This window comes from Pelodiscus sinensis, chromosome 2 (genome assembly GCF_049634645.1).
Source record: "Pelodiscus sinensis isolate JC-2024 chromosome 2, ASM4963464v1, whole genome shotgun sequence".
NCBI classification, from domain to species: Eukaryota; Metazoa; Chordata; order Testudines; family Trionychidae; genus Pelodiscus; species Pelodiscus sinensis.
The window spans coordinates 40,685,703-40,829,881 of NC_134712.1; the positions used below are offsets into that span (position 1 = coordinate 40,685,703).

Sequence of the window (144,179 nt, forward strand, 5' to 3'; positions counted from 1 at the left end):
GTAAAACTACTGTAGACTCAAAATATATGAAATGAAAAGCAAATTAAGAAATTAGAATAAAAAGAACCCAGGAACACATGATAGAATTTAAACATGATAGAATTTAAAAACTGCTGTTCTTCCTGAGTGAAGTTTCAAGGCTATTTGATGTATTATTTTATTTGTATTGCAGTAATAGCTAGAAGCCCAAACTGAACTCAGCACGTCATTGTATGAGACATTGTACATACGAAAAGTAAATGATATTTCTTGACTGGAAAAACTTATAAGCTACACAGCCATGAAAGGCAAAAGGTGAGAGGAAATAAATATTATCCCCAGTTCCACATGGAAGTAAATGACTCGCCCAAAATCAAGCCCCTGGAAATCTGTGGCAGAGCTAAGAACTGAACCCAAATATCCAAAGTCCCAGTCCGGTGCACTATTCCCAGTGAACAGATTCTCTTCCAATTGACATTGATCAACAGGCACAAAGACAAGTCATCTTCATGTTCGAGTTCGTGTCTTCTGATTTTGAGTCATCAGCGTTACTCACAAAATGACAGAGACAGGCCAGGACAGTGCCTTTTGCCCTGGCCTTTCTGATGCCTCTCTTACGGATAGAGGCTGAGAGGAGAAATCCTTCCTATCTATGCAACTAGTTAGCCTAGCTCCTTGAACTCTTATTCAAAAGTGGAGTTCAGTTTGAAAATCCAAAGGTAAAGAAAAATGCTCAAAGAGGAGTATGTTATTTCATGGCTATGCTACTTCCTTTCGTAGCTGGCATTGCATGCCACGCCTAGTCATTATGGATCAATAATCAATCAATGTAGTTAATGTTTCACCCAACTTGTAGGAAGAATCTGAGAAACCATAAACTGTACAGAGATACGCAAACAGACATTAACTGCGGCAGGTGATTCCAAAGGCTTAAGGAAGGAAATGTATTTTACAGAAACAACATTTTCTTACTAAAGGTAAGGGGTGATCTAACATACATTTCTTTGAAAACATTTTAAGTGCTGAAGCAAGAGAGTTGGGTTTTTGGTGATGTTAGCAACATGATGGCCCACATATTCCTTTTCTTGGAAAAGCAATGGTTGTATTGCCAGTGATAAGAGTGGTTTGTATCTGACGCAGATTAATTTTCTGCTTCAAGACAATGTGGTTTATACCTTAAAACTTGAATCTCTAAAACAAAAATATATAAAGCAGGCATTTAAAATATTTTTTTAAACTGTTCATCTAACCAGGTACTTTTAACTCTTCGTCTACAAATATGTACTATCCCCACAGAGTGTTTATTACCAAAAGTTGTTTGTATATTTGCATATTGGATATCCTAGAGTCCTATAGATTTCATTTTTAAGTGGTTTTAGACAAAGAATCCATAAAAAGATAATTAGGGATCTATAAACAAGTTAGGAAAAGAGAAGCAGGGGACAATGAATTGATTCAACCCTCAGCCTGGATATCAGCTGTCAAACACTCAATTTGTGAGTGTGTGTGTGGTAGAAAGAGCTTAGGTAGATATTGCTCCTCCTGCTTAACCCTAAGCTGATCAGGTTTGCTAGTTAAAACCCTTTTCTGGGTCTCAGTGGGTTTTGCATTCTCATCAGCTGGAATTGAATCAGTTGGACTCATGAGTCTTGAGGTTTCCTGGGCATCAGGAGGTTGTCCATTTCAGAAGCTTCTGACCCCTGGGAATACTGGTGTGTAAGAGATCTGGTAAGAACCTTTAGCCACCTGAGAAATACGGGTTTCACCTCACAGTGTGCAAGGTTATTGTGAGAAATTAGCACTGATCAAACCTCTGTTCTAGGTTTTATCAACTGTTACAGTGGTTCATTTTCTAAATATTTTTTATAGGGAATTATATTAAATTTGGAAAAAATAGGCCTGCCCCAAATTGTAACTTAACAAACCCTCACAAGACTGTGTTTCTCAATCAAGTTGGGATAGTGGACAAAGATACATGTAACTTGCTGTGCGGGTGGATGCTTTTGCCAACTTACTCTACTATCACAGATGAAACTATCTTTCCAGGTTTGGCTGCTCCTAGGTTTCTCTGTCAGTATTGCTCAGTCCACACCCCAGGCCCTCTTGCCCCACATGCAATAGTGAGTCACCTTCCTCACTTATCCTTTTGTCAGGAGAATTGACACCTGACAACTGGGTGGGATGTAATCCTGTTTCCTGGCAAACTGGGCTATGCCCACGAAAGCTCATGATATGATCTACATGTTTCATTAGTCTATAGAGTGTTACCAGACCATTTGCTGTTTTTTCTGTAACAGACTAACTCGACTACCCCCTGAAGCTGAAGCAAAATGCAGGACAATGTAGCACTTTAAAGACTAACAAGATGGTTTATTAGATGATGAGCTTTCATGGGCCAGACCCACTTCCTCAGATCAAATAGTGGAAGAAAATAGTCACAACCATATATACCAAAGGATACAATTAAAAAAATTAACACATATGAAAAGGACAAATCACATTTCAGAACAGGAGGGGAATGCGGGGGGGGGGGGGGGGGGGAGGGGAGGAAGGAAGGTAAGTGTCTGTGAATTGACGATATTAGAGGTGGGGAGAGTGGGATGTTTGTGAGTTTGGGATTTGATCTGAGGAAGTGGGTCTGGCCCACGAAAGCTCATCATCTAATAAACCATCTTGTTAGTCTTTAAAGTGCTACATAGTCCTGTATTTTGTTTCAGCTACACCAGACTAACATGGCTACATCTCTATCACTGTGAGTTAATGGTGTTAGAGGTGATAATTGGGAAAGCTATCTTGATAATGTGTAAGATAGTTCAAGTGTTTGTTCAATCCTCTTTGGAGAGTGTCGAATTTTAACATGAATGACAGTTCAGAGGATTCCCTTTCAAGTGCAGATGTAAAAGGTCTTTGTAGCAGAATGCAGGTGGTTAAGTCATTGAGAGAGTGTCCTTTCTGGTTAAAATGGCAAGAAACTGTTTTTTCTTTGTGATCTTGTCTGATATCTGTTTTGTGGGCATTAATCCTTTGGCGAAGTGTCTGAGATGTTTGTCCAATGTACATAGCAGACGGACACTTTCGGCACATGATAGCATAGATTATATTTCTGGATGCGCAGGAATATGTGTTCTTGATCTTATAACTCACTTGGTTAGGTCCAATAATGGTATCAGCAGAAGCTGCTAATTCTTTGTTTGTCTTACTAACTGCTTCCTGCTACTTTCAGTGGAATGCTGTCTTTCTATGCCTCTTCAGTTAGGTCTTGTTCATGCAAATAGCCCCCCTAAGCACAGCTGAATTACTTGTATCACTAATGCCTGCTGGGAGGGCTAAATCAAGCTCCTCATGCATAGCCTAGATTGGGGGCAGTGAAACAAATGCAGCCGTCCATGGAAGAGTGCTGGGCTCCAGTGCTGTGTAATAATTATATAATTCACATGCACAAGTCCAGGAACTCTCTTCTCCTGTGAGTTGTGGTGAAGAAAGAAGGAGTTAAATAGGATGAAAAGCCCTAAAAGAAGGGACTCTCTGATTCCACAATATGTTCTTCCCCCCTCTGTGGCTGGGTAGTTTAAGGTTGTGTGCTGGGGAATGGGGGAGAGCCAAGAGGCAGAGCTGCTGAGCACTCCTGACTACAACATGGATTATCAGGGAGGAGGCTGCCACTGCTTTTTGCAGCATTAACTTTCAGGATGTGCCAGAATCACTCTAGGCCTGTAGGTGAAGTGTTCTAACCCAAGGAGAAGAGAATTTCCCGTTAGATTAATGACAGGAAACGATTCACACAACTGAGCCCACAGGTTTCAGAGCTGACTTCCTTATAATGGGCTCCTGAACAGCGACCTTAAATGTAAGCACGTAGAAAAGCTATGAGGGCTCAGTCCTTTTGAAATGCAAGAGACTTTATTTTAGGTGCCTATATATGGATTTGGGAGCTTAGCTTTTGGCACCCAGGTTTTAAAAGTTTGGGTTAATTCTGATGGACTAAGATGAATGAATGGTAAACTATTATATAATCATTTGCAGGAGTCAAAATAAAAGAAATCATCAAGATGTTTAAGCTCTGTGGATCTGATCTATTCTATCTTCTGGTATTTTACCTGGTGAGTGATTTTTGTTTTCTTTTGTTTACTTGGTAAAAGCCTATGAATATCAACATATGTATCTTGGCCTTTAAGCTATCTTTTGTATATATGGCTTTTCAGTATAAAAGTAGGATGTCAGCATATTCTGTATAAAATATTTGTAATACTAACAGTGGAAATCAAGCCTGCCAATGGGAGGGGGCAAAGATGTAAATGCCCCAGAGCTCGACGATATAAAAGGACCCAGAGCTCCTGGCCCTTTAAATCACTTCTGAAGCACCACTCACACATACTCTGGGCAGCCTTGAGGGCTGTTGAGGGAGGCATGGCACTCTCTGGGTGGTGCTGAGGGTTGCCCTGCCCCAGCCCTAGCTAACCCTTCTGGGGTGTGAAGCAGGGTTTTCTCTGCCTTGCCCAAGGGCTTGGCCAGACTGTCAGCCGCTTGTGGACATAAATCCTGGACAGTCATGTCTTTCAAAAGTTTAGAATGAATGTCAGTCATTTAAAAAAAAGTTCAATAACAAGTTTTTAAAAAGATCTTATGCTTCTCCTATAGTAGCTGAATCTGCTAAGAGAGAAAGAGTAAAACAATAGGTCATATTTCTCTTTGCTGTTGCTCAACCTCACATTAATAAAGATTTGAAATGATACCGTCCTACATCGTCAAACAGTGATGACATTTTACACTAACTCAGTGTTGTTCTTTCTATTATAATTTACACTTGTGTTACTATATGAATGCATTTTCCTAGCCTATACTGTGCTATATCATTTAAATCGCACATTTTTTATTTTACTTAACTTCATTTATCTATTTAAATACATTTTCAGTGGATTATCTAGGGGCTAAAGCCTTCGCAGATATGAGTAACCCTCACTTAGGGGAGCAGGCCTACTAAAGTCAATGAAATTACTGATATGTATACAGGCTCTAAGATGCATTTGTATCTTACATAAAGTATAAAAAAGTCAGGTCCAAACCGATAATAAAACAATGTTCCCCAATTTGGAGACTAGCATAATCATTACTCTGATAAATCCTACTATCCTGAGTAGATTACTTGGGTGAATGTGGGATTGCGAGACCCACCCTTTGTTCCTTGTTGAACTTCAAAATTATATTGCCAACGTGTGCACTTTTAGATCTGTTGAAATTGTACTGCAATGGTGTAGCAACTGCCCAACAGAAACTGAACCCAAAGAGTCAAACAGCTCTCCTTTGTTGGTTCATAAATAATGATTCACAACATATTGTGCATTAGGAAATGTTTATGGCTCACATAAAGCCATTTGAACAGACAGGAAGAGATAGCTGGTGCTTGATACAAGAACTAAACTTTGAACCCAGCAGTTAGTCTGTATAGTGTTAGGATTTGTGTCTTCAGAATAGACAAGTCACCCTATAAAATATGGAAATCCCTCCAAAAAAAAAAAAGTCAACAACAACAAGAAGGAACCTGGGTGGTGGCACTTTAAAGACTAACAGATTTATTTGGGCTTAAGCTGTTAGTCTTTAAGGTGCCATAGGACTCCTCGTTGTTTTTGCAGACACAGACTAACATGGCCACCCCTCTGAGGCTTAACAACAAAGCAGTTTACAATCTTTAAGGCTGGATTCTGCGTACTTGGATATTGTTTCCTGAATAGCCCTTCTGAACTCTCTGTGATGACTTGCACAATGGGTACAAACACTATGTAATTTAAGGCAGCCGTTCTATACTCATCATTCTGTCACAGTAGGATCCAGTGTCATCTGAACCTGACCTAAATGATAAGTACAGTTGCACATCATGGCAAATGGTACTGAGCCTTGCAAATCCTCTGTCATAGCCTGTATAAATTCTTTCTCTTGATGGAAGCATGCGTGACGCCCCTCTCCCCCAATGCCTTCTGAGAACTGGCTTGTGAATATGCATATGCATAACTCGAAGATGCTTTAGAAAAAATACCTTATGTAACCTACCAATTTTCATGTTACAATTGGATGGATCTGTATACCCTGTTTTTATGACTGTATCGTTCTTGTATGTGAAGTTAAAAATATAAAGTATGGATCTGTTTATAGTTCTAAATGAGTTAATGAGGGCCATTACTGGTGCTCTGGAAACTTAATGACTCAGAGATCAAATTGATGACCTGTGAATAGCTTTTCTTTGCATTCTGCTCATCTGAGGAAGTGGGTTTTCATCTATCTATCTATCTATCTATCTATCTATCTATCTATCTATCTATCTATCTATCTATCTATCTATCTATCTATCTATCTATCTATCTATCTATCTATCTATCTATCTATCTATCCAATCTTGTTAGTCTCTTAGGTGCTACAGAGCTACTTGTTGTGAATAGCTTTGCTTGTCCTGTGAACCCGGACTATGGCTGGTCCCAGAAAGACAAGTGACCATAGCACCTGGTACTGAAATCCATCCTGGTCCTGGTAATTTTCCATGGGGATTGGGAATGCGAAACAAAGGATTCCCACCCTGGGGAAAAGTCTGTTTAAACCAGTGGTCCCCAACTTTTCGTGGCTGCCAGGTGTCCAGGGGTGGGGCCGCTCATGCGCCGCGCTTCCAGGGGTGGGGCCATGCATGTGCCGTGCACCTGGGGGTGGGGACCGCCCACGCGCCCTGAGCCCAGGGCCGGCACCGCGCATGTGCCGCGTGCCCGGGGCAGGGGCTGCCCATGCGCCACGTGCCCGGGGCTGGCAATACGCATGTGCTGCGCGCCGGGGGCGGGGCCTGCCCAGATGCTTCGGCGGGCGCACATAAATGCCCCAGCGGGCACCGCGTTGGGGACCACTGGTTTAAACAACGGGAAGCAATCAGCCCTTGTCTTTAGCTGGCTTTTGAAACTACCTGATACACTCTAGAGGAGACAAAGAACTCTGCAGAAGCTGTAGACCCAAGTCAGAGTAAAAATCAATTCTGATTTGATGTTCTTTTACCTGAAATAAGAACAGCTATTTAAAGTAAGAATTTGTATGTAACAAGTTTGTTAGTGGCTTAGAATTAGCCGTGCATTTTTCTATTTATTTTAATTTGGTAACTTACTTTGATCTGACTGTTTTCATTTGCAACCACTTAAATCACACTCTCTGTACTTAATAAAAACACTTTTGTTTATTATCAAGTCCTGTTTAAACAAGTGTTACTGAGGTGGGGAGCCACCACCGTGCATATCTCTTTTTTATTGATAAAACGAGCTAACCTTGTGAGTTGTGACCTGAGAGAAGGGGGCAAAGAGGGTGCAGAGAGTTTGGGTGTTGATGTGGGACTGGGGAATGGGGTGCAGGATCAGGGAGGGGTATAGGTACAGGAGAGGATTCTGGCCTGGGAGAGGGGTGTTGGAGGGGGCACAGGGTCTGGGAAGGGGTTGTTAACTGGAGGGGGTGAGGAGAGGGGATACAGATGGGTGGTGGCCTGGAGCAGGTAGTTGGGGGGAAGACAAGGGGTGGGGTGCCAGAGGCAGGCTCTGGCTGGGAGGTGCTTACCTAGGCTGCTCCTAGCCAGCAGCTCTGCAGTGACCCTGCTAGCTGCCTCTTGCCCACCTCTGCTATAGGGAAATAGACCTGTGGCACACAGCGGTATAATTATACTGCTATAGCTATGCTGGTATAATTTCTCAGGCAAACACTCTGTTCTGGAATAAAAGTGATTTTATTCCACTATAATTACTTAGGTTAATGCATAATATTATGATGCAATCTTTAATTAAACAATCACATACTATTTTCCCTGCATCGTTTAGTGCATAGGATGGCAGTGCCTACTTAATGATCAATATTTTGATTTATTCTCAATGTTGAAACTCTGCTCTGAAGACAGAATTATTAATTTTTTCATAGGCTTTTGTATGGCACTGATGCTTCACAACACCCTGGTGAGATGTAGTGGAAGAACTGAGGCATAGGGAAGAAAAACGATTTCACCAGGGCTACGTCTACACTGGCCCCTCTTCCGGAAGGGGCATGTAAATTTCACGAGTCGTCGTAGGGAAATCCGCGGGGGATTTAAATATCCCCCGCGGCATTTAAATAAAAATGTCCGCCGCTTTTTTCCGGCTTTTAAAAAAGCCGGAAAAGAGCGTCTAGACTGGCCCCGATCCTCCGGAAAAAGTGCCCTTTTCCGGAGGGTCTTACTTCGAAGTAGGAATAAGACCCTCCGGAAAAGGGCACTTTTTCCGGAGGATCGGGGACAGTCTAGACGCTCTTTTCCGGCTTTTTTAAAAGCCGGAAAAAAGCGGCGGACATTTTTATTTAAATACCGCGGGGGATATTTAAATCCCCCGCGGATTTCCCTACGACGACTGATGAAATTTACATGCCCCTTCCGGAAAAGGGGCCAGTGTAGACGTAGCCTAGGAGTGTGGTGAAGCACTGGAATGGGTTACTTAGGGAAGTAGTAGAGTCTCCATCCCTAGAGGTGTTTAAGTCTCGGCTTGACAAAGTCCTGGCTGGGTTGATTTAGTTGGAATTGGTCCTGCCTAGAGCAGGGGGCTGGACTTGATGACCTTCTGAGATCTCTTCCAGTTCTATGATTCTATGAGACTAAGGACAGAGATACCAATCTGAGTTATTATTTTTCAGCACTTAATATGATCAAAACGCAACTTCCACTGTCTTCAGTTGCAGCTGAGTGCTCAAAACCTCAAGTCAAGCCTCAGGGTCTCAAATTGGGCACCCGGAAAAGAATGAACATGGAATTAATGACCACCTGTGAAAAATGTGGTTTAAGTGTCTTGTTTAGCACCACACAAGAATTCTGTGGCAGAGACAGGGCTAGCAATCTGTTTTCCAGGGTGGCATTCAAATGCCTTAATTATGAGACCTATCTTTTTCTTCCTGTAATCCCTGCCTCATTCACTACTCACTTTCCAACTTCTGCAACAAATGCATCAGAGGGTTCTATAGACAACATCCACCTTCCCTACACAATTCTTATTCATTCCCAAAGCAGATCCAGACTGTGCACTGATCCTGTGGAAATACCAATATGTAATCATGAAATCAGGGTGAATCTAATGCATATCCACAAAAGGATTGAATCGTGGCTGCCAGGCAACTTTTATTCTGGCAGTTCCAAATTTTTGAATGTCTTTTTACATAGTTTTTTGTGTGTAATTTCATATTAACAACTACCAGGGTGTTTGTTTTTATTAAGGACAATGCATTGACATCAAATACTATGTCCCTACATTAATCAGCTTCCATTAGGACGAACTGTTGTTGTTCTGTGTTTTCCTGGCAAAACTAAAAGAAAATTAATGAGAAGGAAATAATTTTCACTGTGGATATTCTTAATGGTTTCACATTATTAATCTACTAAAAGCACTTGTAAAAATGTTCTGTAAAAATTGCAGCTTACTGATACATTATTGCATGGATGTTAAAAGTTACTTCAGGAAACTGTTTTGATTAATATAGCAAGATATTAGAGCAAGAAGCCAACTATGAACAGCAGGTCTGCCCCTAGGGAGGTGTGGTCATAACCACTTACGTTGTGCTAGAACCCTGATATTTACAATGAACATAAGTTCCATTAAAAAGATGTGAGCAGGAAGACTAGCACTGACCAATCTGTAGTTTAGGTTTGTCAGTCAGTAACATGAAGACAAGTCAGTTTTAAACAAGTAGAAATAAAGAACATGAATCTCCGAAATCAGGTGACAGAAGCCATAAACAAACACTCTGACGGGTATTGGTCGTCCTTTTGAAAATATTTTTTTCTCACTCTGAATTTAAGAATCACCCTTTGGAAACTTGCTAGGCTCAACCCCCTGGATTGTTTTGGCAGGCCAGGCAGCACTGCTCTGAGCTGTTCTCTCCTTGGCTATGTCTAGACTGCAAGCCTCTTTCGAAAGAGCCTCTTTCGAAAGAGAGCGTCTAGACTGCACGGAGAAATTTCGAAAAAGCGGCTTGCTTTTTCGAAAGAAAGCATCCAGTGAGTCTGGATGCTCTCTTTCGAAGAAGCCCTATTTACATTGAAGAACGCCTTCTTTCGAAAGAGGAACTTTCGAAAGAAGGCGTTCTTCCTCATAGAATTAGGTTTACCGCCATCGAAAGAAAAGCCGCGTTCTTTCGATTTAATTTTGAAAGAACGCGGCTTGAGTCTGGACGCAGGGGAAGTATTTTCGAAAAAAGGCTACTTTTTTCGAAAAAACCCCTGAGTCTGGACACAGCCCTTGATGTGCTCAGGCTTCTCCCCCAAAGGAGCCCAGTACTGGCTGGGCCATGTCTCTTGGAGCCAGCTGCTGCTCTGGCCCCCATGACTCCACGGCTGCTCTGCAGTGGTGAGCAAGAGCCTCGGGGAACATTTCAGGGCAGTGGGGCTCTCTTCAAAGAGGGGTTGGCTCTAAGGCATCACTGGCCAGCACTAGGCCTCTTCAGGGCAGAGGCAAGAGTGCATGAAGGGCACAGCTCAGAATGGTGCCACTTTGCCCCTGGCTGGGGAGCACCCAGTCATGCAGAGGGGTTCCATCTTGGGGAGCAGGACAGGTGCTAAAATGCTTAATGACAGCTCTGGCTAGATATATGGTCTCAATTTAGGCCTCAGTGCATACAAATTGGTTCTTGTTGCAAGCTAAGCATGTGACTTTTCATTAAGTAAAGTATTTACTTTAGAAACACTCAGCATTTAAATATTTGTTTGGAATACGAAAAGATGTTAACTCAAAACTGTGGATCTACAGTAAAAACCAAGCCAGCCATTCCCAGCATTCTTCACTTAACATTACTTTAGTGCACACATTTAAAAAAAAAAACTCCTTCATTATACTGCAGAGATGCGACGGCCACGGCTGAATTACAGCTAGCATAGAAAAGGTATTGATCATCTTCCTCCACTTCCTTCCCCCACAGGCTGTGTGTAATGGTATGAGGAAATTGGACCTCCGTGGACCTCTGCAAGACATGACTTTCTCTGTTCAAGAAGGGACAACTGGAGTCCGTGTAATATACGAGGTAATCATTAACTCTGTGTGTTAGCTCTTTGTTCAAAAGATCCATCCTGTGCTCATGATCTCAATGAGAATTTTGCTGTTGATTTCAACAGCAGTAGCAGTCCCAAGATATGTTATGATAGAAACTTTGACTCTCATTACCTGATAATGTAGTGTCTAATGATAAAATGCAAAGCATCAGTCTCTATCAAATAAGCTACCTGATGATAAATCTAAAATGGCTGTTGCTATAATCAGCATCCCTAGAGTATGAACTTAAGAAATTGCACTCAGTTTGTGTCCATTCCATTCAACAAAGGTATAATAAGACCGAATGGCTGAAAATGAAAGCTAGAAAAATTCAGGCTGGAAATAACACACTTTTAACAGTGAGTGTAATTAACCATGGAACGATGGGTTGTGGTAAATTCAAAATTGTTTGGTTTTGAAAAAGATATGCTCTAGTGCAGGATTAGGCAATAATTTTTGGTGGGGGGGGGGGCCACCCCATGATTTTGGAAAGTGGTCAAGGGCCACACTTTTCTGTGGAGGAGGTATGGGGTTTAGGTGGAGGTTGGGTGCAGAAGGGAGCACAGGGTAAGGGACTGGGGTGTAGGAGATGGTGTGAGGTCTGAAAGGAAGTTTAGGTGAAGGAGGGGGTTGTGACCTGCCTCAGGGGATTGGGTTATAGGGTCAGGGAGGGAGTATGGGTGCAGGAGAGGATTCTGGCCTAGGGGTGGGTCTCTAGGAGGAGGTACAAAGTCTGGGAGGGAATTGTGACCTGGGAGGAAGGGGAAAAGGGGTGCAGATTGCAGAGGATTTGGGTGGTGACCTGGGGCAGGGGAATGGGGTGTTTGGGTGCAGGAGAGGATTCAGGGCTGGGGGATGAGTGTAAGAGAGAGTACAGGGCCTGGGAGGGAGTTGTGACCTGGGGCAGGGGGGTACAGAGGGTTTGAATGGTGATCTTGGGGAGGGAGTTGGGAGGTAGAAGGGGCTGGGGAACCAGGGGCAGGCTCTGACTAGGAGGCACTTACCTTAGTGTCTCCTGGCCAGCAGCCCTGCAGTACCCAAGGCAGAATGGGCTCCCAGCCTGCTGCAGCCCCAGATCACTTTAAACTGCAGGTTTGTTACCTCCATGTGGCTTTCAGCTCTAGGAAGGGAAAGAGGCTTGTGCTGTCCTCATTCCCCAGGCCAATTGCTCAGCTCTTATTGGCTGGTTGATTCTAGCCAATAGGAGTTGAGAGATTGGCTGGGGTCAATTCCTATTGGCTAGTTGTTTCCAGCCTATAGGAGCTGAGGATAGGGCTGGGGGCTGGGAGATCACACAAATCCTTACCCCTCTCTTCAAAGCAGAGAGCTGCATGGGATATGCTTTAAACTGCATCAGCTGTGTGCCTGAGAGTCCCAGCAGGGTGGTCCATGGGCCAGATCTGGTGGCTTGGCAGGCCACATCCAGCTCCCCGGCCATACTTTGCCCAGCCCTGCTTTAGTGCAAAAGGAAATCGGGGAAGTTCTATGGCCTATGTTATACAAGTCAGATTACCGGTAGATTGTCACAAGGGTCTTTTCTGGCCTTGGAATCTATGAATGTGTGAATTGCTTTCTACCTAATTTCCTTTTCTTTAGAGAGTCCCTTTACCACAACAATAGTGTCACAAGCTTTGTTTCTAATGAAAGATGAATGGCAGAGCCAATACTCAAATAGATGGTGGATGAGTGTGTTGTATTTTTTTCCATTCTTATACTGAGACCAGCCTCTGTTTAAGATATATGTTTGTTTTCCCAGAGTGTGACCATATTTCTCTGACCTGAATATGGGTCACCTGGTAAAATTACTTGTACTCAAGTGAGTTCAACTGCAATCAACAGAACTATGCTGTCCAAATGTTCAACTTAACATCATATCTACTGAGCTCCTGTTAAAAAGAAATACTGCTGTGACTGGCACCCCAGGGGAGCCAGCTGAGGTTGCTCAAATAAGACCAAACTGCAAAGAATGGGGGAGCCATTCCCCAAAACTGATGGCTATTCCAATATTAAGATTTACCAAGACAGCACAAAACAACTTCTAGGATATCTTACTGGTTACTCAGAACCCAAAACACAGTTTCTTTAAAGCAGCTCAGCATTAGGTCACCAGCAGATGCTCATGTCAGATATGAGGAGGATCACTGAAAATGTATTCATCACATAGAAAAGCTCTACCAATCTCAAAGGATCCGACACATTGCTCCTCAAATTAATCAATATTTCAGATCTTACTCCTAATGCACACATACAGACAATTCTTATTAATTAAATGTATATTTATTAAAAACAAAGAAATGAGAAAGAGAGTATTGGTTAAGGGATCAGTATCTTAACACTCATAATAAAATTCTGGGTTGAGGATTCATAGTAGATCTGTTGTAATTAAAAAAAGTTCTTACAGCACCAGTCCAGAATTATCAATGTAATGCCCATGTTAATGCTGTCAGGGTTTCGTGGGATCTCAGTCTTGATGCTTGACTTGATGCTTTCCTCATCCAGCATCCAAGCAGATATGAGATAAAAAGGATCAGATTCAAGATTTCTTTAAGTTGTCAAGGGAAGCCCAGGTTTTGAATAAAGTCATTAAATGAACAAGTGGCAATCCTGGAGACTTACTTCCCAAACATTAAGGCTGTGTCTACATTGGCATCCCTTTCCGGAAAATGGATGCTAATGAGACACATCGCAATTGCAAATCCGCGGGGGATTTAAATATCCCCTGCGGCATTTGCATTTACATGGCTGCCGCTTTTTTCCGGCTTGGGGATAAGCCAGAGAAAAGCGCCAATCTAGACGTGATTCTCTGGAAAATAAAGCCTTTTCCGGAGGATTTCTTATTCCTACTTTCCGGAGAATCACGTCTAGACTTGTACTTGGCTATATGGGTTAGCATAATGCAATTGCCCCTTTATTATCATTAACAGGTGGCTAGTTATATACTTCAAAAAGAATACAATACAGTGTCATTACTATGTTTACAGTTCATTTAAATATGAATATCTCATTTGATCTCTGGATTGATAGAATATAACCTAGACAGGAATTATTTGATTCCTATGTTAAACCTCTGACAATGTATATGTAAATCTCCAACACACAAACATAGTTGACTGAAATGTTTGTAAGGGCTGAATTTAGGTTACTTTATTTTACAAGATGCTTAACCCTTTCCAGGCTATGGGCCATGACCATGTAGCTGGATTCCTTTTATTTATCTTATTATCTTTAAGGCGTTAGGGTTCACCTGAGGAAGAGGTGACACTCACACATTTCTGTACATCTCTCTTTTACACTGAGGCTATGTTTAGACTGCAAGCCTCTTTCGAAAGAGGCTTTTTCAAAAGTATCTTTCGAAAAAGCCTCTTTCAAAAAAGAGTATCTAGACTACAACCAGTTCTAAAGAGAGCACCCAGGCAGTCTGGATGCTCTCTTTCAAAAAAAGCACATTTTGCATTACATAGTGCCTTTTTTCAAAAGAGCGCTTTCAAAAAAAGGCATTATTCCTCATAAAACAAGATTTACCGCCGTCGAAAAAATCGCTGCATACTTTTGATTTATTGTTGACAAACTCAGCGGTAGTCTAGATGCAGGTAAAGATTTTTCGAAAAAAGGCCACTTTTTTCGAAAAATCCTTGTAGTCTAGACACACCCCGACCTGACCCCCTTGCCTGGTGTTGTCTGCCCTCCACGTCTGGCTGGGTCTCTGGCATGGACCCACATCTCTTGGTATCTGGCACCATATCTTCCTTAGGCAACACATGGAGGACACTCAGAGTCACATGTCCTCTCCCCATGTTTCTGTCAGGGTTCACCCCAGAATGTGGCCATCAGCCGCCTTTCTGCCCTATGTTGGAGGAAAGGGAGGGGAGCTGCTTCCAGCCTCAGGGGAAGACAGGGAGGGGAAGAGATGGCCTGGCCCATGTCTTTGCAGAACTCATCTGTTCTGCTTCCCAACCTCCATACCTGGAAAAGCTTGTTTCTTCCTGCCTACATAGTGTCGCTAACACCTCCAGGCTGCTGCTGGCCACCAACATAATCCAGGCACTTCTTATCCCTGGCTACAGTATGGTCAGAAAGGGTTTAAGCCCTAAGGATGCATTGTGGTTGAGAACCAGGACCTACGGACCCAGACTATGGAGGCTTCAGTGAACCGCAGCTGGAGAGGTGCTCAGCAGGGGAGTATGCCTAGGGGACAAAGCAGACCCAGTGCGTGTGTGTGTGCATGTGCGATGAGGATGCTAAGATCCTGCTTAGGCAGCTACTGTGGAGCCTTCAGGGCCAGGGTGCACACAGGCTAGAAATAATTCCCTCTCCCCAACATTCCAGAGTTTAGTTGATGGGCGGCGAGACTTCTTGGAGCCAGTGCTTTGTGGGGCTTTGGCATATGCAGGGCTTGGTCCTGCTGGCCAGTATCCTAGGGTGGAGGGTCTTGGGTTTTCCTGGGTTGCCAGCCCAGTCAGTGGTCATGGGGAAGAAAGGAGACTGCTGGCCAGGCTATTGGTGGGCTGAGCACTCCAGTCAGGGGCTGGCTCTCTGCACAGCACTGGGAGCAGAGTGCACTCTACCGGGGGAGGAGGCATATGGAAGAGCAGTGGAGCAATGCAGGGAGAAGACAGTGAGAAGGGAAGCATGCAAGGGCCAATGGGTGGGCAGCAGAAGTGACATAAGAAGGGCCATACTGGGTCAGACCAAAGGTCCCTCTAGCCCAGTATCCTGTCTGCTGCAAGTGGCCAATTCCAGGTGACCAAGAGGGAATGAATAGAACAGATAATCATCAAGTGATCTACCCCGTTTCCCATTTCCAGCTTCTGACAAAGAGAATCTAGGAACATCATTCCTACCCAACCTGGCTAGTAGCCGTAGATGAACCTAACCTCCATGAATGTATCTAATTCTTTAAAAAACCCTGTTACAATCTTGGTCTTCACAACATCCTCTGGCAAGGAGTTCCACAGGTTGACTGTGCTGTGTGAAGAAATGTTTCCTTTGTTTTTTTTAAACCTGCTACCCCTAGTTCTTGTGTTATGGGACACATAACCAGCCACTGCCTGAATGGCCAGAATGCAGCCCTTTCCGGCTGGAAACAGGAATGGAAGTGAGGCAGCAGGAGCTGTGCTGATGGACCAGCAAGGGGAGTCGCAGGCCTCATATGCTGCAGTTTTACCCACCACCAGCTTTGCACGCCCACCCCCTTGATCAGCCATTGGACCCTCCCCCCGCACATTCACTCCTGGTCGGTGGGCAGCTGGCACCCAGGGATCCAGTCAGCAACAGCACCAACCAGTACTGATGGGAGGAGACAGAAAATATAGGGCAATTTGCCCATTTTTAAGAAATGGCCACCTTGCTTTCCCCCTTACTGCATCTTAGAGCTAGGAAGTAATGTGAACAATGATTCATTAACTAATTTAAGACAGGAAAAACATCCGTGTGCTTGAATATCATTTGCGTAGCTCTAGCAGGGAGCAATGTTGACAATACATTTTAAAAATTGTGAATTAAATAAGTTAAATTCTCTGAATATTCCTGAATCTCTTCTCCCTGTTTTTTTTCTTTTCCTCTCCAGTTTACAATTGAGCCGCCTGCTGTCAGTTTGAGACTGTCTGGTGAAAAAGATGGCATCACTGAGATTGCATTAAGGGACGGATATCTATATCTCAACGGGTCATTAGACAGGGAAAACAAAGCAATCCACAGGCTACAGGTGAAATAAATGAGAAATAGAACAAGGAGGAGGGGTATTATACTTTTTTTTTGACAATATTTGAAATTAACACGTCAGTTGAAATTTCTTCCCAACTTGCTTGTTTCCAACTAATTCATTGCCAGTAGAGACTTTGACTCTGGGACAATTCTCTTCATCTGGCAGCATGGGGACAGCTAACGATGTTATATTCATTTGTTTCAGTACTTGTTTTGGTTTTTACAGTGGAGGGCTGCTGTCATCAAAGGAGAGGGGTTGGGACACTGAGAATGTGTTTTGAATGCTTTGTACTTGGACAAACTTTTTATAAATGATCCAGGTATGTCTGTACTGCAAGCAGGGCTATCAGAGACACATATTACTATGGCTGCGATGGCCTTATAACTTTACCCCATTCTAACCATTTTGGTTGACATTTTTCAGTGTGAGTGTCTGCCACAAACTGATTTTTTTTGTTTTTATTTAGGCCAAAATGGTTCAACTCTTTCCAAGAACAAGGGGAAGGAAAGAAATTATTTTGCTCGTGTTACAATTTTCTGCTGCTCTTTTCTTTAAACAGCTCTAGGAATTCCATGATTTGGAGCAAAGGTTTGAAATTTAGCAGGGGAAAAGCTTTTGTGTCAAGGATTAACTGTAGGCCGGAAAATCTGCTCAAATTTGGACAAGTTAAAAGCCTTTGAAAAGATACAGTTTGCACGTGCTCAGTAGAGATGTCTACAATTTTAGCAGCTAAAATTGCTGAAGATTCCATTCATGTTCAAGCCTTTCATAGCTCCTAGTGCTGACCACACTCCATCTACACCATCTTCCCAGAGTGACTAGACATGCACCAGACCAGCACTACAGAGGCAAAACCGGATTCTAATGTACGTCTCTGTTGTATATTGGTTTGTAGATATAGATCTTGTTGTTATGGTAACTGAGTAGGTCACTGGGGTCAGCCCAGCTAGTCTGGGCTTGTTCTAGTTAGTTCTGTGCTATGCAATAAAATGGACACTTGCACCTACTCAAGCTCTCTGCCTTTCCACTGATATCTTCCTATACTGTGAAACTCCCCATGACATAACAAGTGGCGACGAGGATGGAATCCCTGTGATGCAAAAGAAGAAGAAGTCAATGTAAGAAAACAAACTCTTTTTGGCTGTTCTGGAAGGTGGGGTAAGAACTGACTGCTACATTGTGCAAACTGAAACTAAGATCAAGGAGGCCAGAGACTGGAAAAGGAAAAAAAAAGGGGGTGGGGGAATCGCAGCAGCCATGGCTACACTTACAGGGCCACTGGGACCTTGTGAGGAGACTTTAGAGCAATGGCACGTATATACTGAGCGTTTTGAACTTTTTGTTATTGTGAATGACATTAAAGAAGAGAAGAAGGTGCCAATATTTTTAAGGGTTGTAGGGGCTAAGACCTGCTCTCTGCTACGCAGTTTGCTGCTCCCTGTTAAGCCAGAGACCAAATCTTACAGTGACATTGTGGAAATCCTGGGGTCACGTTATTCTCCAAAACCACTGGTAATTGCAGAAAGGTACAGGTTCCATAGCAGAGACCAAAAAGAAAGTGAAACAATTGTACAATTTGTAGCCAATTTGAAAAAGCTTGCTGAACACGGTGAATTTAAGGAGATGTTAAATGATGCCATACGTGACAGGTTAGTGTGTGGCCTGCACAGTGAAGCTATATGGAGGTGTCTGTTAACAGAAGCTCAGCTCACCCTACAGAAGGCCATTGATATTGCGATCTCCATGGAACTGGCCACACAGGAGGCTCAATACCTTAGTGCACCCCCTGGGGTGCATAAAATGTCCCAAGAACCTACCCACAAAACTGTGAGGAGCCAGGAATTTTACCGCTGTGGTAAGACAGGTCACCATGCATCAGAATGCTGGTGTAAGAACCTAGTGTGTCAACAGTGTGGAAAAAAAGGACACATTGAGCGTGCCTGCAAATAAAAGAAAAAGAGGCCCGTGGTCTGGTGGAACAAAAAGGAAAATCTGCATACCATCGAGCAGATGCCTGATGATCAAGGTGACACCCAGTCTGAAGAAGTGCCATGTTATGTTTTGTCTTTGGAAGGGGGCTCCCATGAATACTGGGTAACCCCACTGTTGGATGGCAAACCGGTACGCATGGAAGTGGACACTGGTGCAGCAGTTTCATTGGTCTCAGACACGGTGTATAAGGGAAAGTTGTAGTATCTTCCACTTAAGGCAACAAAGATCATTCTGAAGACATATAGAGGAGAAGCAGTGCCCCTATTGGGCACTGCTGATGTTAAGGTGGAACTAAATGGACGGACTGCAGAATTACCACTGTTTGTGGTGAAAGGCCATTACCCAGCCTTAATGGGAGGATCATGGCTTAGGAAGATCCCACTTGACTTGGCAGAAGTGCACCGGATGACTAAAGAAGAAACGTGTCTGACTGATATATTAAAGAAACATGCTGCTGTTTTTGGAGAAGATCTGGGAAGTATGAGGGGAATCACCGTGAAACTGAACTTTAAACCTGGTAGCCAACCAAAATATCTGAATGCCAGAACTGTGCCATATGCCATCAGGCCAAAAGTTGAAGCAAACCTGGAGCGCATAGTAAAAAATGGAGTCCTAATACCAGTTACCCATAGTCCATGGGCAACTCCAGTAGTTCCAATGTTGAAGAAAGATGGTTCTATTCGGATTTGTGGGGATTTTAAGGTCACTGTTAACTCTGTTTTATGTGCAGAGCAATACCCCCTTCCTCGCATCGATGACATCTTTGCAGGCCTGGCTGGGGGACAAAAGTTCAGCAAGATTGATCTGAGTCAAGCATATTTACAGATGCAAGTTGATGAGGAATCCTAAGAGCTGTTGACTATTGTGACTCATAAAGGGCTTTATCATTACTGTCGCTTACCCTTCAGAATAATTTCTGCCCCAGCCTTGTTCCAGAGAACTATGGACCAGATCTTGTGTGATTTGCCAGGAGTTCAGTGCTATCTTGATGACATCCTGGTCAGAGGCGGGAACGAGGAGGATCACTTTAAGAACTTAGAGGCTGGACCCTACAAAGACTGGAAGAGTATGGCCTACGAGTCCGTAAAGATAAATGTGCATTCTTTCAGCCCTCTGTTGAATATTTGGGACACATCATTGATGCTACTGGTCTTCATAAGTCCCCTTCAAAAGTTAAGGCTATTGTGGAAGTTCCACCCCCTCAAACTGTTAGTCAACTTCGCTCATTTCTAGGACTAGTGAATTGTTATGGAAGGTTTATTTCACAGCTAGCCACACTATTAAAACCACTTCACGAGCTCCTTGGCCAGAACAAGGTCTGGAAGTGGACTGACACCTGTGATGTTGCATTTAACAAGGCTAAATGTACATTGCTAAACGCAGAGGTCCTGATGCATTTTGATCCATCTTTACCTTTACAGTTGGCTTGTGATGCCTCCCCATATGGACTGGGAGCGGTCTTGTCACATGTTATGCCTTCAGAAGAGGAGAAACCAATTTCTTTTGCTTCGCGCACCTTAAGCAACGCTGAAACTAACTATGCGCAAATTTAACGTGAAGCATTGGGAATCGTTTTCAGAATTCAGAAATTTCACCAGTACCTTTTTTGACGGAAGTTTACACTTCTCACTGACCATCGACCTCTGATGGCAATTTTTGGTCCACACTCAGGTATTCCACAAATGGCTACTAGTCGTATGCAACGATGGGCATTGTGGCTTTCAGGACACACATATGAGATCAGATATCAGAAAGCCACTCTACATGGCAATGCAGATGGTCTCTCTAGGCTGTCTTTGCCAGTCAAACATCAAGATAGTGGCCAGGTGGAGAACATGCCCATCACTGCTGCACAAGTGAAGAGAGCAACTCGTGTTGACCCAGTACTCTCCCAAGTAATGGAACTAGTGATGCGTGGAACATCGCTACGGAGCTCTCAGGTCTCATCTGACCTTGTCCCCTACATGTCCAGGAGAACAGAGTTATCAACCCATTCGGCGTGCTTGTTGTGAGGAATGCGTGTCATTATTCCAAAAATACTGAGACAACAGATATTAGAGCAGCTGCATTCAGGTCACTGTGGAATGGTGCGCATGAAAGAAATTGCATGAAGCTATTTTTGGTGGCCTGGCTTGGACAGTGATATTGAAGAGAAGGCAAGAGCTTGTATTTCTTGCCAGGGTGTGAGGAATGCACCTCAACTGGCAACTCTACACCCATGGGACTGGCCTGAAAAACCATGGCAACGTATTCATGTTGATTTTGCTGGCCCATTTGAAGGCAGCATGTTATTGGTGGTGGTAGATGCTCATTCCAAATGGCCAGAAGTCTGTATAATGCCTTCCACTACTGCTGAGAGTACTATCCAAAATTACGGGGAATCTTCTGTCATTTGGGTATTCCTGAACAACTTGTGAGTGACAATGGTCCGCAGTTTGTCTCTCAGGAGTTTGGAAATTTTATGAAAGCAAACGGGATCCATCACATCACTTCAGCACCGTATCACCCAGCCACAAATGGATTGGCTGAAAGGTTTGTCCAGACAATGAAACAAGCTTTGAAATCCGTTAGAGGACATTCACTTGAATAAAAGGGTCTGGACACCTTCTTACTATCCTACAGAAACACTCCTCATGCTACAATCAAAGTGTCCCCGGCTTTTCTAATGATGGGTCATCAGCTACGCACGTGTTTTGAGTTGCTGAAACCGTCAGCAAACCGTGACAAATTGTGTAACATCAGCAGCAAGGTCAAGTCATCAGGCGTGCATCCAGAGCAAAAGACCGAACCTTTAGTCCTGGATAGCCAGTTTTGGCTCAGTACTATGCTCCTGGAGCTAAATGGGTCCCTGCCACTATTATTGCTCAAACAGGACCTGTTTCCAATACTGTCTGGACTGTGAAGGATCTCATCTGGTGGCGGCATGTAGATCAGTTATTGACAGGTTATTCCTGCCCCCAAGGCACATCTCCAGTTGAGTTGCCCGTCCTTCCCACTGCTGGTGAGCTACCGTGTCAAGAATCACCTGCTCCTGACTCTCCTCCCTCACCACCAGCAGCGAACAATAACCCCCTCCCTGAGCAGGCTGATCCCATAGCCTCACCTGTTCACACTTCAAGTTCCCAGCCCCATGTCAGGCCTACACCCATAACATCTTTAGGTGCGAGAACGCAAGATGTCCGTCGTAATCCACCTAGCGAAAGGAGGCCTCCTCAACGGCTGAACCTTTAGTGAGATTAACTCACAGTTGGGGCAAAATAATCTCCAGGGTTAGCTGGGAACTTGAGGCTGCCTACTGTCATTTCATAGTTAGTTTTTGTTTTCTTAAAGGGACGTTTTTATTAAGGGAGGAGGAATATGTTCTATATTGGGTTGTAGATATAGATCTTGTTGTTACTGTAACTGAGTAGGTCACTGGGGTCAGCCCAGCTAGTCTGGGCTTGTTCTAGTGAGTTCTGTGCTATGCGATAAAATGGACACTTACACCTACTCAAGCTCTCTGCCTTTCCACTGATTTCTTCCTATGCTGTGAAACTCCCCACGACATAACAGTCTCAGAGCAGGGATCCTGTCTTTCTTGCCCTCTCATTGAGCCCCCTGATGGAGTCCAGGCAGCATGGAAGAAGAAGCTGTCTCAGCTGAAGACAAAGGATCTAGATAGGGTGAGGTGGGTGAATTGAGTAGATTGGGCCAAGGAGTCTGATAAGACAGGACTGGAGGTGGGGAGAGAAAATGGGACAGAGTGTTAGGAAGACTAGGATTGACTGGGTAAAAAGACTGGCACTGAAAGTTGCCGGGGGTGGGGGAGGGAGGGAAGAGCCTGGAAAAGTTGGATGGGGAGGCTATGACTGGGCAAGAGACAGAGACTAGGAACAAGTAGGCAAGGGAAAGAGTAGCTAGAGGAGACATCTCACAAGGCGCTGGGTGCAAGGGGAGAACTGGGACTGCCTGACCAAAAGAGTCTGAGTCCAGGGAAAAAGTGTGAGGGAGACTAAGGTTGAATGAGGGTCCTGGGGAGGGACACTGGGACTGAGGGGAAGTATGCGGGGGAGAGAGAGAGCAGATGAAGAACTGAGAGAGAGAGGAGCTGTGACTGGCTGAGGGAGGAGACTGAGGAGATTGAAACTTACACATGGATCACAGAGGGGGAAGATTAATATTGGACAGGAAAGGAGACTTGGACTGGGCCTGAGTAGGCAGGAGAATGGGACTTGGACAAAGAGGCAGGCTGGAAAAGAGACCAGACTAGGTTAGGGACAGATTGGAGGGGATAGGCAGAAGGGGTGAAGCTTGGAAAACAGGCAGAAGAGGGGGGAAGGATAGCTCAGTGGTTTGAGCACTGCCCTGCTAAACCCAGGGTTAAGAGCTCAATCCTTGAGGAGGCTGTTTAGGGATCTGGGGCAAAATCTGTCAGGGAGGGCACTTGGTCCTGCTGTGAAAGCAGGGGACTGGACTCAGTGACCTTTCAAGGTCCCTTCCAGTTCTAGGAGATAGGTATGTTCATTTATTTTTATATATATTTAAGAGAGTCAGTGTCCACAAGAACATACTTGAAGCCGGAGCCTGGAATGGAACCCAAGTTCCTGAGTCTCACCATTCCATCACAGTCTGCAAAGATCTGTGAAACCCTCTGGCAAAGTGTTGTCTCATTGCTCTCCAGCCCTGACTCAGACACAGAATGGCAACCTACCTCGCTATTAATTACTTTTTTTTTGGAGTCTCCTTTTCACAATTTTACTGAGATTTTTCAAAATGGGCCCCCTACAAACACACACACACACACAAAACCAAACTCCAAACAAAAAAACCAAAAACAACCCCCCACCCCAAATCTAAAAAATATTAGTATGGAAAGAAAATCCCATTCCTGAACAGCTCTATTAACACATTGTTTTGTGGCTAATTTTTTACGCTGACCCTGTAGCTCAGTTTATTTTTTCACTTGTAGACTAGCACACTTGAAGCAGACACATACTCATGCTTTTGTCATTGTGGTATGGAAAGCATCCATTTCTTTATGAAGAACAAAAGCATTAAGGGGTTGCTCCTGAAGGGTGCTGAGCATTTTGCCCTGGTCCAGCACCTTCCAAACATAAGACGTAACTAATCTCCACCATCGAGATCAAACTGCTACTGAAAAAAGTCACTATCATCAAGGGCTACTACATGTTGTTGGTGTACTGTACAATGAAAACCAGCTAATGAATTGCATCATGACTAATCACTCTTGGAAAAAAAACACAATTATAATAAGGCATATGCTAATGTTGCTCTTTTCCAGTGAAATTCACTTTGAAATGAAATGGTACCAAGATTTATTGAGTGTGCCTCAACAGTGGTTATCATAAATGATCAGTTTCACACTGTTTTTACTCTTCATTTTTAACATGCTGCTTATGGTTTTCCAACTCACGTAAGTGAAAATCTTTCCTGGCCCTTTGTTTCTCTTTTCAATATTAGGTGGAGGCTCTGAATGAAAAGGGAGAGAAAGTGAAAGGTCCCTACTCTATTACTATCAATGTTCAGGATATTAATGACAACTCACCAAAGTTTGACAAGACAAAATACTATGGAGTAGTAAGGCAGAATTCCCGTCCAGGTAAAAGCCATTATCATTAATAATAATTATTATTGTTATTATTTAAAAATTATATCGTGCCATTTAATGAGCATTGTGCAATGCAGTAAATTGAAAATCCTAAAAAACTAGCATCCTGCCATGAGGGCTGTTACAAAATTAAAGGCATGACTTTGTACAATATAATACAAATAGCTTATAGGTAAATAGTGGTGTGTCTCTATCACACCTGAAAAGTTTCATAGAACTTACCAAATTACAAATATTCGTGTAAATATCATTATTCCCATTGTGTAGACAGAAGTTAGAGTGAAAAGCAGTTAAAAATGTGACCAAGGTCACCCAAAAGTTGGTGTTGATAGGGGATCTACATTTATCTTGGTCTTTTTAGATCAACATCAACTGTATCTAAATGCCACTAGAGTTGTTAAACAATGGGTGCTCTATATGTCCTGTGGCAAAATACTCTCCAGGAAGTGGGCTGCACCATCAGTAGTTTCCAAGTAGTTTCATATTGCAGACTGCAGTAAATAATTTAGAAGTCATAAAGATAGGGAAACCAGTGGTGAGAGCTAAGGCTACGTCTAGTCTGTAGAGTTAAATTGGAAAAAGATATGCAATTTGCGATATGCAAATTGCATATCTTTTCCCACTTTACTGTTGAAAGAGGCTTTTCTGAAATTTGGTGTGTTTACCAAATTTCAGAAAAAAGTCCTCTTTTGACATATCCCATCTTCCTCTTAAAACGAGACTTATAGGGATGGTGAAAGAGCACATCCGCTTTTTCAAAAAAAAAATTCGGAAAAGCAGACATGTTCCTTGGACGTGGCATTGCTTCCGAAAAGCGCTGCAGTCTAGACGTAGCCCAAGAGAATGGAAAAAGAGGCATGACCAGCTACTAACACTGTGATCATGGAATCAAAAAGGCGCTTTTATTTAGTAAAGTACAGGAATCCATGGCTTAAGCAAGCAAGAAAGAAATGCAATAGTTCGTGAGTTTATTTGTTCATCCATGTGATAGGGCTTTTTATATGTTGAATGGATCAACAATTAAAGATTAAAAATGTGTTCACAGTTCCATGCATCTATATATGCTCCACTATCTCTTAATGCTCCACAGAATGCTTTTCACCGAGAAGGGCTATTGTACGGCATGTCTGAAAATTTTTGTTCAGGTTTTCCATTGAAAAATATAATTTTGATTGAACTGAAAATATTCATGAAATTATAGCAAATTCAAATTAGACAAATGTTTCCCAAAGCAAAATTTTTTTAATTAGAAAAAAATATTTTTTGTTTTGGAAGAATTTCAAATGTTTGTTTCACAATGAAATTTTTATTTTGAAATTTATTTTTTCATTTTTAAATTAGTTTACATTATTTAATGAATATCAGTAGTAATGGTAAATAATATGACATTTCATATATTTTCATGACATATTTTGACAAAATAATAGTTAAATCTTTTATTTTTTGAAAAATTATGGCAACTGCTACATAATACAGAAAAAAGTGTTTGTATTGTAATGCAAAGGGTCAAATTGTTTTGTAAACAGAAAGGTGACAAAGTTTGCAGATGATATAAAATTACTCAAGACGAATAAGCTGACTGCTGAGAGTCACAAAAGGATTTCACAAAACTGGGCAACAAAATGTCAGGTGAAATTCAATGTTGACAAATGCAAAGTAATGCACTTACAAAAACATTATCCCAACTATTCTAACAAAATTACGAGATCTAAATTAGCTGTTACCATTCAAGAAAGCGATCTGGGAATCATTGTAGATCATTCTCTGAAAACAGCTGTTCAATGTGCAGCAGCAGTCATAAAAGCTAACACAAAGTTAGAAACCACAGGCAAGGGATAGAGTATAAAAATTAAAATTATCATAATGCCACTATATAAATTCATGTTGCACCCATGTCTGGAATTCTGCTTGCAGTTTTGTTTGCCACGTCTCAAAGAAGTAACCTAAGAATTAGAAAAGGGGGAAAAAAAAAGGCAGCAAAATGGTAAAGAGGTTAGAAAAGCTTCAGTTAAGTATAAAGAGAAATTAAAAAGTCTGGGACTGTTCAACTTCAAGAGATTACTAGGAGGATATAATAGAGGTCTATTAACCATGGATGGTATGTTAATAAGCAAGTGTGATTTTTCCCTTTCATTCTGCAAGAACAAGGAGTCACTCAATGAAATTAACAGGCAATGGGTTTAAAACAAGCAAAAGGAAGTACTTCTTTACATAGCGCACAGTCAATCTGTGTGACTTCTTGCCAGGTAATGTTGTGAAGGACAAAAATGGGTTGATAAATGGGGTCAAAAAAGAGAATGGATCACTCAGTTCCCCTTCTCTGTTCATTCCCTGTGCAGCGCTGCCCAGCAGACAAGATGCTGGGCTAGATGGACCATTGATCTGATTCAACATGGCCCGTCTTATGTTACGTTATAAACAGGAGACACTTTGATCAAAAATTTTAAGAAAAGGACAAGCCATTTTATATTAAGCCATAATTTTGTATGCTAATGTATGTCATACTATATACTATTACCACTGGTATTAAATCATATAAGCGATACAATGTAGAAATGGAAAAATACATTTCAAAAGTCATTTCATTTTGATGTGACAATTTTCCCAAATGATTTTTTTTTAAATTGCCATTTTGCAGGACATTTCCAAAAGTAATTTCTCTTTGTTTTGGAACAAAACCACATTTTACTATGTCAAAATTTCCCATGAAACCACCATTCGAAACTGCAATCAGGTCTAGTGCAGAACTGCCTCTTTCAGGTAACAATTCTGAATGCAGTAACAGTGGTGTATTGTCTCCGAACTCTCTGGGAGGGATTATTTGTGGAAGCAGCATAATGTGGCTCTAAACTAACCAAGGAGAGTTGTCAGAGAATGACCCTTTCCTGAGGAACTCTGCAGGTAGAAAGATGGATGAGATGGCACTTCCACACCAAGCATCAGCCTCATGTAGCCTATAAGAGACATGGCAGAGGGGACACGGTTCCCAGAGAGACTTTACATATGCTAGGAATGTACATTAAGGCTGGACTCTATGCAGTCCTAATTTGTGCCAGGCATATGTGTTCCTGAATCAGGAAGGTGTAAGCAGATTGCTGTGGGTCTCCCCCTCTACCCTACACCTGAGCTGCGCCTGCATGGATTAAAGTATCAAGGCTCTTCCTCCATTTTCTTACTGGCTTTTCTTCTACATCCAAACAGGCAAACCCTTCATGTATGTCAGCGCCACTGACCGTGATGATCCTGCAACTCCCAATGGCCAGCTGAGTTACAGCATTCTCCACCATTTCCCCAACCCTTACAATGTGATGCTTTTTCAGATTGATAACATAACAGGAGCAATTTCCACAAGTGAGAATGGTATGTAAAATGATCATTAGAATTGCTATTGTTTGTATGTTAAGCTCCAACCGTGAGTTCCATGCTGTGCATGACACAAAGTAACAGCAGTTACCTCCTGACTTGAAGAGTGTATAGACTAAAAAACAGAGAGCACAGGGAAACACAGAAGAGAGATAACTTAGGACAGGTTTTCTTTAACTATTCATTTAAGCCACTTCTTGCAATCATTGCTGAAGGAGTAGGTCTGGGAGGGACTTTAATTAAGATTAAAGAAAAAAATTTCCTTTCCTACCAATCTCCAGAATTAAGTTAGCCGATCAAACATGTTTATTAAGGGTGTGATACTGAGAGGTGTCTGCCCCTTCTCAGGAGTGGCCTGTGGATACAGGCAACCTCAGCAGTTTCCATGGGCACCACGTTTAATGAGGCGCTGTCACGAGTTCACCCCACCTGTTGTGGGGGTCAGGCACCCCGGCTGAGCCGGGGCGTTGAGTGTCTCTACTCGGCGTCTGGTTAGTCTGACCCAGACTGGGCCGCCGGCCGTGAGTGATCCTTTTGTCTCCTCCTCCACTTATGGCAGAGAGAGGGGAAGGGGGTCCGGGCCCACCCTCGCTCCGGACCCCGACCCAGGGCCCTAAGGTGAGGTCAGCATCCTCACACAACGGAGGGGGTGTCTAACCCCAAACCCTCCGTTCACGGGTTCCGCGGCCCCGCCCTGGGCCATTCTTCCCCCCCCCCGAGGGCAGCAACTTTACCCTCCGGGTTCCTGCCCATTGGGGTCCCTTACACGGCTCGGCCTCCATTGGCCACCTCCCTCCCCTCTGTGTCCTCCCCAGCCCTCTTTTGAACCACCCACCCTCGGCCTCTCGCTCCGCCCCCCCCTCCACGTCCTCAGCGTCCGGAGGCCCTGCCCCTGGCGCGGAGACGTCAGTGACGTCATCAGCCGGCGCTGGGGTTTGTTCTCCCCGCCCTTCACTGGCCATGCCGGCGTTGCTCCCGCCCGTCCGCGTCTCCGGGCTCTCCCCGCGGGCTCCGGGGTCGGGCAGAGTGCGGGGCGCGGCCGCGCCGGACGCCGCCCCGTCACAGGCGCCCAGTGATGAAATCACTCAATTGAGTGCTATGGAGGTGGGGGCGCCAATTGCGCATTTCGCCAAGACGCCAGTTGCCGGCAGCCCTCCTCGAGCTGCTCCTGCCTCTTGTGCATGTACCTTGTCAAGGTGGGACAGCTTGCATGTTCTTATGATACCAGGAGCTATACCAGCAGGAGTTTAATGCTCCTTGTAGGTTCAACCAAGCCGGAAAGGTCAAGCGGGGAGGAGCCAGATTAAGCATGCAAACTAGTTCTCCAGGATTGGGGGTTTGGCTCAGGGTTAACAACCCTGACCTAGAAAAAGCTTTTGTTATGGAAACAGCAACAAAGAATTCCTTCTCAACTGTATGACGGCCTTCCAGAGTAGAGGCTGGCCAGAGACAGACAAGTGGAGGACCTTTGTTGCTGCCCTATATGCCAGTTGGGCGTGAAGGGCGATGATGATGATGACTGAGAAGGGTGGAGCAGTTGTGACTCCAACTGACATCAGTGGGAACTGCTGATGCTCAGTAGCCACATGTCAAAGGGAAGAGCTCTACTTCAATCCTTAGGTATCTGGTGTGTCAGAGACTGGCTTAATTCTAGTGTCAGATACTCTCAAATCAAGCAACCAAAACAAATTCAAAAAGAGAAAATCCAACCCAACTCAACGCCCTAACAACCTGCCATGAAACAAATAAATTGTTCTTAACCATTTACAAAACTATGGCCTGATTTGCTGTTATTACTTATTAATTATTTTTTATTTTGGTAGCACCAGGGACACCATTGTGCTAAATGCTGTACAAACACAGAAGAAAGATGGCCTGTGACTTAATGAGATTACAATCTAAATATGCTGGAACCAGTACTAGTTTAGAACGTTGTCATGAACAGTTGTATCTCCAACTAGGCATTTTTGCAACAATGTTATCTGATAGTAGCTCAGATAAGCCCAGAATCTAAATTATAGTCAAATTGTTTTCTCTGCACTCTTTTTTTATTTGATTTTTAATTTTTTCTCAAACCATATCTCTCAAAACTGTAATTCTCAACTTTTTCAGGAAATTGTAACTATCAGGCTAAGAACCTTATCCCGCCCTCAGTGAAATCAATGGAATGACTCCTGTTGATTTCAATGGGAGTCTGATCAGATCCTAAAACATTATGGCTACGTCTACACTGGCCCCTTTTCCGGAAGGGGCATGTAAATTTCATGAGTTGTAGTAGGGAAATGCGCGGGGGATTTAAATATCCCCCGCGGCATTTAAATAAAAATGTCCGCCGCTTTTTTCCGGCTTTTAAAAAAGCCGGAAAAGAGCGTCTATACTGGCCCCGATCCTCCGGAAAAAGTGCTCCTTTGAAGTAGGAATAAGACCCTCCGGAAAAGGGCACTTTTTCCGGAGGATCGGGGCCAGTGTAGACGCTCTTTTCCGGCTTTTTTAAAAGCCGGAAAAAAGCGGCGGACATTTTTATTTAAATGCCGCGGGGGATATTTAAATCCCCCGCACATTTCCCTACTACGACTCATGAAATTTACATGCCCCTTCCGGAAAAGGGGCCAGTGTAGACGAGCCCTATCTGTTCTAGCCAGTACTCATTGCCTCTCTTGGGCTACGTCTAGACTGCAAGCCTCTTTCGAAAGAGGCTTTTTCGAAAGATACTTTCGAAAAAGCCTCTTCCGAAAAAGAGCGTCTAGACTACAAGCAGTACTTTCGAAAAAGCAAGCTGCTTTTTCGAAAGAGAGCACCCAGGCAGTCTGGATGCTCTCTTTCGAAAAAGCCCTGTTTGCATTCAAGAACGCCTTTTTTCGAAAGAGCACTTTCGAAAAAAGGCGTTCTTCCTTGTGAAATGAGGTTTTCCGCCGTCGAGAGAAAAGCTACGTTCTTTCGATTTAATTTCGAAAGAGCGCGGCTGTAGTCTAGACGCAGGTGAAGTTTTTTCGAAAAAAACCTCGAGTCTGGACACAGCCTTGGAGTGTTGCTTTCACCATTTTCACAAGTTGCAACACAGAGGCTCATCTTTAAGTTCATGAAGCGAAGCCTAGAGTGACAGCTGTAAAAGCAGGCCACACCAATGCAGGTATATAGAGCAGGAGATGGGATTCCTCTGTAGCTAAACAATGAACTAGTAACTGAAACTTTGCTTAGTTTCTCTTGTGTCTCTTTGTTTTGTCTCTAGGATTTCATCTCTTAGATCCCCAAAAGCAAGAAATGTTCCTTCTTGTTGTCACAGTAAAGGATTTGGCAGGAATGTCAGAGAATGCTTTAACCAGTAACACTGATGTGGAACTAACCGTGAAGGAGAATCTTTGGAAGGCACCTCCAGATGTCTATATTAAAGAAAACTCTACTGAGCCTCATCCCATCGCTATCACACAGGTAGGGTCTAGAAATCACAGAAATGACTAACATCAGTGCATCTCTGAGGTCTAAGTTTTCCCTGTCAGCTGCAGAACTTCTTCCAGTTATCAAGGCTTTTGTACATCCTCTGTGTTGGATTTTGCTGTCAATGGGAGTTTGGGTTGAGGAAGGAAATGGAATATGGATTTCAAAATTTTGTCCCCTGAGAATATTTTACATTAATTGGAAGAGAGTGTTGGTTTCTCTAATGTATTCTTATTATGAAATGGATGCTAGGGAGATGATTAAGGTACAGTCCAGAGAAATGTCAGTTGAAAAGTGTCACAAGGATTTTTTCCATTCAAGTTTAAACAAAGTGCTGGTCTTGCTATATTCTATAAACTGTAGGCAATGTATAGGGAATTCTACTGATATATAGAAAACTCAACCAAACAGAAAGGATACTCATTTCAAGGCTGTTTGGCACAATATGAATTACAGAAGTCAGAGCCCCTTTGATGAAATAGAGAATTAGTCTTTTAAAGAAGGGGTGTGTATGGGGGGAGGGGGAGTTACAGATGGGGAATACAACAGTTGGGAAAAACATGGGTAGTGCTAGTTAGCACTGTTACCCCAGAGACCCAGGTAAGAAACTTGATACTGTGGGCTGACTATGATTTTGAGTGTCTCTGCACAGAAGTGAGGTTTGGCCTGGCACTCCCATATCTAATAATCGGTAAGATTGACACAGCCAGAGTCCAGAATAAATTTAAACTCAATTATATTGTAAATTTGAATACACACAGCAGTTAATGACATAAAACAACAACCCCAGACACTTTGCACCACAAAGCCAACCCACACCAACAAAGAAATAGAGGATAGTAAAGAAAACCCCAAAAGGTAAACAACTTTACAATTGGTAGGTGGTACAATGGAAGAACCGGACAGGGTTCGGGTAAGTTGCTCGGGACCTTCAACCTTCGGGCTACTTATAGCTGTTGGGGAGGAACACCGAGTGGTCCCTTGAGGATTCTAGATGATATTAGAATGGAGCAATTCCGGAAAGGCCTGGGCCTTTGCCACAGCAGTCTGAAATGTCCACAAGTAGCCACTCTCGCTTTTAGTTTCACCGATGCTTGGGCATTCACCACAACTCGGGAACCCGGACAGCTGAGTTGTTATCCAGCTGTGATGATGGGGACCCTCAGTCTCTAGTTGACACTCCCACATACAGTAGCTGAGCCTTTGCTACAGTCTACTCTGAAAGATGTCACTGAGACCTGAGAATTTCATCATCCTTGAGTCTGACGAATCAGCAACCGAGGAACAGGGGAACTCAGGAACTGAGGAAGAAGCAACCCAAGCCTTAGGACAAGACCTCCTTTTAAATAGTCCTTGGCAGGAAAAGGAGGTTTGTGCCGTATGCACGTTAGATGGTGCAGAGTGCAAACAGTTAGTGCTGAATGCAGATGTTTAGTGTCATGGGCAAATGATGGTAAGTGATGTGTGCACCTTTAGTACTGGGTGCAACAGTTCTTTTGGCAGGAAAATCCAGTCCATACCAGTTCCTTTGCGTCAAACAGTCCCAATAGTTCATAGATGGTAAAATGGAACTGAGAATTCAAAATGGGAGTTGGATTGCACTGTCCGTATCAGCACATAGCGGCACTCAAATTAATCCCAACAGCACCACCGGGAATAGTAAATGTAGGGCTTGATTGCCTCTCTCACAGAGGGTATGTCTACACTACCTCCCTAGTTCAAACTAGGGTGGTAATGTAGGCAACCAGAGTTGCAAATGAACCCCGGGATTTGAATTTCCCGGGCTTCATTTGCATATTGCCGGGTGCTGCCATTTTTAAATGTCCGCTAGTGTGGACTCCGTGCCCTGCGGCTACACGCGGCACGGACTAGGTAGTTCGGGTTAGGCTTCCTATTCCGAACTACCATTACTCCTAGTTCGAACTAGGGTGGTAGTGTAGACATACCCAGAAAAACTTATGGGAGGGTGTCCAATAGGCAGGAAAACTCCCCCAAGTTCTCCTTATGGATTGTTCTCCAACTCCTTCACTTGTGTGGTTGGTTATGTCTGCCCACCCTCACTCCATTAATGAGGAAACAGCAGTAGTTCAGCCCTGGGAAGCCAGCTGGAGTCAAGGGGCAAGCTTTGCAGAGATTTTGTTCCTCTTAACTGGGTCTGGTGTTCCCACTTCCTTACGCTCTCTGGCAGTTCCAATATAGCCCTGCTACCAGACACTCCCCAGTCACCAGCTCCCCTACATTCCTCACTTAAGGTAATTCTGAGACTGCCACCCTACCCTTCCATGTGGGAGCAGGGAAGCAGACTACGCACCCATGGATCCCAGTGTGTCCACAGAGTTTTAAGAGTAAGTATTTGGCCTAAACCAGATGTAGTGAGACATAGTGCAACTTGCTACCTTCACAATAGCTATAAAGGACTTAAAATCAGCTTTCTGACTTCCTTCAGGTTCCATATTTCCCATCATAACACCTACTTCCTCTGGTGTTCTGCAGCACAAAGGAAGACTGTGCTGATTAAATTGGTATAACAATACTGACACCAGTAAATATTAACTAATAGGCAAACACCTTGAAATAGTCATGCTTAGAAGTTCACTTGGCATTGGATCACACAGTGTACTGATAGCTAGGGTATTACAAGATTATTCATACTTTGTTCTTGAGAAAGTTGTTTTGAAAAATGACATATAATGACCCTTATTCTACTCCTGTTGAACATAATGAGAGTGACAAAGAGTCCTGTAGCACCTTAGGGTATGTTTACACTACATCACTAATTCGAACTAATTTAGTTCGAATTAGTTAATTCGAACTAAGCTAATTCGAACTAGTGCATCTAGACTTAAAAATTAGTTCGAATTAGCGTTTTGCTAATTCGAACTAGCATGTCCACACTGAGTGGACCCTGAACTGAGGTTAAGGATGGCCGGAAGCAGTGCCGGCAGGGCATCAGATTAGGACTTAGAGTGTGGAGCTGCTGCCTCAGGCTAGCCGAGGGCTGTGCTTAAAGGGACCCGACCCCCACCCCGGACAGACAGTTCTCAGGGGTTCCCCGCTTGCAAAGCAGTCCTGGCTTGGAGTGCCCTGAGTGCCCACACTCGGCACATCACAGCACTCGGCCATCAACCCGGCTGCACTTGCCGCAGGCTGCCATACGGAGGGTTGGTCAATCAAGGGGCTTCAGGAGAGCTTCCACCCCGAGAAGCCCACAGAGCCAGCCCAGTCCTCCCCATCGGGGGCTCGTACCCCATTCCTCCCTCACCTCCTTCCACTTACCCCTCCCTAGCCCCCCTTCCTGATGTACAAAATAAAGGACATGTGTGTTCAAAAATAGAAACTCTTTATTGAACAAAACTCGGGGAAACTGGGAAAAAGAGGTGGGAGAGGGGAAGAAAGAGGGTGGGAAAGGGGAGGGCAACTAAAATGATCAGGGGTTTGGAACAGGTCCCATATGAAGAGAGGCTAAAGAGACTGGGACTTCTCAGCTTAGAAAAGAGGAGACTGCGGGGGGATATGATAGAGGTCTATAAAAACATGAGTGGTGTGGCGAGGGTGCATAAAGAAAAGTTCTTCATTAGTTCCCATAATAGAAGGACTAGAGGACACCAAATGAAATGAATGGGTAGCAGGCTTCAAACTAATAACATAAAGTTCTTCTTCACAAAGCAAATAATCAACCTGTGGAACTCCTTGCTGCAGGAGGCTGTGAAGGCTAGAACTAGAACAGAGTTTAAAGAGAAGTTAGATAAAGTCATGGAGGTTGGGTCCATGGAGTGCTATTAGCCAGGGGGTAGAAATGGTGTCCCTGGCCTCTGTTTGTGTAAGGCTGGAGATGGATGGCACGAGACAAATGGCTTGGTCATTGTTTCGGTCCATCCCCTCCAGGGTCCCTAGTGTTGGCCACCGTCGGCAGACAGGCTACTGGGCTAGATGGACCTTTGGTCTGACCCAGTATGGACATTCTAAGCTCAGGGTCGGGGGTCTCAGTGGACCACCTTGATTTTCATGCAAACCTGCTCCCGGGTGGCCAGGCTGGAAGCTATCCTGCCCTAGACGGCCACTTTCCTGTGCCTAGTGCAGAGGTCGTGGATGAGGTCCACGATCTCTGCACTAGACCAGGCGGGCGCCTGCCTCTTGCGGACCTGGGCAGGCTCCCGGGAGCCGCCAGCCTGGTCCCGGGAAGAGGCGGAGGGCTGGGTGGCATCAGGTGGCTGCTTCGAGCCGTGCCAGGTGCAGGGTCTGCTGGCTGGGTGCTGGCAGGTTTGCACCTGGCACGGGCACCGTAGCCAGCCCGGGCCCCTTTAAGGGCTCCGGGGCCAGGAGGGGGGCAGACGAGTTTCCCTGGTGGTGCCCAGAGTGGCCACCAGGGAAAGCTGGGGAGTGCTAGCGTCCCACTAGTTTGAATTAAGTGGCTACACAGCCCTTACTTTGAACTAGCTAATTCGAACTAGGCGTTAGTCCTCATAAAATGAGGTTTACCTAGTTTGAATTAAGCGCTCCGCTAGTTTGAATTAAGTTCGAACTAGCGGAGCGCTAGTGTAGCGCCTATCAAAGTTAATTCGAACTAACGTCTGTTTGTTCGAATTAAGTTTGTACTGTAGACATACCCCTATAGACTAACAGATGTATTGGAGCATAAGCTTTCGTGGGCAAAGACCCACTTCGTCAGATCCATGTAGTGGAAATTTCCAGAGGCAGGTATAAATATGCAGGCCAGAATCAGGCTAGAGATAACGAGGTTAATTCAATCAGGGAGTATGAGGCCCACTTCTAGCAGCTGATCTGGAGGTGTGAACACCAAGAGAGGAGGAACTGTTTTTGTAATTGGCTAGACATTCACAGTCTTTGTTTAATCCTGAGCTGATGGTGTCAACAGTGGTACCCCTAACTCACCCAGCAATAATGAGAGTGTGCCATGCATTTCAATGGTAGTAGGATTAAGTCCAGTGAGATTGCAGATTAAAGAAAGATCCCTGTGAACAATAGACAGTAAAAATAATATTAACATTCTGGAATAATGTATGTGAAAATTTCCCATTCAAGTGAATATTGTCTCTGTGGAGCAGAGAATAGTAGGTGCTATATCTCAGCCTACTTTTTAAACAGCATCTCTTACTCCTTTATTATGTACGAAAAAGTCTTAGAATGTTTGAAAAAAGCTTACACACACACACACACACACACACACACACACACACACACACACACACACATTTTCATCTGTGAACCCAAAGTTCTTAGGTGGGTAAAGCTGAAGAAGGAAATCACAGAAGTTGTTTGGTACAGTTGTTTGTTGCCATTCCAATACTGTAATCATAAACCTCATTTGTACAAGTGATTTTTGTTTGTAGATCTCAAAGTTCTTTTAAAAGGAGGCATGTGTTGTTATCTATATTTTAATGAGAAGGAAATAGAAGCAAAGAGAGAGTTTATTCAGCAGACCGGTAGCAGAACTGGGACCATCATCTGGGTCCCCTGAGTCCCAGTTCCAAAACCTGCCAAATTGTTTGTTTTAGGACCTAAAATAACATAATATGCAAAGTAGGATATCTGTCTTTTCTCTTTCATTCCCACTGTTTCCTTCAGTTACATTTCAGTCCACACCTTTAATCCTTTGTCTTAACTCATTTTGGGAATTTTAGGTACAGTGGAATGAGCCAGGTGCAAAATATGAACTTTTGGAAAAGGAGAGGCTGTCCAAGTTCCCATTTACAATTGACCAAAATGGGACTATTTATGTGACTGAACCCTTGGATAGGGAAGAAAAGGAACAGGTAAGTAAAACTGAGAAACCTGACTGATGCTATACCCACAGTCTGAGACTGCATAGTGGTTGTGGGTGTAAATGTAGGAGAGTTAGTAGTGGGAGAGGTCAGCGAAAGAGGAAAGACAGGTTTGGTTTGATGTGGTTTCTGGAGGAATCTAAGTGACTTGATAGACATGGAATCTCACACAGTTTTAATAGCTGGCATTCCCATGATTAGATTCATCATCCAACAGCCCTTAATTCAGCACTTTACAACATTTCTTTCTAAAGCAACACAAGTTCTGTAGTTACTGCAGTTTTCACAGCCTATTCTGAATTACATTGAACACGTGCTATTCAGAGACATCATTACAATACCTGATTGCATGGTGCACTGTGGCTTTGCTGGTGGGCAAAAGACATAGCACTCTGAAGTCTCCCTTCCTTTCTTCTCCAAGAGGTGGGTGGGGAGGCATTTATTTACGGTAGGCAATACAGAAGAAATGATGTTACTGTAAAAGATAATGAGCTTGCTCAGCAACAGATATCAGACTCTCTTTCTCCCTAGATATGTTTGTATAGGTTCTTTCCACAAAGAGGAAAGAACTTTATCATGTATATTGTGTGTAGATCACATTGGCTAAGACTAAGATTTGACAGCACACACCTGCATGTGCTTTACTAGTTAAAAGCAAGTGTTCATACAAAAAAACACTTCAAATGTAGCCCCAAGGCTGCTCCAAGTTGTATCAGTTGTCCAGGGCTTTAAGAAGTCTGTCTAGTGGCAGGGAAGCAGCCCATTGGCCAAGCTCCCTTTTCTTGGACCTTAGGATCTATGCTAGAGGGGAGGATGAGTCGGGGGTTAGCAGCTGTATGCTGGCCTGACACCACCTGGGCTTTCCTCCATGCCGGGGCGATCATGAGACAACTATATCCACCTGTCTTATGACCGTTTGATGGAACTATAGGTGCCGACTCCATGGGTGTTCCAGAATTGGAGCACCCACAGAAAAAATAAAGGGTGCTCAGCACCCACCAGCCACTGGCTGATCAGCTCTTTGGTGGGCCCTACTGATCAGCTCCACCCTCCCCAGCTCAGTGCCTCTTGCTTGCCATCAACCAGTTGTTCAGCGGTGGGTGGGAAGCGGGGGGATCTGAGAGTCAGTGCTTGTGTCTGGAATTAAGGGTATGTCTACATGGCCATTGAAAATCCATGTGTGGCCTGTCCCAGCAACTTGGGCTAAAGCAGGGGTGGGGAACCTCAGGGCTGGGGGCTGGGTAGGGCCTCCGGCTTGCCTGGGTCCAGCCCTCAAGGCTCACAGCCGCTCCCCAGCATTGGGGTATCTGTGCTGACACTCCAGCTATCCCACTGCCCTCCTGCGGGGCTGGAGCACACAAAATCTACTGGGCTGGGCCCCTCTAGGCTCTGGTGTACATGCGGAAGGTGGGGAGAGTCTTTCTGCTTCTCAGTCAGGAGTCACATCAGTGAGGGATTTTTTTTGTTTTTACTTCTCACTTGTGCGTGGCCCCCAACTGATTTTTCTGTGGATCACTGGCCTCCCAACTCAGAAAAGGTTCCCCACCCCTGGGCTAAAGGACTGTTTAATTACAGTGTAGATGTTCAGGCTCAGGCTGCAGCCTGAACTCTGGCTCCCTCCCATGTCACAGCATCTTAGAACCTGAGCTCCAGCCTAAGGGTATGTCTAGACTACATGCCTCTGCCGACAGAGGCATGTAAATTAGACTACCCGGCATAGCCAATGAAGCAGGGATTTAAATATCCTCCGCTTCATTAAAATAAAAATGGCCACCGCGTTGTGCCAGCTCAGCTGATTGTCGGCACAATGCGGCAGTCAAGATGCGGATTGGTCGACAAGGAAAGCCATTGTCGACCGCTTCCTTATGCTTTGTGAAATGAGGTTTACAGGATCGGTCGACAAAGGCTTTGCTTGTCGACCAATCCGCATCTTGACGCCGCGTTATGTCGACAATCAGCTGAGCCAGCACAATGCGGTGGCCATTTTTATTTTAATGAAGTGGGGGATATTTAAATCCCCGCTTCATTGACTATGTCAGGTAGTCTAATTTACATGCTTCTATCGGCAGAGGCATGTAGTCTAGACATATCCTAAGTGTCTACGCTGCAGTTAAACAGCTCACTAGCCGAGCCTCATGAGCCTGAGTCAGCTGGCACAGACCAGCCACAGGTTTTTAAAGGCAATGTAGACATCCCCTTACAAAGGCCAGCTGTGTGTATTTATTAACAGTGTAGAGACAGACCCTGGCATAGGCCAGTTGTAGGCATTTCATGGCAGTATAGACACACTGAAGAAGACAGGATCTGGCCTGTCATCTTGAATAAAGACAAAATTGTAGAGCTGCCTTTTAACTTAGCCCCAGGAATAGTCTGAGATGTTGACATTAGTTTATCATGTAATTAAAATGAGTCTGTTTTCATATTAGACATTTTCTTTATGAAAGAAATTTCTAGACAAGGAAAATAATACCGTGCTTTTTATTGGGCCAATAAAATCATTGCAAAATGTATAAAACTACAGGCTATAAATCACTCATCTTGTGGCACTGAAAGAATTGTCAATATACTAGATAGTGACCAGTTAGCATATTTAAAGGGATTTAATCTCCCTCACCATTTTGCGTTTTGTGTTTAATTTTAAAAATGATACTTTCCGTAACATATCTAAGTGTGTTTTCTCTAACTATACAGTCAGCATTTTCTTGGGAATTCCCTGACCTCACAAAATTGCATCATCAGAAGGGGCATGAAAAAGAGATTTAATGAATAAAATGGTGATCATTTGTGTACTTCTCACTGAAGGCAGAATAAGTATTTCCAGGAGGGAATTCAGTCATAGGCCCTATGTATAAGGAACATAAGTAAATGCCTAACTTTAAACACTTCAATGTGACTTCTTATGCTTAAAGTTAGGCACATTCTTAAATTCCTAAATTGTGGCCCTAGACAGGAAGAATAGTCTTGTCATTATAACAGACACTGGACTGGGATTAGAAGGGGATACAGGTTGAAATCCTAGTTTATTGAAATCAATGGAATTATGCCATTGACTTCATTGATGCCAGGATTTCATTCATAGATTCTGTTTCAGCTCTCATACAGACTTCTTGTGCACTTCACCTCTCTGAATGCAAATTAGTCATTTGTGAAATGGAGAGAATAATGTTTTCCAGCCTCTCATGGATGTTGGGAGAATAAATTCATTGATGAATTGTGAGGTATTCAGGTAACTTGGCTTTAAGTACCCTATTAGATGCTATAAGTAATTAGTATTAAAATAGATGAAAATGTTATTAAGACACACAGAAAGAGCTTTTATTTGATAGCAAGGTTTTCCTTGTGATTCATTTAAATGGAAGCTATTGTAGTTCTTTTGTTTATTATTCCTAATTGCAATTTTATTGTAGTATTCATTTTTTGCAACGGCAAAAGATGATGGAGGAGTGGACCTGGACCGACCTTTGTCAGTCACTGTTCTGGTTCAAGATATTAATGATAATCCTCCTGTGTGTCAGAAGGCTTTGACTATATTTGAAGTTCAGGAGAATGAAAAAGAAGGTAAGATATCATGAAAGTACCTATTATATCAATTATTCTCACCATCTGAACATTGTTTGCATTTGATAAAATTAGAATTGACAATTTCAGGGCCCAATTCTGCCAAATTTATTTATTTTGAATTGTGCTTACTCATGCAAATTGTCTGACTGACTAGAAATTGGATTGTCAGTGAAGCTAAGCTAGTCACAGAAAACTCAAATACTCAATGCGTAAAACAGAAATGTCATTTTAAAAAAACCATTATGCTCTCCTTACAACTACAGGGCTAACAATAGAATTTGCTTCCCTTTTTTAAGATAAAAAATATTGTTTGCTCTCACTGAAAAGTGCTTCCATTCTCCTGTCCTTGTTGTGTATAGTACATTGGTGTAACTCCATTAACTTCAATGGAGTTACTTCTTATTTACACCATAGAATCATAGAACCATAGAGATGGAAGAGATCTCAGACGGTCATTAAGTCCAGCCCCCTGCCCTAGGCAGGACCAATCCCAACTAAATCAACCCAGCTGGGACTTTGTCAAGCCGAGACTTAAAAATCTCTAGGGATGGAGACTCCACTACTTCCCTAGGTAACCCATTCCGGTGCTTCACCACTCTCCTAGTGAAATAGTTTTTCCTAATATTCAACCTGGACTACTCCCACCACAACTTGAGACCATTGTTCCTTGTTCTGCCATCTGTCACTACTGAGACCAGCCTTTCTCCATCCTCTTTGGAACCTCCCTGCAGGAAATTGAAGGCTGCTGTCAAATCCCCCCTCACTCTTCGCTTCTGCAGACTAAACTGACCCAACTCCCTCAGCCTCTCCTCATAGGTCATATATTCCAGCCCCCTAATCATTTTGGTTGCTCTCCGCTGGACCCTCTCCAATGCGTCCACATCCTTTTTGTAGTGGGGGGCCCAGAACTGGACACACTACTCCAGATGTGGCCTCACAAGAGCCGAATAAAGGGGAATAATTACATTTCTGGATCTACTGGCAATGTTCCTCCTAATGCAACCTAATATGCCATTAGCCTTCTTGGCTACAAGGGCACACTGCTGACTCATATCCAGCTTCTCATCCACTGTAATCCCCAGGTCCTTTTCTGCAGAACTACTACTTAGGTGGTTGGTCTCCAGCCTGTAACAATGCTTGGGATTCTTCCGTCCCAAGTGCAGGACTCTGCACTTGTCCTTGTTGAACCTCATTAGATTTTTTGTGGCCTAATCCTCCAATTTATCTAAGTCTCTCTGGACCCTATCTCTGCCCTTGTGTGTATCTACCTCTCTCCCTAGCTTAGTGTCATCCTCAAACTTGCTGAAGGTGCAATCCATCCCCATATACAGGTCATTAATAAAGATATTGAACAAAACCAGTCCTAGAACCGAACCTTGGGGCACTCCGCTAGAAACTGACCGCCATCCTGACATCAAGCTGTTGAGCACTACTCGCTGGGCCCAACCTTCTAGCCAATTTTCTATCCATCTTACTGTCCATTTATCCAATCCACATTCTCTTAACTTGCTGGCAAGAATATTGTGGGAGACTGTATCAAAAGCCTTGCTAAAGTCAAGGTATATGATATCTACTGACTTTCCCACATCTACAGAGCCATTTACCTCATCATAGAAGCTAATCAGATTGGTCAGGCATGACTTGCCCCTTGTGAATCCATGCTGACTATTCCTGATCACTTTCCCCTCTTCCAAGTGCCTCAAAATGGATTCCTTAAGTATCCCTTCCCTGATTTTTCCAGGAACTGAGGTAAGACTGACTGGTCTATAGTTCCCTGGATCGTCCTTCTTCCCTTTTTTGAAGAGGGGCACTACATTTGTCTTTTTCCAATCATCCGGGATCTCTCCCGATCTCCCCGATGTAAGTGAAATCTGTCCATAAGACTACATTACTTATGCAGAGATTTTAAGGCCTGAAGGGCCCTTTATGATAATTTTCTCTAACTTCTTGCATATACAGGCCATAGAATTGCGTGTCATAATTCCAACAACAGCCCCATAACAGTTGACTGAGCTAATACATAGTTTTAATATAAAGTATTGTGTTTCTTTACAGTGTTTTCCAGAGTCAAGGTGGGTCAGGTAACATCTTTTATTGAACCAACTTCTGCTGGTGAAGGACACAAGCTTTTGAACTAGATAGAGCTCTTCTTCAGGCCTGGGAAAGATATTTAGAGAGTCAGAATTAAATAGAGTGTGGAACAGATTGTTTAGCACAGATAGTTCACACATATGTAAGGCACCAGTCAAAGTGAAGTGGCCGCTTAACACCTCTGCAGTCATAGGACAAAAGAGGGGGCTTTGTGGATTATAGGTTGTTGCAATAAACTATAGAGCTGATATAATTATTAAAACCATGATTTTTAGTGTTTAGCAAAGTTATGAATTTAAGTTCCCAATCTTGCACCAACAGAAATTGGTACAATAAAATAAGTCACCGTGATGGGGTGCCTACCTCACACAAGCCTTGAAAGGGTTAATATGAGACTGAGAGGCCAGCTAGTGTACTTGGCTGCATCTGGAGGGACAGTCAGGCCTAAATGAACAAGAATCACAGCTGGCTATAAAGCCAGGGAGTTTGCTGTAGGAGGCTGCAGGGAGCCTGCAGTCTTCCTCTGGGAGCGGAGACGATGGAAGATGAAAACCTAGTAGGGATAATGAGCCCTGGGATTCTAGACCTAGAAGAAGGGTCAACCCCAGAGGAGTTATTGGGAAAGGAAAGCTGAGAGGGCTAGTGAAACAGCCCAGGGAAACAGCAACAAGAGGATCATGTGAGGATTACCTGTTGTGTTCCCTCCCTCAGGGGCACCTGGTATAGGTTCCTGTCGGCAAGACAGGATACTGGGCTAGATGGACCATTGGTCTGACCCAGTATGGCCATTTTTATGTATGTTCTTATGACTATGCAGACTTGGGCTGCTTCTTGTAGGGCCCCTGCGCTGGAACCCAGTGTAGAAGGAAGTTCTGGGTTCTCCTACCAGTTACTGGGAAGTGGCACAGGAGTGGCAAAAATGCTCCCTGGACAAGCTGTTCTGGAAAGACTTTGTTACTCCAGAAGGGGAGGAGTATAGTGACCTGGCTGCAGGGCTGTCTCACAAAGAACACCCTGAGTTCTGGAAAAAAGTCATGTTGTAAAGAATGTGGCATCAGACCTATGTGGAGCTAATCCACAATGTGGGACCACAAAGAGGGGCCCTTTGTGGTGAGTGAAGCCCTTCACACTCGTCCACCTTGTCTGTGTAATATCTTGGGACAGACATAGCTATGACAACACTGCAAATGGTATTTCCCAGGCAATTGGCATGTTTATGGTATCAATAATAGTCATACTAGCAGCATTGTCCATAGTATTTTATTTAGGGGGAAGCAAATGTACATTGATAGATGTTATCTAAAGGTGCATCTACACTGCTCCTTTAGCTGAAAATAAGCTATGTAATTTTAGCTACACACATTGAATAGCTTATTTCAAGTCAATTTCTAAATAAACCACTATTCCAAAATGTCCCTTAATCCTTGTGGGATAAGGGAATGTTGGAATAGTGAGCCTGTAATATTTTGAAATAACGGTCTTGTTTCAATGACTCAGAATAGCTATTTTGGAAGTATCCCAAAATAGCGGAAGTATCCTGAAATAGCGCCACAGTGTAGATGTACCTTAACTGATTTAATTCTTTCCTTGATCATAGGGAGTAATATTGGAACTCTTCATGCAACAGACATGGATAAAGAAGACACTCTTAATTCTCGCCTGCAGTTCCGTATTGTGGACCAGATTCCCAAAATCCCTTTTGATAACCTCTTTATTATCCAGCAAGAAGCTGGGACTTTCCAGTTAACTAGAGCTTCATTAAACAAGAGGATAATTTCGAATTATTCTGTGACTGTAGAGGTGACAGATAAAGGTCAGTAGAGACAGCCCATCACACATTGAAATAATTTCTTTCCGGCAGCCTTCCTGTTTCAGTGTTTAGTATCCAAGATGTTCATGTTAAGTGATTAAGGGTTTTGCATTACAGCAAGCAGCAGTATTGAGGGCTGCTCTTCTTTCTGAATTGTACTTAATTACTTAAAGACACACAGAGAACTGAATTCAGCAAGCACTAAGGCACAGGGTTTACTAGAATTCTACCATAAGAGGTTTTCTTCTGCAAGGGAATTTTTGAAGGGGCTGCAAAAATTGTGATGTTTCCACTGGTTTTACCGGAAAGCCTTATTAGGGCTTATCTCCACTACGAATGTCTCATTGGAGAAACTTCAGTGAGTTCCATGCAGCTGGCCAGAGAGTCCAGATGGTTTATACAAACATTCAGAACAAAAGTTCATCTTCAGAAAGGTTTTGCAAGACCCATTATCCAAGAGTTCAGAAATCCCTGATGGTTAACTGAATGGAAAGTACGTACATTTTTCCATTGAAGATTAAGGGCTTCATTCTGAAGTTCTTAGCCAAGCAAAACTTACAGAATTTGCATTGACCTCCATGGGAGATAGAAGCACATAGAGAAAACAGGATTACATTTCTCTTACCTTAGTGAAACAGCCTGGTTTAAACAAATGACAGAACTTCAAAATGCTTAGTTGTTGGTTTTGCAAGCTCATTTTTAATGATATCTTAACTACTTTGTTTAGGAGATTCCCTGAGCCTTGGTTTAGGTTACTTGATGAAGATACTGGGATTTGACTATGTCTGAATAATGTAACCAGAGCAAACCTGTAGGTCCCATAAAACCAACTTCTAAGTACTTTTGCCATCTGTGGCACATTCCTGGATTTAAAACAAGATTGTGAGGTCTGCTGCTGTCTGAGTTCTCAGATTAGCATTCTGCTAATTATAGCTGGTTTTGGCCAACTACAAGCAAAGATCAGAATGCTCTCTGATGACCCACATAGGGAAAACAAGACTGAGACCTCTGGGTGGGAGAGGGAAAGTCTCCTTGTACTCTCCATGTTATGAAAAACACAGACAATTCATTATATTCTTGTTCCTGATCATGGATTGGGTTAAAATAAATTTAGGAAAAGGAATAAGAGTACGGACAGAGGAAATATTGAGAGACAACTAGGAAGAGGCAAGGAGAGACTGAGGGAATCTGCCTCAAAGTGTGAACTAATTGTGACTCTCAATATTTTGTGGCCAGTCTTTCTGAAAACTATAGGATTTTGCTTCAATTGCTACGTTATTGTATTGCCACTTTATATGCTTGTACAATGTCTGTCACATTGTGGACACCTGGGAAAAACTCTCAGGTTTTCTGCAGAGAAGTTGCTTGTGATGCTGCTTTGTTCTGTTTTGTAGTGTTCACAACATTGTGTGATGTGAAAATAAACGTCATTGACATCAATGATCAGATTCCCATCTTTGAAAAATCGGACGTGAGTATTCCTCACAATATTGTTTTCAATGTTGAAGGACAAACTTTAAGTAAACCTATGGCCAGACCCAGTGCCACTGAAGTCTATAGGGTATGTCTACACTACCCTCCTAGTTCGAACTAGGATGGTAATATAGGCATACCACACTTGCAAATGAAGCCCGGGATTTGAATTTCCCAGGCTTCATTTGCATAAGCGGGGAGCCGCCATTTTTAAAACCCTGCTGGTTCGAACCCCGTGCAGCGCAGCTACACGGGGCTCGAACTAGGTAGTTCGGACTAGGATTCCTATTCCGAACTACCGGTACACCTCCACCTTCTTATGCAAATGAAGCCCGGGAAATTCAAATCCCGGGCTTCATTTGCAAGTGCGGTATGCCTACATTACCCCGCTAGTTCGAACTAGCGGGGTAGTGTAGACATACCCTAGGAGTCTTGCCTTTAACTACAGTGGCCATTGGTTAAGGCTGCTAGTGAGCATAGAGATAACATTATTATAGGGCAGCAAGGCCTGTGTATGAGATCTAAATAGTTGCAGTAAATAGATCGACATACACAAATCTGTATGATAGTGCATTCTAAAGTACGAAAATAAGTTAACATGTATACTGCTCATTTAAAGAGATAATATTGGGAATTCAGGTCTGAAATTTAGGTTTTAGTAAGGGGACGGGGGGGGGGGGAGAAAGTGGAAATGAAATGGATTAAAATGTCTTAATGTAAAAAAATGTAATGGATTTAAGGCTTTCCCTCAGTACCATTGCAAAAATAACACTAGTGCCTATGCACCAGAAAGTCAAATTAACTGTAATTACAAGTGAAACTGACCAGTCTATCTCCTTTCTGCAAAGGGAAAGTGCAAAAACTGAACAAAGAGCATGAATGGTGAAGAATACATTACATTTTGAAAGTTTGCTCAATTCTAATAATCTAAATTGCTACTAGTAATATAGAAATACTGTTATGTAAATATATATTTGAACCTGGCAACCTCTCTTCAGTTTCTAGACTACAAGGTTTTTAATAAAATAATTATTGAAAAAAATGTAACAAGTTATTTGAGGCAAAGGCCAGATTACACCAATCTGTTACACCTGTAACTGGTGCAACTTTGTAGCTCCTGGACACAATTTTTCAGATGCATGATTTCAATTAAATAATATTCTGCAATTTCTTTCCTGAAATAATAATAGCAATATGAACCATACAAATACATATTTATAATTATGATCTATTTAAAAGATACAATCTTTTATAAATTAAAAAAAATCACTCTAAACACTGCTTGCATGAGAAATATTTCTTATTTTTGTAAATTAATTCAAGTGTTAAGGAAAAAACCTTAAAGAAGCATGTTGGCAGTTCAGGAGGATTTTTTGTTGTTGTTGTTGACATTAGTCCAATATATCTTTTATATGAGATTTGTACAAGAGCCTAGAAATTTCAAATGGGCACTTTTAATTAAAGAATGATTTAAGGTGAAATCAAAGAAGTAATTTAAAATCATGTTTAATAGAGGATTTAAGGGAAAAATCAATTTCTTTCACATAGTGCCCAAACATTTGGGACTTATATAATTGAAATAATTATGGAGATAGAATGCACCCACCTAGCTCAGAACCAGAATGCAAGGATGTCCTCTTGCTCCCTTTTTTGGGCTGGTCTAGCAACCACTACCCATTCTTGCTAATTGTATGGGGCACTCTTAGCTGTTCGATTGCCATCACTCAGTTCTTGAAGTTTATCATTTAGAAGATGTTTACTTAAACTAGGAGGATGGATGTCTTTATGAAACTGGATTAAGACTCAGAAGAGTGGGTGGAATACCTGGTTCTGCCACAACTTTTCTGTATGACTTTAGTCAAGTCATTTAGGCCCACACCCTTAAAGACATGGAAGTGTTAACTTTCATTAGTAGGTACCTTTGAGAATCTTAGAATCATTATGCCGCTCTTTATGCCTCATCTATAAATAGAGAAACTATTTCTCTACTTCCTGAACACATTAATAACTAAGTTGGAGCTCTGAAACTCATTTCTTTGAACGGTTCCTGATGTTGCATGTTTCCATTATTTTTTCCTCCTTAGTACGGTATTTGGAATATTTCTGAAGATACTCCAGTAGGAAAAGTAATACTGGAAATTCAAGCTGCAGATGCTGATGAACCTTTCACTGGGAGCTCTGAAATCATTTACAAAATTGAAGGGGGAGACCAGAACAAAATCTTTATTATAGAGACAGATCCCCAAACAAATAGGGGATACGTCAAGCTTAACAAGGTAAGTGGATTTCTTTAATTCCTACATTACAGCAGTACAGGTATTTTTTTAGCTTTATTTTTTGTTCTTAAAGAACACACAGTATTTTTTTTTCTTTTAACTGCCTTCTGAGGGATTAGGGATCTCCAGAAAACACAACTTAAAATGTGTCTCATCGGTGCCTCCATTGTGGGCCTGCTGACAGAAGGGGACAAAAGGGACACATGCCTCAGGGTGTAGTCATTTAAAAGGGCATGGGGCTTTTAGCCATCACCTCCTCTACTGCAGCAGTAGTGGCAGCTGGAGCCCTGGGCCCTTTACATCTCTGCCAGACCTCCAGGAGGTGCACTCTGGACAGCACTGGGGGACCGCAGGGGGAGTCTGGGCAGTGTTGCGGGCCTGCTGCTTACCTTGCCGCTTCCGCCCAAGGCCCTGCCCCTTCCAGCTGTGCAGAGCTGCCCCCGCCCCCCGCAGCTTGCCCAGGGGTCCAGTGAGTGTGTTAGCTCCCCTACCCATTATAAGGCAGTGATCTAAAGCTTTGAATATTGACCTGGAAGGAAGTTGCCAATAAAGTGGCTTCAGAAGTAGGGCCAGATTAGCCATTCGGTCAATAAGGCTATATATAGCCTTAGGCCCTCCCACTGTTTAGGCCCTCGTGCTCAGGCAGGCAGCAGGGCCAGGCCGGGTGAGGGAGGATGAGTGAGCTTGCTCACATAGTCCTGCTGGAGCCTGGAGCACTCATGCGAGCAAGAAGACAAGGCAAAGCTGCCCCCTGTGGCTTAGAAGTAGCTCCCTCTCGCCCCCGGACAGTGATGGAAGGGAAACAGCAAGCAACAGGCAGCATTGATAGGAATCAGGCAGGAAGGCTTCAGACACTTCTGCCCTTCCTAAATGGCTCTGGGGAAGAATGGCGCAGAGCTCAGGGAGCCCTGGACCAGCGCGCTGCATGCCCCCAGCCATCTCCTTTCACCTGCCTGCTGCTTAGCACAGGAGCCTGCAAGAGAGCTCCAGGAGCCCAGCTGGGAGCGCGCTCACCTCCTCCTGTAGTACAACGCCCCAGCTGAGCTCCTCAAACTAGGCTGGGAACTGTGGCTACATCACTTTCAGATATAGATAGAAAAGATGACAGAAGCTTATCTATTTGGGTGTACCAAGTTACTATGGAATCCAGTGTGACAGAATGTTTCCCAAATGTAAAAACTGCATTACAGCTGCATTTGTCACTAATAAGCATCATTATAGTGGACAACATTCCTTTTCTTTTCTAACAAGGATAAAAAATGTCCTCCAATCCACCACGAGTGAAGAGCATCTCAGTGCTTTGTCCCTCTAGAGCACTGAGAATGAAATTGTCAAATATGATGGCATCATTTATGACTTTGCCACAGCTAAAGTGGGAAAAATGGAGTGTAGTGAGAATAGAATAAATGGGTTAATTTTACATAAATATGTATATAGACAAATGTTTGATGACTTCATAATTTTTTGTAATATTTAATTCATACTTAGGCCCCTCCTTCCTTCCTTGTAATCTTAGGTAACTCATAACCTTAATCCAGCCCTGTTCAGAAGTGATAATTAAACTACCCGCATGCTAAGAAAAATGAAAAAAAAAGAGAGAAAGAAATAGGTGAAAGCCTAACATATAATGAAAACTTCTAACTGAATCTCCAAGAATATCTATAACTCTTTATAAAATGGCTGTGGCATAGCAAAAAGTGTGTTCAAGTGTTAAGTGTATCCCAGCTCTGTGTCACATACCATTTAACAAAGATGGTAATAAAAATCTCAGAGGGGTAGCCGTGTCAATCTGTAACTAAAAAAACTTAAAAAACAACAACAGTCCTGTAGCACCTTAGAGACTAACCAAAAAAAGATACAGGCAGTCCCCGAGTTACGCGGATCCGACTTATGTCGGATCCGCAGTTACGAACGGGGCCCTTCCTCTCCCTGGTCTCCAGCAGACCAGGGAGAGGAAGCAAAGCGGTGGAACACGCGGGCGGCGGAACACGCTGCTTTGCGTCTGGGCTGTCAGCTGGCCGCGTGCTCCGCGGCTTGGCTCTGCTTTGCCCCCCCCCCCATTCCCCTGGTCTGCAGACCAGGGGGACGGGGGGCTCTGCTGACCAGGGGGATGGGGGGGGGGGCAAAGCAGAGCAAAGCAGAGCCAAGCCGCGGAGCGCGCGGTCAGCTGGTAATAGTTGGTAAAAGATGGTAATAGTTTGTAGAGAACTACACAGAAAAGGGTCTTGATATCCGGGCAAGTTACCCACGAAGAGATGGGATTTTGTCCTTCAAAATCAGAATATTTTTTATCACTATTACACCAAATATGGTACCTGTAATCCATCTCTCTTTATTGGAGGCAAAATCTATACAGCAAGGATGGGAAACCTTTTTTGGGTTGCGGGCCGCTGACCCACAAAAGACTCAGGGGCTACACAGAAGTGAGAAGGAAAAAAGAAAAATCAAACCCTCACTGATGTGACCCTGACTGAGGCTATGTCTACACTACACCGATGTATTGGAAAAAGGTACGCAAATTGCGCCTCGCAGTTTGCATACCTTTATCTGATAGTGTTTTCAGAAGAGGCTTTTCCAAAATTTGGCCCATCTACACTGGGCCAAATTTCAGAAAAGCCTTCTCTTTCAGAAGAGCCCTTCTTCCTCATGGGAGGAGGAAGACAGGGCTTCCGAAAGATCGTGTCTGCTCTTCCAGACAAATAACAAAAAAACAAAATGGAAGAGCAGATGCGTTCCCTGGACAAGGCTGAGTTTTCCCAGGTTACTTTGGAAAACCCTCGTATTGTAGACATAGCCTGAGAAGGAGAAAGACATTCCCTTTGCACACCAGAGCCTAGTGAGGCCCAGACTAGTAGATTTTGTGTGCTCCAGCCCCATGGTGGGATGATGGGGAGCCTGGAGTGCCAGTGCAGGCTTCCCAATGCTGGAAGGAGCCCCAAGTCTCAAGGGCTGGATTCAGGCAAGCTGGGGTCACATCTGGCTCCCCAAGCCTTAGGTTTCCCACTCTGGCTGTACAGCTTCAAAATTATATTTTAATCTATATTAGAACATCGAATTAAATAAACTACTTGTTTTGTCAATACATTAATATAGTCACACAAAGATCATTTGTTCCTTATTTGGGACTTACATTGATGTCAGTGGAGTTATGCTGATAACATGCAGTTTTCCTAAATTCAATTCTTCTGTTTCCTTACAATGTATCACAAGATATTTTGATGGCTTGCTGTATTGTGGCCTTTGTTCTACATACAGACACTATATTACATGTTGTGCAATATCATGACAAGGTCACTGGAAAACTGAAGTAGGGGCTCATGCACAAAGCACTAGAGGTCCCAGGTTTGAGTCTTCCTGTTGGCGTCACATAACCACTAAAACTGTATTTATTAACCGCAAAACCTCAACCATTCATGAGGTAGGCCCTACCCACTTCACAGCCATGAAAAATGTGTCACTGTGAAATCTGGTCAACCCCTAGATTTTTGAGTGCTTTTACCCTGTACTGTACAGATTTCATAGGAAAGACTGCATTTCTCAAATTGGGGTTCCTGACCCAAAAGGGAGATGCAGGGGAGGTCACAAGGTTATATGGGGGGTGGTGTATTTCTGCCACCTTTGCTTCTGCTCTCCTTTCTGAGCTGGGCATCTGGCAGCAACGGACTGGGGGCCTAGCTCTGCAGGCAGCAGCACACAAGGATGGGCATTACCATACTCGCTTCTGTGCTGCTGGTGGCTCTGCTTTCAGAGCTGGGATCTCAGCCAGCAGCTGTCACTCTCCAGTTGCCCAGCACTCAAGGCAGCACCACCGCTAAGCAGCAGCACATCAGTAAATGTGGCAGTCCTGCCATCTCTCCACAATAAATTTGTAGTTCCTCCCTACAACTCCTTTTTGGGTCAGGAGACCCCGACAATTATGATCCAGGCCCTAATCATGATCCAGGGTCGTCTTGTATGTAACAGTAGATAGTATTGCGATACCTGTACATTATTTGGAAATGTTACACTCCCATGATCTAATCATTTTAAAAATAATTATTTCTAGTACTATCCTGTTCTCCTCCTTCATACTGGCTGGCTGTGTCTACACTGGCATGAATTTCTGGAAATGCTTAAAACAGAATAGTTTTCGTTATAAGTATTTCCAGAAAAAGAGCGTATACATTGGCAGGCTGCTTTTCCGGAAAAACCCTTTTTCCGGAAAAGCATCTGTGGCCAATGTAGATGCGCTTTTCCAGAAAAGAGCCCCGATTGTCATTTTCGAGATCGGGGCTTTTTTCCGGAAAAGACTACTGGGCTGTCTACACTGGCCCTTTTCCGGAACAGTGTTCCGGAATAAGGACTTATGCCCGAGCGGGAGCAGCGTAGCTTTTCTGGAATAGTGGCTGATTTTGTACAGTAGAGCGTTGTTGCTTTTCCGGAAATTCAAGGGCCAGTGTAGACAGCTCGCAGCTTATTCCGGAAAAGCGGCTGATTTTCTGGAATAAGTGGCCCAGTGTAGACACAGCGCGTCTACATTGGCCACAGACGCTTTTCCGGAAAAAGGGCTTTTCCGGAAAAGCAGCCTGCCAATGTAGATGCTCCTTTTCCGGAAAAACTGAAAACGGAATAGTATTCCGTTTTAAGCATTTCCAGAAATTCATGCCAGTGTAGACACAGCCGATGAGTCTACCATATTTCTTCATTACCTAAGATATGCGGGGGAGATGTTACCATTGTGTCTGTTGGCTTGGCATTAGGAGATAATCAGTAGATTACTTGAAAGATTTACTTTTAACTTCTTAACTTATCTTCAGCATTGAGAATACCCTCCATTTTGCTTCTAATTGCACCAGGGATGAAAATGATCAAATGATCTGGAGCTTATTGGCATACATGAAAGATTCCTCAACCATTTATCTTACTGAAGAGAACAGTGAAACAACTGTTTATTGCAATCTCTCCGCATTTCCCCAGGTTCTTGATTTTGAAATGTCTCCAGAGTACAACCTGACAGTCAATGCCACAAATCCAGAACCTTTGGTGCATGGAGTACAGTATAATTCAAGCTCCACTGCTTATTTCAGAGTAGTTGTGGTGAACATGGATGAAGCGCCAGTTTTCTCCAAGAACATTTATATAGGAGATACATTTGAAGATGTTACTGTAGGCACATTGGTGACGACAGTGACGGCCAATGATCCTGAGGGAAGCAAGATAAGGTAAAACAAAATCCACAAATACCCACAACCAAAAAAACCCAACCCATCCTTCTATTTATTTGTATTTTTAGCATTTACTGTGATTCTCAGATCTATTGTTCGTCTAGGCCTGAGCCAGTGAGTGTTTAGATTGAAAAGCTGTGGTAGAGAGTGTGACGAAGTGGGGATTGTATTCGCTGTGTTCACTTTGTTATGTTGCATGTGATTTCTACTGTCTCATACTGTTCTGTAGTAACAGTTTGTGTGTACCTCAGTTTCCTTGGGCACTGTGACTGGATGGGGATGGGAATTTTGGGTGTGACTCTCACTGAGGGAAGACTGCTCTAGTGTGCCCAGGCCAGCACATACACCATGGCCCAGGCTCACTGTAACATGAGCCTGGGAGGGGTGTGTGACCAGGTGACACCTTTTACTCAGAAAGCTGGACAAAGGAGGAAGTGGGGCTGCCTGTAGGGTTGGGACTGGTTGCTAAGTGTGTGAGTTGGTCTTGGCTGGCTTAGGATACAGGGTGGGGACCCAGGGCCCTGGCTTTGGGTTCCCCTCTTCCCAAGATGGACTGCTCCTGGTCCCTGTGCTGACAAGTCTGTTCTACACTGTGCCCCTGGGAACTAATAAACCTTCTGTTCCATGGGCTGGCTGAGAGTCACATGTGACTGCAGATGGGGGTGGAGGGCTCAGTGACTCCCCACACCTTTGGTGACAAAAAGTAATAGAACATATATACTAGGAAGAGGAACATTCCAACACGGAGTACAAGGAAATGCAACCATTTTTTGTATATACAGGCAGTCCCCGACTTACGCGGATCCGACTTATGTCGGATCCGCACTTACGAACGGGGCTTTCTCGCCCCGGAGGTCGAGGTGGCAGATTGCTACCTGCGAGCTCTGGGGCGAGAAAGCCCCATTCGTAAGCTGCTCCGGTGCCCCTGGTCTGCTGGAGACCGTCTCCAGCAGACCAGGGGCACCGGGCGGGTTCCCGCGCTTCTGAGGCTTTGCCAGAGCAAAGCCTCAGAAGCGCAGGAACTGCCGCTGCTGCGGCTTCAGTCCCGGTGCCTGTGGTCTGCTGGGGACCGTCAGCAGTGGCGCAGCAGTGGCGGGTTCCCGCGCCTCTGAGGCTTTGCTCTGGCAAAGTCTCAGAGGCGCGGGACCCCGCCGCGGCTGCGGCTTCAGTCCCGGTGCCCGTGGTCTGCTGGGGACCGTCCCCAGCAGACCACAGGCACCGGGACTGAAGCCGCAGTCGCGGCGGGGTCCCGCGCCTCTGAGACTTTGCCAGAGCAAAGCCTCAGAGGCGCGGCACCCCGCTGCCGCTGCGGCTCTGCTCCCTGTGTCCCTGGTCTGCTGGGGGCATGGGGGCGCAGCTAGTGTGCCCACCCCCCAGAAGACCAGGCTTTTGTTTTGGACCCTGGGGCAGAGCAGCTGGGGCGCTGCCGATTGGTCCTGCAGCGCCGCTCTGGGCACTACTGGACCAACCCGGCAGCACCCCAGCTGCTCTGCCCCAGGTCCTGATTCAGCCGCTGCTGGTCAGTTTCAGCAGTGGCTGAATCAGGACGCCTGGGGCAGAGCAGCTGGGGTGCTGCTGGGTTGGTCCAGTAGCGCCGAGGAGCGAGGAGCGGTGCTAATGGAGCAACCCAGCAGCACCCCAGCTGCTCTGCCCCAGGCGTCCCCAAGTCAGCCGCTGCTGAAACTGACCAGCGCTGACTACAGGAAGCCTGAGGCAGAGTTGCTCTGCCCCAGGCTTCCTGGAATCAGCCGCTGATCAGTTTCAGCAGCAGCTGACTTGGGGACGCTTTGGGTTCTTAAGTTGAATCTGTATGTAAGTCAGAACTGGCGGTCACTTTCAGCAGCGGCTGAATCTGGACGCCAGTTCCGACTTACATACAGATTCAACTTAAGAACAAACCTACAGTCCCTATCTTGTACGTAACCTGGGGACTGCCTGTATGTATAGTTTACAGTTAGTTGTGGAAGATAATACAATGGAAATGCTTGGGTGTGTTCTATTGCAATATATGGCCCTCTCTGCAGCTAATGCTAAGATAGAGCCTTTTGTACTAATGCCACCAGATGGAATCAAAGATGGGACCTCTGGAGCTTAGTGCATGAGCCTCTGTCGCTTGAGCTAAAAGCCAGCTGGCTCTCAGTTAAGGCTGTATAGAAAACTCATTCTTATTTCTCTGTGAGGCCATGTCTACACTAAGAAATTATTTAGACATTATTAAATTTGATTTATGAACTCCCAATTTAACAAATTCTAATTGAGTGTCCTCACTATGGGGAAGCATTGAAATCAGTCCGAGGCAGGCTCTGTTAATGTGGACACACTGCCTTGTACTCAGAGCCCCAGGAAGCACTCTGGGTGTCTGTGAGAGTTCAAATTAGTGGCACTAGAGCATCCATACTAACATTATTTTGGAATTACAAGTTCAGAATTAGTGTTATTCCTCATGAAAAGCAGAAGTACAGAGTTCAAATTCCATGGCCCCTTAGTTCAGCTTACTAATTCGAATTTGGGGGGGGGTTATTTTGGACTAAGGTATTAGTGTAGACCAGGCCTAAATGCTGCTAGCTGGGACAGTGAACCACATCCAGCAGGTGTGTGGGTTACACACTTCCCTTAGCCGAGGAAGCATGTCCCAAGCTTCAGAGACATCCCAGTTGAAATCCCAGATGAGCCCCCATTTGTAACACTGACAGGCGGTACAGAACCTGGGCTCTCTGGAGCTTTGTGCATGAATTGCTACAGCTTGAGCTAAAATCCAGTTGGCTCACAGTTAAAGCTGTAGAACAAATTCATTCTTCGTCTCTGTAAGTAGTCTAAATGCCACTACATGGGATGGTGAACCACATCCAGCAAGGATGTGGGCTACATATGTATCTGTATTATAGCAAGAATAATTCCAATAGAGCTCCAGGTTAATGAGAGTAATAATGGAAAATAGGTGAAAGTAAATGTCCAGAGAAAGGCAATGTTGACTTGAAAACAACCCTTTTTGCTTGGATTTGTGGTTTCAAATAGGATTAATAATGAATGAGTTGGGTATAAAATATTCTTAGCTGGAGACTAAGAATAAACAAGAGGACAATGATTTCTTTTCATTTCATTATAGCGCTTGATAGTGCTTTTTATCCAATAGAGAACACCTAGAAACTAAACAAAGAATTTAACACAGCTAAGACAGGTCTTCAATAATACATTAGATTTTATTTTTTTTCCAATCAGTCTTCTTCAGTTCAGTTCTCAGAACCTTAGACTTTGTTTAGGATGCAAAAAAATGCTCTCTCACTCCCCTTGCATAATTTGTACTGAGGGTTTTGGGAAAAAATTGGTTAACTAGTTTTGAGCAAAACATTAAGCAAGCTAGTGGAGTAACAAAAAGGACAAATCTGAAATTAGGTCTCCCCAGAACCACACATATGAATGCTCTATATTTTACACCGATTCCATTAGTTACACTGGTTTGTCTCAGTGGGAATGCCAATATGACACTTAGGGGAGTGGATTTAAGGACAGACTGACAATCTTTCTGCCCCTGATAGATTAGTATGAAGGAAAACACTCATGGTAACAGCTGGTATCTCTTTGCCCTGCACTGTTAATCACTTATAAATACTGAAGCAGGATGATCAGAACTTGTGACTATAATACATGTCTCTTCACAGACAGTAGTGTAGCCCTGTCAGTCCCAGGATACAGGGAGATAAGGTGGATGAGGCAAAATCTTCTATTGGATCAACTTCTGTTGGTGAGAAAGACAAGCCTTCAAGCTTGCATGAAACTCTTAGAAGGTCTCTCAGACTTGAAGAAGAGCTTTGTGTAAGCTTGAAAGTTTCTCTCACCAGCAGAAGGCAGCCCAATAAAAGATATTGCCTCATCCACCTTGTCTAAAAAGTCTCAGCAAGGTAGCTATGTTAGTCTGTAACTTTAAAAACAAGTGGCCTTATGGCACCTTAGGTTATGTCTACACTACAGAGAAGATCGAAGCTGCCGCTGTTGATCTTCCAGGGTTTGAATTAGCAGGTCTAGTGAAGATATGCTAATTTGAATTGAGGGGCCACCCTGGTCAATGCTTCCTGCTTTCATGAGGAGTAAGGGAAGTTGAAGCGAGAGTATTCTTCCTTCGACTTCCTACAGTGTGCACAGTGCCAAAAGTCAAGCTAAGGTACATTGACATCAGCTATGGAATTAACGTAGCTGAAACTGTGTATCTTAATTTAACCTTATCCCATAGTGTAGCCATACTCGCTGGCTGTGTCTACATTGGCATCCCTTTCCGGAAAAGGGATGCTAATGAGACACATCGCAATTGCAAATCTGCGGGGGATTTAAATATCCCCCGTGGCATTTTCATTTCCATGGTAAACATGGTACCATTTCTCCAATTTGTCCAGATCATTTTGAATTATGACCCTATCCTCCAGATTAGTTGTAATGCCTCCCGGCTTGGTATGATCTGCAAACTTAATAAGTGAACTTTCTATGCCAATATCTAAATCATTGATGAAGATATTGAAGAGAATCGGTCCCAAAACAGACCCCTGTGGAATCCCACTTGTTATACCTTTCCAGCAGGATTGTGAACCATTAATAACTGCTGAGTACGGTTATCCAGACAGTTATGCACCCACCTTATAGTAGCCTCATCTACGTTATATTTACCTAGTTTATTGATAAGACTGTCATGCGAGACCATATCAAATGCCTTACTAAAGTCTAGGTATACCACATCCACCGCTTCTCCCTTATCCACAAGACTCGTTATCCTATCAAAGAAAGCTATCAGATTGGTTTGACATGATTTGTTCTTTACAAATCCATGCTGGCTGTTCCCTATCACCTTGCTACCTTCCAAGTGTTTACAGATGATTTCCTTAATTACCTGCTCCATTATCTTCCCTGGCACAGAAGTTAAACTAACTGGTCTGTAGTTTCCTGGGTTGTTCTTATTTCCCTTTTTATAAATTGGCATGATATTTGCTCTTTTCTAGTCTTCTGGAATCTCTCCTGTCTCCCATGATTTTCCAAAGATGATAGCTAGAGGCTCAATACCTCTTCTATCAGCTCCTTGAGTATTCTAGGATTCATTTCATCAGGCCCTGGTGACTTGCAGGCATCTAACTTTTCTAGGTGATTTTTAACTTGTTCTTTTTTTATTTTATCTTCTAAACCAGTGGTCCCCAACCATTTGAGGTTGCCGGGCGCCAGGGGGGCGTGGCTGTTCATCCGCCGGGCGCCAGGGGACATGGCAGTTCGACCGCAGGGCGCCAGGGGGCGGGGACACTTGCGCGCCCATGGGCGGCCCCCCCCATAGCTGCATGCCCGGGGCCGGTGCCCCCTCCAAGGGCCGCGCGCCCGGGGCTGGCGCTCCCCCCGCGCAAGTGCCGCGTGTCTGGGGCCGGTGCCCCCTCCAAGCGCCGCACGCCCAGAGCACGTGTGGCCCCCCCCATAGCCGCATGCCCGGGGGCGGGGCCCCCCCATAGCCACGTGCCTGGGGCCGGTGCCCCCTCCAAGTGCCGCGCGCCCAGGGCCGGCGCTCCCCCCGCCAAGTGCCACGCGCCCAGGGCCAGTGCTCTTCCCCCCCCCAAGCACCGCGCGCCCGGGGCCAGTGCTCGCCCCCTGAAAGCGCTGCGCGCCCAGAGCGCAGGTGGCCAATCCGCGGTGCTCCCGGGGCCGGCGCTCACTGTGCGCCATGTGCCCGGGGCCGGCTCCGGCACCAGGCATGCGCCACGTGCCCGGGGCCAGGCCAGCCCCGAGCACTTGCCGGGCGCACACAAATGCCCCTCTTCCCACTAGCACTCACTATGTTAGGCATTCCTTCAGACTTCTTGGTGAAGACTGAAACAAAGAAGTCATTAAGCATCTCTGCCATTTCCAAGTTTCCTGATACTGTTTTTCCCTCCTCACTGACCAGCGGGTCTACCCTGTCCTTGGTCTTCCTCTTGCTTCTAACGTATTTATAAAAGGCCTTCTTGTTTCCCTTTATTCCTGTAGCTAGTTTGAGCTAATTTTGTGCCTTTGCCTTTCTAATCTTGCCCCTGCATTCCTGTGTTGTTTGCCTATATTCATCCTTTGTCATTTGTCCTACTTTCTATTTTTTATACGACTCCTTTTTTATATTTAGATCATGAAAGATCTCGTGGTTAAGCCAAGGTGGTCTTTTGACATATTTTCTATCTTTCCAACATAGCAGAATAGCTTGCTTTTGGGCCCTTAATAATGTCCCATGGAAAAACTGCCAACTCTCCTCAGCTGTTTTTCCCCTCAGTCTTGATTCCCATGGGACCTTACCTATCAGCTCTCTGAGCTTACCAAAAATCTGTTTTCCTGAAATCCATTGTCTCTATTTTGCTGTTCTCCCTTCTACCCTTCCTTAGAATTGTGAACTCTATGATTTCATGATCATTTTCACCCCAGCTGCCTTCCACTTTCAAATTCTCAACCAGTTCCTCCCTATTTGTTCCCCCTGGTAGCTTGTTCAACCTTCTGAAATAAAAAGTTGTCTCCAATGCAGTCCAAGAACTTATTGGATAGCCTGTGTCCCGCTATGTTATTTTCCCAACATTTATCTGGATAGTTGAAGTCCCCCATCACCACCAAGTCTTGGGCTTTGGATGATATTGTTACTTGTTTAAAAAAAACCTTATCCACTTCTTCCACCTGGGTAGGTGGCCTGTAGTAGACTCCTAGCATGATATCACCCTTGTTTTTAATCCCTTTTAGCCTAACCCAGAGACTCTCAACACTTCCGTCTCCTATGTCCATCTCCACCTCACTCCAAATGTGTTCATTTTTAATATATAAGGCAACACCTCCTCCCTTTTTTCCCTGTCTATCCTTCCTGAGCAAGATGTACCCTTCCATACAAACATTCCAATCATGTGTATTATCCCACCAAGTTTCTGTGATGCCAACAATGTCATAATTGTACTTATTTATTAGCACTTCCAGTTCTTCCTGCTTATTTCCCATGCTTCTCGCATTTGTATATAGGCATCTGAGATACTGATTTGACCTTGCCTCCCAGTTTTGCCCTGATCCTCCTTACTCTCTGCCGTTATAGAGAGATTCCACCTTGTCTAGTTTTTCTACATGTTTCTTCTATTACTGTTCCTCATACTAACCCTTCCTCCGCCCTGGTAGCATATACAGGTACAAACACTTTTTAGTCTCTATCCTATAATAAGGAGCATCATACTCCCTGTTGCTTGGCAGTAAGGTTAAGGCCCTTCTACTTGCTTGTCTTCTAAATGAAGCAAGTGTAAAGCTTATGAAATGGATTCAGATGGCTTTCACTGTGGCTGTTTGTCATGGCTTCATTGTCTGCAACTGGGTTGCCTGTCATTGGTTTTGTGAGTGCCCCCAGTAAGTGACAGATCCTTAAACCAAGGCATAATATTTAAGCTAGTTATAAAATGCTAAGCTTTAGTGACCCTGTTGAGATTTCCTTATTGTCTTCCCTAGCAAAACAAACAGCAACCACCTGCCCTACTTCATATTACTTCAGTATCTGCCACTGTGTCCAAGTGATGGATACATACATTAACTAGGTGCTTTTGCTAACTCAGTAGTAAAAGAATTATATGTTGATATTTAAATCTTCATTCATCCTCAGAGTTAAAACCCCATTACAATTAATATAAGCAGCTCAGACATATCTGTGAGCTAGTTACCTGTATACTAAGTCAATTGTCAAACAACCCTGTTTATATTCTGTTTAAACTGAGTTTATACTCAGGTCACATTTTAAGGATTCTTTAAAAATTAAGAATTGAGAGACATTTTATATTAAAATTTAAAAGCCAATTATTTGGGAACTTTACAAAAATTACAATTGAACAATAATTTACAAGTCAGTATAACTGCATTTAAACCAGGCACAGCTTTTAGATTGTAGTATTAGGATTTTCCAGAATATCTAGTCTCACCTTTGTTTCATTTACATTTAAACCTAACTGATGGATAGTCCTCAGGGTATCTCTTGAGTTGTATCTCTTTTTTTGGTGGAAGGACTATCAACTTTCCCAAAGGAATTCCGTCCTTGTCCTTTAGCTACTCTACCAATGAAGTTATTTACTGTTAGTTTTCCAATCAATAGAGATTAACATTATTAATGAAGAAACATTTGCTTTATGGCTTGATACAGAATATATATAAATATGTATATACATATATTTATGCTTTGTGAAGATACACGTTGAAAAACGACAAGAGAAACTGGCTGCGGATTGATACACTTTCTGGAAAGATATATACTGCTGCTCCTTTGGATCGAGAAGTAGAACATGAATATAGAGTACAAGTCATTGCGACAGAAGAAAGTAAGCAATGAAAGCACCATGTATGTTTTCCAAGGCTACATTCACAGCTAACTGCAACACCTTGACTATGCCTGATACAGTTATAGCAGCTGCACTGTCAAATTAGTTTTGATGCATCTTCATGATGTTTATGCTTGGACTGATATATTCCTTTAGGAATTACTTGTAAAATGAAACATCAAATGATTGATAATATGAATTAGGGCTGTCAAATAATTAAAAAAAAATCTCAATTAATGACAAAATTTAAAAAGTTGCAATTAATCACAATTTACTGAATTGCACACTGAACTGCAATAGAAAACCAATTTAAATTTATTATAAATATTTTGATTATGTTTCTACATTGTCAAATATAGTGATTTCAATTACATCATAAAATATGAAGTGTAAAGTGCTGATTATTATTATTTCTTACATTTATTTGCACGGTAAAAAAGATAAAAACAGACAGTATAAGCTACAAGTTGAAGCATGAAAGGGCATACAATTGTCTAACATATCTGGCACATAAATACTTTGCAACAGCAGTTATAACAGTGCCATGTGAAAGCTTGGTCTGACTATCAAAATACATGTTTAAAAAGTGACTTTAGCAGCCAGTTCTGACTGACCACATCCCCGGAGTACCTCCAGAAACTGCCTCTGTACTCTACAGACCGAGTAGTTCCTGCACTTGTCTTGCTGGTGTTGCACCACCATACACACTCACTTCAAGATCACGGTGGTTGCAAAAGTAACAGTCCAGTTCTAAGTGATTGTGAGTTTGAAGTCCAAGACCTGAAATAAAAATTTGCCCTGTTTTCAATTCTATAGATAAAAAACCTCAGAGCTCCACAGCAGACTTCACACTATACATAAAAGATGTGAATGATAATCCTCCCCGGATAGTAAAAGGTGATTCACTATTCTTCTGCCATCCGCTCCAGAACGGAGTAAAAGCAGAGATCCAGGCCACCGATGACGATGAACAACTGTATTTTCCAAATTTCACTTTTTCTCTTGGTGGTGATGAAAATGTACAGAATGTCTGGGAAATTTCTAGAATAGATGGTAAGTTTTTCAATTTTATGGAAAAAATAACATGCACGTGTACTTGTTGTATATATTTAAAAAGTGGTTGGATTCCTCTTTCATTCTTACTTTTGTGTGGTATATATCACACAATGAAAATATTTAGGAGTGTTGAGAAAGTAATAGCTATTTGAGTGCATGATTGTTGCACCATTTTAGGTTGTTGTAGGCAATTATATTTGGCTTGATATTATATTGATAAAACATTATCTGTAAGAGATGATGCTTTTACTTAGTTTGCTAGCAAACTGGGCTTTTGCTGACACTTAGAAGAGAAGAAACACATGACTCAAAATGCTAAGTGAGTCTACTTCAGTATAAATAGTGTAAACTCATTTGAGATAAAGATACAGAGCAGCTAGAGTAAACAGTATGGGTATGTCTACACTAGCCCCCTCGTTTGAACTAGGGAGGCTAATGTAGGCATTCGAAGTTGCAAATCGAGCCCGGGACATAAATATCCCGCGCTTGATTTGCATCTTCCTGGCCAGTTGCCATTTTTTTTTTTTTTTTTTTTTTGCAATTTACAAGACCGGACTAACTGCCCACATCTACACGCAGCAGGGACCTGGTAATTCGAATTAAAGCCCTAGTTCAAACTACCTGTTATTCCTCCTGGAATGAAGTTTAACAGGTAGTTCGATTTAGGGGCTTTAATTCGAACTACTGGGTCCCTGCCGCGTGTAGACGTGGGCAGTTAATCCGGACTTGTAAATTTCAAAAAATGGCAACCGGTCGAGAAGATGCAAATCAAGTGCAGGATATTTATATCGCGGGATTGATTTGCAACTTTGAATGCCTACATTAGCCTCCCTAGTTCGAAGTAGGGGGCTAGTGTAGACATACCCTATATTAGAGACTTCCCCCCAGGACATCGCATTTTAAGGGGCATGTTCTGATATTGGATGTGGCAATGTGCAAAATCAGACTACAGATATCTGGTATGTATTGTAGCTGGGCTAGCTAGTACATTTTGTGAAGGCTTCCCCACTACACTGGCTTAGTTTGAAAGCAGAAAAGAGTGGGCATGTCCCGCTAGGTGACCTTGGGGGCACTTTATAGGAAAGCCTGCCATGCTAGGTTGCCATGGGGTGCAATGTGAGAATGGCCTACCCAGTCGGTTTCGATATTCTGAAATGGCTGCATGAGTGTGGCATTCCTTCTGCAAATAAGATGTGGTGTAGTGTTGAAGTGAAGATGCAGAAAGCACTAGGTGAGATTGTCTTGCCTGTGTACTGCAGGAGGTTAGATTACATGATTATAAAGGGACCTACATGGTTTTTCAGGGGGAAGGAATAGATCACATGTAAAGAAATCCCTGAGCATCTGTTTCTTTCTCATACATCCACCTGCTCCCTGCTCTGGCCTGTCTGTGCCCTGCTTTTGCCTCATTGCTCGCTTGCCCTAGAATATCCCCTGTGCCTGGGGTCCCTGCATAGGTGGCATAGAGCCAATGGAGGCAGCTAAGTGCCTGGCACAAAAGCTGCCTGCCCCTGGTGTTATTCCTGGTGGGGCTAGAGAGGGAAGCTTGCATTGGCCCTGAAGCCCCTTGACAGCAGCTTGCCAGAGGAAAGGCGCTGTAGGGAAAAGTAAACTGTACTCACTCAGTGTGGGGTTTTGTGTATACAACTCTCACTCATTCAATTCTTTAATGGTAATCAGCTCTCCAATGTATGGATTTGGGGAACTGCTAGACTGTACAGTCTTTAAAAAAACACAACCCCCCCTACAAAACAAGAATCTGGTCACTAGGTCATCTGCACATGCAGGTGGCATGGAGCGAAACTGACTACATTTCACAATTCCTCATTGTCCTGAGCTGAATGTCTTGTTTCATGTTGACAGGCACCCACGCTTACCTTTCCCCGAAGCAGAGCAACCTAGAGAAAAAGAATTACATAGTTCCATTAAAAATTAATGACAATGGAAAGCCACCTTTGGAAGGAAACCTGACAGTTCAAGGTACGTCTTACACAGCATGGATGCTACTGGTGTAGAGAAAGGCAATATTCATGGGCAATGTTATAAAGTTGCTAAACATGTCTGCTAACCTTATTCCATTTCTCATTGACTGCAGTAAATGTCTGCAAGTGTACCGATGATCATAGATGTTTTATAGAAACAGAGAACCACGGGGGGATGCCAACCATTGGCATGGCGATTGGGATTCTTCTTGGCGTATTGCTGTTCATTGGTAAGTGATAAATCTTACAGACATGATAACTTTAACTTCTCAGTTTAGTGTTACCCATTGTTTTAACTGCTGCAAGTGGTGGGATGCCTACATTTATACAAACAAAGCATGACTGTGCAAAGTAAGATTTTCTTGCACTGGGTCTTATTTAGATAGGCTTGAGCTGATGGTATGCAGGAAAACAAGAACAAGATGGAATCTTTTTGGGAATTCTTCTAATTAACTTAAGCACAAAAGGAGTCAGGATGACGGCCTGATGAGATCCAGTCTCCTGTCCCCTCCCCAATTTTGCCCAGTAAGTAAATAAACAAAAGAATTCTGAGCACAGTCTGTGATTTTTGGATGACATTACCACAGTCGGCAGACTGGACGACTAGGACTCAGATTTAGAGAGGGAGAAAATATAAAAAAGCTGATGTTAAATAAAATGCAATGACATGCAAAGGGGTAAGGCACACTTATAAGATGATATAAAAGAATGTATGGAAGCTTTCAATTTCTTTATATACCTGGAAAGAAAGAATGGGCATCAGAGAACAAGTTTTTTGCCCTGCAGCTAGGAACAGGAAATCAAATGCTGATACACAAGCCTCTGGAAGAGTTATGCCTATAATTTAGACCTTAAAAGATGAAAGGGGGAAAGCAAAGATAGTGTGATTAAAAGAAAGTTGAGAATGGAAGAGGCCAGGCTCAGATTCTGAGGCTGACAGAGAAAGTCCTTACATCAGGTCTACATTCAAATCACATTTTCCCTGTAATACCTTTATCTGACCCCTCATTTAATATGAACTGGAGACCAAGTGTATGATAGGAAAATTAGATTAACAGAAATAGCAGCACATGATGTCTAGCCATAAGGATTTAATCTCACATCACTACCAAATTGCTATTTGCTGTTGGTTTGCCAGCATTCTCAATGAAAATATTTTGTCCAGCTCTATACTGGCCTAGTTTAAAGAGGCCACTGAAAGTAAGTTTTAAAAAAACCCTGTGTATGACCCATGATTTTTAGAATAAACGACTGTTCCAAACATACAGCTTCACTTTCACATACATAAAGGATTTTCCCCCTTTGAATCAGGAACAAGAACCATAGCTGCTCGGACAGATTTAGCAGGGAGTTCGGATCTGGGCAATGAATAGGATGAGAGATCTGAAAAGACTTTCATGTGTGGAGAGATTGAAAAGATTAAGACTGTTCAGTTCAGAGTGGAGACTAATAGGAGATGACATAGTAAAGATATACAGAATAATAAATGGTATAGAGAGAATAACTCAGGTATTCTTATATGCTTTCTCAGAAGAGAAGAACAAAGGCCCATTCAGGGTATATCTACACTGCAGAGGTGTTTTTTTTTTTTAAATGAACATTTTTCTGAAAAAAATTAACTTATGTACACACTGCAATCATGTTCTTTCAGAAAAAAATAGAAAGAACAGAGGGTTTTTTCCAACATTGGTAAACCTCTTTCTATGAGAAAGAAGCCTTTTAAAAGAGCTCTTTCAGAAAAAGGTATGTGTGGATGGGAAAGAGGGAGTTCTTTTGCAAGAAGAGGAAAGAGGAAAAAGGAAAAAGCACAGGTGCCTTGGTGGCCATTCTGCCCATAGTAATCACAGCATAAATGCAAGATAATGTCCATTCAGTCTGGACACTATCTTTCAAAAAAGCAGATCACTTTTTCGATGCGCTTTTGCAGTGTGTACGCTCTCTTTCAGAAGAAGTTTTTTTGGAAGATCTCTTCCAGAAAAGCTTCTTCCAAAAAAAGCCCACAGGCTAGACATAGCCTCATTGAAAATGAAAGATGACACATTTAAAACTGATAAAATGGGGAAAAAATAGCAGAATAATTGCCACAAAATATCATTGAGGCAAAGGACTTAGAACAATTTTAGAAAAGGTCTGAATATTCATACTGATAACGAGAACATACGCAGTTAACTAGTTAGGATAAGAAAGACAAGGGATGAAACCCCTCATGCCTCAGGGCGTAAAATATGCTCTAACAGATGGGGATTAAGGAAGAAATTTCCCCTGCAGGCAGGGGATCCCATAATTGTCCAGTATGAGATATCTTATACCTCTCTGCGAGATATCTGATCCTGACCACAGTCATGGTATATCTACACTACAGAGAAGTTTGAAGCTGCCGCTGTTCATCTTCCAGGGTTTGAATTAGCGGTTCTAGTGAAGACGGCTAATTCAAACTGAGAGGGGTACTCTGGTAGTTCTGCTTCTACAAGGAGTAAGGGAAGTCGAAGGGAGAGTGTTCTCCCTTCGACTTCCTTCAATGTAGATAACACCGAAAGTCGAGTTAAGGTACTTTGACTTCTGCTATGCAATCAACATAGCTGAAATTGCATATCTTAATTCGACCTTATCCTGTAGTGTAGACATACCCTCAGAGAGAAGCAATTAAACCAGAAGAACTAGAATTCTGATCCAGTTTGGTAATTCCTATATCCACTTTGTTCCAGTTAGGAATGAGAAAGTATTGTGAATAGTTTGTGTATGAACAAAGATTAATTCCTTGCTTAAATACTTTAAAAATGTTTTAAAATTGCCTTTGTTAAAATTAGGCCCTGATTTTTCTTTTCTTTCAGGTTTGATTGTGGGAGGAGTATTTCTCAAAATGAAAATCGATGGAAAGAAAGAATCTAAGACAAATGCAGTTGACCCTTCTGAATTGAAAACATTTAATTAATTATTGTTTGTTTTACCAGGAGAACAAATGACTTTTCTAACTCAGACCTCACATAAATGTGTGTTCCAAAACTCTTGACACGAGCACGTGCATGCAGGTTTCTTCTACAGCCCACTTTTATTAGATATTAGGATTCAGTTACAAAATCAAAACCACACAATGTATAGTGACAGCTATTAATAAAAATATCATTCCTTCCCAGGAATTAATCTGTTCTGGTACCAAAAAGCTGTGATCCCACAAAGTCTTACAGTCCTGTTAATGTGGAAACTTCTAGTAAATGCAGACTACTCTATATTCTTAGAGAAAGTTTTTTTTCCCCCCAACTCTCTTTACACCAACAAGTTAACAGAATGTCAAGTAATGTACACAGAGAATGTAATTAAATGAAGTTCTGCAGTAAATTTAGGGCTTTCCCACAAAGTCAGAGAGATCCCTTGACTGAAATAACTGCTCCCCCAAATTATCTACACCTGGAGATATTATGACATGAAATACTCTCACCTGCTTATTATTATATTAGTTTTGTGAATTTAGAACAGGAAGAGTTACCTTAGCTCACCAATATGTTAAGCAATTTAGGTTAGTGAAATAGTACATATTTTTCCCCTTTATTGTGTGTATTCATGAATAGTCTATATAGTTTGTGTGCGCACCATTGTCCTGCTTTAATATTCCAAGAAGAGCAAAAAAAGAAAGATTAGTAAAGACTGTACTAATTAGTTGACATTATAATATTGCAGATAACTCCTGGCCCCGTACATATTATATAGTAGTTATGTATTCTCTCAAGGGATTTATTGCCTGTCCATGAAAAAAGGATAGAAAACTAATGCTGTTTGGCAATACTTAACAGAAAGCTTTCCATGATAGAGATCTAAAATGGTAACTTGACATGTATCTAATTCATGCATGTTTATATCAAGAGGGAATTTATAATCAATGTGTAGTGCACCGAAAATGTCTATGCCTACAAGCTGTGTCTTGGATTTCAGTGAATTCCATTTGGCCCATATATCACATTTTGGGAAGAAAGTACCATTGGTTTAGAAAATAGGCTTATATTAATGCATTATTTGGTGGTATGCTGATAAAGGACTATTTGTTTTATTTTTTTAAGCATGGAATAAAAACTTACTTATGTTCTAAATTTGAAAGGCTGTGTTCTTTTAAAAGAGAGAGGGGGGAAAAGCTCCGCTAGAAGTGGGGAGTGGTATGAGTGGGTGGGTGAATGTTTACTTAGAAATTGTTAGTCACTTTTGTATAAAGTACACATCTGGAAGGAAAGGAACATTTCTCTGGTATAATTTCATTAAAATAAGTTTTCCTAGAGTACTGCCAATAGAAACTTTGTTTTTGGCCTTTTGCCATGTCTCACTACATTATAGTGTCCCTCTGTTGAAGGTTGGAGAGATTTTGTTGCTTGCTGTGAGGGTTATTTCACCTGCTGAAGTGTATTTTATAGTGAGAAGATCTGTTCATTGTGCTTGACATCTGTGACATTGAAGTACATCAGAGGATGCAGTGTTAGGGATGAGTGCATTTACATTTGTATAAATCATATAAATAAAATAAATGATCAGGAACCAAAGACCCCCATTGTATTTGTGTATACTACTAGGCATTGCTTAACTCAATTAATTTTTGTTTTTCCTTATTGTTTTGGGGTGAGACTAGGGATGAGGGGTTCAATATGGACACTTCCCCAGGGAGAGAGGACAATCCCAGCAGCTTGAGCTAGATGAGAAGCTACTGTCTCCATGTCCACTGCAGCCCCAGAAGGTACTGCCAGGGGAGTGGTACATGGCCCCCAGCCCAGGCAGGCCCAGTTTCAACTGCCCCTGTGCTTACATGACAGTAAGTTGTCATGGGATAAGAGGGAAGGTCCTTTTATGGATTGATAATTGGTTAAAAGACAGGAAACAAAGGGTAGGAATAAATACATTTTCAGAGTGGAGACAGGTAACTAGTGGGGTCCCCAAAGGTCTGTCCTGGGGCCCATCCTATTCAACTTACTTATAAATGACCTAGAGAAAGGGGTAAACAGTGAGGTGGCAACATTTGCAGATGATACCAAACTGCTCCAGGGTACGTCTACACTACAGCGCTAGTTCGAACTAACTTAGTTCGAATTAGTTAATTCGAACTAAGCTAGTTCGAACTAACGCATCTAGAACTAAAAACTAGTTCGAACTAGCGTTTTGCTAGTTCGAACTAGTAAGTCCACATTGAGTGGACTCTGAACAGGGCTTAATGATGGCCGGAAGCAGTGCCGGCAGGGCATAAAAGGAGAACTTAGAGCATGGAGATGCTGTCTCAGGCTAGCCGAGGGCTGCGCTTAAAGGGTCCCGACCCCCACCCCGGACACACAGTTCTAAGGGGTGCCCCGCTTGCAAAGAAGTTCTGGCTTGGAGTGCCCTGAGTGCCCACACTGGGCACATCACACCACTCGGCCATCAGCCCGGCTGCACTTGCCGCAGGCTGCCATCTGGGGAGAGGGAGTAATTGGGGGGCTGTAGGAGAGCTTCCACCCCCAGAAGCCCGCAGAGCCAGCCCAGTCCTCCCCATCGGGGGCTCGTACCCCATTCCTCCCTCACCTCCTTCCACTTGCCCTTCCCTAGCCCCCCTTCTTATTGATGTACAAAATAAAGATAACGTTTCTTCCAACATTGACTCTGTCTTTATTGAACAAAACTGGGGGAGACTGGGAAAAGGAGGTGGGAGAGGGGAAGAGAAAGGCTGGGAGAGGGGAGGGCAACTAACATGATCAGGGGTTGGGAACAGGTCCCAGATGAAGAGAGGCTACAGAGACTGGGACTGTTCAGCTTAGAAAAGAGGAGACGGAGGGGGGACAGGATAGAGGTCTCTAAAAGCAGGAGTTGGGTGGAGAGGGTGCATTCAGAAAAGTTCTTCCTGAGTTCCCATAAAGAAGGACTAGAGGACACCAAAGGAAAGGAATGGGTAGCAGGCTTGAAACTAGTAAGAGAAAGTTGTTGTTGTTGACGACAAAGCAAATAGTTAACCTGTGGAACTCCTTGCTGCAGGAGGCTGTGAAGGCTAGAACTAGAACAGAGTTGAAAGGGAAGTGAGATAAAGTGATGGAGGTTGGGTCCATGGAGTCCTATTAGCCAGAGGGTAGGAGTGGTATCCCTGCCCAAAGTTTGTGGAAGGCTGGAGAGGGATGGCACGAGACAAATGGCTTGGTCATTGTCTTCGGTCCATCCCCTCCAGGGTCCCTAGGGTTGGCCGCTGTTGGCAGACAGGCTACTGGGCTAGATGGACCTTTGGTCTGACCCAGTACGGCCATTGTAAGCTCAGGGCTCAGTGTCGGGGGTCTCAGTGGACCCCCTTGATTTTCATGCACACCTGGTCCTGGGTGGCCAGGCTGGCAGCTCTCCTGCCCTAGACGGCCACTTTCCTGTGCCTAGTGCGGAGATCGTGGACGAGGTCCACGATGTCCGCACTAGCCCAGGAAGGTGCCCGCCTCTTGCGGTCCAGGGCAAGCTCCTGGGAGCCGCCAGCCTGGTCCCGGCAAGAGGGAGTGGGCTGGGGGGCATCGGGTGGGTGGCTCTGTGCCGTGCCAGGTGCAGGGTCTGCTAGCTGGGTGCTGGCAGGCTTGCACCTGGCACGGGCACCGTAGCCAGCCCGTGCCCCTTTAAGGGGTCCGGGGCCGGGAGGGGGGCATAGAGTTTCCCTGGTGTTGGCCAGAGTGGCCACCAGGGAAACCTGGGGAGGGCTAGCCTCCCACTAGTTCGAACTAAAGGGCTACACAGCCCTTAGTTCGAACTAGCTAGTTCGAACTAGGCGTTAGTCCTCGTAAAATGAGGTTTACCTAGTTCGAACTAAGCGCTCCGCTAGTTCGATTCAAATTCGAACTAGCGGAGCGCTAGTGTAGCGCATAGGAAAGTTAGTTCGAACTAACGTCCGTTAGTTCGAACTAACTTTCTAGTGTAGACATACCCCCAGATAGTTAAAACCAAAGCAGACTGTGAAGAGCTTCAAAAAGATCTCACCAAACTAAGTGACTAGGCAACAAAATGGCAAATGAAATTTAATGTTGATAAATGTAGAGTAATACACATTGGAAAATATAATCCCATATCTTGGGTACTCATTTAGCTACAACTACTCAAGAGAGAGATTTTGGAGTCATTGTGGAGAGTTCTCTGAAAACATCCACACAGTGTGCAGCGGCAGTCAAAAAAGCAAATAGAATGTTAGAAATCATTAAAAGGGGATAGAGAATAAGACAGAGAATATCTTATTGCCACTATATAAAACTATTGTATGCCAACATCTTGAATACGGTACTAGATGCAAATGTGGTTGCTTCATCTCAAAAAAGATATATTGGCATTGAAAAAGGTTCAGAAAAGGGCAACAAAAATGAGGGAGCTGGAGGGGGTCCCATATGAAGAGAGATTAAAAAGACTTGGACTTTTCATCTTAGAAAAGAGGAGACTATGGGGAGATAGAGGTCTATAAAATCATGACTGGTGTGGAAAAAGTAAAATAAAGAAAAGTTATTTGCTTATTCCCACAGTATAAGAACTAAGGGTCACCAAATAAAATTAATAGGCAGCAGGTTTAAAACAAACAAACAAAAGGAAGTTTTTCTTCACTCAGAGCACGGTCAATGTGTGGAACTCCTGGCCAGAGGATGTGGTGAAGACTAGGACTTTAACAGGATTGAAAAAAGAGCTAGACAGATTCATGGAGGTTAGGTCCATCAATGGCTATTTGCCAAGATGGGTAGGAGTGGTATCCCTAACCTCTGTTTGTCTGGAAATGGATGGCAGAAGAAGGATCATGTGAGGATTACCTGTTGTGTTCCCTCCCTCTGAGCCATCTGGTATTGGACACTGTTGGCAGACAGGATACCGGGCTAGATGGACTTTTGATCTGACCCAGTATGTCCATTCTAAGGTTCATATGTTCTTATGTTCTCCCCAGGCATAGTGAGGAATGCAGCAAACTATATATTTTCCCCTCACTCCCTCATGAAGGGGAACAGCTGGCAATGATCCCCCCCCTCTAAGGGTATGTCACTAGCTCATTAATTCGAGCTAGGTAGGCAAATGAGGCGACTGGAGATGCAAATGAAGCCCGGGATTTAATTATCCCAGGCTTTATTTGCATGTTCCCGTCCGGTCGCCATTTTGAAATGTCACTAGCCCGAACTCACTACTGCGCGGCTACACGCAGCAGTGAAACGTTAATTCGAACTAAGTCCTTAGTTTGAATTAACTGTTACTATGTAGATTTCTTTTTATTAGGCTCAAAGATAGCAAAAAATGTTTGAACACATTCTGCTTCTCTTTACAAGATTAAACATTCATCGCTTCAGGCTTTAAACATTATCTCCAAAATTCTGATCTGTATTGGTTAAACAGACAGGAAGTATATTTTTTCCAGTTGTCTCGTAAATGTGTTTTGTAAGAAAAAAATTAAAGGATTTTAATCTGAGTTTGTAAAACATACGCCAATGTTCCAATTCTTGCTTCCAGTCACAGACACACTCCATGAAAGAGACCTACTTGATACTCAGTGGCTACGTCTAGACTAGCATGATTTTCCGCAAATGCTTTTAACGGAAAAGTTTTTCCATTAGGATGCCAAGCGGTTGTTGTAACTGACTAAGATCTTGTGTTCATTGGTCAGCGAAGAGATGGGCAACACTCACCTGACAGGTGATTATAAACCATTCCTTGATGGAAGATGGTCGTTTCCAGAATTTGAAGCCCATGACAGTTAAAATCCCAGAAAAGCCCCCACTTCTGTAATGGTCACCAGGTTGGCTGATACTGGGGAATGAACTGGAGACCCCATGAGTCTCTTGCTTGAGACTATAAAGCCAGGTCCTGTAGCTGGACACAGTAACAGAATCACGTACTCAATTATTGGGTATAAAAGGGACATATAAACACCCACTGACCAGCTAGTTACAGCTAATTACGTAAGTGCACCGAGTGCAGTTGAAAATTCCTGAAGATATTCAGAATGAAGAATTTGATTCTTTAAACAAATTTTCAAATGACTTGAGCCAGGAAAAACATTTCTAACTTGTTATCATTATATTACATATTCCAAAAGCAAAACAGAAGATAAAAAAACATGTAATAGCAGATCTTTGAACTTGTAGCTGAACAGCTTGTTCTAATATGCTAGATGTTTGTTGGCCAAATGATGCATAATAGCTAAAATAGGTAGGACTATTAGACATACAATGAGGTGAGCAGAAACATAGGGGTCTACACAGGGGAATGGATATAGAACAAGTACAAATCTGAAGGACGTCACTGCAAATTAACTCAACAGAACGATGACTAATGTAGTGTTACGTAAGTTGCAGTGACTACTGTAATTGTTATTCATATGATCATTTGGACTGGATAGGACATCTATTGGCTCATTTGCTCCTTACTCTAGAATCATAATCAGATTGATTGAATTATTTCTAAACCAACTGTGACCAATATGTGTTAATGGTAAATATGTTTAGTGAATGAGATCCCACATCCTCCTTTACCAGCATATTCCACTAGTCTACTGTTACTAGAGCTAAAACATTTCCTAATATTTTAACCTATATGTTCTCTGATGCAATTTAAGTTATAAGAACATATAATAATGTCCATACTAAGGTCAGACCTATGGTCCATCTAGCTCAGTATCCTGTTTTCTAATAGTGGATGGTGTCAAATATTTGAGAGAATGAACAGAACAGGGCAATTATTGAACAATTCACCCTGATCAGTCAGTCTCAGCTATTAACAGTCAGAGATTTAGGGAACCCCAAAATATGGGGTGTTTCCTTAACCATCTTGGACCTATCCTCTGTTACCCTATCTAATTCTCTTTTTGTACCCAGTTATACTTTTGGCCTTTACAATAGTCCCTGGCAACACATTCCACAGGTTGATTGCATGTTGTACGAATAAGTATTTCCTTATGTTTCTTTCTAAACCTGTTGCTTATTACTTTCATTGGATGACCTATAGTTCTTTTGTAGTTCTTTTGTTATGTTAAGGGGTAAATAACACTTCCTTATTAACTTTCTCCACAATATTCATAATTTTATAGATATCATACCTCCATCCCACCCTTAGTCATCTCTTTTCCAAGCTGACCAGTCCGCATGATGTGGATGTACCATAGATTTATATAGTGTCATTATGATTCTGTATTTTCTGTATTATTAATTATCCCTTTCTTAATGGTTCCTAATATTGTTAGCTTTTTGGACTGTTGCTGTATATTGATCAGATGCAAATTTTCCATGATGACATCAAGATCTCTTTCTTGAGTGGTAGCAGCTAGTTTAGACTCCACCATTTTGTATGTATACTTTTCCAGTGTGCATTAAATTGCATTTGTCAATATTGTCTTTCACCTGCCATTTTCTTACTCAGTCTCCCAGTTTTGTCAGACCTCTTTGTAACGTTTCACAATCAGCTTTGGACTTAATTATCTTGAGTAATTTTTTATCATTTTCAATTTTGTCACCTCACTGTTCACCCCATTTCTAGATCATTTATGAATAAGCCCATCACATGTTTCAGTTTTTATTGACTAATGAGAGTAATTGGTTATTACAAGTATATTAAATAAACTAATCATAAAATTAATCTATATGCTAGAAAAGAAGAAAGAGATACCTGATCTAACAATTCCATCAAGTGGTGAATTGTTCATCTTCACCAGAAGATTATTAATACATACATTCAAAATTAATAAAGTTGATATAAATCAGGAAGATTTGGAAATGAAGATCTGAGGATCACTTGATTCTGGAATGAGTGTTCGTAAAGAGTTGTAGATTAGTATGCATCTATCAAAAGTAAGATATCATACATGCACTAATTTGTATATGTCATCTAAAATTGTGCTTGCAAGTTGTGCATACACCAATCAAATATCTAGATGCCAACAGTGACTGTGTACTTTGCATATGCAAAGCATGTGGGACCAGTTATAGGGGATCAATTTGGAAAATTTGTTCTGAAGTGCCAACAGCTCCTTTAAAATTATTAAAAGGAAGATAAACCCATAGTGCAATGGTTGCATGTAATATATATGGAAAATACTACTCAGAGAAATTTATAATAGAACATATGCTTGAGCAGAATAGATAATTTCCTGAGAAACATCTTAGTACAGTGACAATCTTTTGGAACCAGCCTTAGGAAAACAATAGCATGATGACAAACTGGGCCTAATTACACAACCATAAATCCAGACTGATATCAACCCTTCTCAATAACCTGAGTTCTTAGTCATTATTCATCTTCAAGTTCAAAAGCTGCAAAAAAGTAGAGTGCAAAATTCATCCTCAGTGCAATGATAAAATAATCACCCTAACCCTAGGTCTTGGAATTCAGTTCAATAGCTGTAGCAGAAATTAATGTAATGATGGGGAAAGACAGACTCATTCTTTGCTGCTATCTAGGTAAAAAATGGCGCAGAGACCTTCTAGTAAAATACATCATGCAATTTATTTACAGTGTTCTTCTCCACTACAGGTTGGATGGACATCCGTGGTCCAGAACCCTTGGTACCTGACCAGTCCAAGATGAGGGAAGTTTGCTAAACAAGGGAGAGGTTAGGCCTCTGGGCTCTCCGGGAGGTGCCAGCCTCCCTGCGGGGCTCCCTTCCCTAGTCACTGGGCCCTGCAGGCTCCAGCAGCCCCACAGGCTCTGGCAGTTGGCAACCTCAGCCACTCGGGTTCTCTGGTTCAGGGACCCCTGGTTCTGGCGAGTCCCAGACCAGAGAGGCTGTTACAGGTTATACAGCATCATCCCAAGAGTAACATAGAGTCCTTAGTTCTTGAAATGCGGAGGAGCAAGATCTTTCATGGCTTTGGCTCTGCAATCCTAATCCTGCCTCTGCCTGTACCTCCAGGGCTAATGAGTTAATTGGCCTTTTCACCAATTTAGCTCATCCCAGTCTATCAAGTGGACATAATTCCCATCATCAGGTGTGTTCAGTTGCAACTAATTGGAATCGCAGTCATCAGAGTATTGGCCTATCTGTTGTTGCAAAATTGGATCTTATGATGTAACCAAAAAATATCTGTACGAACAAAGTTTCAAAATTAGGGAAATTGTAGCCTCTTTGTTTCACCAATTAAGAAAAGAAAGATTGCAGTTCCTCATATTGACAATTTGACACCAGGGGATGTCCTGATCAGTCTTGGGTCTGTCTCAGAGAGAGGCAATGTTTACAAGCGCCTTTCAAAACAATTGACTGTCCTGTCCTGTTATAGTTGAACATTTCAACCAGATGGATATTACTGCCTCTTCCTACTGCACTTCCACCCATTCATGTTCATTCTTAATTCTTCATATGGATCAACATATATCTGCTGTAAATTTGCTCAAAAAAAGAAATTCGGTTCACATATGGGCAAACAAGGAACACGTAATTTTTAATCATAATTGTTTCAACTTTTGTTGCCACCTTTGGCGATTTTAGGCCTATTGGGAAAGGGGCACTCTTGGCAAGCAACAGCATATTGTTTTTTATAAATTGGAGTTTTATCTAAAGTGTAATGTATGGAGCAAGGGCAGGTTAGGCTCGTTAGCCTTGGTTGGCAGCCAGCCTAAGACAAGGAAAACTCTGATTTCAAACCCGGGAAGATGGAGCTCGTTAGCCCTGTCAGGCCACTCATCTAGGAGAAGGACACTCTGACATAACACCTACGATCCGGGGACCGTGCTGTCATTGTCCCTGCTTGCTAGGCCATGGCAGATGAACCCCAGTTGTAAAAGGTGGGACCAGTACTGCGCACACTGCACTCCACCTAAAAACTTCATTGCGCAGATTCGAAGGGCGCGTCCATGTCTACGAGCGACAACAACACCATCATCAAGCCCTGCAGCGATGAGAAAGGGGCAAAATGGCAGGTGGAAGGTGACACTGGAAGTCGCAGTTCCGATCTTGCATGCAGGCGGTTCAGGTGTAAGGGTCGTCTGATGTTGACCCCGGAAACGACGACATCATTCGGCAGTATCCTGAATGACCAAGCAGCCTCCTCTAGGGATAGCACTTGCTCCAGACGGAGCAGGGCCTAGAAAAGGTGGTCCAACCAAAGCTCATTTCCATTTCTCCCAGTTGGCTAGCTGCGGTCAACGGGCATCTTCAAAAGCGGTCGAACTACAAAGAGAAAGATAAGGTACACACCTGCCTCACAAGGTGTGACAGGACTAAAGCTTGCTTGCTGGAACATTAGAACTATGATTGATACAGTACATAGTGATCGCTCAGAATGGCACTCCACTCTAGTTGCCCACGAACTTTCAAGACTGAATGTCGACATCGCTGCTCTTAGTGAAGTCCAAGGAAGGCAGCCTTCAAGAACATGGTGCAGGTTACACCCTCTACTGGTCAGGCAAGTCTGATAAACGCCTTTCTGGCATTGGCTTTATGGTCAGGAACTCCATTGCATCCAAACTTGCCAACAGGCCACTCAGATCGCATTATCTCCATGCGCCTCCCACTTAGAAACAAGCAGCATGCCACACTGTTCAGCGTGTATGCCCCAACTCTTCAAACGGATCCAGCAGAAGAAGACAAGTTCTATAGTGATCTGCGCAACCTCATCCAGAACGCTTCCGTAGATGACAAGGTCGTCGTCCTTGGTGACTTCAATGCCTGAGTAGGTAAGGATTCAAAAGCCTGGAAAGGAGTGCTTGGCAAGCATGGTGTCTGAAACTGTAATGACAATGGGCGCCTCCTGTTAGAATTCTGTGCGGAGCAGCAACTTGCCATCACCAACACCATATTCCAACAAAAAGACAGCCTGAAGACAACCTGGATGCAACCTCGGTCTAAGTGTTGGCATCTCATAGACTATATCTTGGTGCGCCAGAGAGATCTTCAAGATGTTTTACTCACCCAAGTAATGCCCAGTGCGGAGTGTCATATGGACCATCGCCTTGTGTGCTGTAAACTCCATCTCCATTTCAAAGCCAAGCCAAAGAAGGGAAGCTCCCCAAGGAAGAAGTTCCATGTTGGCAAACTCCAATCAATTGAAGTGAAAGCTCACTTTCAGGCGAATCTTCAGTCAAGGCTTGAGGATCCCAGCTGTCCCACAAATCCCTCTTCAGAAGCTCTTTGGAAACACCTTAAAACGACCATCTTGCAGACCTCTGAAGATGTCCTAGGGTTTTCCTCTAAGAAGAACAAAGACTGGTTTGATGAAAACAATCAGGAAATTCAAGAATTGCTGACGAGGAAGAGATCCACCCATCAAGTGCATCTTGCTCAGCCGTCCTGTCCTGATAAGAAGGCAGCCTTCTGCTTTGTATGCAGCAATCTCCAGTGGAAGCTTCGAGAGATTCAGAATGAATGGTGGACCAAACTTGCAGAGAGAACTCAGATTTGCGTGGATACTGTTTTATGAAGTCCTGAAGGCAGTGTACGGCCCTTCGCATTACATCAAGAGTCCCTTGCACTCTGCAGATGGCCAAGTGCTCTTCACAGACAAGATGTCTGTCCTGAACCGGTGGTCGGAACATTTCCAGACTCTCTTTAGCACCAACTGCATGGTCCAAGACTCAGCAATCCATCGTATTCCACAACTGCCAGAGAAAATAGACCTGGATGAGATTCCTACTCTAGAGGAGACTGTCAAGGCCATTAAACAGCTGAAAAGTGGCAAGGCAGAGGAGTCGATGGAATTCCACCATAGGTTTGGAAGCATGGGGGCCCAGCGCTGAGTGCCAGACTCCACGAGCTCTTTGTCTGTTGCTGGGAAGAAGGCAAACTACCACAGGACCTCTGTGACTCAATCATCGTCACTCTGTACAAAAACAAGGGGGATGAGTCAGACTGTTCCAACTACCGGGGGATAACTCTGCTCTCTGTCGCGGGAAAAATTCTTGCAAGAGTACTTCTTAACAGATTGGTGCCCACCATTGTAGAAGAACTCCTTCCAGAGAGCCACTGTGGCTTCAGAGCTAATAGGAGCACCATTGATATGGTATTCGTTCTTTGACAGCTATAAGAGAAATGTAGGGAACAGAACAAGGGATTGTACGTGACTTTTGTCGACCTTACCAAAGCGTTCGACTCTGTGAGCAGAAAAAGTCTGTGGCTAATCATGGAGCGACTAGGGTGTCCCCCAAAGTTCCTCAATGTGATTATCCAGCTACATGAAGACCAGTGTGGCCAAGTCAGACATGGCACTGACCTCTCAGAGCCCTTCTCAATACACAACGATGTAAAGCAAGGCTGCGTCCCCGCGCCGACTCTCTTCATGATCTTCTTCAGTATGATGCTTCAAAGAGCCGCAGTAGAACTTGATGATGAAGACGGTGTCTATATCCGATACAGTACTGATGGCAGTCTGTTCAACCTGAGGCGACTAAAGGCTCATACTAAGACAGGTTATGTCTACACTACAAAGTTAATTCGAACTAACATATGTTAGTACGAATTAACTTTGATAGGCGCTACACTAGTGCTCCGCTAGTTCGAACTTAATTTGAACTAGCGGAGCGCTTAGTTCGAACTAGGTAAACCTCATTCTACGAGGACTAAGCCTAGTTCGAACTTACTAGTTCGAATTAAGGGCTGTGTAGCCCCTTAATTTGAACTAGTGGGAGGCTAGCCCTCCCCAGCTTTCCCTGGTGGCCACTCTGGGCACCACCAGGGAAACTCTATTGCCCCCCTCCTGGCCCCGGACCCCTTAAAGGGGCACGGGCTGGCTACGGTGCCCATGCCAGGTGCAAGCCAGCAGACCCTGCACCTGGCACGGCTCGAGCCAGCCACCTGATGCCCCCCAGACCACCCCCTCTTCCCGGGACCAGGCTGGCGGCTCCCGGGAGCTTGCCCGGAACCTCAAGAGGCGGGCACCCGCCTGGTCTAGTGCGGACATCGTGGACCTCGTCCATGACCTCCGCACTAGACACAGGAAAGTGGCCGTCTAGGGCAGGAGAGCTGCCAGCATGGCCACCCGGGAGCAGGTGTGCATGAAAATCAAGGTGGTCCACTGAAACCCCCGACCCTGAGCTTAGAATGTCCGTACTGGGTCAGACCAAAGGTCCATCTAGCCCAGTAGCCTGTCTGCCGACAGTGGCCAATCCTAGGGACCCTGGAGGGGATGGACCGAAGACAGTGACCAAGCCATTTGTCTCGTGCCATCCCTCTCCAGTCTTCCACAAACTTTGGGCAGGGACACCACTCCTACCCCCTGGCTAATACCACTCCATGGACCCAACCTCCATCACTTTATCTCACTTCTCTTTAAACTCTGTTCTAGTTTTAGCCTTCACCGCCTCCTGCAGCAAGGAGTTCCACAGGTTGACTCTTTGCTTTGTGAAGAACAACTTTCTGTTACTAGTCTGAAGCCTGCTACCCATTCCTTTCCTTTGGTGTCCTCTAGTCCTTCTATTATGGGAACTAATGAAGAACTTTTCTGTATGCACCCTCTCCATCCCACTGATGCTTTTATAGACCTCTATCCTATCCCCCCTCAGTCTCCTCTTTTCTAAACTGAAAAGTCCCAGTCTCTTTAGCCTCTCTTCATATGGGACCTGTTCCAAAACTCTGATCATTGTAGTTGCCCTCCCCTCTCCCACCTTCTCTCTTCCCCTCTCCCATCTCCTTTTCCCAGTCTCCCCGAGTTTTGTTCAATAAAGAGAGATTCTATTTTTGACCACACGTGTCCTTTATTTTGTACATCAGGAAGGGGGGCTAGGGAAGGGTAAGTGGAAGAAGGTGAGGGAGGAATGGGGCACGAGCCCCCGATGGGGAGGACTGGGCTGGCTCTGCTGGCTTCTGGGGATGGAAGCTCTCTTGCAGCCCCCCAATTGCCTCCTCTCCCCAGATGGCAGCCTGCGGCAAGTGCAGCCGGTCTGATGGCAGTGTGGGCACTCAAGGCACTCCAAGCCAGGACTGCTTTGCAAGCCAGGAACCCTGAGAACTGTCTGTCTGGGGTGGGGGTCGGGTCCCTTTAAGCACAGCCCTCGGCTAGCCTGAGACAGCAGCTCCACACTCTAAGTCCTCATCTGATGCCCTGCCAGCACTGCTTCCGGCCAGCCTTAACCCCTGTTCAGGGTGCACTTAATGTGGACATGCTAGTTCGAATTAGCAAAACGCTAATTCGAACTAGTTTTTTAGTCTGGATGCGTTAGTTCGAATTAGCTTAGTTCGAATTAACTAATTCGAATTAAGTTAGTTTGAATTAGCGCTGTAGTGTACACATACCCACAGTGCAGCAACTCATCCGAGAATTACTCTTCACTGACGATGCTGCCCTTGTTTCTCACACGGTGACAGCGCTGCAGCGCATAACATCCTGTTTTGCAGAGGCTGCCAAACTCTTCGGACTAGAAGTCAGCCTGAAGAAAACAGAAGTTCTCTATCAGCCTGCACCTCGGGAAGATTACCACCCTCCCTGCATCACCATTGGCGAGTCAGAGCTGAAGAAAGTTCATCAGTTCAGCTATTTGGGGTGTATCATCTCCTCGGACACTGAGGTCGATAAAGAGATTGATAACAGACTGGCAAAGGCAAACTGTGCATTTGGTAGGCTGTATAAAATAGTCTGGAACAACAAGCATTTGAAGAAATGCACCAAGGTTGGTGTGTACAGAGCTGTTGTACTGAGTACCCTCTTGTACGGTTCTGAGTCATGGGTCACCTACCGGCATCATCTGCGTCTCTTGAGCGCTTCCATAAACGTTGCCTCCGCACCATCCTAAACATCCACTGGAATGACTTCATCACCAACATTGAAGTCCTCGAACAGGCGGAGGTTACCAGCATCGAGGCCATCCTATTGAAGACACAGCTGCGTTGGGGAGGGCACATCTCCAGAATGGAGGATCATTGCCTCCCCAAGATTGTGCTGTATGGCGAACTCGCCACTGGCCACCGTGACAGAGGAGCACCGAAGAAGAGGTACAAGGACTCTCTGAAGAAATCCTTTGGCGTCTGTCATATTGACCACCGCCATTGGTCTGCTTTAGCCTCGAAACGAGAGGCCTGGAGACACACCATTCACCAGGCTGTCTCCTCCTTCGAGAATACATGTAGGGCTGGTCTTGAGGACAAAAGGACATGGAGGAAAAATCATGACACCGCAGCACTAAACTCAGAACAGAATTTCCCTTGCTGCCACTGCGGCCGAATCTGCCTGTCCCACATTGGACTGGTTAGTCACCAGCGAGCTTGCATCAGACGTGGACAAACCCCTTCCTAAATCTTCATTCGCAAAGTCAAGCCATGATGATGATGATGAAATCCAGACTAAATCCATAGACGTTAATGGCATTACACTGGAAGCTGAATATGGATGCAGTCTACAAAGGTGTGGTCAAGCCACGTAACTTTCATCTTCAACTCATATTGGAAGTGTGTGAAGGATTGTTCTAGAGTAAAACTGGTGTAAATGCATTGGCATCACTAATAACATATGGTTGCGGGCAAAGGAATAAGAGAAAGAGTGAATGTTGGCAATGTATGGAAAGTGGCACATATTAATATAAATACACAGTAACCACTATTCCTAACAGAAGAAAACAGAGACTCTGCCCTGAAGAGCTTATAGCATAAAGGTATGTCTTCACTGCAGAGTTAGCTTGTTATCTATGCTTCAGTTATATCGCTCATGTTAGCTTTGTTTAAGTGAGTGCACCCACACTGTGAAACAAATGTGAGCTGCAGTATCCACACTAACCCTGAATTCACTTATGGGTAGTGGTAACATTTCTGAATACATATCCTATGGTTCTTTGCACTGCCATAAGCTAAACATATTCATTTTCAAGCAGAGTGTACCAAGGATCGGTTCTAGGGCCAGTTTTGTTCAACATCTTTATAATGACCTGGATGAAGGAATGGATTGGACTCTATCCCTGCCCTCCAACGTATCTACCTCTCCCCCTATCTTTGCACCCTCAGCAAGTTTGTGATGACACTGAGTAACCTAGGCAAATTGAAGGATTGGACCAAAAGAAATCTGAGGAGATTCAACAAGGACAAGTGTAGAGTCCTGCACTTGGGATGGAAGAATCCTAAGCATTGTTACAGGCTGGGAACTAACTGGCTAAGTAGTAGTTAGGCAGAAAAGGACCTGGGGATTACAGTGGATGAGATGCTGGATATGAGTCAACAGTGTGCCCTTGTAGCCAAGAAGGCTAATGGCATATTGGGAAGCATTAGGAGGAGCATTTTTAGCAGATTCAGAGAAGTTATTATCCCCCTTTATTTGGCACTGGTGAGGCCACATCTGGAGTATTGTGTCCAGTTCTGGACCCCCTCCATGTAGAAAGGATGTGGATGCATTGGAGAGGGTCCAGCGGAAGGCAACCAAAATAATTAGGGGGCTGGAGCACATGAACTACGATGAGAGGCTGCTGTTATTCCCCATCCTGGAGGAGGCCTTGGGACCTAGTGCCTTAATTACATCTTTCTAGGTCTTGTTTTGGAAGTAAGGCTGAGAGGCAGGTGATGCTGACTGCTTTGGACCAGGATTTCTGATGCCTGGGGATTTCCACTACAAATTCTTTCCAGCTACTTCCAGAACTGATTTAGCAATTACCATTTTTTTTCTTTCCATTTTTGGACAATGTTAGAGATTTCTGATATTTCCTTGCCCTTCAGATAACCGTGTCCTGTTAAATATTACTCTTATGAAACTTTTTCCATTTCCTGAGGAAATGCTGTGCTTATCTTTTTTTAAATGACTTATCTGTTATGTATTTTGCCAAATCTAATTTTTAGAGCCTTATATTTATTGTCTTAGGCCCTATTCATACATGTTTCACTGGACTCCTTTTTTTCCATTATGCACAATGCAATTCTTTCAAGAAAAGTAAAGTCAATAGCATTTTCTTATAGATGCAGAAAAAGACAGTCAACGTGGCTCAGCAGATAGGGCGCAGGAGTGAGAAGTGGGAGACCTGTAGTTCTGATCAATGTTCCTTCTAATCTTTTCCATCCACGTGTGTGATAAATTTTGTATGTGCACTGAGGCATCAGTTGAAAAACATCTTAGCTGTGGGTGCTCTGCTATTCAGCTGGGTGGCATCTGAATCTTTCCTGAGCAGCTGCACACATGCACAGATTACAGGGAACATTATTCTGATTTAGGCTTTGCCATTAGCTTGGGCAAATCAGTTACCCCATTAATGCCTCAGTGTCTGCCTTTTAAATGAGGATGACAATACTAAGCATGGGTAAGTGGTCTGAGCATGTATCAGTACAAAATACTACAATTAGTGCATCCCCCTAAATGTGACTGGACACCATCCCTCATCTACAGAAATGAGACACTGGGGGCACACAGTTCTACTCTTCTTCCTTGCTGCAGCTGAATACTGACATCTTTGAGGTACCCCAGTGACTGACATCAGTGAGGCAGCAGCTGACAGCAAACTGGATGAAGGCCAGTCAGGGCAAAATGGAAGTCAGAAGCAGAAACACTGGAAGCAATTGGTAGGGGCTTTGCTTATATTCTTTGTGGGGTACGTTTGGGCACTCTTTAGCGATATTGTCTGCATAATAGGAGCTATATTCAGTCCTTTCTGGTCCTGGAAACCCAGAGGATGGCAGTGGCTCTTAGTGCAGTCTTTCATCCAAGTTTATCAAAGAGACTGGCTTCTCCTCTGCAATTCAGAGTTTACTACATGAATTCTCACTTGTGTCAGCTCCTGGCTATATAAGTGCTTGGCGATACCCTTAAAGTAGGGGTGGGGACCTTTTATAGGTTGAGGGCCATTCACCCACAGAAAAATCAGTCGGGGGCCACACACGTGAGAAGAAAAACCCCCACCTTCACAGATGTGGCCCCCCCCCCCCAACTGAGAGGCAGAAAAAAAAAAAGAGAAACCGTTCACCTCACATGACCTCATGCTCCAGCTTCGTGAGTGGGTTGGGAGCTTGAGTCTTAGGGCTTCCTCTCCAAGGACTGGATTAACTCTTCTGGGGTCCTGGGTTAGTAGATTTTGTGGGGCCCCATAGGTTATGGGGTAGGGCCTGTCATGTATTGGGGTTGTAGATATAGATCTTGTTGTTATAGTAAGTGAGTTAGGTCAATAGAGGTCAGCCCAGCCGATTTGGGCTGGTTCTAGTTAGTTCTGTATTATGAAATAAATGGGCACTTGCAACTGCTCAAGCTCTCTGTTTCCAGTGATTTCTTTCTAAACTGTGGAACTCCAAACGATATAATAGGGCCAAAAATGAAGGATCTGGTGTATGGGAGGAGGCTGCCGTGGAGGGGTCTGGGTGGGATGGGGGAGAGGGCGTAGGGTGGGAGGAAGGATGCAGAAAAAGGCTGGGGGTGGGTGTGTGAGATCTGGGAGGAAGAAGGGTGCAGGAGTGGGCTGGGGGTGTGGGAAGGGACAGGGGATTAGGGTGCCTATCTGGCACATCTCCCAGGGAAGCAAAGTGGCTCACACCACCCTGCATTTGCAGGCACTGCTCCCCTGCCTCTCCAATTAGCCATGATTTCAGGCCAGTGGTCAGTAATGGGGATGGAGTCTGGAAGCAAATGCAGGGACTGTTTCCCTGTGCTGCTGTTCCCTCAGTCAGGAGTGGGAGGGGGGAAACAGCAATGCACAAAGCTGCTTCCTCCCTCCTGACAGGCAGAGCCAGCAGGAATCCAGCCTGTGAGGCTCCAGGCTCTCCCTCCCCATAGCAGATCCAGCTTGCAGGCCTTAGGCTCCCCATCCCTGCCTTAAAGATTCAGAGGGGGCATAATACAATGGTTTCCTGCCTAAATTGTATGGATCACTGCAAACTCATATCACCAGTCGTCCATTATTCTGCATGGATTACTTATTTGCTTTTAGGTATGAGCCCATGATTTTCAAATCTGTAAATGGTTTAGGTCCTGGTTGCTTTGGAGATTTTCTCTTCCTATAACGTATGTCTCCAGTCACACAATTAAGATTTGATAGGCAGCTTTTGATGTAAATTCCTGGAATTTCATTGCTCATAAGCAGTGAGAGAGGGCTCTAAGTGTGGAGTTTGCTTTCTCTGGCAGGCTGCCAGGGCCTGTCTGGCATATTTCAATGCAAATCTGCTTAATCAGGCCATGACTTTATGGCAGATCCTACTGCCTAGTCCTTTGTACTAACTAAATCCTTAACTGAGAGATTATTTTTATTTTGATAGAATGAACTAGTGTAACAGTACCCATCTGACTGGAACAAAGATGCTATAGAGCCATGGTGTCCAATACTCTAGCCACTAGCCACACGTGGCTGGTTGAGTGTGACTAGTTGGCTTAAACAGTGTAACTATTTGGCCAGGTGAGTGTGGCTAGCTTACTATAGCAATAGCCATTATAGTGGCTACTGCTTCAGAACTGCTTGGACACCACAGCAAGTGTAAATAAATCCTAGTTTACAAGAAATAATTTTTCCACTCTACTCCATGCTGAGTAAGTCCCAGATGAGTATTGTGTCCATCTCTGGGCACCACATTTCAGAAAAGATGTGGACAAATTGGAGAGGAGAGCAACAAAAAATATTAAATGTCTAGAAAACATGTCCAGAAAAAAAGCTTCCACTATGAGGGAAGACTGAAAAAACTGAATTTCTTCACCCTGGAGAAGAGAAGATTGAGGGCAGACTTTATGGGGTGAAAGTACCTTAAATTTCTGATACTGTCAAATCACAGCCCCACTACAAGAAGTAAAAATGGAAAAGGGGATTGTTTTGTTTCTAGTGAATGTAAAATATACGGAATTAAAGCGATAAATCTGATTTTCTGCTACTAGAATAGTTTCATTCTGATTAGGCTTTATTAAAAAGGTGATCTTATGGGGCAGCAAATGAAGCGATGCACAAGCTCAGTGTAGGGCTTGTAGTGTAGAGGATTGCAGGAGTCAGGGCAGGAGATTAGGGTGTTGGGATTGCAGGAGTCAGGGCAGGAGATTAGGGTGTGGGGGCTCCGCCAGACCCACAGCCTGGACCTGGCCATCATTGACAGCTGCAGCCGAGAGTAGGAGGATGGCCCGACCAGGACACCCCAGGCCAGGGCAGTTGGCGGCCTCTCAGCAGAGTGCCTCACCGCCTTCTCCTCCCATGCCTTGCTGTGGCTGGGGGGTGGCACTCTCTGCGGCTCTCTCTCCACTCCCAGCCTGCTGCGGGGGCCCCTGGGCACAGCCTGAAGGAGCCAGGGCACTGCAGCCTGGTGGCACCGCCAGCTCCTCGCCTTGTTTGGGAGCCAAAATAAAACTTTACAAATAACTTCTATGTATAATGCGCACCCCGACTGTGACCCAGAAAAATTTAGAAAAAAAGTGTGCATTATACTTGAGATTTTACGGTATTTCAAAATTTAGCACTGTCAACACAGCACTTATTTTGAAATAAATCGCTATTTTGGCATCTTCCTTGTCAAGGAGATCTACAGGAAACCAGAATAACAAGGTAGTTATTTTGAATGTATTTTGAAATAAAGGACGTGCTGTTAAGATGCACAGAATGCTATTTTGGGATAACAGACTGTAGAAGTACCCTTGGAGCCTCTGGATGGATGCGAAGCTGATTCTTGTTCCAATGGATGAACCAAAGGAACGTGACTGTGCCAATGCCTGCCTTTCTGGAGTTCACTGGGACAGAGATGTGTAATCTCCGACTCCTAGCACTTAGAGCTTCTTGCATTTCTGTGGGGTGAGAGATAATATAGAAATATGTACCTTATCACTAGGATTTATATTAGCAAATTCTGGAGTTTTTATTTAATTTGCAGTGGCATGTCACCCAGACTGCCTTTGATGTTTGTGCTCACACAAAGCACAGTCATTTCATTTTGCAGTGTCTTCATTTTCTGCTAGAATGCCTCTCTTGGCCAGGCACTGTCAGTAATTTCCATGGTCATGGACAGAGCCTTAAAAATACATCAGTTTTGTTCTGTGCTGCATACCAGCTGCTACTTATAATTGGTCAGAGATTTTCTTCCCACAGTCATCTCTATTGTTTCACCTCTAAAATCACCACGATCACCACAGCACCCATTCAGAATATTTGCCTGAAAATGGAATTCTTGCAAACAACCCCATTGGAGATATTTGTGGCATATTATCAAAGAAACACTATTTCACCCTCCAAAGGAGACACCAAAAGCATGTAATTTCAGATCACTTCGCAGTGGGACTAAATGACACCTAAGTACTTCCCAAAGATATTCTGAAGGCCCCCACAAATGTAGAGACAAGAGTCTGACTGTAATTAAATGTTCCAAAAGATAGTTTCTGTAATGACAAGCTGTAAGCTATCCAGCATGTTGATCCAATTGTATTGCACATTGCCCATAACACAAGTACAAAATATCCCTACAGACTAGTGCCATGTTGATATATGTAGTCAGGAATTTGCCTTAAACATGCACAATGAATGAGCAAGCTTTATCTTTCCCTGACTAGTTCCAGAGCACCAAATGACCAGGAGGGCTGGAACAATTGGCATAGTGGGGGTGCCGAGAGCTATTGAACCAAACTGTAAACCTTGTATTTGAAGGAAACCTCTTCAAGCCAGGAAGTGGGGCAGCACTCCAACACCGTAATTCCAGCACCTATGCAAAGGACCTAGTAACTACAAGGAGCATATACCTGTACATGGCGGGACTGAAAAAGGTTGTACTCTCAGCACCCGATGGTCTATCAGCTGCCCTACAAATAACACACAATTATCTGCAGTCTTGGGCTGCCCTGGGAATTTGCTAATTTGCTGAATCTTAGAATCTGCCAGGTTCACAGCCAACTTACAGCGGCCTCAGGGGCAGCCTTGATTGAGATCCATTGTGTTGTGTCTAAAGCATGATAACTGCACTGCATGATGTAGTCTACCACCGTGGGAAACCTGGTGGGACTTAACAGGGCTGGATTAAGAAAGCAGTTTTAGGGGACTGCAGCCCAGGACCCTGGACTAAGGAGTGCCCTGGGCTGCAGCCATTAAAGCCCCTGCATTCCTGACAGCCCTGCCTGGGTGTTGGAGGGAGGTGGCTCCACATGCTGCCATTCCTCCCCCCAGACTGGAATTGTGTTGCTGTGAGAGCCAGGAAACTCTGACCCAGTGCTGCCCTCTCCTGGAAGCTCTTCCCCCACTGCTCCCATTGGCCCAAAATCACGACCAACGGGAGCTGTGGGGGATGGTGCCTGCAGGCAAGCATGGGACAGCATGAATCTACCAGTCCTCCCCACCAAATAAGAGCTGTTCCAGGTGAGAGTCCTGCAGCCCAACTCCCTGCCCAGCCCTGAGACCACACCTCACACTCTAAGGGTATGTCTACACTACCCCGCTAGTTCGAACTAGCGGGGGTAATGTAGTCATCCGCAATTGCAAATGAAGCCCGGGATTTGAATTTCCCGGGCTTCATTTGCATGAAGCCAGCCGGCGCCATTTTTAAATGCCGTCTAGTTCGAACCCCATGCCGCGCGGCTACACGAGGAGTACAGCTAGTTTGGATTAGAAGTCTAATCTGAACTAGCTACTCCATGCCGCATGTAGCCGCGCGGCACGGGGTTCGAACTAGCCAGCATTTAAAAATGGCGCCGGCCGGCTTTATGCAAATGAAGCCCGGGAAATTCAAATCCCGGGCTTCATTTGTAAGTGCGGATGACTACATTACCCCTGCTAGTTCGAACTAGCGGGGTAGTGTAGACATACCCTAAGTGTTTAACTCTCTTCCAGACCTTGCACCCCATCCTCATCTCTATTCTCAGCCCTCTCCTATACTTAAGTCTTTAACTCCCTATCAGGGCCAGATTAACTGGCCTTGCTCCTTCTCAACCCCCCCACCCCAACCCTGTCCTGATCATGATCCTGCTCTCTAACCCCTTAGCCCAAGCCTGGAGCCCCCCATGAACCCCAAACACCATATTCCCAGTGCTACCTTACTGCCACTAGGTGACTACCAGCAATGTTTGAGTAGTCATCGCCCTACAACAATTCACTACAGCACATTGGCTGCAGGCAGGAGAGGGAGCCAGTGCAGAACACTGATTAGGTAAGAAACGTGTGTTCAAGAGAGGTGGAAAGGGAAGACATGCTTGTGATTCTAATGCAATGCCAGGGCATGTCTGATGTACAGCAACAAATTGGCTTTGCATGATGAATGCCCAGCAATTAACCCATGTCACCTAGACCTTGAATTGTGCATTCAATACACAGAAGGCAGAAGCAGCTTTATCTTCCACAGCCAACGGTGTCAGAAACAGTCTGGGCTTGTTTTAATGAAAACAACGCAGTCCTTCCATCATAGTGAGAGTCAGACTGTCCATATCCATCCACCTGCAATGTATTGATACTTCACCCTTCTTTGTTGTACTTGAGCACAAAGTTTCCTGATATTCTATCCCATTGTTTGGTCTTGCCCATTCCCTCAGCTGACAACAGACTTGTCTTTTGCTATGGATGCCACAGTATTAGGTTCATGCAAGGAGATTGTGGTTACCATCTCCCTTTTGAGTTACACAAACATTAGATTTACATGTGGAGTAAACATAATAAAGCAATAAACTACAGGTTGAACCTCTCTAGTCCGGCATCCTTGGGTCCTGACTGGTGCTGAATCAGAGAATTTGCCAAACTATGGGAGGTCAATATTGTCTAGCAGCATTACCAATACTTCCAGTGCTTACTAGGCTCTTAGAAGACATTTAGGCTGCGTCTAGATTGGCAAGATTTTCCGCAAAAGCAGTTGCTTTTGTGGAAAAACTTGCCAGCTGTCTACACTGGCCGCTTGAATTTCCACAAGAACACTGATGATCTCATGTAAGAAATCAGTGCTTCTGGTGGAAATACTATGTTGCTCCCGTTCAGGCAAAAGTCCTTTTGCGCAAAAGGGCCAGTATAGACAGCTCAGATTTGTTTTGCACAAAAAAGCCCCGATCACGAAAATGGCGATCGGGGCTTTTTTGCGCAAAAGCGCGTCAAGATTGGCATGGACGCTTTTCCGCAAAAAGTGCTTTTGCGGAAAAGCATCCATGCCAATCTAGATGCTCTTTTCCGCAAATGCTTTTAACGGAAAATTTTTCCATTAAAAGCATTTGCGGAAAATCATGCCAGTCTAGACATAGCCTTAGGGTAAATTAGAGCTAAATAACAGCACAGAACACGGGAACCAGAACTGGTGGCTGTAAAAAAACTTTACAGGACTGTGGGATACTTGGCCATACCCATGATAAATGGACATTCAGCCAACCCAAATCATGCCAGACTACAGATGTTGTTGGACTAAAGAACGACAGGCTAGAGAGGTTCGATCTGTATACGCATTTTTAATGTAATTTGCTTGTAACTGGAAAAGTATGGGGCAGTACAATTACACTGGCTGAAGCAGAAGTTCAAGAAATACAGTTTGCCAGTATATGTAAAGGAAACAAGACATAAAGTGGATTAAGTGTTACCATAGTTCTATCATCTCTGTCATTACACACATGTTTATGAGGACTGCTTTGTTTAAAATTCTTTTTGAAGTCAAAACTTGGCTAAAGCTAATCTGTAAAGGAAACATTTTTGTCCTCCTTACATAACCACTGTACTTACAAATTCTAAAGAGGCTAAAATGTGTTTTTTCAAACAACCCATCGAACATGCAGCTGGACTGCAGGAAACGTAACTACTGTAAACACCACAGCCATCATCACTTAAGTAGGGATAAGTCCACCAGGCAAAGTTATGATTTTGATTAGAGAACAGTATCTCAAAGTGTAGGAGTGCTCAGGTTGAAGATTTGGTTTAGCACGCTGGGCACAGACGACAAATTTGGAACCAGGTCCTGAGCCAAACTTCTTCCTGGCTTGGGGGTGCTCAGATGAAGGCTTTTAGTTAAGACCCATCTTTATTCATACCATCTGAATTTGTAAATGTTTGCTAATCGATCTGTAAATCTCAAAAGCTGTGTACTCTGTGGCTCCGCAGATATTTTCCACTATGTCCCTCCAGGTGGCCCTTCTGGAGCTCAGGTGGCAATTAAAACATGGTCAGAAGGAGCATAGGGAACAGAAAAGCGGGGTAGGGAAGGAGGCAGTTCTGGAAAAGGAGGAAATGAGGCATTGGAGAAATCAGATAAGATACAGATGGCAGAGAGAACAGGGACACTGGAGCAAGTGTGGCAAGTAAAAGATAAGGTAAGGCAAGGTAGTGGAGGATCAGAGCTAGGGAGAAAGGAAATAAAGGAAGCAGGGAAAGAAAACTGAAAACAGCAGCAGCCACTATCAGCTGTGGCAGGAAGGAGACAAGAGATGGAGTGTTGGGGTGGGAGCAGGGAAATAAAACAATTATTTGTGGTAACTTTCAGCAACAGGTCCCTGATTCAGCCAAGTCGAAACAGGAGCTTCACTTTAAGCATGTGTTTAACATTGTGTTTAACAGTTTAAAATCAAGCATGGGCTTACAAGCTTAGCTGACTTGGTCTTAGAACAGAATGCAAATTAGGTACAGTAAATGGCCATCTTGCCCCAAATGCCTGCACATTAAACAATTCTGTTTCTAGTGATGTGTGAAATGAACACTGGTCTCCATTCACATTAATAACTCTCTTCACTGTGCTGGAAGCGCAATAATTCCTATTACCTCTACCCCCCATTATACTTTCCCCTTGTTTCTTCTTAGCAAAGGTGTACAAAAGCACTGCTGCATGCTCGCCTTCTCAGATCTTTTTCTCTCACACAATATACCCAAGTGTTTTTCCTGGTGTACTAGGAAATGCTGAATACCAAAATAAGCAGCTATAGCAGCACAGCCACACCAATGTGGGGTGTGTTTAGAAGAGGAGTGAACTGTGATACAACTGGAGGAAACCATGGACATCCCCAGTCCCAGAACAGAGCAGGCTCACTCCCAATTTGAGCACCCTGGCCATGGGCATTTGAGGAAAAAAAAAGCGGGTGTTGGGAGGAACCATCCAAAAAGCAGCAGGAGTAACAAACCAAGAAGAAATCATAGCTCCATTGCATGCTACTTGCCATTGTTCCATTGATCACTGAATGTATCCTTTTCCCCAGTCCGTTGTCAGTCTTGCCTGTTTACACTGTGTAAACTCTTCAGGGCAAGGACTGCCTCTTACTCTAGGTTTGTGTGGCACCTAGCACAATGGCACCTTGAGCTCAGTTGGAGTTCCAAGATGCTACCATAATGCAAGTAATACAAAAATAAATAAACCTAAATGGCATTCATCAAAATAACATCACATATGAAAAAATCCCTTTGAAAGTCAATGGATGTTCCATAATCTGAGTCAGTAGGATCCAGCTCTGAAAGTACAAAGTACATTTTGTAGTGCCACATTTTTATTGACTTGGTTCATTTATTAACTGATGCTCAAACATTCAAAGCTCCTAGTCATTTGTGGCAATTAATTAATTTCTTTTATGTGTCATATTCTGTGTGTAAACATCAGCGATAAACTCAATAACTCAGGCCTGATGCTGGTATGTATTAGTTAACTGGTACTGCACTATGTGGAGAGAAGACATACGAAAACATTGATTTGGTGCACAGTGGTATATGACCCCAGCCATTGCACATAGTCTCAGGCATGTGATCATTCTCTCTACTCTGAGCAGCAACAGATCCAAAGAAATGTTGGTAGGGACAGCAGTTTGTTGGGAAAGGATTCCGGGTGTAAGGAATATTTATCTTTATTATTTATCAGTGTAGTGATGAGAATGGGGCCAATGGAGAAGGGGGACTCACTGTGTTAGGCACCATGCAGACACAGAGGAAGAGACAGTCCCTGCCCACAGAGTTTCACATACACCAGGAAGCCATGGAAAGAGGCAGAAAGAGAGAGCCAAGCCATTGGTGTCTCCTGCACGGTACTTAGACCATCTATGTCCCCACAGGACTAAGTAACGTGCTGTCTCAAAATACTCTAGTTAGAGATGGGCATGTTAAAATATATTCATTTAGATTTCAATGGCCATTTCCCATCAAGTTATTACAGTTTTATGGTAGTTCACATTTGGGATAAAATGATTCGATATGTTACTGCTGCTTTATCCACCCAGCTGCACTACTGAGCATTGCCTCATATTCAGAAGGCATTTTTCCATCTAAAAAGGAGAGTGCTGACATATTACTGTTAAGATAAGAGAACTGCTTTGAAGTGGCTTAAGGTAATCACCATCAGTAAATCATACTAAGTGGAATTCACAAACACAGTGATGTAACTTAGTACTGAAGGTTGGCCTGAAATGGAGTAAATAATATTGACTTTATAGATCTTAGTGGAGCTAGAATATTTGTATGAACAAATTCTTGTTTGAATGGTTGGGGAGCAGCCAAATGCTGGCTGAAAAATACATATGGGTTAACTGTTATTTTTAAAAAAAGCCTTCTGTTTAGATATTCACTTATGGGCCTATATGAAAATGTGGCACAAGATTATTGTCCTTCAAACGTTTTAAAATTTGACTAGTACTTCCCGTTCACAAATAACTTTTAAGCTTCAAAGTATTTTTCCTCATAGTGTTGACCTTTGGTGTGGAGGCAGTCACTGATTTGTCTGTGTTTTGAAGGGAATTGAAATGAAAGCTTCTGAATTAAAACAGATATGACTAGAGTCATGACAAGCATAGGCAGCCTGGATGATACCAGTCCAACTCTAGGACTAATGTGTGTCTGTTTACAGCCAACACAGGCCTTTTCTTCATAAGCAGAGACTTCTCAAACAGTCTCACCCTATACCTGCCAATGCAGACCACAAGACATTGTTACCTCAGGCCCAACAGGGAGCTCACAGTTTCTGCACAGCTCCAAGAAGAATGCAGTGTGGAAGTGGCCCATGCTTGTAAACTTTTGGGCTATGTCTACACAGCAGTGGCATTTCAGAATAACTGACATTATTCCGAAATAACAAAGAGCATGTTTACACTGCAGGTAGTTATTTCAAAATAATGGTGAGCTGGAGGACTTCTCACTCTGACTCATGGTAACCCTCATATCACAAGGAGTAAGGGAAGTCAAAGGAAGAATGTTCTTTCTTCGATTTCCTGCTGTGTAGACAGTTCCAAAAGCCAAATTAAGCTATTTCGACTTAAGCTACATAATTGATGTGGCTCCCTCTGCTGTGTTGCCTAGCTTAATTCGACTTTAGCCCTGCTGTGTAGAAGTACCCTTGGAACTGCTCCTACTAGAGAAATGTTTAAAGTGAATGGTTATTGCTTTGATGCAGAGCCCCTCTCTGCAAGAAGTGCTTGGCATCTGCTCTATGAAAAGGGGAGTAGACGAACTAATTTGATGAGCTCCTACAACCCAATGCGGGCAATTATGAAAAGGAAGTAATGTGGCAGGACTCAAATGCGGATCGTTTGACCACAGCTGGTTTAGTAGTGACTTTTCTCTAATTCATCATATCCAGGCAAGTAAAACCTGTGTATAGTCAGGGAGCAGCGACAGTGAGCCCTCGGCACAGGATGCCGAGCTGCTTGGTGAGTGAACTAGATTTATGCACCTGTGTCACATGCAGTGATGTACACACTTGATTTCATTGGCACAGCACAGTGGTAGATTCTGGAATGTTTGTTTTTTATTCATAGCTACCAGCAGCAGTTTGAGTATTCAGCTGACAAGACGGAAGAGTCTTGTCATGTGTCTGCTCCTCACAAATCCTTCTCCTAGAAGGATTTGTAAATGTTTTCTTCTTCCTGACAATAGAAATGTTCATTATCATTTATACTGGCATTGGCTGGCAACAGGAACAGAGCCAGAAGGTTTTGTTGGGTTTTTTTCAAACATCTTTGTTGAATGTGGGAATTATTGTTGTGCATCATCTTCCTGGTTTATAACTCCATGCTGTTCCAGTCAGGAGTAAATATATTAAATCATAATTTTACTGCTTTTCACTGGGACTCCTCAACCTCCCTTTAATATTCAGAATATGACATACAATAAAAAACCGATGCAAGAACAAAAATATTAAACTCTCTGCATACTGCTAGCTAATACTTCAAGGTAAAGGATGTTGATCTACTAATGACATATCCATTGCACTCTCTGTGTCAAGCACAAGGTAAGACCTGGTGGCCAGTTTTGAAACAGACTCTCTTTAATCATCCAATTCAAATCTCAGCAGCAGGTACACAGTCTGTCATCCTTCTGCAGTGGATAAATAGTGTCTGAAAGCTTACTGTGTGTGGGTATTTTACAGAGATGTTTATAAACCTAGGTCTTGTCTGTTTCATGTGGATTTCATCAACTCCTACAGCACTGAATTAGTCCAGGTATTTTCCACTCACAGTGTTGTACTGTGTCTCATTTGTCTGCTGGCAGCTGCCCCACATCCCAGAAGCAGCTCCATTTCAGTACAGGCAGTCCCCGGGTTACGTACAAGATAGGGACTGTAGGTTTGTTCTTAAGTTGAATTTGTATGTAAGTCGGAACTGGTACATATTGTAGGGGAAACTCTAGCCAAACATTTCTCCAGAGCTCAGTTTTATTCTCCCACACCTCACTTCCCTCAGTCCTTTATTCTCAAGCTGAGGTGTCTTCTGAGAAAAGCCGCTCCGCCTCTCCCTGGTCTGCTGGGGGGGGGGGGGGGGGGGAGGCGCTAGCTTCGCATCTCCCTAGTCTGCTGGGGGGAAGCAGCTAGTGCGGGGTTGTCTCACCCCGTTTGTAAGTAGGGATCCGTTTGTAAGTCGGATCCATGTAAACCGGGGACTACCTGTAGTGCCGAACTGTAGGTACATGTTTATGAAGAACTTTGGGATCCCTCAGAATGAAAGGGGTTCTGTAAATGTAAATATTATACACTGTATCCTCTAGTCAAAGCCACAAATACAACAAGAATGAGGGTGAAATCTTGGCCCCACTGAAGTCAGCTGACATAGAATTTCACTCTGAATCTATAAAGATGCATAATGATATGCCAATATAAAATATAAACAGCAAATGTTATTCTCAAAGGGGCCCTCCTAACAAAAGACAGCAAGCAACAAGTTAACCCTAATTAATTTGACTATGTTAAATAGCTAATCCATATCTTGAGTGTGAATTGATACCAGACTGGAACATGGCTCATCTATTCTTTTTCTAATTATTTTAAGCACATGAAATATGTTGGATCAGACATTACTTTTTTCTTTAGTTAAATGGGATTAAGTCTTCCAGTGCACTGATCTGGGGATAGTCAATAACAAGGATGTTAAAAATACAAACAATTGAAACAGGCACCAGCACTTGGGGATGGAGGAATGCATTGCTGTGAAGATGCTGAGTCTGAAACTGGAATCAAGGAGTTTGTGTCTCCCCTGTTCAGGGTTGCTGGGGCTTGGCTTGAGCACCTGTGGGAGCAGCCATATAGGTTGCTGTAACTTGTGCTCCTGCTGCAATGGTTCTTGTGGGTCTTTGCAGCAGCACAAAGTTGCCAATACATAAGATTGCCCAGGACACTCCCTTCCTATTCTCCATATGCCTCCAGCCTGCTCCCAAATGTTCACTGAGCTGGGGCATCCTGCCAGGACAAAGAGAAAGTGAGCAGGAAGAAACAGATTTTCAGTTTCCTGAGAGGGCCTCTTGTGCTGAGAGCATTTCTTGAAACGCTACATGGCTGCTTTGCAAAGTGGCCATATAATATTGATGAGCTAAGCTTTTACTCCAGTAGGCTGACTGCTGGCTAATAGCCAAATCACTAATGGTGAAATTCACAAGAGTATAAAGCCAGTGTGTGAAGTGTATGATTTGGGACAAATATGTTGCTGCACTGATTTGTCCCAAGTCATGACCTCCCCTGCACCAACTACAAAAATCACCAAAGTAATAGAAATCCACAATAGAAATTGATAAGAAGATCAACTCATTCCAAAGTAAATACTTGCTGAAGATTGTCCAAGTGCATTGCAATAAGTTTCTTGAAACATCAGAAATTCTAAGATGAGCAAATCAATCTAAAGCATCAAATATGGTAAGAAAAATAATGATGGGTGTATTTAAGACATGCTTTAAGATTGATACCAACATGAATTGGTGTACTTCACTTAGGAAAGAACAATCAGTTGCATGCATAGAAAAATGTGAAATGATTATTGAGGAAGGAATTCTACAGATAAAGATCTAGGGGTCATAGTGGACCATAAGCTAAATATGAATCAACACTGTGACATAGTTGCAAAAAAACAAAAAACAAAACAAAAACAATACAAACCCAAATTATTCTTGGATGTATTAACAGGAATTTTGTAAGCAAGACACGAGAAGTAATTGTTTTATTCTCATCTGTGCTGAGTAGGCCTCAACTGAAGTATTGTGTCCAGTTCTGGAAGGCACATTTCAGGAATGATGTGGACAGATTGGAGAGAGTGCGAAGAACAGCAAAAAATGATTTAAAGTTCTAGAAAACAAGACCTGTGAGAGAAGATTGGAAAAATTGGGTTTGTTTAGTTTGGAAAAGAGAAAACTGGGAGTGGACATGCTAACAGCTTTCAAGTACTTAAAAGTTTGTTACAAGGAGGGAGAAAAATTATTTACCTTAACTCCTGATGATAAGACAAGAGAAATGGGCTTAAACTGCAGTAAGGGAGATTTAGGTTGGACATTAGGAAAAACTTCTTAGCTGTCAGGGTGGTTAAGCACTACCTAGCTAGATTATGGAATCTCCATTACTGGAGATTTTTAAGAGCAGGTTAGACAAACACCTGTCAGGGATGATGTAGGTGGATGTAGTCCTGCCATGACTGTGGAGGACTGGACTTGATGACCTCTTATGGTTCCTTCCAGTTCTATTATTCTATGATTCTATGATCATATGGACATTTCCTTGAAAAAGAGCAAAATGCAGGACAATGTAGCACTTTAAAGACTAACAAGATGGTTTATTAGATGATGAGCTTTCGTGGGCCAGACCCACTTCCTCAGATCAAATAGTGGAAGAAAGTAGTCACAACCATATATACCAAAGGATACAATTTAAAAAAAATGAACAAATATGAAAAGGACAAATCACATTGCAGAACAGAAGGGGGATGCGGGGGGGGGGGGGGGGTGGGAAGGGGGAGGAAGGAAGGTAAGTGTCTGTGAATTGCTGATATTAAAGGTAGGGAGAGTGGGATGTTTGTGAGTTAATGGTATTACAGGTGATAATTGGGGAAACTGTCTTGGTAATGGGTGAGAAAGTTCAAAGACTTGTTAAGTCCTTGTTGGTAAGTGTCGAATTTTAACATGAATGACAGTTCAGAGGATTCCCTTTCAAGTGCAGATGTAAAAGGTCTTTGTAGCAGAATGCAGGTGGCTAAGTCATTTAGAGAGTGTCCTTTCTGGTTAAAGTGGCAAGAAACTGTTTTCTCTTTGTGATCTTGTCTGATATCTGTTAAAGTGCTACATTGTCCTGCATTTTGCTTCAACTACCCCAGACTAACACGGCTACATTTCTATCACTTGAAAAAGAGGGCATCCTCAGAGAAACATTATGCAAAAGAATAGAGAAAGAAGTCAAATCCATCAGCTTGACATCAGATGCCTGAATAGACCAGAACAAGATAGAAATAAATGGTGGAAACTTATGGATACCCTATGTACTTGAGAATAAAGGAGGAGGAGGACTTCAAAGAAACAAACCTATCAACCTCTTTGAAATATGCAATAGGTTATCTAGTCTTCCAAAGCATAAACTTGATGTGAAAACCTTGTCATCTCTTGACCTGAGTTTCCATTCTCCCATTCAGAGGCAGAGATCAAGAGGAAAGTAATACCTGTAATCAACATCTAAAGAAGTGGGCTGTGCCCACAAAAGCTCATGATACCATCTACATGTTTTGTTGGTCTATAAAGTACTCCCAGACCATTTGTGGTTTTTTTAAGGTTACCCTGTACAGACTAACTTGGCTACCACCTGAAGCTTCTAAAATATGTAACATCTTTGAAATCCACCTCACCTTGGGAACCTCCAACAGTTGGGGAAAATACCTCAAGAACCAAAGAGAAGTGAGCACTGCAACTGGCTACACAGCAGTCTGATGGAGAGGATATACTCCCTACCCAATGAATTTCTCCTAAAAATTAGAGATTGCACTTACTGCTACCACTTGGTATGAGGAACAGCTGTCAGGATGAATAAAAACCTACATAAGCTTCATTATTTCTACTTTGGCCTTGGACAGAATATAATTGTAAGTGAGGAGCTGGTGAGGGGGAAAGAAAGTTTGTCTGAAACAATGATTCTCCGCCAGGGAGACATGTACCCTGGGGATACCCAGGGTATGTCTACACTACCCCGCTAGTTCGAACTAGCGGGGTAATGTATGCATACCGAACGTGCAAATGAAGCCCGGGATTTGAATTTCCCGGGCTTCATTTGCATAAGCGGGGAGCCGCCATTTTTAAATCCCCGCTGGTTCGAACCCCGTGTAGCCGCGCTACACGGGGCTCGAACTAGGTAGTTCGGACTAGGATTCCTATTCCGAACTACCGGTACACCTCGTTCCACGCTTATGCAAATGAAGCCCAGGAAATTCAAATGCAGGGCTTCATTTGTACGTTCGGTATGCATACATTACCCCGCTAGTTCGAACTAGCGGGGTAGTGTAGACATACCCCCAGAGATCTTCCAGGGGATATGTCAACTTGTCTAGCCTAGTTTTACAACAGGCTACAAACTAAAATTTCATTCAGTAATTGTCTGCTGTGATACTTTTGTAATTTTATGTCTGACTTAGTAGGCAAGTATTTTTAAGTGAGGTGAAACTTGGGGGCATGCAAGATAAATCAGACTCCTGAAGGGGGCACGGTGTCCTGGAAAGGCTGAGAGACACAGATCTGAAGGACATAAGCTATATGTGAGAGGACTATGGAACCAAGGAATTTTTTGTACAGGAAATTATTTTACTGAGGGGAAGTCACCTGTACTGTTGATGAGAGAGAAAATTTGAGAGATCCTCCTATTAACATTTTGTTGGAGGGTCACCAAGTCACCTCTGTGTTTTAATTAACTTGGCCAATGATTCTCTCTGATTTGTTTTATAGATAAAACCTTTATTTGATAAAGCTGTCCTTTGAGTAGTTTTGCTTTTGTAACATGTGATATATCGTGGCTTAGTTAGGAACACTGGTGCTTTATTTTTCTTGTCTTCCATCTACAGATAGGCACAAGCTACAGAACCTGAATCTGGAGTTTGAAATCTGCCCCTGAACTTCAAGGATGCTGGGGTCTGTGGATATAGAAAGGGAACTGAGCCCCAGAATTTGATTCTCGATTTGAATTTGCTCAAACCTGTAGAAAATCTAACTCTTGTTTTTGTTGGGACACACCTCTTCTGAAGCCACCCAATGACTCTCAGTTTTAATTTCCAAACTGATTGGGCAGATAGGGAGGAACTTACCCCCACCAAAGATTAAAGCTTTGGAGTCACAGAAACACAAGGTGAACAGCACTGAACCTTATCTCTGTCATCCATAGAGAAAAGCAGCCTCCAAGAACTGTCTCTCTAATTGACTTCAGATAAATCACTGGGGATAAAGTACATCCAATGTGTACACACTACTATGTACATTCTGTCATATTTTCTTCATTTCCCAGTAACCTGATTAGTGATTTGATCATTTTTCATTTCTTCACAGAGAATGAGAAGGCTGTGATTTCTCAGTCTAATGAGAAAATTTTGTCTAACAAATTTTCTGGGAAGTTCTGAAGTTGGAAGCAGCAATTTCGAGTGAGTGATTGTTATCAGCTCTGATGGTACTATAAGGCATCTTTTATATCTGCACCAATGGTACACAGTAGTACTCATTAAACATTACTTTCTAGAAATGTGGCATTTTAAAGAGACTGCTCATCCACTATCAGTAGGGCTTCTGATTTTTTATTTTAACTGAAACACAAATAAAACCACCCATTAAAAAAAAAGTGTATCCAATAGATAAATGTTGCGTGTCAATTGCTCTATGTAGACCATGATACACACTTGTGAATTCCCTCCTGTGCTTTAACATAGTACTCTTTAAAACAGTACTGCAGTTAAAGTGCATTAGGAAACTTTACAGAGAGATTACTCATTATGGTATATACAAAGTACCATGTGACAGATATAGCAATTTCCTGCAATGGTTTTGGGAAGCTCGGACTATGAATTAAGGTTTCATTATGGGCCATAGATTGTATGTAATTCAAGTCCTCACAGCAGGACCAAGAATTATCTAGATATTCCCTGATAGATGTCTACCTAACCTGCTCTTAAATATCTCCAGTGATGGAGATTCCACAACTCCCACAGGCAATTTATTCCAGTGTTTAACCACTCTGATGGGAAGTTCCTGCTAATGTCCAACCTAACCCTCCCTTGTTGTAATTTAAGCCCATTGCTTCTTGTCTTAGAAATGAGCTCTGAAGAACTGGTTGTCTAGGCTCTTAAACCAAGAAACAACCAGAGATCCCACTGAGATTTGAACTCAGATTGGTGGAGTGCTCACCATTATACCACAGAACCAGCTACTTACATAGCAGAACCAGGCACAACCAGACATGGAAAATAAACTAGCCTCTTCTCCCCTTCCCTCCAGAGGTGAGTGTTATCCATCATGTTCATTGTAGGCCTACATTTTGATTTAGCAAATCACCAAGGGTAAGTCTAGACTACATCCCTTTTTTGGAAAAGGGATGTAAATTAGATGTATCGAAATTGCTAATGAAGTGGGGATTTAAATATCCCACGCTTCATTAGCATAAAATGGCCACTGCTTTTTTTCAACACGGAGCTTTGTTGGAGAAAAGCGGCAGTCTAGAGGCTGATCTTTCAAAAAATAAAGTCTTTATCGAAAGATCCTGTAAACTTCATTTCACGAGGGATAAGGGATCTTTCGAAAAAGGCTTTCTTTTTTGTAAGATCAGCCTCTAGACTGCTGATTTTCTTTGAAAAAGCTCCGTGCCGGATAAAAGCGGCGACCATTTTTATGCTAATGAAGCACGGGATATTTAAATCCTTGCTTGATTAGCAATTTTGATACGTCTAATTTACATCCCTTTGATGAAAAAGGGATGTAGTTTAGACGTACCCCAAGATACACACATGCCTATAATGAATAACGATGTCATTGTATGCTACAACCTTTATCCCAGTGGTTCTCAACCTTTCCTGACTATCGTGCCCCTTTCAGGAGTCTAAAGCCTGAGCCCCTCCACACACACACGCACTTGGGGCTCAATCCTAAGCCGAAGCAGGGGCTGAATCATGTAACTCGGCTTTGGTGTGGGACCCTAAGCAGTTGTGATCACTGACACCTCCTAATGACAGTCCTGCACTTCCAACCCCCATTAAACTTATCCCTGGATCCCCCTGGGGCTCATGACCCACTGACTGAGAAAAACTGATCTAGATGCGTTGATGTACCTCCAGAAAGCTCTCTGCATATCCCCAGGAGCATGAGTAACACTGGTTGAGAACCACTGCTTTATCCTTCGTCATCCCATCCCTTCCTTGCCATTGGCCATGTCTACACTAGAAAAATCAATCATATTAGGAAGAGTGATAACATGTTTTCATTAATATAATTTAAAATGTGACTTAGCACTTGATGTAGAGAAAGGCAAGTCAAATGAAAATGGGTGAGCTGGTCATGATTTCAGACCTTAAATGTGCTTTGACCACATGCCTTCACCATCATTCTGAAAGAGATTAAGAATGTTTTTAGAATGTTGGAAGGGAGCTACTGAGGAAGGAGTTACTGTTGTTGAGGAAGGAGGCTTCCCCCAGTTGTTAAGATGGGAAATTCCTCATCACTACAATCAGTATCTGGTTTGGAAACTGGAGGAAGTACAGAGAGAAACAGGAGAAACCCTATGTTCATTGGGTTCATCTCTTCTCCCTCAGGGCATGTCTACACTTGCTATTATTTTGAAATAACAAGGCGAGTGTCCACACTACCAAGCCTGTTATTTTGAAATAATGATCTTGTCATTTTGAAATAATAACTCCTACTTGTGAAGAGGAATCGGCTTATTTTGAAATAGTTATTTGGGGAGTTATTATTTTGAAATAACCTGGTAGTGTAGACAGAGGCTTTACTGAGCTCTAGAATGCAGCATCAACCTAGGAAATGCCTGAGAAAGACATGATTCTTTAATTTTTTTCCCTCAGAATTATCATCCACCCACTGCAGCGCCTTCCTCACACCCAATACTGAGAAACATACTGAGCATGTTATCACTGTGTGAGACATAAGGCTAACTCAGAATTGTTAATGGAAAAACTCCAGCAATAAATTGACATTAGAGATCTACTGCATATTTGAGAGAGTCTGTCTATCTGTCCATCTGTCTGTTAGTTTGAACTCCTCCTGAACAGTAAGAGCTAGAACTGCCAAATATGGTATGCACTTTCCTCTTACCATAACTTAAAGCAAGGTGAGAGATTGGTTGTGCCAGGAAAATGGGATGTGCCTGGAGTGGGATTACTTCTCAGAAAACCATACAGAAAAAAAGACAGAATCACCAGGCAGGTGAAAAGGTCTGGCTAGGGGGCATGCTTCTTTCCTCCTCTCCCCGCCCCCCATCCAGGAGTGCTCCAGCTCCAAGTTCCCTGTCCCCTGATTCATACAAGAACTTTGATGGCTGTTCTCCTTCATCAGGGAGCTAGGGGAAAGTGCACAGTTCCCACTTTGGCTGAGGAGTGCAGGGGGCAGATGAACCTGGACCTGCCCCAGCTGGGGGACATACACCCCGCCCATGGCTGTGCCTACTCAAACTTCTTATCTGGCGTCAAACTGCTATGTTGAGAGAGGGCTGGGGTAGTCCTCTCTTCCCAGGGAAGCCTCATTCCCAGCCCCACCCCTGAGCAATGATTTAAATGAAGAAAAAAAAATTAATTCAGTGAAGAAAGCAAGCAACGCTGGATAAATCTTCTAGAATTAAAATATAGAAAAAAATATTTCAGATAATTTATACTTTCCTAAGAGTTCTGTTTTTGGAACTATAATTTTACACATATATTACATTAATTTAGTAAGGAAATTCTCAGGTTATCAGCTGCATGAATGTCCACAGGTTGTACATTTACTGTTATATATTTTATGTATTTTATTTTAGTGACAAAAACAGGGATCTACCCAGGAGGAGTTTTAAGAACATGTCACAGAACTAGCTATATAAAAAAATAAAATCATAATAAAATTAGACAAAATTCTCAAAAAAACAATAACAACTTGCAATAAATATTTGAATAGGTGAGTAAATTAAATGTCCAGAAAGGGTAGGCTAACCCAAAGCATTTTTTTAAAATAAAAAGCCTTGTGTCAAGATTGAAGAGTGAAGTCTTGATGGGGTTATACATTTGTGTTAATGTGCTTTGCATTACGCAACTGGTAGAGTGATTGAAGACATTAAACCACAAGTTTTGTGTGCAGTTATGCAGGACAACTACAGAACTTAATTGGAATGCACCTAGTTTTTAATGGTAATCTTAATAAGGACATATGAGATTTATAAACTAATTTATTCAAAATGTTACTCCTGAAGGAATTCTGTACCCCCCAAAATCTGCATATGACATTTTAAAATTCTGCACATTTGTATTTGTCAATAAATAAATGTGAAGGCTCCAGCATGGCAGCGGGGAGCACAAGCCAATGGCTGCATGGTGATGGGTTTTCACCCTAGAGATCTCCCCATGGGACATGGACTTAATAGTGTCTCCAACCAGTGATTTACCTCTCCACTGGCTGCTCAAGGGGACTGAAACAATATGCCTGAAATTATGTGCATATGTGGCTCAGGAGGGGGCTACATGTCTCCTGAGGCTTCCCTTTGCTTCTCATCAAAAAGCCATTTTTCTGTGGGGAAACAAACAAATCTGCAGGGGACATGAATTCCGTGCACATGCAGTGGGACAGAATTCTCACAGGAATAAAAATACAGCATTTTACAACTTAGTACTTTGAAACGTAGGGTCAAATTCTACAGGCTTGACTCAACTTTCATTCAGCCTCTGCATGACATGCATCCCACTGGCTCAAACTTTGAAATTCCTGGTAAAAAATTGACAGTAATGGGATCTTTGAGCAATGACTTCAGGATAAAGAATGAAAGTAACTCTTTGGTCACTGAGACCTAACGATGTTAGGTTTTATTAGCTAGGTCACCTACCTGCCGATGCAGAACTGTTTCCTGGAGTAATTAGTCTTGTTGTTTTTTTTCTCAAATAGTTTTAGAAGTTCCAAGCAATGTGAACTATTCCACAAACAGGAAGTTTGTAGTATGAGGAAGTTTTCTTCTGCTACTCAGCTTGGATTTTCCAGTTTGATCTCATTGTACTTAGGGCAAGTAACTACTGCAAACAGACATTTGTTTGGATAAAAACTCTGAATTTATTTCAACAGCTTTCACAAACTTTTAATTCATTTTCAGGAATATGAGAGTGATATCTTGTTCAATAGGAGATTTGTAGAAAATGTTGCATATATTTGGCAGATAGGCATCTGGATGTGAATATTTGGGCAAATCTTGTCACCAGAGATGTTTAGGTAGATGAGGGAGAGTGAACTCACCACTAGAGCAATTCCTTACCTGTCATGACATAGCTGGTTCCTTCCCAGCATTATGGTTCCTCTTGCAGACATTCCAAACCTGTGGTGGTCTTCCTTCCCATAAATAAGCCCTCCTGCCAGGTCGTGATTTAAGTCCATCCTTTCTGGAGTAAGACAGACCCACAATTAAAAGTCCAAATGTGCTTACATCCAGGTTTTGGGACCCATCTTTGGGCCTTGTGATCTTTACACCCTTCACTCAGGGCTTTCCATCACCCATTTCCCGAAGCTAATCAGTGGCTAGCAGGGGATCTCAGGTCTTCCCTCTACCCCAAGTTCCAGCCCAGGGACCCTATAACCAGCAGCCAAGGTCTGCTCCAGAAAAGTGTCTTGCTGCTTCTTCCCTGGACTTCTTCCTACCTTGCCTTGCTCATCAGCTCTTCTTCTCCACGACCTCTCTAAATTCATGCCCCTCCTTCATGGCTGGGACCTTTAGGGCTGTTCCCAGGAATCCACCAACAAAATCTCAAGCCAAGTAGTATAAACTTAAAACCAACTTCCACCCTCTCAAGTTTCCCCTGTTTCATCCACCATTTAAATGCCTCTCAGAGCTTTCTATTGCCTTTTTAACATGAAGTGTTACTCAATGTGGATAAAAAGTGACAGAATCAGTCTCTGTGGTTTCATAAGAGCTGTCATAATCAGTAGTGCTGACCAGCACCCGGTCACTAAGGGGTTAACTAATGTCTCCTTTATCTAGCCAGGTATTGGGTGGTCAGCCAATAATAATGCAGGTAGGAATTTCAAACTGGAAGAGAGGGGTTTTCTCTCTGTGCCCTTTGTTTGAGATTGAGAGCAGTTTCTTCCAAGTACCGAGGGAGATGGGAGACACTCCTCTCTCCAAGAACGGACTTCTTACAATGTGTAAGTAGGGAAAAGGTTCTCTAGTCTGTCAGGATTTATTGTTTTCCTTGTTTGGGGATGTGGAAACAATGTCTGAACTTCAGTGGTTTTTTCCCCTTTTATAACTCTGGGTATGTCTACACTACCCCGCTAGTTCGAACTAGCGGGGTAATGTATGCATACTGCACTTGCTAATGAAGCCCAGGATTTGAATTTCCCGGGCTTCATTAGCATAAGCGGGGAGCCGCCATTTTTAAATCCCCGCTGCTTCGAACCCCGTGCAGCGCGGCTACACGGGGCTCGAACTAGGTAGTTCGGACTAGGTTCCTATTCCGAACTACCGTTACTCCTCGTGAAACGAGGTGTACCGGTAGTTCGGAATAGGCACCCTAGTCCGAACTACCTAGTTCGAGCCCCGTGTAGCCGTGCTGCACGGGGTTCGAAGCAGCGGGGATTTAAAAATGGCGGCTCCCCGCTTATGCTAATGAAGCCCGGGAAATTCAAATCCCGGGCTTCATTAGCAAGTGCGGTATGCATACATTACCCTGCTAGTTCGAACTAGCGGGGTAGTGTAGACATACCCTCTGTCTTCAGCCCAGGGACTTTTCCCTCAGAATCTACATCAAATGGTGGCTCTTTCCATCTAGCCAATTCACTATGCTTGCAACTGTAGTTTTGTTTTGATAATAAACGATTGTTTCTTTTTTCTAATTAGCCAGTATTGGTTGATTTTTGTGTCCTGGAATGTCCATCTGTGTGTATCTGCCTCTGACTGAGGGGTCAGCTACCAGAGACTGCAGCTTGTTTTTCTCTTTTCTTTTTCAAGCTCTTTTGGGGAAAAAGAGCTTGGGTACCTCTGGGGTTGGTTTCAAGAGTCCATCCCAGTTTGTGGGTTCAAAAGCACTTGATGGTGGCAGCAGATTCCCCTGGGTATTAGGATTTTTGGGAGAAGTTTTTGTACCAGAGCCTGTAGAGGCAAAGTTTTGGAGTGCTCTTGCGGGCCCCCAACTCCTGCATTCGTCAACCTTTGGAGCAGAGACTGTGTGTTCGCATGGGTCTTAGATAATGGAGCCATGATCCTGACTGGAGTTTATAGGCCCCTGTTCAGTGTAAGTGTTAAATGAAATAAAGCATGGATGCTGTGCTAAAACCTCACTTTTAGCAAAGAGCAATGCAAATAAACTACCACACTTTCATCAGCTTTGACAATGTGTGTTGATTGTTTCACTGTTGCTGGGGAAGTGGCTGGTATTCTGATATTTTATTTGTGCATCAAAGGGAGACAGTTTACTCAGCAGGTGGGTTTATTCAAGAGTTCTCGCTTGGATCATTTTAAGATCACTCTGATTTCTTCTTAGTGTTGTTCCAGCCTCAGTTGATTCTGGGAACAATCCCAAGTTTTAACTGGCTGCCAGATTTAACTGGCTACATTTAATTACATGAAACATGGCCATATAGCCAAAGATGTTTGTTTTATAAGCATTTGAGATACAAAGAAATTGTGCAATACAGTCCTTGAGGTAAATGCCATTTCACCTCAGCAATCCCTGGAAACTAACTGGCATGTTATCAACAATATGTACATACTGAGAATCCCATGAGTAGCCTTTAGCAGACTGAAATGTTGGTGTAGGAGTGACAGTGATTTCAGCAGCTATCCTGGTTCCTGGATGAGCTTTCACTTTAAGAACACTGCTGGATTTTCACAGTTTCTGATTAGAATGATGCTTTTATGAAAATTGTAATGTTGCTGACAGAAGAACGATGAGTGTCTGGTGTTTTCTGTTAGGGTCTCTGCAACCAGCTATTTGAACAGAATTTGAGGCCCTGCTTTCCGGGCGTGTCTTAATTATGGCTGGATGGAGGAGGCTGTGATCAATCCAACCGCAGTATGGTACTCCACCTGAACAGGAAGTGCAAGAGGAGTCAATGGGCAAGCATCTGCAGTTGACACACTGTGGTAAGTAGATCTAAGGATGCTGGCTTCAGCTACATTATTTACATATGTTATTATGGGGGCACTGCTTCAGGCCCCCCATAATTCTCTGGATCACATCCTCCCTCGAAGGAGGGAGTTTCAGCAAGGGGTCAGAGCAGGGGGCTGGAAGGGGTGGAGCAAGGCTTGAGGGAAAGGATGGAGTGGGGGTGGAGCGGAGGCAGGGTCTGTGTGGGGGGTTGCCTGGACACATGGGGGGGTTTGCCCCAGGCCCTGTGCCCCCTCCCCGTGCTGCTGAACCCTACTGGCAGGGTTGCCAATGGGGGCAGCAAGAAGTCGGCTGTTTGCAGGCTAGTACTGGTGGCTAGTTCTTACCAGTGCAGTGCACCAGCCCACTTTCACTTCCAGATATAGACAGAGCAATGGTGGAGTACAAGGAATGAATGAGTCCATGCTGGTCAACACGATAGTCATTTGTCTCAGCCTTGCTTTTAGATCAAATACATTATTCTAGACACAATTTAAAGCAGATTTGCCTGTCAGCATTGGAGGGAGATGCTGTAAGGCAGAGTAAGTCAAGATCACAACCCAGAAGAATTATGGTTAAAGCCAAGGGCCATTGCCTTTCAGATCAACAAGCCATTTTGGGGGAGGGCACAATGATATTCCAAAAGCCTGAAACTGATCACTCCTATAGCAGGAATGAATGGGCTACTACTCCAACCTTTGACCAGTGTCCTTATACCTAAAAACGCCTGCTAGTGTGAAGCACTGTGCTAGGAACACCATCCTTGATTGTGTCAACAACTCCTGACCCACAGGAGTCCCAAAGATGGTTAGTGCCAAAAGTTCATGAGCCCCAGTGTCTCGAGTATCTAATTCTTCATTTTCCTATTCTTGTCTTGCTTTTTATCTGGGAGATGTTCCAGTCTTTTATTCACTAGGATGTGAAAATGTAGGTGCATGAATGCACATGCTTGAGCACCAGTGAAAGTCCACATGACAAAAGATCATTCCCCAGGTTTAAAGAACCTTAAAGTTTACCTCATAAAAATACTTGTAAGAGTGTTCTGTATGTCCTGGAAGTGCCTAAAGATACTTAAAGCTGCCAGCCAGAAAATACCAAAGAAGAGATGCTAAACTTCTGTCTAGTTCAGTATTCCTGATAGGGTCTGTGTCATACTATCTTTGCTGTTGGGGGGTGAGGTGGGAAGGGAGAAGGGCATGAAAGAAGGGAAAGATTTAGCCATTATCCAAGAACTGAAAGCAAGGAGGAAGCTTTGATGTTGTACTTTAGACATTAAATGATATTTTGGTTTTGGTGTCCAAATAGTTAACCCACTCTAAGTCCTGAATTGTTAAGGTTGTGCAGTTGGAGTTTATGACCAAATGGACAGCCACCTCCATAGATTTCTTTTTAGGACTGATAAAGATTAATTTGTTGTGTTAATCTGAAGGTTTGATTTACTTGATGATTTAATTCCAATCCAAAATTGATGCCAAATTGTTGATTGGACAACTGTGTTGTTTAGTCACGTTAATACTTTAGCTTTATTGATTTGTTTTCTTGATTTTATTTTTAATAGTTTTAAATGAAAATTATGGGACTTGATACTGAGCCAGATTCTTTCAATAAACAATGTGGGTCAGAACCATTTGAAAATCAGAGCAGATATTAGCCAATCAACTTAAAAAAGCTTTACCAGCTCCCTAAATTAACCTAGGTTCTCACAAATAACTTTAGTTTATCTTCAGGAAACACAGTGAAACCAGTAAATATCTGGATTTTTATAAATGGGAGAAACTGAAGCAAAGTTGTTACTTTCCCAAGACCACCCAGTGAACCTGATAGAACATGAGTTGGAACAGATAATTTTTTCATCCCCAGCCCTGAGCACAGATTACTATTCTGCTACTGGTCCACTGCCTTTCTTTCTCCGTTAGATATTGTTTGGCTCTCTGTGTTAAGACTCAAAAAATTGTACTGCACCAGGAAATGTAACTGTATCTTTCCAAGGAATGAAGTAGCAAGATATGATGAACCTTTTTTGATCTAGCCATATTCTGCAGGTAAGAGATGAAAACATTTTATCAACTGTCTGAGGTACAAGTTCTTTATTAGTTCTTTTAGAAGTATATTTAGATGTATTAATTAAGGTACATAGTCCTGCTGTGAAATTGTGTTTTCCTATTAATGCTTCAAAGGCCATACTTGAAAATATTCTACAATAAATATGGTATAAAATTTCCTCACTATGGGTCAGTCATTTTCACTGAAGCACAGTATATCCAATTAACCAGGACTCTAGGGCCGTCTCCTAAGTAAGGCTAAACTCGAAATAAGCTACGCAACTTGAGCTATGCTAATTGCATAACAAGTCAGAATAGCTTATTTCGACTTTTTGCGCTGTCGATACATCACTTATTTAGAAATAGAACACTCTTCCCGCAACTTCCCTTACTCCTCAAACAATGAGGCTACGTCTAGACTGGCATGATTTTCCGGAAATGCTTTTAACGGAAAAGTTTTCCGTTAAAAGCATTTGCAGAAAAGAGCGTCTAGATTGGCACGGATGCTTTTCCGCAAAAGCACTTTTTGCGGAAAAGTGTCCAAGCCAATCTAGACGCGCGTTTGCGCAAAAAAGCCCCGATCGCCATTTTCGCGATCGGGGCTTTTTTGTGCAAAACAAATCTGAGCTGTCTACACTGGCCCTTTTGCGCAAAAGCTTTGCACGAAAGGGACTTTTGCCCGAACGGGAGCACCATAGTATTTCTGAAAGAAGCTCTGATTTCTTACATGAGATCGTCAGTGCTCTTGCGGAAATTCAAGCGGCCAGTGTAGAGAGCTGGCAAATTAAAACTTGCCAGTCTAGACACAGCATTGAGGGTTCCAGGAGTTGGAGTAAGAAGCCTGTATTTTCAAATGTACAATTTCAAAATAACAGGCTTGCCATGTAGACGTTATTTTGGAATAACTGACGTTATTCTGAAATAACGCTGCTGTGTAGACCTAGCGTCAGAGAAATGAATATTTAAAAATAGCTTTCAACAGGATTCTCCTATATAAATATCCATTTCTCACCTGTTTTAAAGAACTTATGCCACAGTTCTGCCGACACAATGCTGCCAGCCCAAGAATTAAGAGATTGTGAACTATACATAAACTAAAATATGGGTTTGCTTCCCAGGGTCAATCTGGTCAGTGCATATTCCCTATTCACACCATATAAGAGGTCAACTAAAATATATTATTGTTTCAGATCCCTAATTGGAAAACCTATCCTTTACAGACACCAGTCCACTCTTCCCTACAAAAGTGTGTGGTTGTTTGGCAAATCTATTAAGCAGTTTCAGAAAAACAGCTTTTCAGAATGGCTGTTTGAGCATTTCCAGTGCAACTATTCTTAGGAATATATATTTGCACTAGTGTTTACAGCTCTTTTACTTTCTTTGAACCTCTTTGGAAATAAAAACTTTTCACCAAAATGTTTGTGAATTATCATTAGATACCAGCCAAGTGAACTGGTCAGTTTCATTCTCAAGAAGCAGCAGATACTTGTATACTGTCTTTGCTCAGTTCTAGCAATATGCCAGTAGAGAAAGCAGTTATGACTAGGCAACCTGGCTGGCTTATCTGAGGCAGTCAAAAAGTGTATAAACAAACCAGGGCGCACACTACAGAATACATAACAGCATGGCAAAAATAGGTGGAGTGCTAGTGAGAGTTCCAAGACCAAAACAAATGTATAATTTAGTATACTGAAATTGCTGATTTTTTTCCAGTTACAGACAACATGAGTCAGTGGCACTAACCGCTCCTGATTTAGATTTTTCTTCAATGAAGATCTGTTTAAAAATGACTATTGGGGAGTCCTGCCTCACACAGAGAGTTTGGACCTGATTCTATTAAAGTCATTTTGAGTTTCGCCGTTGACATTAACAGAAGTAGCATTAGGATTGATCATCCAGGGTTCTGTGTGCCTGCTGCAAGGTGCTGAGATGGGCAAATACTGTAAAACATCGACCCACAAATATCAGTGAAAATAAAACCAGTGAATGCAATGTGACAGTATTCACAGCAACCTTTCAGCCATTGTTTGCAGAGACGTGGAGGGCTCCAGTATCTTCCAACTATTATTCCCTATGAACATGTTTGATAAAGAGGCAGCAGTGTGGAGGCAGGTAGAAGCTGGTACATGTGGAAAGCCGGCTTTCAAGATAGTTCCTCACGTGTATCGGCTCACATGAGCTACTCCCTCTCTGGAGATATTTAAGAACAGGTTAGATAGACATCTGTCAGGGATGGTGTAGACGGAGCTTGGTCCCACCTTGAGGGCGGGGGGCTGGACTCGATGACCTCTTGAGATCCCTTCCAATCCTATTATTCTATGATTCTACTTTCCTTCCTACGCTGCTGCCTCTCTATCAGAGGCAGCAGCACCAGGGGAGGCAGGCGGGAACCAATACATGTGGGAAGCCTGCTTTTAAGCCGGTTCTTCTCATGTGCTGGCTCCGTGGAGCTGCTGCCCCCCCCTTTGATTCCTCCCCCTGAGCACTGGCTCCTGCCTGCCCCCCTCCTCCCACACTGCTGCCTCAGAATCCCTGCGGAAAGGGACTGGTGCTGCCCTATGCTGCTGCCTCTGAATCAGGTGACAGAGGGCTCCCCTGGAGTGGGGCCGGGTGCACAAGGCTTGCCGGCTCTGCCCCTGGGAACTATGGAATAATCATGTAACTGCTAAATTTTGATGTGGTTATATGAGAACTCGAATAATTGCTATCTAACATCCCTAACTCATGCTGACTCTTTATTTCTCCTTGAATGCTACCAGTGCTGAAGGGAGAGCCCTCAACATGTTGCTGCATGTGGCATCTACACCTACTTGTTGCCCAACAGTTATGGTAAGGGATTCAGGTTGCACAGACAACTATGAAGGAAGGCATTATGGGCAGAGAGCCATACATAAATTCTCTAGCACTGACTTGTAGTTCTGAATGCTTGAACTTTTTCTGTGTAAATGTCTCTCTGAAAAAAAGCTATTGTTTGTTTTGGCTTCTTTTATTTAGGAGACCCTGCATTAGATCTTCATTTTATACTCACTACTTAAGTGTCCCTGAGGCCAGCAACACCTAGACTACACTATAGGTTATAGATCTAATTATATTATTAGAACTTTAAAATGAATAGTCTTGTGCACCTTAGAGACTAACAAAAATATATATATGGTATCATGAAGTTTTGTGAGCAAAACCCACTTCCTCAGATGAGCTTGAGTGGAGAAGTGGAGTCCACTCACTGAGGAAGTGGGTTTTGCTCTTGAAAGCTCATGATACTATATATATATATTTATTAGTTTCTCAGGGTATGTCTACATAGCAGTGTTATTTTGGAATAACTGACATCTACGCTACAAGCAGTTATTTTGACATAATGTTGAAATAATGTCTAGCTGGAGGACTTATTACTCTGACTCCACATTTTATAAGGAGCAAGGGAAGTTGGAGGAAGAGTTCTCTTCCTCAGATTTCCTGCTGTGTAGACAGAGCCAAAAGCCAAAATAAACTATTTTGACTTAAGCTACGCAATTAACATAGCTCAAGTTGTGTATCTTATTTCGGCTTTAGCCCTGCTGTGTAGATGTGCCCTAAAGTGCCAGAGAATTACTTATTGTTTTTAAAGTTACAGATTAACATGGCTATCCCTCTGAGATTATTGGAAATTGTAAGAGTAAAGATTAGTTGAGGAATAGTTTGTGATTTAAAAAAACAAAAGGTGTGGAGAGGTGCCAAGGTCCAGCAGCTAGACACTAGGCCTATGACTCAATGCATTGGGATGCTATTTCTGGCTCTGCCACTGACCTACTGTGTGACCATGGGCAAACTACTTTACTGCTCTGTGCTTCAGTTTCATCACCCACTTTTTGTTTGCCTTGCTTCAATAAGTCTCTACTCAAAAAGCATGTATTATCTTTTATTATGTGCATGTACCATGCATAGTACAGTGGGCATCCCAGACTCAGTTGGGCCCTGTAGATACTACCACAATACAAAAAATAAATACTAATAAATGACATTTTCAACTAAGTTCCTCAGGGCAGGTACCATCTGTGTTGTGTGTTGGTGCAGAGCCTAGCCCAGTAGGTGCCTGATCCATGGAGCTTCTAGGCAACACCATAATACAAATAGATAATAATAATGTTGCAAATCAAGCTCAGATTGGATCCAGTCACACAGCATCTGGTTTCACTCTATAATACTGCCTGCAAAAGTTACACTCTCAATGCTTGTGATGATGTGAACCCCAATACACACTGCTTGTGTTTTCTAAACAAACAAAAACACAGGAGTGATCAGTTGAAGTCAATGGAAGATTTCAATGAAAGACTATTTCTCCTTTAACTTTGTCACTACACTGGACTTGTAACTATTGCACCGCTACTCTTGAAAAAAAAGCAGTGTCAAAGCCTTTAAAACAAAAGGGACCTGTGTTCTACTAGCATTCAAATGTCAAAACAGCCTTCTATAAATGGCAAAATGTCTTCTACAGTCTTGTGGCTTCTCAGAATTGTTTTTGGGGGGGAGGAGGATACAGTTTTGAGCAGCCACAAGACTGTAGAAGAGTGAGAAGATACCATTTGAAAAAAATATTTTTTTAATGTTTGTTTATACTTAACCTATTTAAAAACTGCAAGAACAGTCATGTCAGTTCTGAAATGGATTAAATATTTCCATCTGACTAAATAAGTTGTCTGCATAGTTGGTCTTTGATTAACTTCAATTAAATTTCAATCCAGAAACAATGCAAACATTGCTTTGGATATTTATTTTACTTTAAAAACACATTTTCTTTCTATTGCTTGCATTATTTTCTGTACACATAAAGGATAAGACAATCTTTCACACAGCAGTGTAAACCTGTAATAACTTCCCGGAAGTCAGCATGGTCCCCCTGATGTAAAACCGACATAGGTGAGATCAAAGTTACTGCCAGATCCTCATGGCCGATGCTCACAATGAACATGAAGATTGTGAGCCGTGACACAAACCAACAGAAAATCACATAAAAATATCTTTTGCTCGTGCTTGCATGCTTTTTAAAAACATGTATTTATTTCCATGAGTTCAAGATGGAAAGTCATTAAGGTTCCAATTCAACAAAGCAGAGACGCTAATACGCATATTCAAGCAAACAGTATTTCCACTGAAGTCAATGGAAATACTATGTGCGTAAATTTACATGTGCTTCAGTGCTCTGCTGCACTGGGCCCTAAACAGCACAAGAGTGAGCCATCCATAGCGTAGAGAGTGTTTTCTGCTTCTAAGACACAGCATAACCAATCCATCACAACAACTAACTTAAAATTCTTCTGATGTTGCAGAGCTGGCTCTCTCCTGCAAAATGAAATTCTCAAATGGGCAAATATTTTTGGGATATGCACTTCACAATGCAAGATAGGTACTCAGATCATCAGAATTTAAAAAGACTGGGCATTCAATTCCACTATTCCTTCTATTAAAATAGACAAGAGAGATATAAAATATTTATTTTCATTTGATCAAAGAGTTCAACAGATAACACTGGTCTACAATTTTTTAGAAGTTGTCTGCTTCAGAGATAAAATGTGCTATTTATTATGTATTTTGATGTGCTGAATTCAAATATGACAATTAAAACAACTGACTGTTTCCAAGATATTTAAGTTTTTACATTTTACGTCTACGTATATTGTGTAGATAGTAGAGTTTTAATCATAAATTGTAAACCTAGGTCTTTTCATGTGTTTATGGTTGCTTTACATGATAATATTTCACCTGTCCTGTTTATGTAACACTTTAAAAATCAGCAAAAGGGTTATATAAATAAAATTTATTATGAAACAAAAGGCAAAAAACTATTATGTACATAGTTTAGTCCTATTCAGTGTCTACTCGGTGCTTCTTGGCTTGTCTCTTGTATTCATTAAATGGAGCATCTCTTGTCACTGTCCAGCAATAGTCTGCAAGCATTGATGGGCTCCATTTGCCCTGATAGCATTTCTCCATTGTTGCAATGTCCTGGTGAAATTGCTCGCCATGCTCGTCGCTCACTGCTCCGCAGTTCGGTGGAAAAAAATCTAAATGAGAGTGCAAAAAATTTATCTTTAGTGACATGTTGCAACCAAGGCTTTTGTATGCCTTGAGGAGGTTTTCCACCAACAACCTGTAGTTGTCTGCCTTGTTGTTTCCGAGACAATTTATTGCCACTAACTGGAAGGCTTTCCATGCCGTCTTTTCCTTGCCACGCAGTGCATGGTCAAATGCATCATTTCGAAGAAGTTCACGAATCTGAGGACCAACAAAGACACCTTCCTTTATCTTAGCTTCTCTTAACCTTGGAAATTTTCCACGGAGGTACTTGAAAGCTGCTTGTGTTTTGTCCATGGCCTTGACAAAGTTCTTCATCAGCCCCAGCTTGATGTGTAAGGGTGGTAACAAAATCTTCCTTGATTCAACAAGTGGTGGATGCTGAACACTTTTCCTCCCAGGCTCCAATGACTGTCGGAGTGGCCAATCTATCTTGATGTAGTGGGAATCTCTTGCACAATTATCCCATTCACAGAGAAAACAGCAGTACTTTGTGTATCCAGTCTGCAGACCAAGCAAGAGAGCAACAACCTTCTAATCGCCACAAAGCTGCCACTGATGTTGGTCATAGTTTATGCACCTCAAAAGTTGTTTCATGTTGTCATAGGTTTCCTTCATATGGACTGCATGACCAACTGGAATTGATGGCAAAACATTGCCATTATGCAGCAAAACATCCATGACATCTAGGAATAACATGATGCAATTCATATCATGTATGACACAATACCAGCTTCAGATTGCGTCATTCATTGTTTTGCCTAAAAAGGAAGTACTGTCCAAACCCAGTCATAGATTTATTCATAGATCCAGTCAAAGATGTATTTTAGTCATTTCTGGTTTAAATTGAGATCCCTTCCCTTTATAACTCACTTATCCTCCGCCATTCGCAAGTCAAGGGTCGTATATACTGACCCAATAGTATATCTTGAAAACTAGAGCCAATCAGCAATTTTAAGCATCATTTTCATTCTCAGTGACCCAGAATTAGTAAAGTTTGACTACATTTATTTCAGAAGCATTTTGGCTGTAGAGCAGTGTAACATTAACTTAAGCATATATTTTATATTTATTATTTGATTTTAAAATCAATTTTAATTTTAGATTTTTTTAAAGCAATACAAAAATATACAAATCACCAGCAGAGGTAGACAATCTAGCTAAGTGATAACCAGAAAAAGCTAGTTGGGTATTTTCCAGCTAAATTTATATTTTGTGATTGAAAAACATCAATTCATCAAAACAAAAACTTTTTGTGGGAAAATGGCCATTTTGACAAAACTTCCGATTTTAAAAAAAGGGTACAAAAAATGTGCACTTGTCAAAATATTTTCAAAATGAGAATTTTCATTTTCAAATTTGAAATTACTTTTCATTTTAACATTTTATAAATATTAATTTATAATATTTTTTTTAAATTGGCCATGAAATGTTTTGAAATGATTGAAATGAAACATTCTGATTGACCAAATATAATTATTTTAACCAATTTGTGAATTTTTTTGAGATTTTGACTTTTCATGCCCATTTCAGATGGGAAATAGTTTTGAACTCTCATGCTCTCACTGTTTCCCACCCCACTCTTTTATTGCATACCATTTCAGAGTGTGCATTTCTGAAAAGAGACACATATTCACAGAGCACACTCTTAGAGCTACTTTTCTATGGCCTGTCATCTGTAAACAATTTTCAAATGTTCCTAACTTGGCTAAATTTCCTGCACAATTTTTCCACACGTACAGTCAGACAATGCACTTTTCTCTGCGGCCCTAATTCAGCAAATGACTTAACACATTGATTAGTCAGGTGCTTAAGTGCTGTATAGGAATGCGCTTAACCATGTGTTTAATGTTAAGAACACAATTAGATATTCTGCTGAATTACAGCCCCTGTATGGAACTCCTATTGACCCCAAGTGGATATTTTGGGTATGCAAGGAAAACAGGATAGAATTTGAATTAGCAAAGAGGATTCAGTATAGAGGCAGTTTTCCTAGCTGTAAGAATAGTTTCAAGAAATAGACTCCCTATTATTACAATGCTAATGTTTCACAATTAAAATGGCAAAAGATCAGGAAATGGAAATGTTAGGATGCCCACAGAGCTGTTGTATTGACTAGATTACACATGTTGCCTTTTCTATTCCTATTTTCTTACCTAAGCATGTAGCTTGCTAGATTACTGCATATATCTATGCACTTATAAGGCTTCCATCACCACAGTACCTAAATGCTATTGCATTAATGAAGATTTGTGTATTTAATATGCATTTAGGTTCAATACATATCATTTATCCTTAGCTAGGGCTGACTGAGAGAACAGACAAGAAAAGCCTTTCTTGTTATGTTACAGTAGCACCCACAATGCGCTAAATCACTTTACAAACATTCAGGAAATAATCTCCCTTCTCCAATGACTCTTGACAGCTGTTAGGCTGCTGGTGTATTTGGATCACTGCCTATCAATATTGTTTCATTGTTTCCTCATACTCCCTTATCTGTGACTCTTGTCTTACACTTAGGCTACGTCTAGACTACATCCCTTTTTCGGCAAATGGATGTAAATTAGACGTATCGCAATTGCTAATGAAGCGGGGATTTAAATCTCCCATGCTTCATTAGCATAAAAATGGCTGCCACTTTTTTTTGGCATGGAGCTTTGCCGGAGAAAAGCGCCAGTCTAGACGCTGATCTTTCGAAAAATAAACCCTTTTCTGAAAGATCCCTTATCCCTTATTTCAAGAGGGATAAGGGATCTTTCGGAAAAGGCTTTATTTTCCGCAAGATCAGCGTGTAGACTGGTGTTTTTTTCTGGCAAAACTCCATGCGGAAAAAAAGCGGCAGTCATTTTTATGCTAATGAAGCGTGGGAGATTTAAATCCCCGCTTCATTAGCAATTGCGATACATCTAATTTACATCCCTTTTACGAAAAAGGGATGTAGTCTAGACGTAGCCTTAGGGTATACAGCAACACTATTTCAAGATACCAGAGTATCCTGAAATAGCTATCCCGTGTCTTCACAGCAAGCCCGTTATTTCAGGCTCACTATTCTGCTGTCCCTGTAAACCACATTCGATGAGGAGTAAGGGACGTTTCGGAATAGCACTTTATTTTGAAATTTGGTGCTATGTACTTACTTACTTACTTACTGCCCGTTACGCCAATGGCGCATAGGGCAGCAACAAAGTCCTTCCACTTCTGTCGGTCACAGGCCAAAGCGCCTATTGTTCCCCAAGTGTGATGATGGTCTTTTAATTCTTGTTCTACCGTTCGGCGCCAGGTTGTTTTTGGTCTTCCTCTCTTTCTCTTCCCATCTGGTTTCCAGTGGAGTGAAATTTTCGTAATAGATCCGTCCTCTCTTCGTAACACATGACCTATCCATCGCCAGCGTCTTTTCATAATTATAGTGGCCATGTCTTCTTGTTTACACTGAGACAGTAGATCTTCGTTGGAAATTTTATTTGGCCAAAATATCCTGATTATTCTTCTAAGATTCTTGGTATGGAATGTAGACAATTTAGTAAGGTCTCATTGTATCATGCGCCAACATTCTGCTCCATAGAGAAACACTGGAAGAACACAGCTGTTGTATAGTTTCAGCTTAGTGCGCATGCTGTACTTTGAGGATTTCCAGATGTTATTCATACTGATAAAGGCATTTCGTGCTTTACTCAGTCTATTCTGAATGTCTTGCTTACTTCCACCATCTGGGGTGATGATACTACCCAAATATACAAATCTATCAGTAAAGGGAAGATCGTTGTTATTGATCTTGATGGGGGTTTGTGCTATAGTGTTCAGAGTCATGACTTCTGACTTCTTCTGGTTTATCTTAAGGCCAACTTGTGAGCTATATTTATTTAATTTATCTGTTTTATCTTGCATATGCCGATGAGTGTGAGAAAGAAGTGCCAAGTCATCGGCAAAATCCAGATCTTCAAGTGTAGAGAAAAGCGTCCATCTAATGCCGGTATGCTCCTCCTCAGTCGTACGTCGCATCACCCAGTCAATAACAAGATTGAAGAGCAGTGACGACATTACGCAACCTTGACGAACTCCGGTCTTGACTTCAAACCATATATCGCTTCCTCCAACACAACAGCTATAATTTTTGTAGAAGCTCCTAATGAGCTTCACCATATGACATGGTATTCCATAGGCCCTCAAAATCTGCCATAATCTGTCTCTGTTGACACTATCGAAAGCCTTTTCAAAGTCTACAAAGTTCACGTGACGTTGTCGTTGCCATTCTGCACTCTGTTCTATGATGTTACGCAGAGCAAAGATCTGTTCTATACAACGCCTACCTTTTCTAAAACCTGCCTGCTCCTTCCTCAGCGTTTCATTAACTGCTGTTGATATTCTACCTATGATGATTTTAGCGAGGATCTTGCTGGGTATTGACAGCACCAAATGATAAAATAAGTTATTTCAAAACAGCATTGAAATAATATTCACAATTTGCATAGCTCAAAATGCGTATCTTATTTCGAGTTACAGTGCAGTGTAGATGTGCCCTTAGATTCTAAGCTTTTGGGGGAAGGGGGTTCTCTTTTTCTTTTGTGTGTGTAGAGCACCAAACTCAACAGGGTCCTGCTCCATGACAGCACCTCCTGGGCACTACGACAATACAAATAAGAACAAATAATAATCTCAATAAAGAGTAAGGGACACTAAGGTGGGAAATCCCAGTAAGATAGCAGGAGAGAATAATGTGCAAAAATCACATGGCTATTGATGCATGACTATCAATGTGGTATGACTGGGATTTACTGAAAAATGCAGTATAATGATCAATATTTTAACTTTGGAGTTATCAATGTCTATAACAAAACAAATTTAAACCAGAATAAAAAAATATGAGTATGTTTAATTTTACCCACTGTTGGAAGTCCCAATAGACTTTTCTTTTCCCCTGGGACTACACACAGTACATTAAGTCTTTGGAATAAAGCATCGGGCCTCTCTTTTAGGATATAAGTGGGGGATATGAAATCGTTTTCATCATGAGAGTTATTTTAGCATCTTTCCAACTTTATGTGCCTTAGTGTGATAGCTTTCCCAAAACAGCATATTGGGTACGTGGAAGATATATTCCCAGAAGACTAAGGACGTTCAAATTAGAATCCTGTGCTCTATACTTTCTCCTAGCAAAGGAGCTGAGAGAGGTATGCAACTCATATGAAGAATGTTAACATAAGACAACAAACAGCCAGCCATTCTCCCTGAGTGCTCATAAATGATGGTGGGCAATATGGGTATCCCATAAATTCTCTTTTGTTATTTTCAGGATTCATTATCTTGAGTAAGGAAATAACTTTCAGCCTCTTCCACAGTTTGAAAGCGCATTGTTATAGTGTTATGGTGAATTCTGAGCTATGCTAGGAATGAAACAGCAGTTTGTACCCCTTTCCAGAAATGTATTCTCTCTCTGAATTCCTTAACTGAGTTCAAACACCATGTCTGGAAATATACAGAGGAAATACTGTTTCCCAGGCTTCTGAGCACAAGCTTAAATGTTTCTCCTCATTCTAAAATTTCAATATTCACTATGGAGATACCATGGCATTTCTCCCTGTTTGGAGTGCTGCTGAAGAAATCTGTGCTGTTTCCATGCAGGCATTTCCTTCCCCCTCCCCCATTAGTTTTAGTTATGAATTTGGTTAAAATTCAAATCTTGTCTTTGCCTTAAGATTCCTCTCTAATACAGTGGTGGCCAATCTAAACCTGAAAAGGAGCCAGAGTTTATCAATGCACATTGCCAAAGAGCAACAGTTATATGTCATCAGCCCTTGTCATCTCCCCACTACCACTGTCAGCACATCCCACCCACTGGCAGCCCCACCAGTCAGTGCCTCCTTCTCCTTTTCCTCCTGCCCACTGTGATTAGCTCTCACTCAGTGGGAGACACCAGAGGGGGGAAGCATGGGTGTGACAGGCTCAGTGGACAGGGTAGGAAGTGGCAGGATCCTAGGGGGAAACGGTGGAAGGGGACAGTGCCTAGGGCAGAGATGGTGATTGAACAGTGAGCACCCTCCGGCCCAGTGGAAAGTTGGCACCTGTAGCTCCAGCCCTGGATTTGGTACCTATATAAGGAGCCGCATATTAACTTCTGAAGAGCCGCATGTGGCTCTGCAGCCACAGGTTGGCGACTCCTGCTCTAATACCTATCCTTAGGTTTTGCTATTGTGCTCTCCTTTCTAGGGCTTCATTTTCACAATCAAAATACTGTAATCTCTCTCAAGCTCTTGAAAATCTGTTGACAGAGATCTTAAAATTTTCTGCAGAGGAGATTCTCTCCTCAACCTCAGGCATTTCTTAGGTATGTTTTTCCAGTGCAATAAAAGCTACAGTTTTAACAGAAACATATGTAATTTCCAGTCCAAATCTCTGCAAGCCGCACCCAAGTCCTAGGATTGTCCTCTGGGTTTAGCTCTCCATTGCTTTACACCTTTGCTTTACTCCTTGTGGAGTCACGTACACCTGGGCAAACTGGATGTTAAATACTACCAGGTTAGAATGGCAGCTCTTTATTTCCAGTTCTGCAGATGCAAATGACCACACAAAAGGCAAAAGGCAGTCTCTCTTGCTTTGTTTGCATTAAGGTGTCTTGTCTTCCTTATAATATCACATGAAAAAGTACATAAAATCATAGGTTTTTTTCAGATTTAAGCAGAAATGAGGCGATTCGGACTGACTTCTGCGGGTGCATTTTAGTCTCTAGAAGAAACTCTTGCAACTAAGGAATAATTCACGAAGTTTGTAGTGTTTCTTTGAGACTATTAATGTGAGCACATGCCATCGCCTCGACAATAAGAAAAGGAAGACTCTGCTAGGGCTGACCAGGCACTTAGGGTATGTCTACACTACAGTGTTATTTCAAAATATCTTATTTCAAAATAGTTATTGCGAAATAGATTATTTTGAAATAATGCATCTACACACAAAATGCATTTCGAAATAGTGGACTCTGAATCACATTTAAGGCTGGCTGGAACCAGTTCCGGCAGGGCACCTGGTCAGGACTTACGGTGTGGGGCTGCTGCCTGAGGCTATCTGAGGTCTGTGCTTAAAGGGACCCCCCCCCCCGGACACCTGGTTCTCAGGTTTTCCTGCTTGATTGTCTACCTTGATGAGGGACAACAAAGCATTTTGTCTCTGCGTGCTCTGATTGCCCTCACTCGGGACACCACAGCACTCTGCAACATGGAGCCAGAGCTGCCCCTGGGCACTCTGGTATTTCTCATGGACGCGCTGCTGCGAGCCTGGATGAACTTTCTGCAGGCTGCCATCCGGGAGGTCCACTGGGGGGCTGTCAATATCCAGGAGGCTCTGCAGGAGAGCTTCCACCCTGAGGAGCACTAAGAGCCTCCCTGGTCTGCCCCACTAGGGGCTTGTGCCTCATTCCTCCCTCACGTCCTTCCACTGATCCCTCCTAACCCCCCTTCCTGATGTGAAATAAAATACATGTATTTTCAAAAATATAAACTCTTTTTATTTAACAAAACTGGGGGGGGGGTAATGAAACTCTGGGGAGACTGGGGAAAGGAGGCAGGAGAAGGGAGGAGGGGGGAAAACTGGAAGGAGGGAGCTGGAAGGGGGAAGCAAGGGGAAGAAGAGGGAGGGGAAGCTCAGGTCTCAGGGGTGGGGTTTTCGCTGGGCCAACTGTCTCCCAGCATGGCGGGTGCAGGGGCCTCGGTGTCCCCGGGAGAATGGGGAGGAGGGTGCGGAGGCTGAGGTGGGGGGTGTGGAGATTGAGGAGGAGGGTGTGGAGGTTGAGGAGGGAGAGGTGGGAGGGGGAGAAGGAGTGGGAGGAGGAGCGGGAACTGGGGAGTCAGAAGGTGCTGGAGCAGCACGAGGCAGCACGCTCTGCATCATGTCTGCAGATGGGCACAGATGGCACGACCCTGGGCAAGCAGCTCCTGCTGGAACTCCCATTCATCCTGCACCCACTGCTCTATGGGGCTGTGCAGGGCTCGCAGGGCCCCCAGGTGCTGGTCTTGGTACCCCTGCCATGTTGCAGTGGACCTTCTGAGCCCTCGGGTGCAGGAGGATGTCCCAGGCAGGGTGGTGTGCCCTGCATGCACAGCTGGTGCAGCTGTGGAGAAAGAAGAGAAGTGGTCAGTTCTCCCTGGGGACACAGTGGGTGAAGCCCAGCCCCCCTCTGCGAGGTGAGGATGACCGTGCCCTGCACCGTCAGAGCCACTGTGCTTGCACAGAGGCCATGGTCAGAATGTCCGGCTATCCCTGGGAGTGGGAGCTGCCCCGAGACTGCACCCATGCCCCTGTTCTGTGTATTGTGTGGCTGAGGTGGGGGGAAGATGTCCCCTGCCTCTTTCTAGAGGGGGCTTGTGAAGGGAGGGCGTCCTGCTATGTCCCGCCCTGGGGTCAGGAGCATGTCAGGTCTTTTCACACATGCGTGTGGCTATCGGGCCACGGCCCCTGTGTGGCAGGCGGCTGGAGCCACCTGCCCAGGGGTGGCATGGCACGAGCTCGCACATGCACAGGTTGCTCTGTGATCCGTGGCAAGAAAGGCCCACGCGCGTGGTACCTGGTCTCCCTCTCCACCTGCTTGGGGGTCCAGGAAGTGTGGCACCCTCCGTGGCGGCTCCTCCTCTGCGCCCTGGTCAGGGCCCTCTGGTCCCAGATCGCTGCCCCCTGGGGTGGCACAGACCGTCCCACCACCCCTGATGTGGTCCAGAGCATCGAAGTAGGGGCAGGTGTCTGCCCCTGCTGAGGAGCTGCCCTGAGTGGCCTTGGTGTACACTGCCGCAGCTCTTGGTGCCAGCTATGTGTCCGTAGATGGCAGTGTTCCTCCATCTAGTGCAGAGATCATGGACATTGGAGGCCTCCCCCCAAACCTCATTGAGGTCCATGATCTCTGCACTAGTCCAGGAGGGTGCCCACCACTCCGGCCCCTGGCTGGCTCCTGGGAGCTGGGAGACTGGGCAAGGGACAGCTGGCTGGCACTGGCTGCCTGGCTCATTCTCTGGCCACTAGGTGAGGGGCAGCGACTGCTGGCAGGTCTGGCGCTGGCATACATTATGGCCAGAGTCTACCTCTTTAAGGGCTCTGGGCCTGAGGGAGAGGAGAAGTTTTCTCCTGGTTTGGACCGGAGTGGTCACCAGGGGAAACTGGGAAGGGCTGGAGGCCCCCTATTTCAGAATAAGTGTCTACACAGTGCTTATTTCGAATTAGCTATTTTGAATTTGGCATTATTCCTCATAGAATGAGGTTTACCAAATTCGAAATAAGCACCTTGCTAATTCAATTTTATTTTGAAATAGCGGTTTGCCTGTGTAGACGCTATTAAAGTTAATTTGAAATAACGGCTGTTATTTCAAATTAACTTTGATGTGTAGACATACACATAACATAGTAACTAAAACAGACATAGTAACTAAAACAGAGAACAACATTGTGGTTAGTTGCAATATGGCCACTTGAATGCTGCAGTGGCTTGGCTTTGTCATATTTAAAGAGCCAGGCCCAGAAAGGCATGCTTGAGAAAATGTTCCTATAAGATGTTAACCTTATACAAGAGGGAATTATTAAGGACCAAAAATCATAAAGGGAAGTGTTGGGTTTGGCATTGTGCCTGTAACTAATAAATCACAAAAATGAAAGAATAGTTTTGTATGTGACACTCTTGATGGGAAAGAGAGCCAATTCCCTAGGGATAGAAGGTTACTAACACACAAATTAAATTGTATTCTGGCCATGACAAAGAGCAAATAACATCTATGACAATAGTAGAATTTTTGAAATAATCTTAAAATACATGAGATAGGAACAGCCTGTCCACTCAGAAGAAAACAGCTCTATTTGATAGAAAATAAAATGGGAACATAAAATGAATATTGTGCCAAGGGACTGAGGTCCTGACACAATTATGTTAGTTTAGCAAACCGCATTGTCAATCTACCAAGGAAAAATATATCAAGATGAGAACATTTGTACAAGGGGCATGCTGACCTCTAAGAAAGAAACTCAGCTTGCCAGACAGAATAATAGCCACACTTTAAGAAATCTGGAGGAACAAACACAGCCCATGGCTTCTGAAAATGAGATCATTTTATCGTATGACTTTCTCTACCATAACATGAACGTTTTTTACTGAGCCTAGGTGAACACAGGTGCAATCTTAGACCAAGATGTGTTTTTCATTTTCGTCTTTCACTTTTAAAAGTGTTTTTAAAGACTTAGATTGTAGGCTTTAGATTGTAACAGTCATGATTTAATGTGATATGCCCTAATTTTTGGCCCCTGAGGAAAGGGACAAAGGGGTCTGAACTGAAATCCATCATGGATGCTCAGTCAAAGGCACAAACCAGGAACTCCAGTCTTATATGATGTGTCCATGCTCTGATCATAATTGTCTCCAAAACCTACAACCCACACAAGAGACAAATCAGATGAGCAAACATACTGCTGGCCATTTACTAAGCACTGTAAATTCATTTGTAAATAGAGATTCCCACCATTTTCAACATGAAAAAAATTACTCACGTATGTGTAACACCCTCTGTCCTCCCTGGGTTACTCTGGAGCAGATCACACTTGCATGTGTGCCTGGGCGCCTGAGGTTTTTAACATAAAAAGAGATCCTGAGTGGTGATGTTGTTTAGTTGGGGATTCCCTATCCACCCCCCTGCTGCAGTCCCTTGCTCCTAAAGAAAATATACAATGGAGCAAGTCCCTTGCTCCTAAAGGAAATATACAAAGCCTCCACGTGGCTGGCCCCGTATACACTTAGGCTACGTCTACACTGGCATCCCTTTCGGAAAAGGGATGCTAATGTAGCACATTGGAATAGGCAAATCCGCGGGAGATTTAAATATCCCCCGCGGCATTTGCATTAACATGGCTGCCGCTTTTTTCCGGCTTGGGGAAAAGCCGGAGAAAAGCGCCAGTCTAGACGTTATTCTCCGGAAAATAAAGCCTTTTCCGGAGGATTTCTTATTCCTACTTTCAAGCAGGAATAAGAAATCCTCTGGAAAAGGCTTTATTTTCCGGAGAATAACATCTAGACTGGCGCTTTTCTCCGGCTTTTCCCCAAGCCGGAAAAAAGTGGCAGCCATGTTAATGCAAATGCCGCGGGGGATATTTAAATCCCCTGCGGATTTGCCTATTCCAAAGTCTACATTAGCATCCCTTTTCCGTAAAGGGGTGCCAATGTAGACACAGCCTTATGGTGTGCCTTGGGAGCCTCCAGGAATAAAATTATTCCAGCAGTAATCTGGATCTAACTCCAACACAACAATATACATCTAACTAATTAAATTATAATTAACACTCTTTAACTTAACCACTTAATGAAATAGGATTTAACAGATTAAAAGTGAACAAAATCAATTAACAAAATATAGAGAAATAAAGGAAACATATCTAGCTGGTATTCACACTGCCACCATTTATCCCACCCCAGAGTGAGCACTCCTTTGGATTCAGAATCCCAGACACTTGTGTGGGTGTGCTTGAAGGTCTGCAGCTGGAGTGGAGACAGCACTGTGCAGGTTCTGTGTGTGTCAGTCCCAGCAGGCAGCCAGCTGCAAAACCCCTCTGCCACTGGAGCAGGCCCCACCAAATGCCAGCAGCTCTGGTTCACTGGGCTGGTCACTCTGCCTCTCTTTGCACCCAGAGTCAGTCTATTTTCTGTGCTCTGTCCCAGGCAGCACTTTCCCAAAGAGCCACAGTTACCTTCTATGCAGGGTTATGTAGGCTCTTCTCAATCACAGGCACAGCGAGAGTCTCTCCCCTCTAGGGACAATCATCAAGCACTGGCAGGCTCTAGCTGTAATCAACAACTCCTGGTCTGGAAAAAGATTCCCCACCAGCAGCCCGGCTCCTCACTCCACAATGGAGCCTCCTAACTCTCTTTTTGCATAGCCTGGAAGAGCCATAGTTCCCTCCTTTTTCCCAAGGGCTCATGGGAGTTGTAGTCTCTAGGGCTAGATTGCAGCACAAAGGATCCTCCCAGTAAAAGTGAGAGGCTCCTTTAGTAAGGGGACTACATGGCTATATCTAGACTACATCCCTTTTTCATAAAAGGGATGTAAATTAGACGTATCGCAATTGCTAATGAAGCAGGGATTTAAATCTCCCCTGCTTCATTAGCATAAAAATGGCTGCCGCTTTTTTTTGGCACAGAGCTTTGCTGGAAAAAAGTGCCAGTCTAGACACTGATCTTGCAGAAAATAAAGCCTTTTCCGAAAGATCCCTTATCCCTTATTTCATAAAGGGATAAGGGATCTTTCGGAAAAGGCTTTATTTTCCACAAGATCAGTGTCTAGACTGGCGCTTTTTTCCGGCAAAGCTCCGTGCAGAAAAAAAGCGGCAGCCATTTTTATGCTAATGAAGCAGGGGAGATTTAAATCCCTGCTTCATTAGCAATTGCGATACGTCTAATTTACATCCCTTTTACGAAAAAGGGATGTAGTCTAGATGTAGCCCATATGTATAATCTTTAGTTTTTATAAAGTGAAAGACTAATTATATAAAAAGAACATAATTTATGAAAAATAAGGTAATAGTTCAATTAGCAGAAGGAACAAACATACAACTTCAGTTGTGACTCTTTTGAGTAGGGATGGTATCTTCTTTCGTGCTTTTATCATATAAGTCTTAACCCACTTTAGCACAGACGATGTCACGTCATATTCTATTTGACTAAAGGAAAATAGTCTGCTACTCCTACCAGTTTGCGCAGTTGAAGTCTAGGCTGATGATTAAGATCCTATGTCCCAACTCAGCTGATAACTTAGGCTAGAGGTTGTTAAACTAGCAGGCTACGTCTACACTGGCCCCTCTTCCGTAAGGGGCATGTAAATTTCAGCAGTCGTCGTAGGGAAATCCGCGGGGGATTTAAATATCCCCCGCGGCATTTAAATAAACATGGCCGCCGCTTTTTTCCGGCTTTTAAAAAAGCCGGAAAAGAGCGTCTAGACTGGCCCCGATCCTCCGGAAAAAGCGCCCTTTTCCGGAGGGTCTTATTCCTACTTCAAAGTAAGAATAAGAGCCTCCGGAAAAGGGCACTTTTTCCGGTGGATCGGGGCCAGTCTAGACGCTCTTTTCCGGCTTTTTTAAAAGCCGGAAAAAAGCGGCGGACATTTTTATTTAAATGCCGCGGGGGATATTTAAATCCCCCGCGGATTTCCCTACGACGACTGCTGAAATTTACATGCCCCTTCCGGAAGAGGGGCCAGTGTAGACGTAGCCGCATATTGTCAGAGCTCAACAAATAAATAATAAATAATTAAATGTCTGATTTTAAGGAAGATCACCAAAAAGATTTTTTCAGAAAGTTCAGACAGATAAAAAATAACCTATTATTCAGCTTTGAGCTCTTGTGGGCTAATTTTAAAAGCACATGACTTCAGTGAAAAAAAGCACATGACTCTTGTTTAAAGTTAAGCTGATACATAAGCATTTGTGGGATTGTGGCCTTCATCATATATATAGTAACCCAATGTCTGTGACTCTGTAATGCTGAAATGCTGGCTATTGCCTGAGTCACGTCCTTCACCTCCTGCTATGGCACTCGGCTGACTTCTGCGCCGCTCAGCTGAGCCTCTGCGGGGGAGCAAGTGGCGCAAGCAGCCATTTGGGCGCCATGGTCCCCATACAGAACCTCTGTGCTGAATGGGGAGCGCAGGGCCCAAATGGTCCCTTGTGCCGCTTGCTCCCCTGCGGCGGCCCGGCTGAGCAGCACAGAAGTCAGCAGAGTGCCATGGTGGGAGGGGAAGGGGCGGTGATGTACATGGTCAGGGGGTGGAGCCTGGCTGTGTACATCACTGCCCCGCCCCCCTTTATGCCCCCCTTTGCCTCCCACTGTGGTGCTCGGCTGACTTCTGCACTGCTCAGCCAGGCTGCCACAGGGGAGCCCAAATGGTCGCTTGCTCCGCTTGATCCCACGTGTTGGCCCAGCTGAGGGGCGCAGAAGTCAGCCGAGCACCACGGCAGGAGGTAAAGGGAGGTGGGGTGGTGACATACGGCATGACAGCGGCTCCAGGCCCCGCCCTTGGCTGTGAACGTCACCACCCCACCTCCCGCAGTGGCACTCAGCTGACTTCTGCTCCGCTCAGCTGGGCCACCACGCGGGAGCAAGTGGCACAAACAACCGTTTGGACTCCGCACTCCCCATGTAGCACAGGGAGCGCAGAGCCCAAACGATTGTTTGGGCTCCATGGTTTCCCGAGTGAGAGGCAGGAGGGGGAGAAGAAGAGAAAGACAGAGACGGAGAGAGAGGCAGGAGGTGGAGGTGAGCTGGCGGGGGGGAAGGCAGTAGGAGGAGAAGAGAGAGAGAGACGTGGAGGAGAGACCTGAAAATCCCGTCTTATGACTGGCTATTGGCTAGTTATAAAATATTGATAAAGAAAGCAATTATGGGAATATGATGCTAAAATGCAATACATTAGAGGGATTATTGCAGTTTATATTATGTTGTCATAGATTTCTAGCCTGGCTGATATTTTTTAAAGTACTTTAAGACCATGGTATTTTGTTGCAAGTTTCATAAGCAAAAAAGGATAAAAAACAAATTCAGTGTTGAAGATAGTTTGTGAAGGGAATCGCCAACAGTTTCATTTACAGATGGATAACTATTTCAACTCAGAGTGGGAATTATAATGCAGGTTATAAACTATAATAAGTGGAAGAATAACATTTCAAAAACACATTTAAATCAGGTGTTGTGTTTGCCCTCAAGCCCCTCCAGTTAAGCAGTTAAGGCAGTATTTTTAGATTAAATTGGAGAGTGCCTATAAATCATCTTTCTCCCTGCCTCCTCCACAAAAAAGTTGTACAGTAGGTGAAGAGGGATCCCAGTGGCTCATTACAGGACAGCTCTATAAAAGGGAAAAAATGAAGCAGCACTTAGAATACACAAGAAAAACAAGCCCTGAATTTATAGCATATGTAACTAACCTGGGTGAATATGACCATGAACAAAGTTTGAACACTAGAATCAGGCAGAAAGAACAAGAGTTCTCAATTATATATAATTGGCTAGCCCTGTGTATGTGTGTGTGTATATATATATATATATATATATATATATATATATATATATATATATATATATATATATATATATATATATATCGTTCTGCGCATGCGCAGATCACCAGAACCCGGCTCTTCCGGGATATAATCTACTCGCCACGGGCAAGTAGATTACATAGATTGTTGAGCCCTGTATATATGTATATATACATATATATATATACATACCAGCAGGCATTTGTGGCTGCTGGTCTCAGCTACCATCACCAACCACATCTTGGCTATGAGTTTCTATATTGGACCATGTGCACTCTACATGTCTGTCCAATATGATTTTAGGACCCACCAAAACATGACCTAGAAGAGTAGATTTTTCAAAGGGAATTTATGACAGCCCGCTGTAATATCCTAATAAACAGTCTCTAAACTTAAGCCAATAAGGCTCCCTTTCCTTTGCAACCTCCCCCCCTTTAAATAAAACAAAATAAACCAACAACAAAAATCCCACTTAGAAGCAACCAAACCAAGGATCCAGCCACAGTAAAAAAATAATGGAGTCAGAAGTCTAGCAGCAGAGTGGGAATTATCGGGTGCATCTAGACTGGCAAGATTTTGCGCAAAAGCAGGTGCTTTTGTGCAAAAACTTGCCAGCTGTCTACACTGGCCGCTTGAATTTGCGCAAGAGCACTGACTTTGTAATGTACAAAATCAGTGCTTCTTGTGCAAATACTTTCACGCTCCCACTTAGGGATAAGCCCTCTTGTGCAAGAATACTTGCACAAGAGGGCCAGTGTAGACAGGCACCTTAATTTTTTGCACAAGAAACCCAATGGCTAAAATGGTCATCGGAGCTTTCTTGCGCAAAAGCGTGTCTAGATTGGCACAGATGCTTTTGCGCAAAAGCACTTTTTGCGCAAAAGCATCCTTGCCAATCTAGACGCTCTTTTGCGGAAATACTTTTAATGGAAAAACTTTTCCATTAAAAGTATTTCCACAAAATCATGCCAGTCTAGATGCAGCCATCAAGTTTATTGCACTGAATGCAGCATCTACAGTTATCTGCCTTGTGGTCTGAGGTGAGCATTTGGTGCATGGCCTTCAGAGACTGTGTGTGGGCTTGTGACAGTTCATTGCCATGCACTGGCCCTTTAAGCGGCTGAGAGTGGAGTCAGAGGCAAGCCCAGCTGAGGCAGCTAATGAGGGCCCAGGTGGAAGCTATAAAGAGACTCCTGGAAGGAGTAGAGGGAGACCTGCCTGGTACTCTGGAGGGAAGGCAGCAGAGCCCTGGCTGCCAGGGAAGCAAGAAGCTCCCTAGAAGAGGGCAGGGCTGGGGAGGCTTTTGGGCCTAGCGAGCCCAGGTTACCAGGCCTGAGGCCCTAAGGATGTGACAGGCAGCTATGGTGGGTGGGGCTGCCAAGAGGCAGTCATGCAAGGCTGGGCTGTGAGAGGCAGATGTGGTAGGCTGGGGAAGCTTGAGCCAGGGAAGCCCCCCAGTCTGTAAGGCCTGAAGGCCATGTTGTAGGAGACAACCTGGTAGGCACAGGTAGCAGATGTGCACCCTTTGCCAGGGAGGAGTGGCCTGTAGGCACTGCAGTCTGCCTGGAAACAGGGGCTAGAGAGGGACTGGCAGTGGGCCACTGAGGTCTGGTGGGTGTAAGGGAACCGGGTGTTCCTGGAGGGAGCTGGGTATTCCTTGGTAGAAGAACTGGGAGTTGTAGGGAGGACCCTGGAGTATAGGGAAGGAAGAGCAATGACCCCCCTCCCCCCGGAAGAGGGTGCAGACAAAGACCAGAGTGGGCACTGCCAGAGGGCAGTGCCATACTGATGGAGGAGATGCCAGCGGAAAGGGGTGTGTTGGAAGAGCCAGCTAATTCCCCAAAGTCCCCTTGCTGAAGGCACCACACTGGTGAGTCGACCCCATTACTGGGCTCTTGAAACCAGAGTGGCTGAACTGAAGGAGCTAAGAGAACCAGAGAGGTACACAGATGAGATTTTCTGGGACACAGTAGAGTGGTTTCAGCCCCAATCTAACAGTGCCTGTGCTGTTGAGGGAAATGAAAGTTTTGGGGGAAGGTAAACATTAAGCAGGAGTGGAAGGAAATGATCCCATAGTTGGGACCCTCCTTTCAGATGGTGTTGTAGTATCATCTTGCACTTAGGATGCCCCTCCAGAGCGGGGGACCCCTGTTATTAGGAAGAGACAGGTAATAGTCATGAGGATTCAATTCTTAGAAATATGGCTACCTGGATTTGCGATGACTGGGAGAACCACATGGTGTATTGTTGGCTAGATATGAAGGTTGTGGACCTTTTGAGACATCCAGACAAGCTTAAGGGCCGTGCTGGGGAAGAGCTGGTGGTCACTGTAGATGCAATGGAGTGCACAGGAATTTAAAATTTGAACACTTTGGAAGGGGTAATAAACACACACAAATGAAAGGTTCGTGTGACCCCTCCCTCATTTCTCTGAATGCCACTCTCAGGGTTGCCCAGCAGCAAGCAGGCAGCAGCAACCCGGACAGTGGCTCTCTCTGTCCCTGCAGCCTAAGCAGAGAAGAACAGCAATATAGCTGGCTGTAGGGATCAGGGGAGGACCCTATAACCGGCTGCTTCTCCATCCCTGCTTTTGGAATCCCAGCATGGCTGCCTGTTCTGTTGATGCCTGCTGAGGTGAGTCAAGAGCTGGAGGTAGAGGCAGTATGTGCAGCACATGGAACTCAAAAAGCAGGGAAGGGGAAGCAGCAGGCTGCAACAGTAGAGCTGGGGGCAGGAGGAGGTCAACTGGTAGCCAGCTACCCTTTGCTTCCTCCCTGCTCTAACTGCAGGGACCTGTGGAGATTTGGGGAAGGACAATGTCTCTGTTTTCCACCCTCTGGGCACTTCCCTGTGCACACGTAGGTACCAATAAAAGGTAGGGGAGAGGACCTGGAGCCCATATGTGAGCTTCTAGATAAAAGATTGAAGTCCAGGCATTGCATCATATTTGTATGATACCACCATGATAACTTCATGGTAGCATGGAACCACCATGGTAGCATCCAGGGAAGAGCTGTTCAGATGAGGGATTTAGGTTCATTAGGAACTGGGGAATCAGTTGGGAAAGAGACTATACAGGCAGGTTGGGTTCCACCTAAATGGAACCAGATCGCTGGCATGTAAAATTGAAAGGTCTAGAGGCGTTTTTAAAGTAAGGGTTAAGGGAAAGCTGACAGATGTGGAGGAATCCACCTAAGTGAGAGGCCTCACTTGAAGGAGGCTTTATTAAAGGGGCTACCCTATATCCTAGTAAAGAAAAAAGAATAGAAATTGATATATTACAGGTAGCAACTGAAGAGAAAAAAGCAGATGAAAAAAGATCCCATTCGTTTACATCACATGAAGGCAAAAAACCAGAATACTGACACATTTATAAGTGCTTGTACACAAATGTAAGACGTTTAAATGCCAAGATGGGTGAACTTGAATGCCACGTATTAACTGAGAATATTGATATAATAGGCTTCACAGAGAATTGGAATGATTATAATCAATAAAGTGTGGTAATACCCAGGTACAAAATATACATGAATGACAAATTACACTGATGGGGACCTGGTACAATATATGAAAAAAAGCATAAAGTCAGAGATAGTAAAAACCTTACAAGAATCAAACTGTACCATAGAATCTTTAGGGATAGAATTCCCATGCTTGAATAATAGCAGAATAGCAGTAGGAATATACTACTGACCATTGGAGCAGGATGGTAATTGTAAAATACTCAAGATTAAATCAGCTGTAAAAATAAAATTGTCACTAATAATAGAGGAGTACAATTATCCCTAGATTGACTGGAAATATGTAACCTCCGGGCAGGATGCAAAGCTAAAATTTTTATATGCTATTAATGATTTCTTGGGGTAGCTAGACCTGGAACTTCCAAGAGGAGAGGCAGTTCTTCATTTAGTCCTGAGTGGTGCACAGGAACTGGTCCAAGAGGTAAATACCCCTGACTAGTATGGTAATAGTGACTATAATGCAACTGAATTTAACATCCCTGTAGTGGGGGAAATACAAAAGAAAGCCATCCTAATCACATTTTTGTGTAGTCCACTTTTTGAAGTTAAAATAAGGTTCATGAGACAGAAATTAAAAGGAACAGTCACAAGAGCGAAATACCTGCAAGCTGCGTAGAAACATTTTAAAAACGTCATAATAGAAGCTCAAATAAAATAAACAGTAACAACTAAAAAATGCCACCATCTCTAGATGGAGCAAAAGATGTGGTTAGAAAAAAGGAGGTATCTTAAAAATTGTAAGTCAAATCCTACTGAGGAAAATACAAATGAGCTTAAATTCTGGTAAGTAAAGTATAGAAGTATAATTAGGCAGGACACAAAATAATTTGAAGAACAGCTAGCAGAAATTAACGGGATTTTTTTTAAGTAGATCAGAAACAGGAAGACTGCCAAACAATCACAGTCTAGATTACATCCCTTTTTTGAAAGAGGGATGTAAATTAGACATATCAAAATTGCAAATGAAGCCGGGAAAGTGAAACTGTGGTCTAGATGCGGTTCTTTCAAAAAGAAAAGTGGGAAATTCAAATCCTGGCTGTGTCTAGACATAGCCTCAGTGTGGCCACCAGTTGATAGAGATGCTCAAGGAAGAGAAGTCTCTTGCAGAGAAGCTAAATTAGTTCTTTGCATAGGTCTTTAGTGTAAAGGATGTGAAGGAGATATCCACCCTTGAGCCATTCTTTTTAGGTAACAAATCTGAGGAACAGGCCTAGATTAAAGTGTTAATAGAGGAGATTTTGGAACAAATTGATAAATTAAACAGCAATCAGTTTTAGTATGATAAGTTATGAGAGTAAAAAACAAATAATCAGACACGTAGATTAACATAATATGTGGAACAGGAATGATGGGGAATCATGCCTCACCAATCTATTAGAATTCTTTGAGTATGTCGAAACGTGGCTCAGGGTGTTTCACTGATATAGTGCACTTGGACTTTAAAAATCCTTTGATAAGGTCCTTCACCAAAGGCTCTTAAACAACAAGGCAATCATGGGATAAGGGGGTAGTCGTACTATGCCTACACCTTAAATACTGTCTGCATTTCAGGTCACTTCATCTCCAGACAGATATATTAGAATTGGAAACATACAGGGGCAACAAAAATGATTAGGTACGTATATGGGACAGCTTCTATGTGAGGAGAGGTTAAAAAGACAGGGACTGTCCAACTTTCGTTAAAAAAAAAAGAAAAAAAGGGATGACTAAGGCGTGATATAATACAGGTTTATAAAATCATGAATAGTGAGGGGAAAGTGAATGCAGAAATGTCATTTACTACTTCATATAACACAAGAGCCAGGGGCACTCAATGAAATTAATAGGTAGCATGTTTATAACAAACGCAAGGAAATACTCTTTACACCAGACAGTCAGCTTGTGGATTTTGTTGCCAAGGAATGTTGTGAAAGTTAAATGTGTAACTGGCTTCAAAAAAGATTTAGTTATGTTTATGGATGACAGGGCCATCATGGCTATTAGCAAAAATGGTCAGGAATGCAATCCCATGTCTTGGGTATCCCTAAATCTTTGACTGTCAGAAGTTGGGACTAGACGACAGGGCATGAATCGCTCAATAATTCCTTTGTTCTGGAGTGTCTGGCATTGGTGACTGTCAGAAGACAGGAGGCTGGGCTAGATGGACCATTGATTTGACCCAGTAAGGTCATCCTTATGTCTTAAAATGTATACATGTATGTTAAGTCCTATGTAAAAATGTTAATGGGATTGCTTAATGCTCTACACAGTTAATATAATGTATGTATCATAGTATTTTACAGTTAGTATCAATATGTATGTACATCACAGTGCTACTCAGCTCTTTTGGGCTAAGGGATTCAAACCCCTTTGTGAAATCAGCTTCTGGTTCACCTCCATCCTCTGAAGTTATGGGTCCAGATTACTCCACAGCCTGCCATGATATCTGTCTTACTATGATGTAACCGCTGTTCAGCATGGACAGTGATCCTTGATGACAGTAGCAACAAACCTCAGTTGTGGTCAACAACACCCATTGCTGCTCTTTCTTGATGAGTCTGAAAATCTTCAGTGGTGTAAGCTATTCCACCCATTTAGACTGATCTCTTAGTAGCTTATAAGCCCATAGAAAATGTCACGCTTTACATTCCCCATGTTTATTTTGTCTAATCATAACATTTTTCAGTTGTGTATTGTTTGTATAGTGGATTGCTTGTGAAATGTGCAATTTCATTTTGGCAGTAATACATGGATATGGTCAGGTCCCTACAGTCTCCTCATTCATCTACCTGCTGAAGCCCCATTTCTAATTCAATGCCTGTGAAGCAAATCAGCAAAAAATATTTGTTTATGTATCTTTAGGAGTGAGGTATTCATTTATAGGAGGGAGTTGGGAAGGAACAGGGGGTGATGGATAATGTGCAGAAGGCCGTGGTATTTAAGTACTAATCTGAGGAAGTTGGGACCGTGGGAAATCATGTATAATGACTGAAGTTATGTTCTTATGTAAGTAAAAGTTAGGAAGTTAAAATGAGAATCCAAAATGTTTGCTGTGTCTGATGTCATTTCTTCAGTGTTGTGAAGATGAGCTCCTAACTTCTGGTCTTGATCACTAATGAGGCTATAGCTGACTTCCTGGATCAGAGCTTTTTAATGGGCAATGCCGAGGCTACTTGGGTTCAGGAGTGTCTTAGAGCAGCAGAAACCTCTGGGTGGGTAAATGTGTGGAAAGTGAATAGGCGGGTAGGGGTTGGCACACTGGGAACTCACTCCCACTTCTTGGCTCCTGGAGGCAGTGGCCTGTTATATGTTAAAGAACAATCTTTAATATCTGCCGCCTTATGAAAGGGGTCTCGCAGGAAATTACAAGAAACCCCAACAGTAAACAGCAAACTGAGTCCAGTCCAAAGATGGTCACACAACCCCTCTGGTGCATATGCACTAATGACCTTGTGCAAACAGAGAGGGCATAAAAAAGGGAGGTTATATTCAGCTGTAGCCCTTTAGACCATTTTCACACATCTGATTCCCTTGTTAACCACTGTTTTGGAACTGTTGCCTAGTTACCACAAGAGCCTGCCTTCAACCTCAGGCAAGTTAATTTGACACTAAAACTTAAAAACACCAGATGTACTTCAGCGCTGAGATAATACATTTCAGATGAAATCCACAACATTGGTAGACACCAACATTAAATCTAGTCCTTATACATATTTTTTCTAACCACCATTTTGTACTGTCTGCTGAAAAAACACAATAAGGAAAGCAAGTGCTCTATAGATCAATAGATGTTCAGTCACCATTACTTGACTAATCTAAAAGATCATCTTATAATGTTGACAGTATATGAACTATGACTGAGGGGTTTGTTGCAATGTAATGGGCATCTTCTCTGGCTAGCAAAACTCTGCTAGTGTGAAACCATTTATATTGTATACATTCAATTTTTATTTAAAGTCTATGCACAGTGAACACTCTTAGGGGGAAAATTCCCCTCTACTCATGCAAAGCATTGTTTGTTCAGTTACACTAAATTATAAATGTGAACTTATACATATGATTAAGGCTTTCCTGAATTTGCTGACAAATGTTTACATGTGACAGAAGGAAACAGAACGAAGGCAGTTGATGTTTCACACCCTTGTTTTTCTTATATACAGAGTACAAATAAATATTGTTATCTTGTCGCTGGGAAACCTGGGAAACACACTAACCATGCCATTCAAAAATGCTTCTGGTGATTTTTCCCATAAAATGAAATACGTCCATAGTTCCGTGGGAGTTGATTGTTGCAGGGCTCTCTGTTGCTGTTTCTTGACATAATCCTCATGTTCCCTCTAAGGATCTGGTGGTGTGACAACTGGAATATCTTGTTAGGCAAAAAATCACTGCCCTGAACAAGTGAAAGAATACTCATATCGTCTTGCTACTTAGGAGCCATTCTTTACTATCAGGGATGCTAGCTGTTTTGTTAGCAGATCTCAAAGTATATGTGACTCAGGTTTGAGCCCTAGCTCCTCTTCTGTCTGCACACAAACCAGTGTCTCAGGTCAGCAGGCACTCAGGTCCGTGTAGGCAAGAGAGTCAGAACTCAACTCGTGCTGTGAATCAGATCCAAGCCCTGTCATTTTGCAGTGTGGATGGAGATCAAGCCATGAACCAGACTCAGAAGGTCTGCATAATGCAGTATAGTTTTGTTACCTTTACAAATCTGGCCCTTAGGCTTAGTCTACACTACTGTAGGCTGTCAATCGGAGGGTATGTCTACACCACAACGTTAATTTGAACTAACTTAGTTCAAATTAGTTAATTCGAACTAAGCTAATTCGAACTAACGGATCCAGACTAAAAAACTAGTTCGAATTAGCGTTTTGCTAATTCGAACTAGCATATCCACATTAAGTGGACCCCGAACCGGGCTTAAGGATGGCCGGAAGCAGTGCCAGCAGGGCATCAGAGGAGGACTTAGAGCGTGGAGATGCTGTCTCAGGCTAGCCGAGGGCTGTGCTTAAAGGGTCCCGACCCCCACCCCGGACAGACAGTTCTCAGGGGTGCCCCGCTTGCAAAGCAGTCCTGGCTTGGATTGCCCGGAGTACCCACAGTGGGCACATCACAGCACTCGGCCATCAGACCGGCTGCACTTGCCGCAGGCTGCCATCTGGGGAGAGGGGGCAATTGGGGGGCTGCAGGAGAGCTTCCACCCCCAGAAGCCTGCAGAGCCAGCCCAGTCCTCTCCATCGGGGGCTCGTGCCCTATTCCTCCCTCACCTCCTTCCACTTACCCTTCCCTAGCCCCTCTTCTTGATGTACAAAATAAAGATAACGTGTCTTCCAAAATGGAATCTGTCTTTATTGAACAAAACTGGGGGAGACTGGGAAAAGGAGGTGGGAGAGGAGAAGAGAGAGGCTGGGAGAGGGGAGGGCAACTAAAATGATCAGGGGTTGGGAACAGGTCCCATATGAAGAGAGGCTAAAGAGACTGGGACTTTTCAGCTTAGGAAAGAGGAGACGGAGGGGGGACAGGATAGAGGTCTCTAAAAGCAGGAGTGGGGTGGAGAGGGTGCCTACAGAAAAGTTCTTCATTAGTTCCCATAAAGAAGGACTAGAGGACACCAAAAGAAAGGAATGGGTAGCAGGCTTCAAAGTAGTAACAGAAAGTTGTTCTTCACAAAGCAAAGAGTCAGCTTGTTGAACTCCTTGCTGCAGGAGGCTGTGAAGGCTAGAACTAGAACAGAGTTTAAAGGGAAGTGAGATCAAGTCATGGAGGTTGGGTCCATGGAGTGGTATTAGCCAGGGGGTAGGAGTGGTGTCCCTGCCCAAGGTTTGTGGAAGGCTGGAGAGGGATGGCACGAGACAAATGGCTTGGTCACTGTCTTCGGTCCATCCCCTCCAGAGTCCCTAGGGTTGGCTGCTGTCGGCAGACAGGCTACTGGGCTAGATGGACCTTTGGTCTGACCCAGAATGGCCATTGTAAGCTCAGGGCTCAGGATTGGGGGTCTCAGTGGACCCCCTTGATTCTCTTGCACACCTGCTCCTGGGTGGCCAGGCTGGCAGCTCTCCTGCCCTAGCCGGCCACTTTCCTGTGCCTAGTGCGGAGATTGTGGACAAGGTCCACGATGTCCGCACTAGACCAGGCGGGTGCCCACCTCTTGCGGTCCTGTGCAAGCTCCTGGGAGCCGCCAGCCTGGTCCCGGGAAGAGGGGGAGGGCTGGGGGGCATCGGGTGGGTGGCTCGATCCGTGCCAGGTGCAGGGTCTGCTGGCTGGGTGCTGGCAGGCTTGCACCTGGCACGGTCACCGTAGCCAGCCCGTGGCCCTTTAAGGGGTCCGGGACCGGGAGGGGGGCTATAGAGTTTCCCTGGTGATGGCCAGAGTGGCCACCAGGGAAAGCTGGGGAGGGCTAGCCTCCCACTAGTTCGAATTAAGGGGCTACACACCCCTTAATTCGAACTAGCTAGTTTGAACTAGGCTTAATCCTCGTGGAATGAGGTTTTCCTAGTTCGAACTAAGCGCTCCGTTAGTTTGAATTATATTTGAACTAACGGAGCGCTAGTGTAGCGCCTATGAAAGTTAGTTCGAACTAACTTTGTAGTGTAGACATACCCTAAGTTACACAACTTCAGCTATGTGAATAGCATAGCTGAAGTCAGTGTGCTAAGATCTATTTACCACAATGTTTTCACTGTGGTGAGGTGATGGCAGACACTCCCCATTGACGCCAGCTACGCTTCTCATCCCGATGGAGTACTGGAATTGACAGGAGAGCGCTCAGCAGTTGATTTATCGCTTCTATACTAGACACGATAAATCAATCCCCCACTGGATCAGTTGCTGCCTGTCAATCTGGTGAGTAGTGTAGACATGCCTTAAGTTACCCCTCCAGAGGACGCTGTTTATGTGTTCCTTCATGAAGAGTGGATAAGGCCTCACCTTCCTCCGCATCCCATTTCACTGGTTAGCAGTTAGCCTCAGACTTGGTCTCCTTCAGGAAGTGCATGGATGGTGCTCTTATTCTGTAAGAGGGCACAAGATCCCTGAATCCCCCCTTCTTTAGGGACAATGCACCACCTGCTTTGGGAACTCATATTGTGCAGATTTTTTTTTTATAAATTGAATTTATTTTGTTTGTTAGGATCCTTCCACATCTTCTTCATGTGGTCATCTGAATTTACTCATTGGTCTAAAAGAAACTTGAACTTGATTTGGTTATTTTCTTCACAGGTATTAACTGAAGCCAGATCCTGCAATCTATGTTTATGCATACAGTAAGGATCCACTGAAATGAGTGTAATGGGTCCTTACTGTAAATGAGAATCAGGTCAAGTATCTTGTGGTTTCTGATTAAATGAGTTTCCCTGATTTTGGTTCATACGAACCATTCTTTCCCTAACTCCCACATCTGACGAATAGAGCACTTATTTCAACTCTGTAACTCTGGGTTTGATTATTGATGAGCACATACCTTAGCTTTTTATACTGTTGCCTAAAGAAAGTGCTGCAGACAAAAATTGAATGAGACGCCTCAGAAAATGAGAAATTTTACATTTTATGCATGATGTAGCCCAGTGGGGTTGGCAGGGAGCCATGAGCCTTGATTTTGAATGCAGTTATGACAAAGAATAAAGGCAAAACTGAAAGACTTTTTTAAGCCACCACAGGTTTCA

At 43.4% G+C, this 144,179-nt stretch overlaps 1 protein-coding gene and 2 long non-coding RNA genes across 6 annotated transcripts; 2 read left to right on the plus strand and 1 right to left on the minus strand.

Annotated features, from left to right (window-relative positions):
- The first annotated feature begins 846 nt into the window (after positions 1 to 846).
- Positions 847 to 69,365, plus strand: CDH17 (cadherin 17). Of its 3 annotated transcripts, XM_006111011.4 has the most exons (18): positions 847 to 956; positions 4,003 to 4,079; positions 10,918 to 11,019; positions 16,594 to 16,731; positions 24,184 to 24,322; positions 27,533 to 27,691; positions 30,924 to 31,123; positions 36,772 to 36,903; positions 40,320 to 40,470; positions 44,162 to 44,377; positions 45,769 to 45,845; positions 47,932 to 48,123; positions 53,080 to 53,324; positions 61,512 to 61,642; positions 62,459 to 62,695; positions 64,562 to 64,678; positions 64,794 to 64,910; positions 67,512 to 69,365. In XM_006111011.4, exons 2-18 carry the CDS (start codon positions 4,029 to 4,031, stop codon positions 67,610 to 67,612), a joined length of 2,505 nt encoding a protein of 834 aa, XP_006111073.2. In that variant the 5' UTR covers positions 847 to 956; positions 4,003 to 4,028; the 3' UTR covers positions 67,613 to 69,365. The 3 variants fall into 3 exon arrangements, with proteins under 3 accessions (XP_006111073.2, XP_025038347.2, XP_075776486.1); XM_025182562.2 differs by lacking the exons at positions 847 to 956; positions 4,003 to 4,079; positions 10,918 to 11,019; positions 16,594 to 16,731 and adding an exon at positions 17,716 to 17,849 and having other exon boundaries at positions 67,512 to 69,359; XM_075920371.1 differs by lacking the exons at positions 847 to 956; positions 4,003 to 4,079; positions 10,918 to 11,019; ... (1 more) ...; positions 24,184 to 24,322; positions 27,533 to 27,691 and adding an exon at positions 28,633 to 28,890 and having other exon boundaries at positions 67,512 to 69,355.
- A 40,076-nt stretch (positions 69,366 to 109,441) lies between these two features.
- LOC112545121 (uncharacterized) lies at positions 109,442 to 115,086 on the plus strand. Of its 2 annotated transcripts, none has more exons than XR_003088544.2 (3): positions 109,442 to 109,882; positions 111,803 to 111,928; positions 114,688 to 115,086. It is a non-coding gene; the product is annotated as an uncharacterized LOC112545121 (long non-coding RNA). The 2 variants fall into 2 exon arrangements; XR_012901318.1 differs by having other exon boundaries at positions 111,876 to 111,928.
- A 10,414-nt stretch (positions 115,087 to 125,500) lies between these two features.
- Positions 125,501 to 129,849, minus strand: LOC112545122 (uncharacterized). Its single transcript, XR_003088547.2, has 3 exons — positions 129,680 to 129,849; positions 128,489 to 128,559; positions 125,501 to 126,077 (listed from the first exon to the last, which is right to left on the minus strand). It is a non-coding gene; the product is annotated as an uncharacterized LOC112545122 (long non-coding RNA).
- Positions 129,850 to 144,179: the final 14,330 nt, after the last annotated feature.

Coding starts and splice junctions, on each gene's coding strand:
- CDH17 (XM_006111011.4), top strand. CDS start 4,029: ATGTTTAAGCTCTGTGGATCTGATCTATTCTATCTTCTGGTATTTTAC. Junction 48,124..53,079: donor GATACGTCAAGCTTAACAAG/GTAAGTGGATTT, acceptor GCATTTCCCCAG/GTTCTTGATTTTGAAATGTC. Junction 62,696..64,561: donor GGAAATTTCTAGAATAGATG/GTAAGTTTTTCA, acceptor TCATGTTGACAG/GCACCCACGCTTACCTTTCC.